Source organism: Phyllostomus discolor, chromosome 9 (genome assembly GCF_004126475.2).
Source record: "Phyllostomus discolor isolate MPI-MPIP mPhyDis1 chromosome 9, mPhyDis1.pri.v3, whole genome shotgun sequence".
Classification (NCBI taxonomy): domain Eukaryota; kingdom Metazoa; phylum Chordata; class Mammalia; order Chiroptera; family Phyllostomidae; genus Phyllostomus; species Phyllostomus discolor.
The window spans coordinates 55,889,880-56,011,775 of NC_040911.2; the positions used below are offsets into that span (position 1 = coordinate 55,889,880).

General features: G+C 44.6%; 2 protein-coding genes and 1 long non-coding RNA gene across 10 annotated transcripts; 1 reads left to right on the top strand and 2 right to left on the bottom strand.

Annotated features, from left to right (window-relative positions):
• Positions 1-61,381: 61,381 nt before the first annotated feature.
• On the bottom strand, positions 61,382-83,883 carry TPRA1 (transmembrane protein adipocyte associated 1). 8 transcript variants are annotated; one of them, XM_036009398.1, is made up of 12 exons: positions 83,736-83,883; positions 83,315-83,369; positions 68,543-68,683; positions 68,235-68,367; positions 65,661-65,747; positions 65,495-65,567; positions 65,305-65,384; positions 64,603-64,713; positions 64,420-64,480; positions 64,153-64,255; positions 63,979-64,059; positions 61,382-62,656 (listed from the first exon to the last, which is right to left on the bottom strand). In XM_036009398.1, the coding sequence occupies exons 3-12, from the start codon at positions 68,665-68,667 to the stop codon at positions 62,413-62,415; spliced, it is 1,098 nt and encodes a 365-aa protein (XP_035865291.1). In that variant the 5' UTR covers positions 68,668-68,683; positions 83,315-83,369; positions 83,736-83,883; the 3' UTR covers positions 61,382-62,412. The 8 variants fall into 8 exon arrangements, with proteins under 8 accessions (XP_035865291.1, XP_035865297.1, XP_028380604.1 ...); XM_036009404.1 differs by lacking the exon at positions 83,315-83,369; XM_028524803.2 differs by lacking the exon at positions 83,315-83,369 and having other exon boundaries at positions 83,731-83,883.
• A 73-nt stretch (positions 83,884-83,956) lies between these two features.
• MCM2 (minichromosome maintenance complex component 2) lies at positions 83,957-103,741 on the top strand. The gene is given in 16 exon segments (XM_028523997.2): positions 83,957-84,077; positions 84,915-85,141; positions 88,544-88,719; positions 88,832-89,092; positions 89,849-90,068; positions 90,372-90,579; positions 92,275-92,409; positions 92,737-92,928; positions 98,712-98,805; positions 99,704-99,954; positions 100,068-100,194; positions 100,758-101,116; positions 101,885-102,067; positions 102,291-102,395; positions 102,397-102,447; positions 102,911-103,741. Coding segments are annotated over 16 exon segments (2,706 nt in total). The 5' UTR covers positions 83,957-84,071; the 3' UTR covers positions 103,022-103,741.
• On the bottom strand, positions 101,591-121,490 carry LOC118496748. Its single transcript, XR_004899308.1, has 3 exons — positions 121,480-121,490; positions 114,673-114,679; positions 101,591-101,738 (listed from the first exon to the last, which is right to left on the bottom strand). It is a non-coding gene; the product is annotated as an uncharacterized LOC118496748 (long non-coding RNA).
• Positions 121,491-121,896: the final 406 nt, after the last annotated feature.

Consider the following 121,896-nt stretch of genomic DNA (forward strand, 5'->3'; position numbering starts at 1 on the left):
ACTGGAGGCCACATGTAGAAATCGTTATTTACTGATCCCCAAAGAACGTACAAAGAGTGTTGGTTTTTGTTGATACTGGTGCAGAATCCTCTCTTATTTATGGTAACCCAGAGAGATTTAGGGGGCCCATAACTACCATTGATGGCTACAGAAGACAGTCCATTCAGGTGCAGCCTGTAACACTGACTCTTGGAATAACCACGCCCTATAAGGTGTATGCTTCCCTTATCCTTGAGTATATCCTGGGAATTGACATTCTTGCTGGCATACACCTACAGACCACCATGGGGGAATTTTGCCTCTGAATATGGGTTGTGAAGGCCATTTTGAGGGGGCATGCCAGACACCCCACTGTGTCACTTCCTACTCCCAATAGTATAGTGACCACCAAACAATACCACCTTCTGGATAGCTATAAGGAGATTGGGTAGACCACAGCAGAATTGACTAAGGCAAATATTATCATACTGGCCCACAGCCCCTAAAACTCACCTGTGTGGCCTGTCTGAAAGCAGGATGGAAATTGGCATACGACTGTAGGTTACAAAAAATTAAATAAGGTGTTTCCTCCTCTCTTTGCAGCCCTGCCTAATATAGCTAGCCTCTTAGACAAGCTCAGCCATGAGCTGGGCATATACCATTATATACTAGATTTAACTAATGCCTTTTTCTCTATTGATATTGATCCTGAAATCCAAGACCAGTTTTCATTCACCTGGGAAGGCTGTCAGTGTGCATTTACTGTTCTGCCTCAAGGTTACTTGTACAGCCCTACTGTTTGCCACAGCCTTGTGGCTGAAGAGATTGTACCATTACATTGATAATATCATGCTGACTTCTGATTCTCTTACAGAGTTAGAGTATGCTGCTCCTCAGCTATTGGGTCACCCCCAAGGTCAAGGATGGGCAGTCAATTCCAACAAAATCCAGAGACCTGGATTATCTGTCAAATTCTTGGGTGTTGTTCGGTTGGGTAAGACAAAGGTAGTACCTGCTGCCATAATAGATAAGATTTAGGCTTTCACCATCCCACAGAGTTCAAAACAATTACAAGAATTTTTAGGATTGTTGGGATACTGGCGGGTTTTTATACCACACTTAGCTCAGCTGCTGCACACTCTTAATCGCCTCACCCACAAAGGATCCACCTAGGATTGGGGGGAAGAGCATGACCAGGCCTTTAAGGCTGCTAAAGCAAGCAGTGAAGTGAAGACCACACAAGCACTGGGGGTCATAAATCAATCCTAAGGATGTGATTTAGACATCCATGTCAGCTCTGAAGGCTATACCTGGGGCCTCTGGCAAGGCAAGGGCACACCAAGATGCCAATTGGCTGCTGGTGCCAGCTTCTGGTCCCAGAAGGGGGCAGAGGCTTGATACAGCTGAATAGAATAACAAGTGAATGCTGTTTACCAGGATCTCCTGGCTACTGAAACCATTACCAGACTGGCTGAAGTTTAAGTACATACTACCTATCCCATTGCTGGGTAGGTACAGGACATGGTAAACCAAGTCAAGTGCTCAGTAGCACAGAAGGCCACTCTGACTAAATGGAGTACATTTCTCCAACAGAGAAGCAAACTAGTGACAAGCCCTCTGAGCCAAGAATTGCAGCAGCTCCTGGGCCCGGTTATTTACCATGACCTGGGCTTGGAAGTTCCTGCTCCTCTTCCCATGTATGGGCCCACTATCAAAGAAAGATGAGTCCTTGTGCCTGAGGACAGCTGGTACACTGGTGGGTCCTGCCAGGGCCAGCCACCCACTTGGAGGGCAGTGGACTTCCAGCCCAACATGGACGGCATATGGATGGAAGATGGCTCATGACAAAGTAGTTAATGGGCTAAATTGAGAATTGTCTGAAAAGTCATAACCTGAGAACTTGGGCTACTGGCCATCTGCACAGATAGCTGGGTAATATACAGAGGATTGACCCTGTGGCTGTCCCGTTGGCAGCAAGATGATTTGCTAGTGGCTCAAAAAGCCCTGTAGGAGCAGGACTTATGGAAGGACATTTATGAGCATATTGCAGAAAAGTTAAAAACTGTGGAAAAGGTAATAATTCTTTACCATGTCAATGTACATCAACCTCTCCACAGCCCTGGCAATGCCAAGGCTGACAACTTGGCACATATGCACTGGTTGGAAGAAGCTCCAGCAGAAGACACAGCCAAGTGGCCCCACCGAAAGATGTGCCATGTGGTACAGAAGACTTTATGGGAAGTGGCAAAAGCTTGGAGCCTACCACTCCATTAATCCAATGTAGCCACGGCCTTTCAGCAATGCACAGTCTATGCAGAGAATCACCCTCACCAGTTGCCCCAAGATACAGTGGCCTCTGATGGGGTGACAGCTCGCTGACCCACTGGCAGGTCGAATACATCAGCCCACTGCCACTGTCCAAATGTTCACACTATGCCTTAACATGTGTGGACATGACTACTGGCTTGCTGCAAGCATACCCATGCAAGTGGTCACACAATGAGCCACCATCTGAGGCCTGAAGCAGCTCTTTGCTGCCTATGAGACCTGGGATGTCACTGAAAGTGACCAAGGCACCCATTTCACGGGACATCAAGTACAAGAATGGGCAGATGCCTTCAATATATATGAGAGATTCCATCCACCATTCAATTCCACTGAAGCTGGCCTCATTGAAAGGTACAATAGCTTCTTGAAAGATGCCCTGAAGACTGACTCTAGCTCATTCCAGGAGTGGACTACCTGCCTGTCTGACTGCCTGTGAGTATTGAACAAATGGCCCACGGTAAGACAAGCTTCTCCTATCACCCTCCTCACTAAACCTTGAACGACATCTGTGTGACTACAGTTAAGTACACAGGAGACTTTGTTATGCCCTGGGCTGGGACAACAAAATAACATGCTCTTGCCAGCACCCCAAGACATACCTACATGGAAAAGCACCTCACCTGGCTTTGGCAGACACAGGTACAATCCTGCTGGTGTTTCTTGGTGGCTCTTTGGGGGTAGGAACTTGTCATGGGGCTGCAGCTAGCACCCACAGTAATGGCTCTTGGTCCCTTATCTTTGTAACAACACACTGCAGACCTAAATTCCTCAAGGGACCTATATAGCCTCAATTTGGCAGGTATGCACACTTCCCTAGGCCCTTTGAGTGCAGGAGGCCCTTAACCTAGGGCCAGATAGGACATGGTACCAATGGCCAGGGCATCCACTCGTCAGTGTAATCATATTAACCAAAGACCAAACTGTGGTGTTTGTATTGCCAGACGACTAAGGTCTACCATTCTTAGTTCCTATTAAACATCTTTTTATCACCCTTAGATGCTGCTCTGGAAACTTCTTTCTATATAGGCCAGTATGCTAGCAGCCATCAGCAACCATTCTGTTGTTTAGTCTGCACTGAATTTCCCACTGCTGCCTCCACCAGCCTACCATGGTGGATCCACCCTGTGAACCAGACATGTTGGCACTGGATACAGGCTGGAAAGCTCCTGGCTCCTCTTCAAGCAGACACAAGGAAAAGTGATTTCCCTCATGAAGGAGCAGGACAACTACACCAAGTCATGGCTTTCATATGCATTTTGGGATGGTGTGGGATGGATGTCAGCATTATAGGTAGAAGTGTGACAACCCATGCCCATATGTATCAAATGCAGAAATGGTACTGTAAATGACATCATTTAGCTCATAGGGTGCATGACAGAAGTCCTATACAGTAATGACTGCTATAGACCACTGGGTATGGTCCACTAGGGAAACACAGGCCCATCTCATCCTATGGGGAGCCCTGTGGGCCTGTGGTCAATATAGTTGGCCTTACCTCTCATTAAATTGGACTGGGTGTTGCACCTGGGAAGAACCATACATCCCAGGGTGAGTGTTAAATACTCTTCCAAGTGCCTTTCAAAATTGGAACTTATTTCGGGCATGCTATCCAGTCAAGCACTCTTACTGGAGATTCTACCCCCTAGCCATTTTTGTGCTCCCTGCAGGTACTATTATAACCCATGAAGCCATTAAGGCTCTAGCAAATCACACTGCAATAGCCCTTATACCAGACACACTGTAGCCCTGGTTGCTGATGAGGTAACTCAAATGAGGAAAGTTGTGCTGCAGAATAGAATGGCATTAGACTTACTTATTGCTTCCCGGGGGTTATCTGTGCCGTTCTGAACACAGACTGTTGTGTATATATCCCTGATAATTCTCACAATGTATCCCAAGCCTCAACTGCCCCAGGAGCTGAGATTAATCATATAGTAACTACAACCTCTGACTTCTTCAAAAGCTGGTGGAATTATCTAGGCTCCTTGTGGCTTTCCCTTCTCCTAGGTCTCTTTGGGTTTTGTCTAGCATTGCTGGTGTGGGGGTGTAGCCTTTACTGTATTTGTGACATATGGATGCAATGTGCCAACATGCTCACCACACAGGTACCCTATTGGAAGAATGTAACACAAAGATGTGAGATAGAAGAGCAATGTTGGGATGGAGTGTGGGGTGATGCTGGACATTGCTCTTCCAAATCCCATAACAGAAGGCTGGCCAGAGGGCCCCTGGCTAGAAGGAGTGTGTATTGATTTGGAAATGGATTGTGATTCCTTCCTTATCTCCTTTTGGGAAGGGCTTTTTGTCCTGTGTGACTGCTTCTTCACTTTTTCCCTCTGCACATACACACTAAGGTATTGTGGTTTAGAGTCACGTGCAAGACATATGCCCCATTTGTCTGGGACCCTTAAAACAAGTCTTGGACTCAGGGAGGTGTTTGCCAATCTGCCATCCCTGATGGTCTCTGTAATGTGAGTAATAAAGGCTATGTCTTCTCCATCCAGTCCTCCTTCTGTTTTTCATTTTGTTTTGTTTTGTTTTGTTTTTAGCTTATCTGAATGAGCAGTCAAGATCCCTAGGCTCAACCTCCTGTGTTACAGCCCTACTCCAATATGACTCCTGTCCTTGTAATAAGAGGGAATTTAGACACAGACATGCTCAGAGGAAAAACCATGTGAACACACAGAGAGAATGCAGCCATCTGTAAGCCAAGGAGAGATGCTTCAAAAGAAACCAACTCTACCAACACCTTGATCTTGGACTTTAAGCCTCCAAAACTTTGAGGAAATAAATGTTTGTTGATTAGGCCACCTAGCCTGTGGTAATTTGTTATGACACCCCTACAAACTAATACACCCCTATCATCTCATTTCCCTTCATTTGCACCACAGAGAGCTAGCATTTTATCAAAGCCACTGTCAGATGCAAACTTGGGGTTCCAGGAGATCAAGGGGTGTAGAGGAGAGAAGGACTGAAATCAGAATTTGAATCTTGGTTAGGTCATCTCTAGGAGCATATTCTTCCCACTGCACACACTTTCTAAAACTGACTCCAGGACTTTTCCTAAGAGGTGGGAAGTGAACATCACCTCCTTGCTTACAACTGGTGATACAGAGCGAGAGGTTAATGTCCCCCTTAAGGTCAACACTGTTCCACTTCTTTAGGGCAGCTGAAACAAGGACTCTCCCTTTCTCATACATCCCCAACTCTGGGCAATCCCTTATATATAGACTGAAGTTCTTTCTGCCCCAGATTAGGCTTATGTATATACTTTCTATTTATTTATTTGTTCAATTACCCAACTCCTATTTACTGAGCACCCAGTATTTGTCATGCACTGGACTTGGTGTTAGGGAGACAGCAATGAGTGAGAGAGACAAATCTCTGTCCCCATTGTCTTCACATTCTAGGGAAGACAGACTATACCCATGTAAATTAATAAAAGATCATTTTAGATGATGGTAGCTGCTTTGCCCAAGAACATGCCCATTCCAGAGAGTAAGGGGTTTGGGGGTGAGCATCTCACACCCAGTGACCAGCTGATAGGAGTCCAAAGTTCTTCCCCTTAATTGAGAAGGAATGCCAACTTTGAAAGGTCATACCAGCCAAGTGTGACTGAGGCCTCTGTTGCAGCTGCATCATACCTCAAGTTCTCCTAGCCAGCCTGCTTCCCTCACTCCTTGCTGGCTTCCTTCCTGTATCTGCTCCCTAATAAATCTCCTGCACTCAAACATCCATCTCACAGTCTATTTCCCAGGTAACCTGACTTAAGACACACTTTATCTTCATTTCTCTAAGGCTGAGTTTCCTCAGATGTACAATGACTGCTGTACAAAGTTGTGAGTTTAAAAGTGAAAATGTATACAAAACTTTTAACCTATGACATGGAAAGTTTTTAATACATGTTATTTTCCTCCTTTTCTGACCTTCATGTGCCATTTCGTCTTGCACATATATGTGTCTCCCATGGAGGCCAAGCCAAGACCTTGCTCAAAGTTAAGTGCTTGGTGTGTTCTGGATTCAGTAAACAGAGTACACATGACAAGTATTGCAATTATAACATTTATTAGAAGATGGAGCAGAAACTGCTCATTGCCCCCCAACAGCCATTCTTCACCTCTCTCTTACAAAAATAGAACTCTTAGACTTTTAGCTGGATACTTGGACTCCCAGAATAAAGACTACTCTTTCCATTATTCCTTGAAGCTAGCAGTGGCCATGCGTTTAAATGTTGGCCAATGAATGAGCAGAAACAGTATGTGCGACTTGGAACTGTGCTCTTAAAAAGAGTGTTAGTCATCCTTTCTCCTTCCTACTGGCTGGAATGCAGATGTTATGGCTGGTGGTAGAGCAGCCATCTTGGACCACAGGGCAATGGAGCAACTGTGAATTCATCATCTGTATCCTGAGCTGAATGTTCATTAACTGTGTTCATCATGACCTGCTGCAGAAAATTTCTTACATTGAAGAATTTTGGTGTTTGCATATATGATATAAGAATGAGATCCCAAGTGAGACCACATGAATGGAGTCTCATTTTACCTAAAGGTTTTATTTTATAGGAGGAAAAAAGTATCCCTTAAAAGTGTAAGGCCCACAGTTGGATACTAAACCAACTGTGGCTCAGTTGGTTTAGTATCACCCCACAAACCAAAAGGTCACCCGTTTGATTCCCAGTGAGGGCATATACTGGGGCTACAGGTTCAGTCCCTCGTCTGGATGCTTATGGAAGGCAACCAATCAATGTTTTTCTCTCATATCGACATTTCTCTCCTTCTCTTTCCCCATCACTTCCCCTTTCTCTAATATTAAAAGTAAAAATAATGTTTTTAATCAGAGAAATCCTTTTTTAAAAACTGTAAGGCCAGGACTTTTAGAAATTCTAATTCTAAATTAACTCCTCAAGAATTAACTTAACACAAACTTATTGTGTTTCTTTTTGCTTTTGAGGATTGGTCTTCCTTTTCATGGGGTGGCTAAGACCTATGGTACCAAGGACAAGGCCAACAGGTTAAAAAAAAGAAGAAAAATAAACAGATCTCTCCCTCTCAAAGATAACAATGAGTTCACATAAATTAAAATATGAGCCTGACAAGATTCCAGTAAGGCCAGTCATAGATGCTAAAGCAGTTACCATGCTTGTTATTGTTATCTGCAATGTTTTGAAATACCCTTTGGGCTGCAGGCACCATGGAAAAGATGTCTATGTAGATGCAAGTGACCTAGGAATTGTATAGCCTGTGGGCACAGAAGAGGAGGAAGAGTTTTCCTGGAGAGTAGAATGACCTGGTCAGTTCTGTAGAAATAACCATACAAAATGCCAGGGTAGAATAGGATGAGTGCCGACCTTGATATAAAGGTCTTTGGGAAATTTGAGAACCATTTTGGAGGACAATTCTTGAATGCATGGAGATAACCTGAATCAGATGTGGGTGTCAGTGAACCCAAGGAATCATTTGCTTAATTCCTGGATACTGGCCTCTACAGACCTCAGCCCAACCCCCACCCATCTTCTAGGATTCAAGAGACATTTTACAAAAGCTCAGCTTTCTACTCTAAGTACCCCAGGAGTATCACACAAGATCATGTTCAACTTTTCACAAGAATATTTTGGCAGGAGATATTGGCAGAAGTTTGTTCTAACTTGAACAGTTAGAATAGACAACCAGTATGAACACCAGACATGCATGTATCAAAATACTGAGAGAAACTGGGGTAAAGGACACTCTATGCAACTTCAAAAAGCTCTCTCACCATTGGGATATCCACATATGTAAATATGAAGTAGAAGTACTTTTTTCTATTCCTCCCACTAAGTAGAGATAAAAGTCGTGAACATTATACATAAAAAGAAAACATAAGGGAAGTTGTGGCCAAGATGGAGGCATAGGCAGAAACCCTTTGCTTCCTTGTACAACCAAAAAGAGGATAACAACCAATCTAAAATCAATAAACAACCAGAAGAGCCAGAAAATCAAACTGCATGGAGCTCTGAAAATCAAGGCATTAAAGAAAAAATCAACCAGAACAACAAGACCAGTAAGAACCTGCAGCAGGGCAATGTGGGTTGGGCCAGCTGAGAAAAACCACAGTGAGGCAGTGAACTGTGTGGGCCTGCCAGCTCAGAGCACCACAGACAGGCAGTGGGCCAGGCGGGCAGGGCTGGCTGCAGCAAGGTGGCAGACTGCGCAGACAGGACTGGGTGAAGGTGAAACTGAGATCCAGAGTTGACTGTGGCCTATAGCAGCAGTTGCCATGGTGGGAGAAACTCCCAGATTCGCACGAGAGTCTGTTGCAAAGTGAGCAAACTGCATTGTTCCCTCTCTGGCTCCTCCCCCACAGGCAGCACCTAAGCACAGCAAAGAGGGTTGCCCTGCCTGGGTGAATACCTAAGGCCCTGTCCCCTTACAACTTATCTAGTGCACCAAGACAAAAAAATATGGCCCAAATGAAAGAACACAGCAAAACATCAAAAGAGATCTAAGCTATGAGGAGATCGCCAGCCTATCTGATGGAAATTTAAAGCCCTGGTAATCAAAATGCTCACAGAACTGATTGAGCCTTGGTCAAAAAATGAAAAAACATATGAAAGATACCCAAAATGAAATAAAGCAAAATATTCAGGAAACCAACAGTGACAAGAAGGAAACCAGGACTCAAATCAACAATTTGGAACAAAAGGAAAAAATAAACATCCAATGGGAACAGAATGAAGAAACAAGAATTCAGGATAATGAAGAAAGGTTTAGGAACCTCTGGGACAACCTAAAACATTCCAATATCCAAATTATAGGGGTGCCAGAAGGAGAAGAACAGCAGCAAGAAACTGAAAACTTATTTGAACAAATAATGAAGGAATATTTCCCCAATCTGGCAAAGGAAATAGAGTTCCAGGAAGTCCAGGAAGCCCAGAGAGTCCCAAAGAAGTTGGACCCAAAGAGGAACACACCAAGGCACATCATCATTAAGCTACCCAAGATTAAAGATAAGGAGAGAATTTTTTTTTATTTTAATTTTTATTTTTATTGTTGTTCAAGTATAGTTTTCTGCCTTTACTCCCATGCCAGCCCACCTCCCCAGCCCTCCCCACCTCTCTCCCATTTCCATTACCCCTCTTGTTTTTGTCCATGTGTCCTTTGTACTTGTTCCTGTAAACCCTTCCCCTTTTAGTAGAGAATCTTAAAAGCAGCAAGAGGAAAGGAAAGAGTTACCTACAAAGGAGTGCCCATAAGGCTATCAGCTGATCTTTCTAAAGAAACCTTGCAGGCAAGAAGGGCTGGAAAGAAGTATTTGAATTCATGAAAGGTAAGGGTCTACATCCAAAATTACTCTACCCAGCAAAGCTATCATGTAGAATGGAAGCGCAGGTAAAGTGCTTCCCAGATAAGGTCAACTTAAAGGAGTTCATCATCACCAAGCCATTATTATATGAAATGTTAAAGGTACTTCTAAGAAAAAGAAGATAAAAAATATGAACAATAAAATGACAACAAACTCACAACTATCAAAAAATGAACCTAAAAAAGAAAAAGAAAAACAATGTGAACAAAAACTAAGCAAACAACTAGAACAGGAACAGAATCAGAGAAATGGACATCACAAGGAGGGATTTCAGTGGGGAGGTGGAAGGGAAGAATAGGGAGGAAAGTTACAAGGAAGAAGAAGCATAATTAATACTCATAAAATAGACAGGGAGAGATAAAAATGGTATAGGAAGCAGAGGACTCAAAGAACTTACATGTACAACCCATATACATGAACTAAGGGGGGATAGTGCAGGGTTGAGGGCAGGGTGAATGGGGGATAAAGGAGGAAAAATTGGGAAAACTGTAATAGCATAATCAATAAAAAATACTTGAAAAAGAAAACATAAGAAGACTTTGAAATGTGGAGAGAAAAATCCAGACCAGGTAGAGACCTCAGCACCTGAGCATGACATGGTAGTGGGTACCCTAAATCTTTTTTTTTTTTCTCACATATTTCAGCCTAGGTTCTGGAAAAGCCGGGAACCTAGAAACACCAACAGAATTGGAAAAAAAAAAAATACCCATGAAATGCTCACTCCTTCTAATAAAAGAACAAGGAAAGAAACATACCAGAAAACTTTTAGACAATAACTGGACTGAACCATCAAACAACACAGAAAAATATTAGGTTCCACCCTGGCCAGCAGAGACTAAGGAAAAAGCCTAGATTTTCACCTTCACTGAACTGTAATGAGGTGACCCCACCCTTGCTGAGGTGGTATCAGAGACCACCTGGGAGCAGGGACTTTCACCACAGTACTGCAACCACAACATGCCCAAACTGAAATGTCAGTGGGGGCCATAATGGGGCAATGACTAGCCATTCCTCCCAGCAAGGGTTGAATCAGCTGAGGTCTAGTGGGGACCTGAAAAGCCCACCCTCCCAGCAGTAACAAGCAACTCTGAGTCATTTTGGAGACTTCCAGTCAAGATGGCAGCATAGGTAAACAGCTCACCTCCCCATACAACCACATCAAAATCACAACTGAATTATAGAACAACCATCACTCAGAACCATCAGAAACTGAGAAGAATGGAAATCTGACAACTACAGAGTTAAAGAAACCACTTTGATCCAGATTGGTAGGAGGGGTGGAAATGCCAAAAGGGCTGGTCCCACGTCCAATGTGGTGGATAAAAATTTGGGAGTGGTATCTCAGAAGCGAGGAATGCCAGCCCCACAGCAGGCCCCCCAGCCCTAGGTTCCAGGGCCAAGAATATAAGTACCCATAACTTCTGGCTGCAAAAACTAGCAGGCATTGAGTGGGTAGAAGAAACTTCTAGAATCCCAAGCACTTCCTCTTAAAGAGCCCTCACATGAACTTACTCAGACTCACTCCCTTTGAGTTCCAGTGCAGGGATGGCAGCCCAGGGGACACCAGTGGTATACAGGGAGGAACTGGGGTGTCTGGCATCAAGGCAAGAGCAGGGGGACAAGTTTCTCCCAGACAGAAAGGTGGGCAGAGCCACAGAGCCAGCAGTTGAGTGGCATGTATGAGACTCCATCAACCTGGCTTACACTGTTTGCCCCAGCCTGGAGATCCTCTGAGGCTTCATTCCACCCAGTTTACAGCTGTTAACAGTAGCTTTTCCATATAAATGGTTGGTCTTGGTTCATGCCTCACAACTTCCTAAACTCTTTAGAACAAGCAACAGCTGGCCTCAGTGAGCCACCAGCCCCCATGCCTCTTGCTAAGTGGACCCAGACATGGCACTAGCAGAAGCCAGCCTAGATTCACAGCATGGCACTGCCTGAGAATCTCCAAGCCCAGCACAAGTAGCAGCCATCTCAGACTGCTTTATAGCTCAGGCAGGGTGGCCCCGAGTAAAACACAGGTCAGAGTTGACCCTGGTCTGCACCACCAGAGAAACTCCAGGGCCTGTGCACCCAGTGGACAGCTACAGACCATGTTGGAATACCACCACTCTGCCCCTACACAGCTGATACTCCACAGAAGGCAGAGGTTGCTAATCAGTGATCACAGCCAATCCTTGCAACCGACTGGTCTGGGTAAATCCCTCCCATTGACCTCACAACAGCAATCCAGGCTCAACTACAAAAGAAGGGAGTAGTCAGCCCACACAAAAGACACACCTCAAGTACCCACCTTGGGTGATAGGGGAGGCTGTGATACTGGACCCTACAGGACACCTACTACATTAGGCCATGATACCAAGATAAGGAGTCATTACAGCTCTACCTAATACACAGGAAAAAAACAAAACAAAACAGGGAGGCTGCCAAAATGAAGAGACAAAAAAACATGGCCCAAATGAAAGAACAGATCAAAACTCCAGAAAAAGAACTAAACAATGATGGGTAATCTATCAGATGCAAGGTTTAAAACACTGGTTATAAGGATGCTCAAGGAACTTACTAAGGACTTCAACAGCATAAAAAAGATCCAGTAAGAAACAAAGGATATACTAATTGAAATAAAAAACATTGTTACAGGGAAACAGCAGTAAAGTGAATGAAGCCAAGATTCAAATCAATGATTTCGAATATAAGGAAGCAAAAGACAACCAATCAGAACAACAGGAAGAAAAAATAATAATAATAAAAAAAATGAGGATAATGTAAGTAGCCTCTGGGCCAACTACAAGCATCCCAACATTCATATCATAGGGGTGCCAGAAGAAGATAAAGAGCAAGAAATTGGAAATTTATTTGAAAAAATAATGAAAGAAAACTTCCCTAATTTGGTGAAGGAAATAGACATGCAAGTCGAGGAAGCACAGAGAGTCCTAAACAAGATGGATGCAAAGAGGCCCACTTCCAAGACACAACATAATTAAAATACTGAAGGTTAAAGATAAGGAGAGAATCATAAAAGCAGTAACAGAAAATAAGTTAGCTAGCTACAGGGGAGTTCCCATAAGACCATCGGCAGATTTCTCAAAAGAAACTTTGTATGCTAGAAGGGATAGGCAAGAAATATTCAAAGTCATGAAAAACAGGGACCTACAGCCAAGGTTGCTCTACCTAGCAAAGCTATAATTTAGAATCAAAGGGCAAATAAAGAGCTTCCCAGACCAGAAAAAACTAAAGGAGCTAATTATCACCAAACCATTACTGTATGAAATGTTAAAGGGACTTATGTAAGTAAAAGAAAATCAAAACTATGAACAATAAAATGGCAATAAATACATACTTATCAACAACTGAATCTAAAAAACAAACAAAGCAAACAAGAACAGAGATAGAATCATAGATATGGAAAGTATTTTGATGGTTGCCAGATGGGAGGGGAGTGTGGGGGAATGGGTGAAGAGTGAGGAAATTAAGAAGTACAAATAGGCAGCTACAGAATAGCCATGGGTATGTAAATTACGGTACAGGAAATGGAGTAGCCAAAGAACATATACACACGACCCAGGTACATGAAAATGGTGTCAGTATTGCCTGAGGCACTGGAGGGTGCTGGGTGGAAGGGGGCAAAGTGGCAAAATTGGAACAACTGTAGTAGCATAATCAATAAAATATAATTTTTAAAAAAGAAACTCCTACCCCAAGTGTCAAAGGAAGCTTACTAGGGCACTAGGACCTCTACCCCCACCTGGCAGTAATAAGGTGGCATTTCACCTTTCCTGCAAGCACAGCATCAGAGGAGTCCAACTAATATAGAAAGTCAAGCATAAGTTCCAAAATGTCCAAGTTTCTATTGCAAATCAGTCTTTATACCAAGTTCCAGGTAGATCTCAACCAGAATGAGAAAAAACAATCAACAGCAATCAATCTCAGATGGTTGTGATGTTAGAACTGACGAATATTTTAGAGCAGCCATTATGAAAATAATTCAGTAACAAACATAAATGACACAAATGAAAAAAATAGAAAGTCTCAACAAAAAAATAGAAACTGTAAATACAACCAAATGAAAATTTCAGAATTGAAAAATACAATAACCAAAATTAAATCTCAGTGAGCAGGCTCAACATCAGAATGGAGGGAACAGAGGAAAGACTCAGTGAACTTAAAGGTAAGTCAGTATAAATTACTCAATCTGAACAAAAGAGAATGAGAAGACTTGAAAAAATAAACAGACCTTTAAGGAATTATAGGACTATAACAAAAGATTTAATATTTGTGTGACTGGAGTCCCAGAAAAAAAAAAAAGATGAGGATGGGACTGGAAAGCTTTTCTAAGAAACTATAGCTTAAAATCCCCAAATTTGACAGGAGACATAAACCCACAGATTAGGAAGTTAAGTAAACCCCAAACAGAATAAACCAAAAGAAATCTATGCTCAGATGTAGCATATTAAAACTTTTGAAAACTAAAGACAAAGAAAAAAATCTAGAAGTCAGTGAGAGACAAATCACTTCTTACATATAAAAGAAAACCATCTGAACAATAGCAGATTTCTCAAGAGAAAACATGAAGACCAGACTGAAATGCTACAATATTTTTCAAGTGCTAAAAAAAATGGAAACCCAGAATCAAATCCAGTGAAAATATTCTTCACAAATAAAGAAAAATCAAGACATTCACAGAAGAAGTAAAACTAAAATAATGATTAAAGGAAAATTCTCTAAACAATAAGAAAATGATTAAAGCAGGATTCTTGAAACATCAGTCAGGAAGAAAGAACACAGTGAGCAAAAAAATATGGACAAATTCAAGAGACCTCATCTCCTTTTTAGTTTTTTAAATTATGTTTGGAAATTGTAGGAAAAATTACAAGAGTATCTAAGTGCTTCTCAATGTGTGCAGAAGAAATATTTAAGACAATTATATTAGAAATGGGAAGTATATAGGGACATCAAGGAAGTTAAATTTCTGTATTTCACTCCAATTGATAAAATGTCAATTTCAGTAAACTATGATGAATTGTGTATATATAATACCTAGAATATCACTAAAATAATCTATATAAAGACATATATGTGTATATACACATTCTAAAATACTATATATAAGTCAAGATAGAATTTTTTGAAAGGTTCAAGTAACCCACAGAAAGGCAGGAAAAAGAAAACAGAGAAATTGAAAAGAGAGGGGACAAAAATGACAATAAAATAAAATAAAATGGCAAAATTAAACCCTAACATGAATAATTATACTAAATGCAAATGGTCTGATAAACCAATTAAAAGACAGAGATTGGCAGAGCAAACCCCTTCTCCCCAAAAGGAACCAACTATATGCTATTTACAAGAAACTCACCTAAAAGTTAATGATATAAGTAGGGTTTTTTAATTGTTGTTCAAGCACAGTTTTCTGCCTTTACTCCCCACCCCAGCCCAACACCCAAGCCCTCTCCACCTCCCTCCCATTTCCAACCCCTCCTTGTTATTGTCCTAGTGCCCTTTTTAATTGTTTCCGCAAATCCTTCACCCTTTCCCCCTGAAATTCCCTCCCCTCTCCCCTCTGGTCACTGTCAGCATGTTCTCAATTTCAGTGTCTCTGGTTATATTTTCCTTGTTTGTTTTGTTGTTTAGGTTCCTGTTAAAGGTGAGATCCTATGGTATTTGCCTTTCAAGATCTGGCTTATTTTGCTCAGGATAATGCTTTCCAGTTCCATCCATGTTATCCCAAAGGATAGGAGCTCCTTTCTTTCTGCTGCATAGAATTCCACTGTGTAAATGTACCATAGTTTTTTGATCCATTCATTTACTGATGGGCACCTAGATTGCTTCCAGCACTTGGCTATTATAAATTGTGCTGCTGGGAACATTGGGGTACATAGGTTCTTTTGGATTGGTGTTTCAGGGTTCTTAAGATACAATCCTAGCAGTGGAATTGCTGGGTCAAAAGGGAGATCCATTTTTAGTTATCCAAGAAAATTCCATACTGTTTTCCATAGTGGTTGTACCAGTCTACAATCCCACCAACAGTGCACTAGTGTTCCTCTTTCTCTACAACCTCTCCAACACTTGTTTGTTGCTTTGTTTATGATGGCCATTCTGACCCATGTGAGGTGGTATCTCACTGTGGTTTTAATTTGCATCTCTCTGATAGCTAGCGATACTAAGCATCTTTTCATATGTCTCTGGACCCTCTGTACGTCCTCCTTGGAGAAGTGTCTGTTCAAGTCCTTTGCCCATTTTTTAATCGGGTTGCTTGTCTTCTTAGAGTGGAGTCATGTAAGTTCTTTATATATTTTGGGGGTTAAACCCTTGTCTAAGGTATCATTGGCAAAGATGGTTTCCCATATGGTTGGTTCTCTTTTTATTTTAATACTGTTTTCTTTAGCGATACAGAAGCTTTTTATTTTGATGAGATCCCATTTGTTTATTCTTGCCTTTATGTCCCTTGCTCTAGGGGACACATCAGTGAAAATACTGCTGCTTGAAATATCTGAGATTTTCCTGCCTATGTTCTCCTCTAGGACTTTAATGGTGTAATGATTTATATTTAAATCTTTTATCCATCTTAAATTTACTTTTTGTGTATGTTGTAAGTTGGTGCTCTAATTTCATTTTTTGCACGTAGCTGTCCAGTTCTCCCAACACCATTTGTTGAAGAGGCTATTTTTACTCCATTTTATGCTGCTTCCCTCTTTGTTTAAAATTAATTGACCATGGAGACATGAGTTTATTTCTGGGCTCTCTGTTCTGTTCCATTGGTCCATGTGCCTGTTTTTATGCCAGTACCAGGCTGTTTTGATTACAGCAGGCTTGTAATACAGTTTGGTGTCAGGTGTTGTGATCTCTCATACTTTACTGTTCTTTCTCAAAATTGCAGCAACTATTTGGGGTTGTTTATAGTTCCACATGAGTTTTTGAAGAATGTTTGTTCTATATCTATGAAATATGCCATTAGTACTTTAATAGGTATTGCATTGGATCTATACATTGATTTGGGTACTATGGAAATTTTGATGTGTTAATTCTGCTAAACCATGAACACAGTATATGTTTCCATTTGTTTATGTCTTCCTTGATTTCTTTCTTTAGTATTGCATAGTTTTCTGAGGACAGGTCTTTTACTTCCTTAGTTAGGTGTATTCCTAGGTACTTTATTTTTCTTGTTGCTATATCAAATGTGAGGTTTTTTTCTGATTTCTGCTTCTCATGTTTCATTGTTTGTATGCAAAAAATGTCTTTGATTTCTGGATATTGACTTTGTATCTGGCTGTGTTGTCAAATTCATTTATTAGATCCGGCAGTTTTTTGGTTGAGTATATAGGATTTTCTATGTACACTATCATGTCATCTGCAACCAATGCTAGTTTTGTTTCCTCCTTTCCAATTTGGATGCCATTTATTTCCTTTTCTTGTCTGATTACTGTGGCTAAAAATTCCAATACTATATTGAATAGAAGTGGTGAAAGTGGACAACCTTGTCTTGTTCCTGATCTTAGTGGAAAAGATTTTAGTTTCTGCCCATTGAGTTTGATGTTGGCTGTAGGTCTCTCATATATGGCCTTTATTATGTTGAGGCATTCTCCCTCTATTCCCACTTTGCTGAGTGTTTTTATCATAAATGGGTGCTGTATCTTATCAAATGCTTTTTCTGCATCTATTGATATGATCATGTGATTTTTGTCTTTGCTTTTGTTTGTGTGATGTATTACATTTACTGATTTGTGTATGTTGTACCATCCTTGCATCCCTGGGATGAATCCCACTTGTTCATGATGTATGATCTTTTTAATGTATTGTTGGATGCAGTTTTCCAATATTTTGTTGAGGATTTTAGCATCTATGTTCATCAGCAATATTGGCCTGAAGTTTTCTTTCTTTGTTGTGTCTTTATCTGGTTTTGGGATTAGGATGATGCTAGCCTCATAAAAAGAGTTTCGGAGTCTGCCATCAGTTTGGATTTTTTGGAATAGTCTGTGAAGGATAAGGGTTAACTCCTCCTTAAATGCTTTGTAGAATTCTTCTGTGAAACCATCTGGTCCAGGGCTTTTGTGTGTCGGGGTTTTTTTGATTACTGCTTTTATTTCATTTGCTGTTATTGGCCTGTTCAAGCTTTCTGCTTCTTCTTCATTGAGTTTTGGAAGATTATATTTTTCTAGAAATTTGTCCATTTCACCCAGGTTTTCAAATGTCTTGGCATACAGTTCTTCATAGTAGTTTCTTACAATCCTTTGTATTTCTGTGGTGTCAGTTGTAATTTCTCCTCTTTCATTTCTGATTGTGTTTATTTGGGTCCATTCTCTTTTTTTCTTGATGTGCCTGCTTAAAGGCCTGTCAATTTTATTTATCTTTTCAGAGAACCAGCTCCTGGATTCATTGATCCTTAGAATTGTGCTTTTAATCTCTATGTCATTTAATTCTGCTCTGATCTTGGTTATTTCCTTCCTTCTGCTTGCTCTGGGCTGTTTCTGATGCTGTTCCTCCAGTTCTTGTAGACGTAGGGTTAGGTTGTTTGTTTGAAATGTTTCTATCTTTTTTATGTAGGCTTGTATCCCTATGAACCTGTCTCTCAGGACTGCCTTCACTGTGTCCCTTAAGTTTTGGATTGTTGAGAGTTCATTTTCATTTGTTTCCGGATTTTTTTTTTATTTCTTCCCTAATCTCACCCTTCCTCATTCATTGTTTAATAGCATGCTATTCAATCTGCATGATTTTTAGTGTTTGGTTTTTTTTTTTTTATTGGGGTTGGTTTCTAGTTTCAGTCCATTGTGGTCAGAGAAAATGCTTAATATGATTTCAATTTTCTTGAATTTGTTGAGGCTTGCTTTGTGTCCTATCATGTGGTCTATCTTTGAAAATGTTTCATGTGCATTTGAAAATAATGTGCATTTTTTTCCTTTGGGGTGGACCGATTTCTCAGTGTTGCCAAAGCAGTGTGTCAGCACCTGAAAAATGTGCTATTCTGACAGAAGAAATGATATCTCAATGTCTTTAATCTCCATTTCTCTTACCATATGTGAAGTCAGGCATTTGTCATATCTTTAGGGTCTTAAAGTTTCCTATTTATTTAAATAATATACCATTTACTTTTTTAGAAAGTTAAAATAATGCTGAGTTTCCTTTTTAAAACAACCATGTGTTCGTATTTTTTGTTCATTTTTTATTGGGTTGTCTTTTTTTATTTCTAAGAGTTCTTTATATGTTGATTAAATTAGACCAAACTATGGCCTGTGGGCTAACTCAGGCCCATTGATTTATTTTTTTGAAAATAAAATTCTATGGGCACACAGCCACAATCATTGTCTTTGGTTGCTTGCACACTACAACAGACATGTTGAGTATTTCTTCCCTGATCTCACTCTTCTCCCATTCATTGTTTAATAGCATGCTATTCAATATCCATGATTTTGAGTATTTTGGGGTTTTTTCCTTGGAGTTGGTTTCTAGTTTCAGTCCATTGTGGTCAGAGAAAATGCTTAATATGATTTCAATTTTCTTGAATTTGTTGAGGCTTGTTTTGTGTCCTATCATGTAGTCTATTTTTGAAACTGTTCCATGTGCATTTGAAAAGAATGTGTATTTTGCTTCTTTGGGATGGAGAGCTCTATATATATCAGTTATGTCCATTTCATCTAGGGCATTGTTCAATGTCACAGTATCTTTGTTGATATTTTGTATGGAATATCTGTCCATTTTTGACAGTGGGGTGTTAAAATCCCCTACTATAATTGTGTTGCTGTCAATATCTTTCTTGAAGCCCTGCAACATTTTCTTTATGTATTTGGGTGCTCGTATGCTGGGTGCATATATATTTGCAATGTTTATGTCTTCTTGGTGGATTCTTCCCTTGATTATTATGGAGTGACCTTCTGGGTCTCTCTTTAGGGCCCTTGTTTTGAAGTCTATTTTGTCTGAAATGAGTATTGCTACCTGGCTCTTTTTCCCTGTCAGTTTGCTTGGAATATTTGTTTCCAGCCCTTCTCTTTCAGTCTGTGTAAGACTTTTGTCCTGAGGTGGGTCTCAGCATATGTGTGGGTCATGCTTCCTTATCCATTCAGCTATTCTATGTCCTTTGATTTGAGCATTTAATTTATTTACATTTAAGGTTATTATTGATAGGTATGTATTCATTGCCATTTACGTACCTGTGTTCCTCTCTCTTTTCCTTCCTTTCCTTAAAGCAGTCCCTTTAGCATCTCTTGCAGAGCTGGTTTGGTAGCGATATATTCTTTTAGACTTCTTTTGTCTGGGAAACTTCTTATTTGGCTTTCTACCTTGATTGAGAGCCTTGCTGGGTAAAGTAGCCTTGGTTGCAGGCCTCTGGTTCTCATTACTTGGAATACTTCTTGCCATTCTCTTCTGGCTTGGAGCATTTCCATTGAGAAGTCAGCTGCTAACCTTTCGGGGTTCCCTTGTATGTTACTTCCTGTTTCTCCCTTGCTGCCTTTAAGATTCTCTCCTTATCTTGGAATTATACCATTTTAATTATGATGTGTCTTGAGGTGTGTCTTTTTGGGTTCCTCTTGATTGGGACTCTATGTTTCCTGGATTTGTGTGACTTTTTCTCTCATCAGATTGAAAAAGTTTTCCATCATTACTTTTTCAAATAGGTTTTTTATCCCTTGCTCTTCTTCTTCTCCTTCTGGTATCCCTTTTATATGGATATTATTATGTTTCACATTTTCCTGCATTTCCCTTAATCCTTCTTCATTCTTTCTGAGCTTCTTTTCCTTTTCTTGCTCTTTCTGGATGTTTTTTTCTACTTTGTCCTCCAGCCTGCTGATCTGATTCTCTGCCTCACCAAGCCTGCTTTTGATTCCTTCTACTATGTTCTTCAATTCAGAAATTGTGTTCTTCATTTCCTCTTGGCCCTTGTTGATAGTTTCTATTTCCTTTTTAATGTCGATATAGTTTGCAGTGAGTTCATTGTAGTTTCCCTGTAGTTTCTAGTATATGTCTGCGAGCTCATTGAGCTTCCTGTTAACCATTGCTTTGAACTCAATATCTGATAGTCAGCTTGCCTATATTTCAGTTAGCATTCTTTCTGAGGCTTCCTCCCTCCTTTCATTTGGGGATTATTCCTTTGTCTTCCCATTGTTTATGAGACTTTTCTTGTTAGCCTCTGCATCTTAAATTGATCTGTTCTAGTTCCCTGGGTTTATAGTGTGAACTTTTATGATAGAATACTTGTGAGATTCCATAGTTCAATGTCCTTAATCTCCTGAGCTCTCTGGTCTTGGGCTGTCATTTATGTTGGCTTTCCGTATGTCTTTTGGTTTTGATTTTTGTTGGGTCTTTCCTTGGAGGGTCTTTCCCTCTAGCTGATCAACTGAGGGTCACTCGATACACTACATCTTGTATTCTGTTGTGCAGGTGTAGACAAGGTTGTGTTGGAGCTGATTCTTCTGTGTGTACAAGGTTTTGAGTCTTCTCTCTCACCCTTGTTCAGTTGTTTGTTGTGAGTAATTTCTCCACCATTTAGTTGTATTTTCAGATTGGTCCTGGATTGAGGTTAGTGTGGCTTCTATTCCCTTCTTCACCTTCTTTCATTGTTATCTGTTGGTGGTTCCTTTGTTGGTGTGTTTCCTCTTCCAGCAGGTGTACTAGTGTTCACAGCTCCCACCTTGCAAGTTCTCTGGAGTAGCATAGTGAAATTTGTGTCACTGTCTTAGTTGTTGTGATGATGCCTGTTTGGGTCTAACTCCAGTCTTTTCACAGCTGCAGGTTTTATTATCTCACCTGTAGGTAGGTAGGAAGGAAGGAAGGAAGGAAGGAGCAAGGAAGGAAGGAAGGGGAAAGGAAGGAAGGAGGAATAAAAAAGATAGAAAGAAAAGATGAAGGAATTTAAAAAAATAAAATTTAAAAAATAAGAAGGAAGGAAGAAGGACTAAAAAAGGGAGAAGGAATTTTCTAAAAAGAAAATAAAAGCTTTTTGTTTATGTTAAACAAGTCAAGCCAGTTCTTCTGGTCTTCCTGGCTGTGTCAGGCTGAGGAAGGACTGGTTTTGCTTGTCCAGCCTCCAGCCCAGTTCCTCAGTACCCTTCTGTGCCCAGCCTAGGCCTTTAGTCCACTGGTTGTGCTGTCCTTGAGGTGCACCAGTTAGGGGCAACTCACACACTACCTTCTTGCTCATTGCAGTCCTAGATGCTAGGGACTCTCAGTGCCTCTTCAGGGTAGTTTTGCCCCTGCACTAAGTCAAGTCTTTCTGGGGACTGCCGACTCCCCCAGGCCTGTAGCTCCCCTCTGCAGGTTGTTTCTGACTTCCTCCTAGAGAGTCAGTCCGCCTTGCAGGGCTTTGGGTGCAGGGGCCAAGTGGGAGGTGCTCCATCCCCAGTGCTTCGGTCATAGGCACGGGCAGACAGCCACCAGGCTGTGGATCCAATGTGCATGAACCACAGTGCTTTGGGTGTGGGTGCCTGCAGCAGCCACCGCAGATTAGGTGCACATCAACTGGAGGCTGCGGGGTTCTGGGTGCAGGAGGTTGGAGGCTGCTGCAGAGAATTCCCTAAACAGCTGCCGAGTGCCTCTTTTTTATCTTTTTCTTTTTGAAAAATTCCTCCTATTCCAGCCCACCAGTCCAAACAAGCACCTGGCCTCTCACACAGTCCAGCCTGGCTCTCTCCCAAGATTCTTGCAGCAGACCCAGGAGGAGGCAGGCCTGGGGCTGCTGCTGCCTTGGTCCCTGCACTGGTCCCAGGGACCTTATTGTCCTTAAGCACTCTCCATACCATCTGATTTTTCAATGTCCCCTACAATTTGTGGTCTCCAGTCTTCATATATGCTGGGATACTGTTGGCTGTTCACTCTGTTCCTCAGAAGATAAACTAGGTGTTTCACCCCTGCACAGGGGGAAGTGGACTCTGCTCTCACCTATCTTGCTGCCATCTTCTCACTCTGATATAGGTAGGTTTAAAGCAAAAAAGATGGGAAAAAGATAATGGCAATGCCAAATATTGGTGAAGGTGTGAAAAAATAAGAACTCTCAGGTTGCTAGTAGGAATGTAGAACATTACAGTCACTCTGGACTACAATTTAGCAGTTTCTTTGAAAACTAAATATACATTTAACAAACAACCTAGCAATCATACTTCTGGGCATTTATCCCAGAAATGACATCTTATGTCCACATAAAAATCTGTACATAATTGTTTATAGAAGCTTTACTTATAGTAGCCAAAAACTGGAAACAACCCAAATGTCCTACTATAGGTGAATGTTTAAGTTAACTGTGGCAGATCCATACCAGTAATTAAAAAGAACAAATTATTGAAATATACAACAATTTGGGTGTATTTCAAGGGCATTATCCTAGGTGAAAAAAAAAGGTCATGTCCAGAAGTTTATATACTAAGTGATTCCATGTACATAAAATTCTTGAAATGACAAAACTGTAGAGATGGAGATCATATTACTAGTTGCCAATGGTGGAAGGAGGCGTGGTTATGACTGTAAAGGGGCAGCACGAGGAGGACTTTTATGATGAGGGATGTTTCTGCGTATTGATTGTAGTGATGGTTACACAAATCTGACACATAACAATGCCAATTTCTGGTTTTAATATTATACTATAGTCACGTAAGATGTTGCCATTGGTGAAACTGAATGAGGTTTCATATAAAGAGGTACACAGGACCTCTTTATATTATTGTTCAACTTCCTATAAATCCACACAAAGGTTAGGATGCAAAATTAATTACTTTGATTGCATTCATAAGGATAATAATCAGGAGAGCTCAAAGATTTATAATTAGGTTTTTTAAAAAGTTAACAGTGAAGATGCTATTTTTATTATTTATTTGGTCTAATAAATCACTATTAAGTTGGGAAAAATGGTTTCACTTGACATAAATGTATATGAAAGCTTTGTATACTTGTCCATTCATTCCACACATATTTAATTTCCACCAATTTCCCAACCTAGGATGAAGGACTCAGAGAAGCAAGAAAAGGAGGTTTCTTTTTTAAAATATATTTTATTGATTATGCTATTACAGTTCTCCTATTTTCCCCCCTGTATTCCCTTCCACCTCGCAAAACCCCTCCAACCTGCATTCCCCTCTCTTAGTTCATGTCTATGGGTCATACATATAAGTTCTTTGGATTCTACATTTCCTATACTATTCTTAACCTCCCCCTGTCTATTTTGTACCTAGCATTTATGGTTCTTATTCCCCATACCTTTTCCCCCATTCTCCCTCCCCACTGATAAGCATCCATGTGATCTCCATTTCTATGATTTTATTTCTGCTATAGTTGTTTGCTTAGTTTGTGTTTCTTTTATTTCTTAGGTTCAGTTGTTGATAGTTGTAGGTTTGTTGTCATTTTACTATTCATAGTTTTGATCTTCTTTTTCATAGGTAAGTCCCTTTAAACATTTCATATAATAAGGGCTTGGTGATGATGAACTCCCTTAATTTGAACTTATCAGGAAGCACTTTATCTGCTATTCCATTCTAAATGATAGCCTTGCTGGATAGAGTAATCTTAAACGTAGGTCCTTTCCTTTCATGACTTCAAATACTTCTTTCCAGCCCTCTCTTGCCTGTAAGGTTCTTTTGAGAAATCAGCTGATAGCCTTATGGGCTCTCCTTTGTAACTCTCTCTTCTTCTCTTGCTTCTTTTAGGATTCTCTCTTTGTCTTTAATTTTGGGTAATGTAATTATGATGTGCCTTGGTACATGCTGCCTTGGATCCAAATTCTTTGGGACTCTCTGAGCTTCCTGGACTTTCTGGAAGTCTGTTTCCTTTGCCAGATTGGGGAAATTCTCCTTCAATATTTGTTCCAATAAGTTTCCAATTTCTTGCTCTTTTTCTTCTCCTTCTGGCACCCCTGTGATTTGGATGTTGGAACATTTAAAGTTGTCCTAGAGGTTCCTAAACCTCTCTTTTTTTTTAATTCTTCTTTCTTCATTTTGCTCTGCTCAATGTTTATTTCCTCCTCTGGTCTAAACCATTGATTTGAGTCCCGGTTTCCTTCCTGTCACTGTTGGTTCCCTGTGCATTTTCCTTTAATTCACTTTTCATAGTCTTTACTCTTTCCTCTATTTTTGCAACCATACTCAACAATTTCTGTGAGCATCCTTATTACCAGTGTTTTGAACTGTGCATCTGATAGGTTGGCTATTTCTTTGACACTTAGTTGTATTTTTTTCTGGAGCTTTGATCTGATCTTTCATTTGAGCCATTTTTTTTTGTCTCAGCATGCCTGTTATATAATAAGGGGTGGAGCTTTAGGTATTCCCCAGAGCAGAACAACCCCCATCACTATGTTGTCACACTGTATGTGGGGTGGCAGGTTCCAAAATGGAAGAGTGCCGCTTGCTGGTCTCTGCCAGCTTTCAGTCACTTCTGCCACTACCCATAAGCAAATTCGGCTCTTCTGGTACTGATTCCTGGGCGGGTGGTTTTGTGTATGTTCTAGGTCCCCATGGGTCTCTCCAATGAACTCTCCTGTGAGTCTGGGAGTTTCTCCTGCCACTGCAACCCCCACATATTTTTCCAGTCAGAGGTTTTGAGGTTTTATTTTCCTGCACTAGAACCCTGAGTGGCAAGGTCTGTCTCATTCCCGTTTTTCCTCCCAGTTTATCCGCATGCAAATGTGGGACCACTCACTCCACCAGCCACCACCTCGCCTGGTCCACAAGCCACTGCCTTGCAGCCCTAGTTCTCCAGCTGCCACCTTGTTTCGAGTCCTCTCCACCCCTGCTTCCATCTCTGCCCCACCCCCCAGCCTGGATGAATGTTTATTCTTTAACTCCTTGGTTGTTAGACTTCCACACAGTTCAATTTTCTGGCATTTCTGGTTGTTTTTTATTTTTAAATTTGTTGTCCTTCTTTTGGTTGTGGGAGGAGGCACAGTGTATCTAACTACACCTCCATTTGGGCTGGAAGTCCAAAAATGTGATAAGGAAGCTTCTGTGTTCAGGTTCCCATCTCCAAAGCCAGAGGTTTTGCAGGATGTCTTCAAGTCCAGACTGACTCCATGAAGCAGCTAGAGACCCCTAGCTGCTACTTTCCCCAAGCTAGGGCCTCAGCTAGACTTGTGCCCTCAGCCGCTTATGCTACATGCTACAGCAATGGTTCTAGCCAGGGGGGCACCTGGACTCCTTTCTTAAGGGCTGGGAGACTAGAATTCTCCTGCCACAATCTTTTCTTTCTAAAATATTCCCTGGGCTCCTTCCATGTGCCAGATGCCAAGGACACAGCAGCAAACAAGATGGACAGTCTCTCTGGAACATGAGCACAATGCTGAGCTACTCTCTCTGACTCGGGGTCCCCAAGTGTAAAGTGGAGATAATAGTAGATGCTACATCACATGGTTGCTTTGAAGATAACTGAGTTAAAGTGCATCAAGGCCTTAGAAGATAGTAAGTGCTAAATAAAACTGCCTTTATTACTATTACTACTGTTATTTATTAATAATTTATTAAATGAGATCATCTTAGAGAAAGGGAAGTGGTACAGGTAAAACAAAGTAGGGACAAAGTAGGGAGTCATCTTAGAGGAGCTAGGACAGGCCTTTCCAAAGTGGTGGCATCTGAGTGATGCCCTGATGGTGGAGCAATCTCCTTGGGAACCTGGATGAAATGTTTGCCAAGTAAAGGGAAGACCTTGAGGAAAACTCAGTCTGGCCTGTTGGTCAGTATGGCTGGAGCATGGCAACGGAGTGCACAGGGGAGGAGGCTGGAGTACCCAGAAGAGGCCAGCTCTTGCTGAACATTGAAGACCTCTAGAAAAGCACTGGGGACTTGTTCCCCCTTATTCTGCCCCCCCAGGATTGTCAGTCCTTTCACCCAAAGCTGCAGATGAATGCTTTTGGGCTCTGGCTTTCTGGAAAGGAAGTCTCATCCCTGGAGAAGCAGATCTGGGTGCCCTCTCACCTGCTCAGGGTGTGACTCACCCTGCTCTGGATGGATTTGCCTTCACCTGAATATGCCCAGGGTCAGGCCTCAATCTAAAGACCCCAACCCCACCAGATGGTACACCCAGTATTCACACCATCTTGTCCTCACACCCTACCAGCTGAGGTCAACAGAAGGCTCTCTGGTGGGTGAGGGGCAGTGTGAAAGCAGCAAGTGTTATCTGTGAGCACCTGCCTTTGCCAGCCCCAGAAGGAAGGCAGGGGTTAGCAGAGTAGAGGTAGAGCTCTGTCCAGGGACAAGGATGAGCTGAGCTGGGAGAGGCTGCTCTATAGTTGGCCTGATGCCAAGAACATGGGTCTAGTTTGAGCAGGTCTGGAGACACTCTCCCTCCAAGCACAGCTCTTCCCTCACAGAGACACTAGGCTAACTAGAGTACCTCATTGTTAAGTAATGGGAATTAGGTGGTCAGCAAGTATGGAGAAAGTCAGGGTCTGGTGGGCTCCAAAGTGGGGTAGTTTGAATAGCTGGACACTTCTGGAGCCCACCAACCACCTACACACAGCCCTGCAGGTACCTGGGGATACATCCATACACAAGGACAGACACACTCAAATTACAACAGATGTACAACCCAGACTTACCCTGCAGAATCATATATACACCTATCAAACTTTTCCACAATGATCACATGTTTGTACACAGATACACATACCTCTGTATGGATCCAGACACATATTAAGCTTACAAAACAGGCAAGTCTGATTCACACAAACACACATGGGTGCATACCAGATACCACCCACTCTTCCTCACACGTGAGCACTCCTGAGAGAGGAAAAGAACCTGACCATGCAGCCTTGGCCAGGACCCTTGACACAAAAGAGATGCCCCCAGGCAAGGGAAAACTGGGATACCCAAGAAAAATTGCTTCCAGTCCTATCCACAACATCACACCCTCACCTACACCTCCCACCCTACCCCAACCTACCCCTGGATCTCACATGTTATCTCACATTATGGGGGGCCACCTTCATCTCAGATCCTGGCTTTTCCCCATTGTTGTATCTCCCACAATGGGGAGACCCTGGCCCAGCCAGCCTCTCACTATGCACCACCCCTTTATTTATACATCCCTTAAAGCAATGTTCACTTGGTGTTTGGGGACTCTGCTGTAAGGAAAACAGGGACCTTCAAATTTGCAGGAAACTGCAAATACTCTAAAGGCTTGTTCTGCCCTTAGAGCATTTGCAGTTTCATTAAAAATAAACACATCAAGCTTATAATAGGTGGACTTGATGTGGTTTGGGGGCTCCTTGATAAGATGGCATTTGAGGGGATTTGTGGGTGGCTCTGTCAGAGATGGAGAGATTCTAAGCATGTACAAAGGTCCTAAGGACAAAGTGGATGTAGAGGGGTGAGTCACGGAGCAAACACCAGGGTGCTGGTGTGCAGTTAGTGCATGAGGGAAGAGTGACAGGGCCAAAGTTGGGGTGAGGCTAGAAAGCCCACTGGTGCCTGGTGATCTAACCTTTATCCTAAATGCAGTGGGAGCCATGGAAGAATCTGGGCAGGCAATTGTGGTGAGTTCTGGTTAGAGATGTAGAGGGGACACCATAGGGAGAGAAAGGGAGCAGAAGTGAGCAGGTGGAGGTTACATGCCTAGGGGTGAGTGGGTGGAGGAAGGAGAAGCAGGAGTCCTGGAAGCTCAGATTTCTAGCTCAGGCAATGGGGTAGATAGGGCACCTTCCTTGACATGGAAATATTGGAAGGGCTGAGGCATAGAGTCAAGCCCACCCTGGACTGCTTCCTGCCCTCATCTGTGCCATGCCTCTCCCCACCAGGACTGCCACCTTCTGTATTTCTTCAAATCCAAACTCTTCCACCACTCCTTCAGCACAAGCTCAATGCTGGGCAACATAAGAACAGAGACCAGAGGCTTGCCACCCCAGGCCTCAGGTAGATGACTTGCACCTGCTGATTAGCACTCTGGTCAGTACCATATCCTAGGAAGGGGTGGTGACAGTGAGACCAAAATTGGAAGGAGCATAATGCGGCATGCAGAGTCAGGTAAGGCTTCTTGGGGAGTGGAAGATTGCCTAGAAGTTGGAGAACACGTTAACCCAGTAAAGGGTGGGATGCTCCAACTTAAGAATCCCCAGAATGGAGCACCAACCCTCCATGCTGGCCAAGCCATGGTGAATATGTTACAGGAGTATGCTACAACTTCTATGCACACCCACAGTGTATGAGAAGAAAATATAGAACTTCTATTTTGTATGTATGTTTCAAAAGAAGAAGAAAGGAAGGAAGGGAGGAAGGGAGGAAGGAGGGAGGAAGGGAGGAAGGGAGGAAGGAAGGAAGGAAAAGAGAGAGAGAAAGAAAGAAAAAGGAAGAGAAATCAGCTTATTAGTACATCCTATAAAGGTGATCTGCCACCCTCATGTGTCCCTGCAAGGCCTAAGTGTCAAGAACAGCCACATACCCTCAAAGGGGAGTGAGGGAAGCCCTAAAATGCACACAGCACACTCACACAGGTTCATTCTCTTTCAGCACATTGACAGGGTAATTGGATTTGTGGATTATAGTATCTTGATTTAATTAAACTAACCCTAATAAAATGACCAAGTGGCTTAAGAAGTTTCTTGTGAAAGAAATGTGAACTGAAGATAATGCAAACATGAGCTTAGAACAAAAAGTGGTAGCACCAGCACTTACACTTCTAGAAGAAGCTGCTTAATGAACACAGTACTAGGTAAATTTAGTGTTTATCTAGCCAGATCTGACAAGAAGTGAGACACAAAAATTACAAACTCATGGAGAAGTCTGTTCAAAATGTGGGTTTACTAGCTGTGGCCATTAACACTGGCTTGACCTAGAAGATATCCTGGGGAAATAATAGATGAAAAAGCAGATGGCCCCCTGTCTTATGTGGCTCAGTGGATTGAGTGTCAGCCTGCGAACCAAAAGGTCACAGGTTTGATTATTGATCAGGGCACATGCCTGGTTGCCAACCAGGGTCCTGGTTGGGGGAATGCAACAGGCAGCCAATTGATGTTTCCTTCCCTCTTTCTCCCTCCCTTCCCCTCTCTCTAATAAATAAATAAACAAATAAACAGATGGCAAGACAGAATGTGCTTTATATCCCACTTGTGATATAAAGAGAATAATTAAAATAATATATGTTAACATATGCATAAAACCTGAAGGGATATACAAGAAATCAGGCTTCTCTTTGAGGAGGCAGGTTGTTGCCATTGGCATCATGCATCTCTGCTGATCTGAATTATTACAATGAGCAAGTATGACGATTCTAATGAAAAACACAATATGGAATTTTTAGCATCTGGAGTATTTTAATGTTCCATTTTGAAATAATTTTAGACTTGCCAAGGAGTCTCAAAGATAGACAAATAGCCTCCTCACAGCTCCTCCTGTTAATGCATCACATAACCATGGTGTTTATCAAGACTGAGAAATAGATGTTGGTTACCACTAGTAACTAAGGTTTCAATTTCCCAGTTTACCCATTGAAGTCTTTCCAGTCCAGGCTCCCACCTTGCATTTAGTCATCATGTCCCCTTAAGTCCCCTCCAGCCTGGGACAGCTCTTCTGTCTTTCCTTGTCTCTCATGACTTTGACCCTTTTGAAGAGCACTGCCCAGTTATTTTGTAGGATGTCCCTCCATTCAAGTTTTTCAGTCACTTTTTCATGGTTACATTGGAGTTGTCAGTTTGGAAGGAGAAGACCACAGAGGTGGACATCTCTCATCACATCACAACTGGGGTGCTTATTACCCATATGGTTTAGTTTGAGTTGAAATGGTGCCTGTCAAGGTCTTCCACTGTCATGTTTTAGCAGTTTTTCCAGTAGCATAAGATTTCACAGGAGAAGGGGGATATGGAGGGAGAACAAGGCAAGACAGCCCAAGTCAGAGATGACCCTGACTATGAGCTCAGACCTCCTCTCAGAGGCCAAGAAGGGTCTAAAGAGCACTAGGCAGAAATGCATCAGGGTTGGCTGTGAGACATTAAAGTCATGATGGTGTCTTTGTGCAGAGATGGCCAGAGGCAAGGGAAGAAGCAGGGGTGGCCTGGACACCAGAGCAGTGATGTTCAGGTGATGAAAAGGGAGGAGATAAGTTCAAGAGCAATGATGGAGATAAGACGGAGAGGACTCTGAGTCATGCTTCTCTCACTGGAAGAAGAAGTCATATAAGCTTATCTCCTGGAAGATACCACCTGTCCTCCTATCCAATTCCACCTCCTCACAAAGGGGGAGGGACTTCATGAGGGCAATGAATAAACAGAGCACCTCATACCAGTGCCTCCAGGCACATGATGAGCTCCCAGAAGCAGACAGCTTTCAGATTCATGATGTAACATTAGTTCTTCCTGGGGTCTCTGGTCTGCTGTCTGCCCTAAAGATTTTAGGCTTGCCAGCTCCTACATTTTCCTAAAATAAATACATCTCTATTGCTCTCTCTATATATCTCTCTCCACACATGCATACACATATGCATACACACCAAATGCACACACATATATTATACACACACACAAAATAACAAACACGCACATGTTATACACACATAGGTACTAACATGCCTACACACTAATATACATATACACACTAACACAGAGACACAGTGCACACATATGCACATTAACACATGCACATAAATACATGCCCAACACACACACATACACATTTGAGCAAATACACATCTACTACATATGCACATAAAACACAGAGATACATAGACACATACACATAAACACATATATGCACACACTCATACACAAACAAACACATTCACACACATATCCTATTAGTTCTCTATAGAATCCTGGTTGACTCAGCCTCTGGGTGTTGGAACAGAGACTTGAATGAAGGGATGAGGGGGAGCTATGCAGGTGACAAGGATTGGGAACAAGGGTTCTGGGCAAGGACAATAAGGCAACTGGGAGCTTGCTGTGTTCCAAGGAAGTTGGAGTAATGGGGAAAATGGGACTGGTCAGCAGGTTGCAGTATTGTGGGGTCCGGCAGGGTGATACAGACTGGTACTTGGTTCTGCATGGAGCAGGGTTTGGGAGGGAAATGATGCTTCCTCTGGCCACTGAGTGGAGGATTAACAGTTGGAGGCCTGGGGGAGGTAGGGAGGCCCATGAGGACTCTGGTCACCCAGGTGAGAAGGACAGCCACTTGGATGATGGCACTGTTGGTGGAGCTGATGGCACAACAATTTTGAGTGCATTTGGAGAGAGAGGCAATCAAAAAGCCCAACCACTGGCTCTGCTGTGGGCTGTGAAGGTATGACAGAACTCAGAGGGAATAAGGACGTGACCAGACCGCTGTTACAACTCTAGATGTTTCCAGGACTATTTAAGTTCATCTCCTGCAGTGGACTCCAGGAGGACAGGGGATGATGGGACATCTTCCAATCCTGTGTATCACTGTGCCCACAGGGATAGATAAACATTGTAAAATTAATGGGTGGACTGCCTCTGTCCTGAGCTTGTGGCAACTAGTGTGACACCATGGGCTCCAGACTAAGGTGTGGCTGTGCCCCAAGCCAAGGCAGCCAGGAGCCCTGACTATAAGGAACACCATGTTGGACTGGAGAGCTCAGCTCTGCCTGGAGGAGCTCACAGAAATTGAGGAGATAAGGCATGAAATAATTAGAAAGTACAATGTGTAATTAAGTGCCAAGTTTTGTGTTTCAGATTCTCTGAGCAGAAGGAGTGCAAGGTGGGAGTTTATTCCAGGCTTGTGTGTCTGGAAGGAGTGCAAGGTGGGAGTTTGTTCCAGGCTTGTGTGTCTGGGGGAGGCAACATGTGCTTAAGGGGCAGCCAAACAGGGGACAAGATTCTGGGTAGGGGCAAGACATTAGCAGATAGAGGGGCAGGGGGAGGGGGAAGTCAGGGACAATGAGGAGAGCACCCCCAAACAACCTGCAGAAGCAGTGAGAGATACGGGGTTAGACAGGGTTACAGGATTGCACTAGGTGAAAACTGTGTGACATCAGTGGGCCCCAGTGGCTTCATTTATGAAATGAGATGCTGGGGGTACCCAACAAGACAGTCTATATACAGATTCTTATACCAGGTCTGGCACACTGAGAATGCTGAGACAGAGAAAGAGCTGGGCAACCACATAGAGGAACACAGAGGCAGAGAGACAGGGGAGTAGTCAGGCGGTAAGATAGATGGTGAGACATGGGCAGACAGACAAGCAAGAGACATTCCAGCAGACATTTTCTGGCCAAGACAGAGGTGTAGGTAGATACACTTTGCTTCCTTGCGCAACAAAAAGAAGGACAACAACAAATTTAAAAAAAAAAACACATCTGCCAGAAAATCAACTGTATCAAAGTCTGACAACCAAGGAGTTAAAAAAGAAATATTCATCCAGACTGGTAGAAGGGGTGGAGACATAGAACTGGGCCAGAGAGGATATGAAGCAAGGCAGCAGCTGGTGGACAAAGTGGTCCCACATTTACATGCGGATAAACCAGAGGAACTACTGGGGAGCAAGACAGACCATGAAACTCAAGGTTCCAGCATGCAAAAGAAAGCCTCAAAACCTCTGGCTGTAAAAATCTGTGGGGGTTGCAGCAATGGGAGAAACTCCCAACCTCACAGGACAGCTGTTAAAGAGTGTACACAAACCCACCCAACCTGGAATAAGCACCAGGAAGGCCCAATTTGCTTGTGGGTAGCAGAGGAAGTGACTGAAAGTGAATATCTAAGGCTCCACCCCTTACAATGTAACAGGTACACCCAGACAAAGAAATATGGTTCAAATGAATGAACAGGTCAAAACTCCAAAAACAGAACTAAGCAATGAAGAGATAACCAATCTATCAGATGCACAGTTAAAAACACTGATAATCAGGATGCTCACAGAAATGGTTGAGTATGGTCACAAAATAGAGGAAAAAGTGAAAGCTGTGCAAAGTGAAATAAAGAAAAATATACAGGGAATCAACAGTGAAGGGAAGAAATCAATGATTTCTTTGAAGGAACTCAAATCAATGATTTGGAGCAGAAGGAAGAAATAAACAATTACCCAGGACAGAATGAAGAAACAAGAATTCAAAAAAAAAAAAAAATGAGGAGAGGCTTAGGAACCTCTGGGACAATTTTAAATGTTCCAACATCTGAATCATAGGGGTGCCAGAAGAAGAAGTACAGCAGCAAGAAATTGAAAACTTATCTGAACAAATATTGAAGGAGAACTTCCCCAATCTGGTAAAGGAAATAGATTTCCAGGAAGTCCAGGAAGCTCAGAGTCCCAAAGAAGTTGGACCCAAAGAGGAACACACCAAGGCACATCATCATCAAGTTACCCAAGATTAAAGACAAAGAGAGAATCCTAAAAGAAGCAAGAGGAAAGAAGAGAGTTACTTACAAAGGAGAGACCATAAGGCTATCAGCTGATTTCTCAAAAGAAATCTTACAGGCAAGAGAGGGCTAGAAAGAAGTATTTGAAGTCATGAAAGGGAAGGACCTACATCCAAGATTACTCTATCCAGCAAAGCTTTCATTTAGAATGGAAGGGCAGATAAAGTGCTTCCCAGATAAGGTCAAGTTAAAGGAGATCATCATCACCAAGCCATTATTATATGAAATGTTAAAGGAACTTATCTAAGAAAAAGAAGATGATCAAAACTATGAACAGCAAGATAACAACAAACTTATAACTATCAATAACTGAACCTAAAAAACAAAAACAAACTAAGCAAACAACTATAACAGAAACAGAATCACAGAAATGGAGATCACATTGAGGGTTATCAGTGGGGAGTGGGAGAATGGGGGAAATGGTACAAGGAATAAGAAGCATAAATTATACTACAAAATAGACAGGAGGAGGTTAAGAATAATATAGGAAATGTAGACACCAAAGAACTTATATGTATGACCCATGAACATGAACTAAGGTGTGGGGTTGGGGGATGAATGCTGGTGGGAGGGTGGGTGCAGGGCAGAGGTGAATAAAGGGGAGAAAAACGGGACAACTGTAATAACATAGTCAATAAAATATACTTTAAAAAAAAACAGATCAATAGCTGGATTTGTGTCTCCCAGTTCCTGGCCCTTCAGGAACCCTGTCCAGAGCAGGTCCTATCCACTTGTCATGCTCTGAGAGGCAGAAAGTCTGGGTCTGCTAAGCGGTCCAGGGCCCTTAGAGATCTGTAGAGTCCCAGGGGACCCCATGTGACAAGATGTTCTCACTGAAACCTTCAGAAGGTGGGAGTCCTGGGAAAGTACACCAACACTGGCTCCAGGCCTTGGGGAGCCAGGGTCAAGGGGCTAAGTCTTTCAAAAGGGCTCAAGCAAAAGGGAAGTCAGAGCTAGAACAGTGATGGCCTCAGGCTGGAAGGAAGAGCAGGCAGGGAAGTGAGAGTCACTTGCACCACAGACAAGCAGTCAGGTCAGATTCTAGAACAGGAGCAGCATGTCCCTAGCACTGTGAGGCAGCCCAGCAGCAGGAGGAGGTTACCTCTTGGCAGCTCTGTGTGTGCACCTTGGCTTAGCACCCATCCCCTGTTAAACAAATATAGTGACAGGCCTGCTCTATGCACCCAGGGACAGCAATAGCACTCAGGTGCCACTAAGGGTGGCCCATAATGACAGCACTTATGCAGCACAATAGACTCCCTCGTTCCAATGCAGTCTTGGTCACAGTCGAATGAGACATACTACACATGACACACCAGGGAAGAATCATGGGCCTGGGCCAAGGATGCTCCAAACTTGGGCTTCACACACATAGGTAAGAAGGAGGCAGCACCCACAGTCTCTCCTGCCCCACCTGGGGCCTATTTATTCATCCAACAGCTATCTAGTAAGCACCTATTATGCATGGTCACTGTTCTGGGGCCTGGGATACAATAGGCAACAAAGCCACCGAAAGCCTTCCTGAAACTTACATCCTAATGAGGGAGGCTAACAGTAGACAAAAACATAATGTCTGGGAGCAATAAAGAGCTAAAAAGGAAAACCACAATGTGAAGAGGATAGGGTATGACTGAGTGGTCAGGGATGGTATCTTTGAGGCTTTTGGGCAGAGACCCAGAGGAAATGAAGGAGCTGAGTAGGGCTCCAGAGGAATAGCATCCAAGCATTGGGAATAGCACAAGCAAAGGCCCTGGAGCAAGGTTGTGCTTGCCATGTTCTGGAACTGGTAAAGAGATGGGTGTGATTGGAATAGAGTAAGGGTTAAGGAGAGAAGCAGGTCAAGAGGACAAAGAAGTACCCAAAACAGATTCTGTGGACATGTCCTCTGCAGAAAGTAGGAGCATGGAGGGACAGGATCTGACTTCAGTTTTGACAGGGTCCCTCTGGCTGCTGCAGGTGGTTAGAGGAAGTTGTGGCAGGGTGTGAGGGAAGAGGAGCTGACCCATTTCTTTTCTCCTGATTGCAGCAAACCAGGAGAAAAGGAGTGGGGCAGCTCAGACCAGAGTGGTAACAGTGGGGATGGGGAGAGAGGTCAATTCTGAGTGTATTTCGGAAGTAGAGATGGCTGAATTTCTTTACAGACAAGAATATAGAGAGGGATGTTGGAAGGAGAGAAGGCAAGGAGGGCACTCAGGAAACCTCACTGCGCCATAGGCTTTCCAAATAATGCTGAATTTTCTTATTGATTCCATCATTCATACATTCTTCTTTTTGGAGAGGGAATAGGGGGAGAAATAAAAATGTTTATTGCAGCATTAATTATAGGAGTAAAATTGGACACAAGCCACAAGCCTCAGCAATGACCTCATAAATTGTTGCTCAGCCCTAACTGGTGTGGCTCAGTTGGTTGGAGTGTTGTCCAGTAGGCCAAAAGGTTGCAGATTTGATTCCTATTCAGGGCACATACCCACACTGCAGGTTCAGTCCCAGATTTCGGTTTCAGTCCTCAGCAGGAGCATGTATGAAAAGGCAACCAATCAATGTTTCTCTCACACAAAGATGTTTCTCTCTCTCTCTCTCTCTCTCTTTCTCTCTCTTTCTCTCTCTCTCTCTCCCTCTGTCTGTCTCTCTCTCTCTCCCCCCACCTCTGTTCCTCTCTCTCTAAAAGCAATGCAAAAATATCAGTGAGGAAAATAATAAATAGATAGATAGATAGATAGATAGATAAGTAAATAAATCAAGACTCAGCCATACAATAAAAGAGTAAGCCTCTCTGAAATTCAGGTCTTTGGAGAATTTCCCATCCATTGGTCTTTCTCTCTCCAGCCATGAGAAGGACACTGGTAGCCCTGAGACAAAACAACCCCAGTCTAGCCAGGAGTAATAGCAGGCGAGCTGGAGTGACCCCAGACTGGCAAAGCAGTGAGAGTGGCCCCAGTCCTGAAAGACAAGGGGATCAGCTGGGACAGAGACTTGCTAGCCAGCAAAGGTCAGGAGGGAAGTGGGAGCAGAGGGCCTTTTGGAAAGCAGGGTCGTGAGAGGCTACAAATCCTGAGACTTTAACCAGCTGGCTGAGGATGTGCGCTTTGTCCTAAGGCCTCCTGGCAGATTTTGAAGGACTAGACATACCCCTGGTGGCCAAGTGGAAGGAAACTGGCAGGGCTGGTGCTATGATGAGGAAGAGGGGCATTGGCCTGCACTAAGGCAGAAAGAGGTCTCAGTCTGTTACCTATCCCACCAAAAGGACAGAGGTTTGTATGCCCTGCCACAAAGAACCCCATCACATCCTCACCCTGCCTTTGCCTGCTGAGCTTATCCCTGCCCAGGCCTAGCTGTGTGATGATGGGGAAGTCCTCTGCCCTCTCTGAGTCTCCAGGGAAGGCCTGAACTTATGATCTTGGACCAGCCAGTCCTGAATTCATGCTTCTCCTTATAGAGCCCACCAACACTGGGCCAAAAGGGAGCAATAGCTCTTGGGAGCAAAAAACTGTTTCCACCTTAGTGGTGCCCCTGAGCACCCAATTTCAGCACTTTTAAACAAAGCCTCCAGATGGACCTTGGCTGCTGGGGAGGGCTGACCAGCTGCTGCACTAACCTGGCCAGCTGTTGCTCTGGCACTCAGGGATTTTCTGCTAACTGGATCCTCAAGGAAGGAAAACAGCTCCCTCCCCAGCCAACCCATCCATCCATCCATCCATTGAGAACCTCCAATGTGGATGAGGGAACTGAGCTCAGCTTTGTGGATGCTTGGGTGAACAAGATAAACTACTCACAGAGGGAGTTCACACACTGCTAGGAAGGCCCACAATAAATGCCCAGGGAGAGATCCAATGCAGTATGCAGCAGGAAGAGTTCAAGAGAAAGGAGTATAGTGTGTTTATTTGGAGGGCTGCTTTTCTGAAGAGGTGGAATTTGAGCTGAGACCTGGATGGCCAGATGGAATCAGTGAGGGGGAAGGAGGCAGAGGGAATAGCAGGTGCAAAGGCCAAGAAACCAGCTTGAACATGGGGGCTGCTTAAAGACCAGAAAGAAAGTCATGTGGCTGAGCCAAGTGGGCATGAGAGGGAATGAAGGGAGTAGAGTTCAGAGATGTCAGCAGGTGCCCACTCAGGTAGGACTTTGTTTCATCTAGGTAGAAGATGGGTTTTATGTGGAGTACACTGGCAGCCCTGTGGAATGGGAGAGGGCAGGGACAATCCTAGGTTGCTGTGAACCACTCTCTCTTCATGGTTTAGACTGATAATGCTATTCACCCAGGCAAGCCAATCATTCCAGGTCCCTTCATATCCACTTACCCTAATTATCCCCCTCTAGGAGAGGGTATGGTGCTCATTTTATAGATCAGAAAACTGAGGCTCAAAAAGTTAGTTATTGAACCAAAGTGATAACCAGAACTTGATACTAGCAGGGACTTAAGAGTCCAGTCATTCCAGCTGGATCCAGCCCATAGAGATATTTTGTTTTCCCTGAATAGTTCTTAAAATTTGAATCAGTTGCCAACATTTAAAAATTGGGACGCTTCACATTAAAAATGTTTTGGCTTTCCAGCATCTTTTGAATAATCAGTCTGTGGCAGCACTGACCCCTTATGTGGGATCAACTATGACTGCCCCTTCAGGGGAGACTCTCTGGTTTAGCTCAGCCCCCTACTCCCAACTGTGTCACACTTGGCCTTTTCCTTCATTTGTGTATCCCCTTCCACTGCCCCCACATACACACACAACCCATGTGGCACCAGAGATTGCTACCATAAGCTGCTTCTGGTGGGGCCCACTGGCTGCTGCAAGCCCCTTCCTTTATTCTGCTGAAGAGGGAGTACCTGCATGGTGGATTCTCTTAGGGAACCAACAACCCCTCATCTCACTTCCGAATTCCATGGCTATCTCCTGACTTTCCTGCCCTAGGACTTGAGACACCCAAATGCAGCTTTCAAGATGTAGATTCAGAAGCCTTTCATCTAGAGACCATGAATAGGGACATTCATGAAACTGAGGCCCATCAGGGTCCAGGACCACTCACCCAGTCATTCCCATAACTCCTGGAGGTACACTGTAAAGAAGCATATTCTTAAAACCCTTGGCTCAGAGCCCTAGCTCGGCCTCCACTGAACTAGAAGACTTGAATTACAGGCTTCAGTTGCCCCATTGGTTCACCGAGAAGTTCATTGCAATGCTCTCTGAAGTCTCTCCTATCTCATGTACCCATTGTCTCAAGAAAGAAGCAGTTGGTCTCTCTGGATTCAAACTCAGTTGCCTCTGTTACTAGCTATGTGACTTCAAGTAGATGGTTTAACTACTCTGAGGGTTGGTGTCTTTACCCATATAATGGAGATGTAATCCATGGGGTTATTAAAAGATCCCATTAGATGATTCAAGAAAAGTACTTAGAATATAGTAAGTGATCAGTAAATGTGAGCAACTTTGGGAGTTGTGAGATGACCTTCACCCCTTTCCCCCAAGGGCTTTGGCCAAGGTCATGTGTCATCAGCAGGCCAGTGTCCCAGGCCAGGTATGAAGGCCAGCTTCCAGAGAAAGCCAGGCTCCAGGCCAACTGGTCAGGTGTCCACTTGCCTGAGTGATAGAGTTACCCTTCACACCTGTCAGTAGGTCCTTGCCGTGTATAGGCAACCTTGTCAGCATTGAGGAGAGGTGTCTTGGAGACCAAGACTGTCAAGGCACTGCCCCTGATGTTGGGGTGGGAGTGTGGGTGGCAATGAGAATAAAATATGAGCCAGGGTTGGTGGAGGTTGGAACAGAAATAGCCAGTTAGAATAAGCTGGGCACAAAATGGCTGTCTGCATGCCTGGAGACAAAGAGGACAGGGGAAGGAAACAAGGTGGTATAGAAAGGAAAGAGAAAGATGGCACTGGACCTTCCAGACAAGGTGGAAGCGTAGATAGATACACTTTGCCTCCTTGCACACCAAAAGAAGGACAACAAATTAAAAAAAAAAAAACAGATCTGCCATAAATTTGAACTATATCCAAGTCCAACAACCAAAGAGTTGAAGAAACATTCATCCAGACTAGAAGGAGGGGAGGAGATGGGCAGCCAAGGCAGAGAGGACATGAGGCAAGGTGGTGGCTAAAGGGCTGGGTGGGCAAGATAGTGACTGGTGACCCACATTTGCATCTGGATAAACCAGGAGGAACAACTGGGAAGTGAGACAGACCATGAAACCCAGGGTTCCAGCATGGAAAAGAAAGCCTCAAAACCTCTGGCTATAAAAATCTGTGGGGGTGTGGTGGCAAGAGACACTCCCAGCCTCACAGGAGAGCTGTTGGAGAGACCCACAAGGTCTTGGAACATACACAAACCCACCCACCTTGGAATCAGTACCAGAAGGGCCCAATTTGCTTGCGGGTAGCAGAAGAAGTGACTAAAAGATGGCTGAGAGCCAAGCAAGCAGCATTGTTCCCTCTCTGACCCTTCTCCCACATACAGCCCCACAACACAGCAACCCACAACACAGCGACAGGGGTTACCCTGCCCTGGTGAATACCTCAGGCTCCACCCCTTACAATGTAACAGGTACACCCAGACAAAGAAATATGGCTCAAATGAATGAACAGGTCAAAACTCCAAAAATAGAAGAACTAAACAATGAAGAGATAACCAATCCATCAGATGCACAGTTAAAAACACTGATAATCAGGATGCTCACAGAAATGGTTGAGTATGGTCACAAAATAGAGGAAAAAGTGAAAGCTGTGCAAAGTGAAATAAAGAAAAATATACAGGGAATCAACAGTGAAGGGAAGAAATCAATGATTTCTTTGAAGGAACTCAAATCAATGATTTGGAGCAGAAGGAAGAAATTAACAACTACCCAGAACAGAATGAAGAAACAAGAATTCAAAAAAAAAAAATGAGGAGAGGCTTAGGAACCTCTGGGACAATTTTAAATGTTCCAACATCTGAATCATAGGGGTGCCAGAAGGAGAAGAACAGCAGCAAGAAACTGAAAGCTTATCTGAACAAATATTGAAGGAGAACTTCCTCAATCTGGCAAAGGAAATAGATTTCCAGGAAGTCCAGGAAGCTCAGAGTCCCAAAGAAGTTGGACCCAAGGAAGCACACATGAAAGCACATCATAATTATATTACCCAAGATTAAAGATAAGGAGAAAATCTTAAAAGCAGCAAGAGAAAAGGAGTCGTGGCAGGTGTGGCTCATGAATTGAGCACTAGACTGTGAAGCAAAGGATCACTGGTTTGATTCATACTCAGGGCACATGCCTGGGTTGCAAGCCAGATCCGCAGTTGGAGAGGCAACCACACATTGATGTTTCTCTCCCTCTCTTTCCCCCTCCCTTTCCCTAATTCTAAAAATAAATAAATAAAATTAAAAAGAGAGAGAGAGGAGACAGTTACCTACAAAGGACTTCCCATAATACTATCAGCTGATTTCTCAAAAGAAACCTTGCAGGCAAGAAGAGGCTGGAAAGAAGTATTCAAAGTCATGAAAGGGAAGGACCTACATCCAAGATTATTCTACCAAGCAAAATAATCATTTAGAATGGACAGGCAGATAAAGTGTTTCCCAGATAAGGTAAAGTCGTTCATTATCACCAAGCCCTCATTATATGAAATGTTAAAGGGACTTATCTAAGAAAAAGGAGCTCAGTCCTGGCTAGTGTGGCTCAGTGGATTGAGTGCTGGCCTGTGAACCTCAGCGTCACTGGTTTGATTCCCAGTCAGGGAACATGCCTGGGTTGTGGGCCAGGTCACCAGATGGGTGTGTGCAAGAGGCAATGAAACAAGGAATCCCCACACATTGATGTTTCTCTTCTTCTCTTCTTCCTATCTCCCTTTCCCTCTTTCTAAAGATAAATAAAATATTTTTTAAAAAGATCAAAACTATGAACAGTAAAATGACAACAAACTCATAACTATAAACTGAACCTAAAAACAAAAACAATCAAAGAAAACAACTAGAACAAGAACAGAATCACAGAAATGGAGATCACATGAAGGGTTATCAGCTGGGAGGAAGAGTGGGGAGACTGGGGAAAAAGGTACAAGGAATTAGAAGAGTAATTTGTATGTACAAAATAGACAGGGGGAGGTTAAGAATAGTACAGGAAATGTAGAAGCCAAAGCACTTATATGTACGACCCATGGACATGAACTATGGAGGCAGGGGAATGCTGGTGGGAGAAGGGGTTCCGGACAGAAGGGAATACAGGGGAGAAAAAAATGGGACAACTGTAATAGCATAATCAATAATTATACTAAAAAGAAAAGAGAGAAAGAAAGAAAGAAGAAAGAAAGAAAGAAAGAAAGAAAGAAAGAAAGAAAGAAAGAAGGAAAGAAAGGGAAAGAAAAAAGAAAAGAAGAAAAAAAGAAAGGAAAAAAGAAAAGAAAAGAGAAAAGAAAAGAGGGAAAGAAAGAGGGAGGGAGCAGCCAGTTAGGAATTAGGACTGCTCCAGATCTAGTGGTCAGGAGAATGTATTCTGGAATCGGGAGAAGGATTATCAGGGAAGGGCATTGCAGTGGGAGGAAATTCCAAGTGCATGACCTGGAGTCATCACAACCTTGAAGCTTCGTTGGAATGGAAAGCAAGTTGATGTGTGCATGGTCCAGAAAGACAGTAGTAGGGGATGTCAGCCTGGCAGCAGGGTGTTCATGCACGTCTCAGAGCCAGGCTTTGGATTCTATTTTGAGGTAACAAGAGCCCCACAAAGGTTTGGAGTAAAGCTCAGTGATGGGCTTTGCATTTTACATTAGGCCATCGCCTATCCTGAGAGAGTATGGCTCCAAGCCCTCGGCCGTGGTGGGGGCAGGGCAGGGGGGAAATGAAGCCAGAAAGAGTAGCTAGGATCAGGAGGACTAGGTGCTGGCTAAGAAGAGGTTGGCACTGGCCCAGGTCTAAGGGTAGGGGCAAGAGGCAGAGTCTGGGCGAGGGGCACTAGCGAGGCTGTGCTCTGGGCTCAGAGCTGGGGTTGGGGGAGGGGTGGGTGCATAAGCTGGGTGGTGTTGGCACCTCTCTGAGCGTGCACTGGGCCACTTCCAGAGCCAGGTAGCAGAGCGCACCTGCTAGATTCACGGAGGGCCCATCCGAGAGGAACCTCCTCAGCCAGCAATTTCCCCGCTGTGTCCCGCAGGCAGTGACCCATAGCTCCCTCCCGGCGTGGCACCCTCCCTTTCCGCCCGTGCAGTGTCGCGCCAAGAGCTGCACTGTGCTAGGGCTGCTCATGGGGTCTGGCCAGGAGACCCCACAGCCTTCTGAGGCCTGATGAGGGAGCGCAGGACATCAGGGTCTTGGGACTGCGAAGAGCAGGAGAGGTGGAGCACCAAGAAGAGCATCCTTGATTGTGATCCTGGCCCCACGTGTCCTGCGACCTAGGGCAGCTTCTCCCTGCTCTGGATTTTGCTGCAAAGTCGATATACCGCCAAGATCACCCAGTGGCAGTGGCAGGCATAGAGCCTGGGCAGTAAGGTAGCACTGTTCAAATTTGCCTTTTTTCATTTCTTTTTAGCTCTGGAATGAAACACAAGTAAAACTGAACTACAGTCTAGTATATAAAGACCCATTTAGAGAAGCAAGACCCAAATCCAAGTGTTTAGTCCTATTGAAACATGTCCAAGTGATGTGGGACTCAAGAGTTGGAAAAATTTAATTTCATAATCAATACATGTAAAAAGCTATTGTCCCAGGAACTGAAGGTATGACCCACCTTGACTTCAGGAGACCATAAGCAGTTCCACCTTTTTGCCTCAGGAGTACTGCAAGCAATCAAGATAGCATCTTAGCCACTGTATTCTAGGGTGAGACCCAGGATACAAATGAAAGAAGGCTGCAACTTTCCTCTGATTAAATTTTTCCTTGAATTCCAAACCCCTTACCTACACTTTTCTTCTCATAAAAAGGTCAGTTTAAAATGGAAGTTAAGAAAGTCTGTTAGGGTACAAACTCACTGTCTTCTCAGACCACCAACCATCTGAATAAAGTGCTGATAGAGATTCAATCCTTGTCTCTGCTTATTGGGTCTAGTGATGACAGGCAGCACGAACACTGGCTTTTCTAACTTCACAAGGAACTATGTTAATATTTACTTAAAATGTACTTAAAGCAAAAGAAAAAAATGTCCAAAGATAAATGATAAACTGGGGGAAAAATTTGCAATTAATATCATAAAAGTTTAATATGGAGTCAGCAAGCTTTTTTCTAAAGAAACCACAATTTATAGTTTCTAGGTCATAAAGTCTCTGTTGCAACTACTCTACTTCTCTGTTGTAGTGTGCAAGCAACCAAAGACAATGATTGTGGCTGTGTGCCCATAGAATTTTATTTTCAAAAAATAAGTCAATGGGCCTGAGTTAGCCCACAGGCCATAGTTTGGTCTAATTTAACCAATACATAAAGAGCTCCTAGAAATCAATAAAAGACAACCCAATAAAAAACAAAGAATATGGACACATGGTTGTTTTAAAAAGGAAACTCAACATTATTTTTAACTTTCTAAAAGAAGTAAATGGTATATTATTTAAATAAATAGGAAACTTTAAGGCCCTAAAGATATGACAGATGCCTGACTTCACATATGGTAAGAGAAATGGAAATTAAAGACATTAAGATATCATTTCTTCTGTCAGAATGGCACTTTTTTTCAGGTGCTGACACATTGCACTGGCAACACTAGGAGATTGGTTTATTGTTGGTGGGAGTGCAAAGTGGACACCCTCTAGAGGGAAAGGTGTCTGTATTTGTCCTTCATGTCACCCAGCAACCCCATTGCTGAGCTTGGGTCCTGCCGGGATTCTCAGGTACCATGAAATGATCTGTTTTCAATGGTATAGCAGAGGAGCTTCTAGTGCTATGTTTGGGATAGTGAAAATGTTGGAAACAACCCAGCCAGGAGCCAGTTACAGAAACTCTGCTTTCAGCACACGATGGAATACCACATAGTTGTTAACAGGAATGGGACACTCTGAGGCTGACATGGAAAAATCTTCAATCTGGTAGATATTGTCAGGGGTAGTGGGGAGCAACATACAATACAGAACTGTGTGTTCGGTATAAGGTCTTTGTGTAGGAGCCAGGTTTGGGAATAGACTGCCTATTTGCGTGTTTGTATTTGCATGAAGAAACACTGAAAGGGAAAGAATCCCTAAGAAACCAGTATAAGTGCTTACCTGTCTGGGGTCAGGTAGAGAAGGTAGAGAGAAAACTCTCAATATAGATCATTGTAGTTTTTAAACCCTATGAGAATATATTTTCTATTGAGAAAATTCAAATTGTTCAATCAATGTATGTGGTTTTGATGAGGAGTGAGGGGAAGAAGTCAAATGCAGAGGAGTATATAGTATATGTAGACTTCTGCAATTTGTGGGGGAAAAGGCACAGCTTCTTATGTGTGGAGTACCTCCTTCCACACATAAGTCTCCCTCCACTAAAAAAATGCCGGCAATGGTGGCCTCTGGGAGCAACACAGGGCCAGGGGTTGGAGGGAGACTTTTCCTTGTTGATCCTTTTGGATAGTGGGATTTTTTTAACCATATATATGCTTTGAAGTTTTCAAATCAAAAAAGGAGATGATAAAGAAAGTGGATGAGAGCTCACAGGCTGCTGAAATAATACAGCAGCCTCCCCACCACCAGCCACACAAACACACACACACAGTGTCTGCCATGAACCAGGCAGGCTGTCTTCCATTCATTTGATGCATTAGCTCCTTTAACACACCAGCAAGTATTATTGTTACCTCCATCTCATAGCTGAGGAAATGGCCAAGAAAGGTGAGTACTGTACCCAGCCTCCCTCACAGATGGGCACACTGCCTATGAAGTCCTTGAGATGGCCCAGGCCAGCAACTAGAAAACACTGTTACAGGCTCACAGTGCTCAACATTAGAATTACCTCTATAAAATCCTCTCAACTGGTTGCCCAGTCTTTGTTTGAATACCTCCCAGGACAGGAGGCTCACCACCTTACAGGGAGAGAATTCCATGGCCAGATGGTTCAGTTGAAAAGCTCCTCCTCACTCAGCAGGCATACCTCCCTGCCCCTGGCACCTGCCCTTAGGACCACCTGTTTCCTTTGCCAGGGAAAGCCACGTGAGCACACAAACCAGGGTACCTGGGCTGTTTTTCAGGCCGAGCAGCCCTGGCTCCTGTGGTAACTCCTGTTGGGTAACTTAGGCAAGGACCCTTCCCTCTCTGAGGCTATATGGATAACATATGCCCTTCCATAAGACTGCTGTGAGTACCACCAGAGCAGTGCCAGCATATTAGGAGGCCCCTGCCAGTCTCTCCTGACTCTCCTCATTATTCCATGCCTTGGCCATTTTAACCTTTGGTGTTGCCCAAATTAGTCAAGTCTGGGCATACCTCAGGGTCTTTGTACCTACTGTTTGCTCTACCTGGAAAGCTCTTATGTCTGCATCTTCCCATCCTCAATTTCTTAGCAGAAATGTGAAAACAGGGCTCCCCACCCATTCTGTTTGCTATCTTCCCATTTTATTCTGGAGTCATCTTGCTTTGTTATTGCTTTGCTTATTATCTGCCTCCCTGGTATAAAATGAGCTTGAGAGAACAAGGCTTTGTCTGCTCCATCTACTGCTAGATATTGGTGCTTAAAACAGTGCCTGGCACATAATAGGTGTTCAGTAAATACACAATTGGATGAATGAATCCTGAGCCTGCACAGTCCAGCATATAGGGATAAGCCAGAAGGGGCCACATACCCACAGGGCCACATATCCAGCTCTGGAGCCTGCCCTGAGCAGCATCCCCACCCAGGCACAATCACTAGCCCCTGTCCTTTAGCCCCTCTGCTCTCTCCACCACACAGGGCAGAGGTGAGGCCAAGAGGCCACCCTTCCACAGAAACATCAAGACTCTGAATTACATTTAAAATAGTTTATAGCCTAATTGCTCTGCTCTTGAGTGGTTTATTAACAGAAGGGATTCTGCAGCATCCAGGCCAGCCAAGAAGAAAACTGGCATTTCAACAAGAGGGAAATAACAAGGCAGAGCACTGAACTGCCACTGCTCCCAGCTGCAGAGGCCCCTTACACTACCCTGTACCCAGCACTGTGGGATCCACAGCCACCTGCAGAACATAGTCAAGGGAAGGGAGCACCAGCACTGAGCTCTTATGCACAAAGACACAACATGTGGGTCTGCCAGGAGGTGCTTGTATTGGGATGAGCAGATGCTTCTGCAGCATGTTTGGACCTCTGTGGTGTGCTTCTCTAAGCATGACTGTGCTTTTTCTTCATGTTTAAGTCATGCTTTTGAATAGGGAACACATGCAAATGGTGTTTTAACTCAAGGTATAGATGGCTTTGCAGCTAACTTGAGCCTTTCTTTCTGCCCTCCTGATCCAAGACCACCAATTTCCTTCTCCAGGCATGGGTTGTTCTGTTTTCTGTGGGTCCTTCTAGAAATATTTTGTTTCTATATGCATAGAACTGTTCTTATATAGATGATCACACACTATAAACACTATTCTGCTTTTCCTCCTACTTTGTATATCTTGGAGACTCTTCCTCATCAGAGTGTATCTAGAACTTCCTCTCTTTCTAACAACTGCATCATTATCCCATTGAATGACTGCCCTTTGAATTCTTTCATCAACCCCCTACTGCTAGATATCAAGGTTGTTTCCAACCTGATGCTTTATAAGAAATGTTTCTATTTCAATCTGCATACTAACCTCATTTTCCCATGTAGGAGGGTATATGTGTGTAGAATTCACATTTCTTTTCAAAATCAAGTTTGTTTGTTCCCAACTGCAAAGCAATACTCATGTTCTACAAGACTAGGAAGAGCACCACAATCATAAGATTTAGGAACAACCTCAGTTATACCCAGTCCCTATTCCATGCTAATTCTCACTTCTATTTTACCCAAATGGATGTGTAGCATTCAGACTATTTTCAAGCTTTTTTTTTTCATTCAACAATAAATGATGCTTATCTTCCACGTAAGTAAACAGCTGTGCCTTTCATTCTGAGAGCTGACTAGCATGCTATCGTGTTCTACTACAGTGATTCAACTGTTCCCTTACTGGAATCCAGATTGTTGTCAACTTCCTTTTTATTATAAGTTGCACTATAGGGAAATTCCTTGAAGCCAAGTCTTGGGATACATCCTTTATTCTGTCCTTCGGGCAGCTTCCCAGAAATGGAACTTCTAAATCAAAGGATGTGTACTTTTGTTTTGGCTGCACATTTTTAAATCATTTGGAATTTATTTGTGCATGTGTGTTTCTGTTGTATGTCTGTAGGCTTGTGCCTTTAGGTTCATGCAGGTACCCAAGCAAATCTGTTGTGTGCTTTTGCATAAATGGATGTGTGTGCTTTCTCTCACACACACCTGAATTAAGCCAACTTTCCTCTGTCCTGGATCCTCTCAGTAGCCAGTGCCAAAAACCCAACCCAGAATGGCTTTGTAATATGGTAGAGAAGTCCAAGTCATTGGAAATCCAGGACCTCATGCCCACATGGATGCAGGTGTTGAAAAAGTCCATTCAGAAGCCTATCTCCTGATTCTGGTTTCATCTGTGCCAGCTGCACTCACGCACTGGCCCTCCCAAGTACAGGTGAAGACTCCCTGCAATGAGCTCCAGGCTTACAGCATCTCACTTAGGAGCCCAGCACCTTCTCTTTTTCCTACCTGTGCAGACAAAAGCTTGGGATTTCCTCTCATGGGACAAAGTAATATCACATGACTTTCCTCAACCATCACTGCATCCAAGAGACCATGGTGCTCTCATTGGCCAGCCTGGGCCACAGGCCACTTCTGCTTCCAGAGGCTGGAGGTAGCCCTCCTGCTCCACTCAGCCCAACTCTGAAAGCACCCCCCAGAGCCCAGCCTTGCTCACTGTGTCCCTGCCCACATCTGCCCTCATGCAAGCCAACAATGAAGAGGTCAATAGCCAGTTATTCTCACTAGTCACCTCACTCCTAGGATAGATGTGGTCTCAAAGGAGACTTCCAGAAATCCAAAAGGCTTCCAGCCACACAGGAGGTGAGGAAGGAGCTAGGCAGGGAGAAGCATGGTTTCAAGTGAGAGAAATCACATAGAACAAAGTTTGACTTGCTTTCCTTTTTTCTTTTAAGAAGTCTCAATTATTTTTATTTAATCCTTACTCGAGGATATGTTTATTGACTTTAGAGAGAAAGGAAGGGGAGAGTGCGAGAGAGAGAGAGAAACACTGATGTGTGAAAGAAACATCAACGTGAGAGAGAAACACCATTCAGTTACCTCCTGTCCACACCCCAACCAGGGATCAAACCCACAACCTAGGTATGTGTCCTGACTGGGGATCAATCCCACAACTTTTGGTGCACAGGATAACACTCTATCCAACTGAGCCACCTAGCCAAGGCTTGATTTGCTTTTCTTTGCAAAGCACTAAAGGATTTTGTAAAAGGGGTGAGTAGAAAACATTTGACTCTTTCACTGGTACACAGACATCTGTAAATGTCCCACCATTGTTCCTATTTTCCTGCATGGTTCCTCCCAACCTGAATGAAGGGAGGTCATTTGAGGCTGAAACTGAACCTTCACCACAGGTGATAACACTCCCAAATTCAGGTCCTATCAGGCTAGATTTCTGTGCTTCAGCATGCTTCTATTCATTCTGCAAAACTTAACCCAAAGTTCCTTCTTCTGGAAGCCTTCACTGGCTCCCTCTGGCAGAATTAGTATCTCTGTCCACTGGCAGGTCTAGGGTGAACTGCCTCTGCCCTCTGAGCATCCATCATCTATCAGTGCTCTGTTCTTGGTGTCTGGCCTAGGGCTTCTGACTTCCCCCAGCCTCATATCCCTTCAGTCCATAAAAGAGAAATTTAGGGTGAAGTGCATATTTTGATCACCTAAAGGAAAAAAATGTTTACATTCATTCAATCAGTGTATATTGAGCAACTACAAAGGAGCAGGCCTTGTGCTGGGTACCCTAGAAGAGATCATAATAATCAAATACAACAAATAAATAGTGCATTACAAAGGGTAATGAATGAAGGAGGGACAACATAATGCAGCAGCTAAGAGCATGGCTGTGGAGCCAGGCAGCCTGGGTTTGAATCACAGCCCTCCCAATTACCAGTGAGGTGAGCATGGCCAAGTCACTGAACCTCTCTAAGCCTCAGTTTTATCATCTGAAGGAAAATAGCAGCCCCTTCCCTTTTCATTTGCTAAGAGGATTAAACAGGCCATTGGAGGTGAAGTACCTTAGAGCAGTGCCGAGCCCATGGCAGGAACTATATATGCATCTGTTCAGCAAACACCTGAATATAGGTAGAAGGGACGCCTATCTTCTTTGGTAGGTCAAGAAAGTCTAGTGTTTGAGCAGAGGCTGGAGGATAAATAGGGATTAAGCATGAAGGAAGAGCAGAAGCATTCCAAGCAGAAGGAGCCACATGTACAAAGACCTAACCAGCTGGCATTTCAGGGCTGAACCTCGCACTTTTGCAAATCATGGCTTAACTGGATGAGAAGAAAAGGGAGGGGTGGAGGGGCAACCTCTATAAACCATAGTGAAAAAGATGACACTTTCTTTATATATAAAGCATGACAACAGGAAACAAAGTAAAAGATATTCAAAATTGGGTGTACATTAAATTTCCAAATAAAACATTTTAAATGTGTAAATGAATCTTGAGCTGGCTTCTACACAGTTTTTTTTATACCAATATATCAGATGTCATGCTTGAGCCAACTAAATACAGTGCCTCATCAAGATTTGTTTTATGGAATGAGTTCTGGCCAAGGTGGAGGGGTAGGTAGAAACCCTTTGCTTCCCCACACAACCAAAAGGAGGATAACAACTAATCTAAAATCAATAAACAACCAAAAGTGCCAGAAAATTAAACTGCATTGGAACTCCAACAACCAAGGAATTAAAGAAAAAATCAACCACAGAAACCAGACTGGTAAAGCAAGGCAGCTGAGGGGCAGGGCTGACTGCCGAACTCCAAGAGAGACTCAGAGACTGACTTAAGGGAAAAAACTGAGACTCAGAGCTGACTGTAGGCTAAGGCTGGGGTTGACATGGTGGGAGGTAATTCCAGTCTCACAGGTGAGTCTGTTGGAAAGTGTGCTAGAGACAAAGAGGCAAGCTGCTTTGTTCCCCCTCTGGCCCCTCCCACACAGACAGCACAGCAAAGAGGGTTGCCCTGCCCTGGTGAACACCTAAGGCCCTGCCCCCTTACAACCTATCAGCTACACCAAAACCAAGAAATATGGCCCAAATGAAAGAACGCAGCAAAACCTCAGAACTAAGCAATGAGGAGACTGCCAACCTATCTGATGCAGAATTTAAAGCCCTGGTAATCAAAATGCTCACAGAACTGATTGAGCTTGGTCAAAAAATGAAAGAACAAATGAAAGACACCCAAAATGAAATAAAGCAAAATATTCAGGGAACCAACAGTGACAAGAAGGAAACCAGGACTCAAAGCAACAATTTGAAACAAAAGGAAGAAATAAACATCTAATAGGAACAGAATGAAGAAACAAGAATCCAAAACAATGAAGAGAGGCTGAGGATTCTCTGAGACAACCTGAAATGTTCCAATATCTGAATCATAGGGGTACCAGAAGGAGAAGAACAGCAGCAAGAAATTTAAAACTTATTTGAACAAATAATGAAGGAAAACTTCCCCAATCTGGCAAAGGAAATAGACTTCCAGGAAGCCTAGAGAGTCCCAAAGAAGTTGGACCCAAAGAGGAATATACCAAAGCACATCACCATCAAGTTACCCAAGATTAAAGACAAAGAGAGAATCCTAAAAGCAGCAAGAGGAAAGGAGAGTGTTACCTACAAAAGAGTTCCCATAAGGCTATCAGCTGATTGCTCAAAAGAAACCTTCCAGGAAAGAAGTATTTGAAGTCATGAAAGGGAAGGACCTACATCCAAGATTACTCTATCCAGCAAAGCTTTCATTTAGAATGGAAGGGCAGATAAAGTGCTTCCCAGATAAGGTCAAGTTAAAGGAGATCATCATCACCAAGCCATTATTATATGAAATGTTAAAGGAACTTATCTAAGAAAAAGATAAAAAATATGAACAATAAATTGACAACAAACTCAGAACTATCAAAAAATGAACCTCCTGGCTGGTGTAGCTCAGTGGATTGAGCGCGGGCTGCGAACCAAAGTGTCACAGTTTCGATTCCCAGTCAGGCCACATACCTGGGTTGCAGGCCACGGTCCCCAGCAACCGCGCACTGATATTTCTCTCTCTCTCTTTCTCCCTCCCTTCCCTCTCTATAAATAAATAAATAAATTGTAAAAAATTAACCTAAAAGAAAAGAAAAACAAAAACTAAGCAAACAACTAGAACAGGAACAGAATCAGAGAAATGGACATCACATGGAGGGATTTCAGTGGGGAGGGGGAAGGGAGAAATGGTGGGGAAAGGGTACAGGGAAGAAGAAGCATAATTAGTAGGCATAAAATAGACAGGGAGAGATAAAAAATGGTATAGAAAACGGAGGACTCAAAGAACTTATATGTATAACCCAGGGACATGAACTAGGAGGGGGGAAATGTGTGAGAGGGTTGAGAGGAGCAGGGTGGAGGGGGGATTAACAGGGGAAAAATTGGGAAAACTAATAGTGTAATCAATAAAAAGTACTTAAGAAAAGATTTGTTTTATGGACCCACTCTCTAGGCTCTTGATAATCACTGTGGATGAGACACACAAGTACTCGAAATGGAGAGTAATTGTTCTGAAATTATGTCGTGTATGCTACCTCCCTGCTTCAGTGATGTCTGTGACACTTGGAAGGAAACTCTGGCAACAGCGAGTGAAGTTGAAGATGCATAGCCCGTGACACCAGCTGCTTTTTTTCCCCAGATACAACTGAAAGAGCTCTTCCCCACACATGAGTAAACCAGAAAGTCAGACACAAGGCTGTGCATCAGAATGTCATCTGCTTTCAGAGTTTGGAAACAACCAGTCTGACAGAACTGATAAGTAAATGATGTTTATATATATACAGTAGCTAGCAGTATCAACATAGATAAGTCCCTCAAACAAAATCGAATGAAAAAAGCAACTTGTGGAAGAAAAGGATCAGTATGCACCCACCTGATTAATTTAAATCAAATGAGACAGGGTTGCACATTGTTCATAGATACATGTCCGTTTGCTGCATTGATAAACACAAAATTCAAGATAGTAGGATAATGGTTACCTGCTGTGGGAGTTGGGGTAGGGAATTAGAAAGGGAGGTCACATGGAGGGTTTCATTGTATCTGTGATGTTAAATTCATAAAGTTGTTTTAAAAATACCTAGTTGAGTGACTGTGAGAAAGTGTAAAATTGTGATAAACTGGTGAAATGTGGTACCACCAGTTAGTTCATTTGCTGATTCTTCACATTCTTGAGTACATGTAGTGAAGATGGCCAGATGCCTCCCTAATATCCACTTTCTTTCTTCCTTACTGATTTATTGAGGGCAGCATGCAACCAGCTCAAAACAACAACAACAAAAAAACCCCTGCATATTCCAGGATCCTTTTCAGTGTGGTGGCCAAATCAGCAATTTTTAGTGAGCAAGGTGAAAGCAAGAGTTACTAAAAGAAGCTTATGGGAAAACTCCTCAAACAGAAGGTGTGACAACTGACAGCACAGTTTCTTTTCACTGTTCACCCCAGCCCTTTTTCCATCTTCCTACATAACACTAGAGAGGACAGAACTGTTGGAGCTACAGCTGCCACTGTGTGATGGCAAGGCCACCCTGAGGATGGGAGCCAAGAGTAAGATAAGATAGCAGAGTATAAATGTAGAGGGAACAAGGCACTGATGAGATCTTGGAGCCTGGCATGAGCCTTGGATTGCTGCCTCTGGACCTCACTTCATCAGGGGAAAATAATCTCTGTATTTAAGCCCCTTGGTTCAGGATGTATCCACAGATAGCGACTGCTCCTCAAAGCACACTCAGAGCCTGCCGTCTCTCACGATGGATGCAGGTAACAGATGCCCCAAATCCCTTACTTGCTAATCCTCTTCTCTTTGCCTTTCCAGAGTCTACAATTCAAACTTGTTGACCTTGCCTTCCCCGCCCCCCGCCCCACCTCTTCTTGCCAAGTAACAAAATGTCAGCATTAAGCCTTTAAAGCTCCCAGCCTTTACTATGCTGGTAAAAGAAACCTCAGCAAGATAAGAAGGAAAATGTTCCCACTCTCCTACAGCTGCAAAAACACAGGCACTCTTCGGAATCACAAAGCTTGTTCCAGTAAGTGGGCAGTTGAGAATGTTCACCAAAAAATGTATGTATGTTCTCAAGAGACTGATGTGAAAGTGTAAACTCCTGTTCTACTTTCTGTCTGTACAAAAGTGTCCTTAGAAGGGTTATTAGTACAAAAGAGCCTTTGGCCCTGGCTGTTGTGTCCTGTAAAATGAGATCTACATCCCCTTTAAGGTTCTGAGGTCCATGATGGAAGGTCATATGTGATTATTTCTCACTCTGTAGGTAATATTAATGTGACATCTGTTATTTTCAAGAATTTCTGGATCAAACCATAAGAAGCTTGTCATCATTTGCAAGAAAGAAAAAAAAAGACGACTAAGATGTTGGATTCCATTTAAACCAAGATGCCAGGAGTCCTCTCTCATTAAAATCAACACTGATTCTAGCAGGCTTTGCTCATAGGGTTCCTCTGCCCCCCCAAAATGTCCTTCTACTCTTCTCCCCTTCATTTCACTAATACTGGCTTCCCCCTTCAAGCCCACCCACAGTTTCCATTGCAAAAGGATCTTGTGGCAGAGCTGGGTTTCTTTCGCCATGCCTTTGGCCCTCAAGCATCTCCCCAGTGTAACTCCCTCTTCATTCACATTCATCAGGACTCCTCTAGTCACAAGGCACAGAAGCCTGATCCAGACTGGTTTGGGCTAAAAAGGAGCTGCATTGGCTCCTGTGCCTGGAAACCCAGCAGGACCACACTCAGACACAGATGGGTCCAGGCACTGGGTATTCGCTTCTGTGCATTGTTCCCTATCTTGGCTCTGCTGTACTTTGCGCTGGCTTCATCTCAGAAAGGTGTTAACAAAGATGTAACAGCAGTTTCAGACAACATTCCACCAGCCCAGCCAACTCTGCAGAAAGAGAAATCTTGTTCTCAAGGTCCAGAAGCAACTTGGTGATTCTGATTGGCTAGGCCCAAATCTCACTTGCAACTCTGAGCCAATTACTGCAGCCTCTCACAGGCTAGGCCTGGGCCCACTGGTGAGCTAGGGAAAGGTGGGGCCCTGAGAATGCAGGAGGGCCAGTTCATGAAAGTGAGAATGGAGTTGTCAGTAGACTAAGCTGTCACAAGAGCACAACAATACGATGTTGTAATTTGTTTTCTTGATTGCTGTGTCTGGACCTCAAAACAGTAGATGCTCAGGAAATGTTTGTGGAATGACACAAGTGGGGATGGAGTCTGGGAGATGTCACTTCAATACTGTGCCATTAGAATTTCTCTGATATTTCAATTCTCATACATACTGAGACCAGGCAGAAGACAGACGATTGGTGCAGGTTAGGGGACCTGTCAGAACTAAGAAGAATATGTCCCAATTTGGGATTGTTGCATCTTGTGACTTTTTTCTTTTTTTGAAAAACCAAGTATCTGGAAATGTATGAGAAATCTAATATTTAAATTCTGACTAATTAAAAAAAAATTAAAGCAAGCCCTGGGCCCTTGTGTTTTTGAGGGTGATAAGAGTAAATGTTTGAAATTAGAATGAGGACAAGAGTAGAAGCCTACCAGAAGGCCACCTTTTAGGGTAGAGGGCTGCTTGAATGACTGACTACAAAAGAGGGCAGTCAACCCACACAAACCCTAGGGGCAGGGCACAGTATGAGGGCCCAGCCCAAGAGGAGGGCCATCCACCTTGGGTGGCTCTCTCATTTTCCACCTGGAATCAGGCCTGTCTTCCCCAGAATGCCCTTCAGCCTAGAACACCTAATGAACGCTTCACTGAAGCAGCTTTAAACATTCTTCACAGCAGGTGACTGGGTCTTGATTTGCGGAATACATTCAGCTGAGTCACCAGCTCCCAACAATATGAGAAATAAAACACTGGCCACACTTAGGGCCAGCAGTACCTCTTTATATACAGGACCAATTATGAAAGCATTCCCACCAGCAGCCCCAGCATTCCCCACCTGGACCTCTGCCAAGGTCCTGCTTAGAAACAGATTAGGCAACCCCCTAGACGGAGAAGCTGCTCTGTGCCAGTCCCTGCACAGGATTAGGTTAAGAAGCTCCACAGAGGCCTAGGAGGCCTGATCAGTGCCACATTACAGGTGAGGAAACCAAGGTAGAGAAAGCAAGGGTCCCTGCCAAGGTTACATGTGAGGGAAAGGCAGAGCTGGCACTGGAACTGGGTTGTCTGCTCCATGCCCAAAAGGTGTACATTCTGGACCCCACTCTGCCATAAATGCCAGGAAGCTCTCTATCCCCTCCCTGGCAATCCTTTCGGGCTTTCTCTGCACCCACAGACTGGCTGTGGAGTGGCTGCAGTTTCCTCACCTGCAGTGGCCCCAAGAGGCAAAGCTTGGAAACTTTTCTATGCAGGACATATTTCCATGAGTCTTGGCCATGGGATACAGTAGATAGAGAAATCTTATCCTGCCCTAGCCATAGGATTTCTCTATGTCTCAGCTTCCTCATCTGTGAAGTGTGTGTGTCTTAAATAGCATGGGACTGTGTAACCCACATAGTGTTTAGAACTACCAAGACCACAGGCCTCTGGATGACAAACAACTGTCATTATCTCCTGGGATAACCAAGCAACAAACAGCCTCCAATTCTGACACAGGGCCCCTCCAAATGGCTCTGACTTCCTCTCTGATTTGACACCAGCTCCAGTTCACACCTTCCACACTCAGTGCTACTGGAGGTGCAGTGTGGATACCTTCTCTCCTCTGGGCCCACTTCCCAGCTCCACTTCCCACAAGCTTTCTGGGCCTTGGAGTCCTCATTTGTAAAATGGGGATCAGTGAAGAATACCTGTCTTACAGATTAGTTACCAGGACTCTTAACAGAATGATCTCTGTTGGATGGCCCACAGCTAGGAATGAGGGTAACTTGGCTGTAAAAGGAGACTGGCCCTCTGAGCCACAGCAACCCCATGCAATCCAGAAGGGCTTACCTTGCCCCTCCCCCACTGGGCTGGGGCTAGGGCCAGATTCCATGTACAAATCCCAGGGACACAAGGAACTCAGGACCTATGTCCTTTAGGTCTCGTTTTTTGTAGTTCTGGGGAATGTGGGTCCAGTTTCCCACTCAGTGAGACCACCAATCTGCTCCAGGCCACTCACACCAATCCGTTCACTGGGGCTTAGAACCAAGTGGGTATCTCTGACACCTTGTTTCTCCACAAACCCACTTCCTAGATGGAAGACACACATTGCTGGTGGTTGTGGCTCCCATTTTGGTGGTTCTGCTTCTCTGGTCTGGCTGTGGCCCCCTGGAACAGCCTGCCCCGGAGAGGCAGAAAGGCTGTGCCCTCCTGGGACAGCTTGCCCTGTGGAGGACGGTCTGCAGGGAAAAGTGAGAGGAGTTCTCTCAAGCAGCCCATCTGCCACAGACACAGTGACATGGTGCTAGACAGCCCAGATGGCAGATGCTGGCAACCTGAACGATGTTGGAAACCAGCCCAGAAAGCTAGATGCTCTAAGAGGGGTGACTCCCCTCCTCCCTGGGAGAGAGCATGCCTGACTCTGGGGCTCAGGGCCTGGTACTGCAAAGTCCAGGCAGCTTGTCAGTGACACTCTGTCAAGGAAGACAATGCTTCCCATGTCAGCATTCCAGGAGGTAGCTCAGCTCAGGGTACTGGAGATGCTCTAATAAATACTACCCATGGATGTCAGTGTTTCCTCAACTTCATAGTCCCCATCTCCAAAAACAAGCCTGTGCCACCACAATGCATTAACTTCTCCCCAAGGTCACATAGGCACCATACCCAAAGAGGTGAGGCTGCTGGAACCTGAAGAAAGGGGGAAAGTCAGGGTGTTTGGGTTATAAGCCTGGCCCAGGTATCTCTGAGGAAGGGAAGCCACAAATGGGTGGGACAACTTCTGTGTGACGCTGACAAAATGATCTGAGGTCTGAAAATGAGGCCCATGAGGCAGAAGATGAGACAATGGTGCTGGAAATTCAGAGATGTTCCTTGTTCCCAGCTGAGGTCCTACTCTCCCTATTTATTGGAAACCAAATGAACTGAGCACCTACTGTGTACCAAATGGCTTATCTGTTAACCCTTGCATCAGGCAGGATATACTGCAGCAACAAACAACCACAAACATTAGAGCTTAAAGGACAAGGTTTAGTTTTTATTCTGGTGATGTGTTCTGATCAGCTTAGCAGAAGCACTCTTCTCATGGAGGTCCTCAGGAACAAAGGCTCTGTTTTGACATGGCTCTACCATTACCATGCCAGGACAGAGTAATGCTCTGGGTCACATAGACCTCACTCCCAAGGGAGTGCCCACCTATTTCTTTCCATAAGCCCCTGCTGCCCTCTGTAACCCTAGGCATTTGAAAACAAAGTCAGGAAGTCACCCACCAGCTTCAAAGATCCTTGGTTAAGAATGCCCTAAACCAAACTCCTGCTGACATAGGAGAAGGGTGAAGTTCAGAAAGAAAAAGACACAATTAGGGTTTTTTGAAAAATTATGCTGTCTCCCTTAAACAACCATGGGGGTAGGCATACCATCTTCCTCATGTGTTTCAGTTGGGACTGGGTTTGCCATAAACAAGTAAACAAGATAGTTTGTTTCATGTAAAAGAAGTCTGTTGGAAGCAGTCTAATGCTGGTACAGCATCCCCATTATCAGTAAGGACAGATATTATTTCATCTATGTGATCAGCAGTCTCCAACCTTGTTGGCACCAGGGACTGGTTTCATGGAAGACAATTTTTCCACGGACTGGGGTAGGGGTAGCTTAATTGTCACTTGCCACTCACTGGTAGGGTTTTGATGAGTCTGCAAACAATTGATTATGGTCTCTGTGCAGTCAAACCTCTCTGCTAGTGATAATCTGTATTTGTGGCCATTCCCCAGCGCTAGCATCACAGCCTCGGGCATTAGATGATCATAAGGGGTGTGCAACCTTGATCCCCCACATGCACAGTTCACAGTAGGGTTCATGCTCCCATGAGAATATAATGCTGCCGCTGATCTTCAGACAGTAAAGTAAGCGATGGGGAGCAGCTGTTAATACAGAAGAAGCTTAGCTCACTTGCCTGCTGCTTTCCTCCTGCTGTTTGGCCTGGTTTCTAACAGGCCACAAACCACTAGCAGTCTATGGCCTGAGGGTTGGGAACCCCTGTATTTGATCATTCTTGCCGAACAGCTTTCCAAAGTTGCTTCATCATCCAATATACCTGCTGGAGAATCAGTTATCATATCTGCATTCCACGTAGCAGAAAGGAGAGGCAGGACAAAAGAGTACATCTAGCTGAGTCAGCACCTTTGAAACAGTCTCTACTAAAATGTCTCTTCTACTTCTGTTAACATCCCATTGGCCAGAACTTAGTTACACGAGTGACTGCAATGGAGGTACCTTTTACCTGGGTGCTTCACTAACCCATAAAACATCAGAGTGTGGTTACTAAAGGAGGAAAAATAGATATCAGGTAGCAACCAGTCATCTGCTACCTCATGTCACTAATGAGGACACTGAGGGTTATGAAAGGATTTGACTTACCCAAGGTCCACAGCCCATGAGCAGCAGCATTGAGGAAGTAAGACTGAAACTTGGGCCACATTTAGTGAACTCCATCATCATACTGCGGCTACCAGAACCCACACATCCTGGCCATTCTTCTACATAATGTCTGCTCCCACCCACGCACAGCACATGAGATGTGATCCAAGCAGAACAGACATTAATAGGGCTCCTCAGGAGGACTGGAAAATTTGAACAGCACATAGTGTTGGTCAGGCTGTTCTGGCAGGAGTTAAAACTAGACTAGTCCAGCCTTTATGAAAGGTGTGTTGGTTCAGATTAGGTTCAACTATAAGAAAAAAAATCCAAAGTAATTTAAACAAGATAGATGTTTATTTCTCGCTTATGTTCAGAAAATCACCTGAAGGCAGGAAACCCAGGGTTGTCATGAATGTGCCACATATTAGGGACATGAGTTCCTTTTATCTTATTGCACTGTCATGGGAGGCTTGCATTCCCAAGATAACCCCATGATTCAAACGGTCACGACACTCCAGCCATTGCAACCACAGCCCAGTTCAGCAGGAAACAGGGCTTACCCTCTTTCTGAGGGAGTTGCATGCACACTTACATCCCATTAGCCAGAACTTAGTCACATGGCCACACCTATCTGCAAGGAAAGTTGGACAATATAGTCTTTATTCCAGGCAGGTGTGTATCCAGCTAAAAATCAGGGATTCTATTACAGTGGAGGAAAAGGAGATTACATATTGGAAAATAGCTATTAATCTCTGCCAGAAGACTATAAGACTAAATAAAACAATTTAATTAAGATTGTGTATTCTAACAATTGCCACATATCCATAATGATACATGCCACTGCCAAAGTGAATAATCACTACCAGATCAATTATCAAGTGGGGAAAACAAGCTACAGAGCATTTACATTCCCAAACCAGGGGTAATACACACACACATACACCTACTTCCACAAGACTACAAACACCCCCACCCACCCACCTCCAGCCTCACAGTGACTCTGGGAGGCAGGGTGGAAAACTGAATGTCAAAGTCACAGAGATTCACCCCCTACTGTATAACCCTTGTTGCATGAACTTATTTTTGCCACCTACATGTGTTACTTATTTAAAGAAACAAACAAACTTTCAAGTCAGAACAAAAAAGCAGCAGGCTTCTAACTTACCTCTTTTCTTCTGTTCACACCTCCATGAGGACTTGGCTGCTTACTCAGTAATCTCACTGAGTAAACTAGGTTGTCACTATGATGTCTTAGATTGTATAAGCATCAAAAGCTCCCAATATTGAACCCAGCTCTGGATATGACTGTCAGCCCCCACCACTGCCCCATGTGGCCTCCAACACTCTGAAGGCTTTCCTTTCTCACCCAACAGGATTCTTCAAATGCTGTGAGGTCATAGCAAAGTGTACCAAGTGGAGAATCCTGCCAGGATCCTCCAGCAGCCCTGGGGTCCCCTCAACTGGGAGCCTGGCTAGCCAGCTGTGCCTTTGCCCTTGCCAAGCCTATGCCACTGTCAGCCCTCTGGCCCCACGGTCCTGGGGAGATTGGCACATTGTTCCCACTATCACAAACTGTGTTGGAGCTGGTGCTCTCATGCACTCCTGAGAAAAGGGGCAGCAGCGGAGGTGAGTGCCAGGCCTGACCCTCAATACTCCCAACCCCAGCTAAGACCTCCTCCTTTCTGACACTGGAAATTACAGAATTATAACTCCCTTCTTCCTCTGGCTGCCAAACAATTCAAAGCCAAAGTTAGCTACACCTGCAGCAATATGGACACATGGAATCTTCCTCTTATTTTCATTTTACCAACCCATCGTTTTACTCTGACTTTCCCCATTTTACCTCATTGTATCCATTCTTATTATGAATATCATCCCCCAGTATCCCATCTTCTGAGTGCCTACTGCATGCCAAGCTCTATTCTAAAGGCTAAAAATAATACACTATCATTACTGTTACATTCCCAAATGCCAGTCATTCACACTATTTTCTAGTCCTTACAAAATCCTTGCAGGACAGGGCTTCTTATCCCCTTTTACAGAGAGTAGAACTGGAACTGCAGGAGGGAGTGGATGGCTCAAGTCAATGGAGCAGAAAGAGGAGAGATAGGACAGGACCCAAAGAGTTTATTCCAACCCCTACACTCTTCAACAGGGCAACAAAAAAGTCCACAGAAACACAAATCTTTTTCCACATTTGTCTCCTCCACTCAAATGGGGATGGCTAGGGTCAGATTTCACTCCACCTCCCAGCAGCCAGCAGGGCCTACCTGCTAGCAGTGGTCCTTGGTTGGACCTCCCTGGGCTCAGGATACAGAGGGATCTGCCAGAACATCTGAATACCCTGGCCCTTGAGCTCCTAAAAGGAACCAGTCACAGTATTCCTGCAGAATCTCCACAGCAACACCTTCTACTCCTTTTCATTTTTATTAAAAAATATATCAAGAAACTATACACTCTTCAGCCCACCTACCAGAGTGGGCTTTAAGAAGGCCAAAGTGCTGTAGGGAGGGGGTCAGATCAGTCCAAGATGCCCAGACTTTCTCCTTGGGAGAAAAGAAGTGCCCTCAGCTAGTCTAGCCAAGCCTTGCCCTGGGAGATCAAAGTCTGGGTCATGCTGCAGAACAGGGCAAGGGCAGATGGAAGGGAGAGGGGCAGCTAGAGCAGAGGCGGCTGAGGGGAACTAGGGGCCCAGTGGGAAGAATAGGGCCTGCACATTACTGCCACCCACAAGGTCTCATGACCTTATCCTCCACCTTCAGGGACTCTGCGCTACCTGACCTCCTCTTCCGTCTGCCCTCCATGGGCCCCAGCACTCTTTCCAACCAGGATAACCGCACTCAGTCATTGAGAGTCTTCCAGCGCTCACTGTCCGTGCTGTTGATACTGCCCATATGGCAGGGCATGGAAGCAATGTCATCCAGGTAGGACACCCCGCCGGCTGAGTCGAAATGTGTGCTGGCAGCACCTGCTGCCTCTGGACCCTCCCGCCGTGTTACAGCATAGGGCTGGGGCAGGTGCATGTCTGGTTCCTCAGTTTCATCCACTTGGCATTTGTAGGAGAAGAGGATCTTGGGCTCCGAGCTGGTAGGGAGGACAGATGGGCAGGGGGACTTACTGTCTGAATCCAGAAAGGACCTCCCTCACTGGGCAATGAAACCATAAGACCAGGAGGATATGCACTAATGGCTGCCCAACACCCAACCTGAGGTACCTATTTCTTGAATTATGGAGTCCAACATGACTAAAATCCTCCTCCCTGCTATGTGTGCTTATGTAAAAGGTTCTGGGTCTGCTTTCTCACCCAAAATGGGTGCAACAACCCCAACCTCAGAGGCTCTTTGTGGAGGGTGAACAGCATAAAACAGTACCTGGCCCAATGTGCTCAGCAAGTATTGTCTGTGACCTTTACCCCTGAAGCTTTTAACTATCCACTCTGAATTCACTGAATCCCTCAATCCTCAGAATTACTTTCCAAGGGAGAAAGCACTCCACCTAATCTATAAACAGGAGCCTGAGGCCAGGTCCAGGATAGGCTGCAATCAATCTAGCCCTTCTCACTCCACCTCTAAAGCCCTCTCCTAGATTTCCCATTCAGGAGGAAGATTCCTCCACCCCACCTGGCAAGTGGGTAAGGGTGGGGTTGGGGAAAAATGCTTGAACTTCCACCACCTCAGAGGTCTGGGATCTGACCCTTAATCCTGTACATCATTAGCAACCCATCTCCCTAACATACCTCCAAACACACATTTGAACAAAAGTGAACCCCATCCCATGCTCAAATACACAGTGGACTCCCCCAGCCCTGCTCCTCTGCCTGGTCACCCCCAGCTAAAATACAAGCTCCATGAGCATAAGAATATGTGTATATTTGGTTGCCAGTTGTACCTGTGGCTATAGCTGTGCCTGGCACAGTGAATGTGTGCTAAAGGAATGAATGAGCTAATCTATTCTTAAATTAAAAACAGTAAGCACAGAACAATGTGCATAGCCAGTCTCTCTTATGGAGAAAGGATACGTGTATGTACATGTATATCTATTTATGTGTATATATGCATATGTGGTTATATGTGTGTGCATATATGAATTTATAGACATGCATGCATAGGTCTGCATGTATGTGTGCACATGTATTTGTGTGTGTGTATATGTACATATAGACTTATGTGTCTACATGTGTACACATATACACTCTGCCTTGTCTGTTCTGCATCTGGAGCAGGAAAGCCCTACCATGCATTCCATCATACCATGCAGGTGCACAAGCACAAGAAGATGGTGCGGTTCCACTGGCAGCCACGCGGGGGCTCCCGGAGCCCTCCAAACCCTGGCAGTGGGCGGGTAAGGCTAGAGTTTTGCCGAGACCTCCAGCCCACCAGCCCCGTGGCCCCTGTGGGATGACTCACCCGAAGAAACCCCGGAGGAAGGCCACGTAGATGAGGGGTGCGAAGAAGCTGAAGTAGAGGAACGTGGTGGCGTCCACACAGCTGGGGGAGGGAGCAGGTCAGAGCAAGCCTCATTGGGCAGGACCTCCCCAAGAGGGCGGGGCCTCCCAGTCCCAGCTCCCCCAGCCTCCATACCAGAGCCCCTGGATGATGTCAGCGCAGAGAAGCGCGCTTCCCAGCCCCTGCAGCAGGTTGAGCAGCGCCAGGATGCCTGCGTACACATAGAAACTCCTCCTCGCTGGGAGGTAGGAGGCGTGAGCTCCTGCCCTCTCCTCACAGTTCATTCCCACTTCATTCCATTTTCCTTTCCTCCCTCCCTCCCTCCCACCCAGGGCTCTCCAGCTAGCCGAAACGGACTGCCCCCTCCCTCCCTGCACCCAGCAGTGTCCCAGAGCAGCTCACAAGGCAAGGAGATACGCTCCTTCAGAGGGGTCTTGGGAAGCACAACCACCAAAGAGTACACCTGCAGAGACAGACAGGGGCTGAGAAGGGTGCTGAAGAGCACCAGGCCCAGAGCTAGGCCAGGCCTCAACCAACCCAGCCAACCCCACCACAACCAGGCCTGGGGCCCATCCTCTGGCTCACCAGGAAGAAGAAGCAGGAGCTGACCAGCCAGAACTGGCGGCCCCCATGCCCATAGATGTTAAAGTCTTCAGCTGAAAGATGGGCATCAGGGTACAAGATCTCCAGTGTCCCCTGCAGGGGCAGACAGGAGAGTGTCTCTCAGACTTCGGCTACTTGGAAAGTCCCCTCCCTGTGGCCTTCCTGAATGCAGAGCCCCAGATGCTCTCCACCACACCAAGCCCAGCCCCAGCCTGGCCCCCAGAGGTTCCTGCTCCAGCCTGCTCTCTGACCAAACCCTGCCCATTCTAGCTCCAGTACCCAGCACAGGCCTTAGCATGTGGCAGGGAGCAGAGCTGGGCAAGGAGCAATCCCTGTCCCAATCTAAGAAAGAGGCCTCTGGATACAGGGCTCAGTAGACCTACATTCTTCTACCTAAGCTGCTTGTTAAAACCACAGGGGATAAGCATCCTCCCTTCCCCCACCCGACCCCACCCCCCCCCCCACCCTATCAGACGGGAATCTGGGAGGGGCCTCCAGAACCTGCCTTGTTAATAAGCACACCAGGTGATTCCTTAGATATACTTAAAATTTGAGAACACTGCACCTGCTAAACATTCAAACCTTTACCCAGGACCAGGAGGGAGTGGATACTTGGCCCTTGCTGGTTGTAGGCCTCCTCCAGGGAGCCCCCAAGGCTACCCTGCCCCACTCAACCCCTCTTACCTGGGTGACAGAGTAGGCCAGAGACAGCACAGTAGTGATTGCCAACACACGCTTGATGCTTGACTTGCTCTCCAGGTGACCTGGAAGAAACATGCTGGTAAGTCAGCGGAGTTCAGTCCAGGTAACTGTGGTAGGATTGACCCCAGCCAGGGAGGGGCAGAAAGAATATTGGCCCCAGCAGCAGACGCACCAAAGGCAAGGCCCAGGATAACCACACTCAGCTCGATGGCCAACAGGAAGAAGCGGGTAATCTCCCACAGGATCTGGACACAGAGTAGGTAGGGTGTCAGCCTGGGGTCCCCATCACCCATCTCCCCAGTGCCCAGCACCCCCCCTGTCAACAGGCCCAGCCACACCTTATCAGCAATAGTTGCAGCATCCGAGGTGCTGACCGTCATACTGACCACGGCCCGAGCGATGCCCACCAGCGCCACCACAAACACCTGGTGGGTGAGAGGGGGGTGTTGTGGAGTTGGGGAATGAGGCCTCTGAGAATCACAGGGACAGCAAACCCACACTTCACATCTGCAATAGTTCTGATTCCTTAAGAGTAGAAGGACTCCAAACTAAATAAGTCAGGAGATGGGGGAACCACCCTCCACTGGCCTGGTCTTCCCCTCTTTGGCCTCAGTGTCCCAGCTATGGAATGATTAGTTTAGTGACATGGTAGAACCAGACTGACTGGGTTCAAATCCGAGTTTTGCTGCTTCCTGCCTCTGTGGTCTCAGGCAATCAATGGTACCTCCATGCCTTAGTTTCCCCATCTATAAAATAGAGGTAATAATAGCACCTACTGCATCTGATCACTAGGGGGGTTGAATGGGTAAATCAATGTAAAAGTGTGCCTGACACCCACTAGGGTCAAGGTCCCCATCTGCTATTGGTCTTGTCATATTGATGGTTTGAATTGAGATGCAGGGGCTGAAGGAAAGCAGGCCACAGAGAAGAGGCATCACAGACCCTCTTCACAGGGAAGATGCACAGGAGTAGGTTTTTCAGAAGTGCCTGTGCAAATGTGGCTTTTGTCAGCCTAGTATCAGCCTCATTTTTCTCCCACCCTCTTCTTTCACATGGTTTGGGGGGAGAGGCTGACCCCACTACTCCTGGCTTTAGGGACTGACCTGTGACCTAAGGCCAGCCATTCTTGTATGCCATTCCACTGACTTGGGGATGGGGGTGGGACCCAAGGGAATTGAGTAAAAAGTCTCAGCCAAAACATCAGGTACAATCAATGGGAAAGGAAGCTGAGGGGATGCAAGCCCAGAGCTGCTGGGCTGCCTGGTTGCCAAAAGGGAGGAGACTGCTAGAGACAGGGCCATCGGAAAGATACCAAGCCGAGAAGGAGCTAGAGATAGTGCTGAACGGCATTACTGAACTTCCAAATCCAGCCATACCCCAAACCCTGGGATTATTAGTTGCTCAGTCAATACATTTCTTCTGGCTTCTGTGGGTTTTAAGTTTAGTATTCTGACGGATACAAATAAAAGAGCCCACATTCATACACATACTCTGTCCTTTGTGCCATGAAAGCCATGTCCGAGACTTGGGGAGGCCTATACCACTCAGCAGGGCAGGCTGCAGAAGTAACAAACTGCCAAGGGCCTACCATATGCCAAGCCACCACTGGGCAGGAGCTGTGCACACTGTCATGTGGAGGTCACAGGAGTGCCACAAGCAAAATCAAATCCAACACACATCATGTAGGATGGTACTGAGGCACCAAGAGGTCAAGCCACTGGCCCAAAGTCTCATTCTGCACAGCTGGAATTTGGAGGTAGTCTACCTAAGTGCACACTTACTGTTGCCTCGTCCCCATGAAAAGTCTTCAAGAGGAAGAGGGCAGGGCCAGTGCTGATTCCCTTGGCCTTGCCTCATGTTCCTGGTAATTGGCCCTGGGTCCCCTCTCCCTGCCTGCTCTCCCAGAAAGAGCATCTGCCTGACATATAGTAGGTGCTTAATATTTGTTGAACAAATACACAAACAAGTACATGGTCAGAGAGACTGTGGGAGAGGACAGAGAAGAAAGCAGGCATTGATCCCCATCCCTATTCAATACTACCTCACAAGAGTAGAGATCACGAACAGCCTCCCCTGCCTCTCTGCCTACCCACTACCCACTCCTCTGACTGGGAAGTTCTGACTCAGGCCACAAGAAGAGACCAGGGAGCCACTCGGCTCTCATGTAGTGATAGCTAAGAGGCACAGAGGGGAGGACTCCAATCAGTCAGGCCTGAGCCCTGAAGACAGCCAGCTGGACAGCCTACATGTTGGACTTGCACCTGGGGCTGCCTACTCAACCACAGCCATACTCTCCCTAGGTAACACCCACCAAGACCACTGAATAAGGAGAATATAGGTTCTCCCAATAGGCAGGAAGTCTGTTCCAAAGAGTCTCACAGAATGTGTGGATGGATGGATGGATGGATAGACAGATGGATGGAGGTTTAGTGGGTATTTTTTCCCTATCCAGACTCCAGTTGTCTTCCCTCTAGTAATGGTTCCCAATTTTCTTCCAGGCACCACTATCCTCTGCTAGTCTGGCTGAGCTGAACCCAACTTCCCAACTCCAAAATATCTCTTTCCCATCTAGTCCCTGTAATTGGCTCAGGGCTGAACACAGAATCCAATGTGGGTCAATCAGAAGGAAGTCCAGGTGTACACTGGAGGTACTTTGCTAGAGTTGGCAGGGAGGTAAGATATTAGCTCAAAGCTGCTCTTGGCTATCTTTGACACCATATGGGAAGAACTCATTTGAGATAAGGCCAGAGGAGAGCAGAGATGCAGAGAGATAAGAGTCCTGATTACATCACCTAATCCCCTGGATCCAGCCATACCTGAAGTTGCTTTTTCATTACAGAGGCAGTTAATATTCCCTTTTTTGTTAAAGCCAATTGAGTTGGGTCTTATGTCACCAACTGGAGTAAACTCACCAGGATATAGAAGGTGATAAAAATAGGGCTGGAGGTAATGCAGATCTTGGCCCGAGCAGATGGAAGCTTCCAGAGCAGGAAAATGAAGAAGAGCACATTGGGGATGAGCAGCAAGAGGTCCCAGTACCGGACCCTATGGTGAACAAGTATAGAAACCAGCTCACCAGTGAGGATGTGTCTGCATTCTATCCCCACCTCTCTCTCTCCCTCTCTCTCTCTGTCTGTCCCCCCCCCCCCCCCCCCCACACACACCAGGAAAACCCACTCACACATAGTCAACTAGCCCAACAAGGCTGTGACTGCCTTACCTAGAGGTGCCAATGTCCTCGTAGAGCAGCAGCAGACAGCGATGTGGCACACTGATGTTGGGAGCCAGAGGTTGGGGCAGCACTGTGCTCCCATTGGTCCAAATCACCTCCTGCAGGATTTCCATCCCACCAGCAGCTGGCCTTGGGGAGTGAGAGCCACCATGTTAGCAGTGCAGAGGCTGTATAGTCCTGGGCCTCTGGGTCCAAGGCTCCCAGTGGTATATAAGAGGGGCTGCCCATTCCCCATCACACCAGGCAGGATGTGAGATATGGCACTCCTATACATGGCCCAAACCAACCCAACCCCTACACAGTGACCCAGTCCCTTGTCTCAGGCTGTCTTGTGACCCCCAAACAATAAAAGAATGCCCCCTCCAGTGACTGAGCCTGCCCCCGTGCCAGGCACAGCAATGCAAGCTACTTGGCATCACCCCAGTTAGTCCCTCCAATCCTGGGGGGCTGGGGAAAGACAGGGTTCACCTGCCCCTTACCTCCTTGTTCATCCTGTGCCTCAGTTTCCCACCCCTGGAATGGGGGTAACAATAATGTCCATGCTGCGATATTGTACATCAAGTGCCTCTAACAACCCACATACATTAAATCCTGAGTAGCTGAGCTTCAGCTCCAATCCCCCAAAACCATGCAGAACCCATCTGGAGGCGAAGTGCAATCACAGCTGCCAAGTGCCAGAGCAGGGTATCGTGCACACTTCAGGTGGCCCTCAAGCCCTTGTCTCCCTCTGCTGCCTAACCTGGAAAGGCAGACACAAATAGAGGGAACACTTGCACTGTCCCTGGAAGATACATGGAGGTCTCTAAGTGGAGAAGGTGAAGGAAGAGGAGGTACTGTGAAGGGAGGTAGAAGGAACTGCTGAGGCAGTGTGAGTGGAGGGGGATGGCACAGTCAAGCGCCCATGTGATGATCTGAAAATGAGAGGTCCGAGTCCAGCCTGGAAGACAAGAGACCTAGTGGTTTAGTCCTGGAGCCACCCTAGACTACTGAGGCAGGCTTGCAGGTCCCAGGACTCAGGTTGGGTAACAATAGAGCTGGTCCTGCATTGACAGTGGCAGAGACTTCCACGGGGAACTGGGGGGGCTCAGGGCAGGTGAGCCAGGTATGGCCTGGTCACCAGGATGTAACAGATGCCAGCATTTAAAATGATAACTTGAACAGACTGTGCCCTATGACCCACATCTCCACTTCTGGGTATGTTCATAATAGCCTCATGACAATAGCAGTTTGCACGAATGGTGGAATACTGCACAGAAATAAAAAGAATGGATTATTGCTACAGGCAGCAACATGAAAGGGCTCCGTAGATATGAATGTGAGGGAGCCATGCACAGGGGCAGACATGCAGTCTGACCCCAGGCACATAGCTGGGTAAAAGTCACCTTTGTAAAGGATAGCAGGTAGAGGAGTGGAGGGAGGCACACCAGCTTCTAGTTGCTTTATCTAGGTGATGGTGGTGGGTGTACAGGCATGCTCACTGTTTTAATACATTGACTCATAGACCTATCATTCGTGTACTTGTCTGTATGGGTTACACCTCAGTAAATATTTAAAAACTTGAGATGTTTTTGTGCACACCAAGAGCACAGGTCTCCCACTCAGCAAGGAGCAGTCCAAGATATTTAGCACCTGTTGGAAAGAAGGATTTGCAGCACTGTAACAGGAACCAGTGCTTATCTGTCACTAACACCATCCCTGAACAACAGCAGGCCCAATGCAGAGCTGGAGGGGATGCAGGGACATCCTCATTTTTTTCTTACAGCCATGAAATAAAAGTGCTACCTCCAGCTTAAAGGGACAGAAGATTCCAAAAGGTTAGGCTAAGACCTGGGGCTCAAGCCCCTCCATCCCTCTCTTCCACAAGCCAATGACTGGCTCTGACATCACATGCCCACCTGCAACTTGAGGACATATCAACAGTGAAAAATATTAAAGAGAACATATGCCTAACACATAATAGGTCCAAAGAAAAAAGTTGGCTCCTTCTTTGTTCTCTACTAACAAGAAAAGCAAAGAAGTCCGCCCCTTCCCTCATTCATGCATTCTTCACCACCTATAGGAGGTGCAGAGTACCTACTGTGAGCCAGGCAGAAGTCCAGGTGCTGGTACACAAGTGCCCCCACATGATCTTCATCCTAGAAGGGGAGGCCTACAGCCGGTACAAATGCCCATATTTTAAAAGCAAACTTCTCCTAGAGATAAGTGCTGAGATAAGAAGAGCTCAGAAGTGTGGGACAGAAGGATGGTAAACAGTAGAGACTGCTGCAATCCCCAACATGCATCCTTTCCTGGAGTGATAGAGTCCCTGGATTTTAGCTTGCACTTGCCTTCCCAGAACAATGGCCACTCTCCCAGGGTCCGTACCCTTGGCCGTGGCCACACAAACAAGTTTTATCCAAGTGGACATGAGAATAGTAAGGTTTGCCAATTTCAGGTTGTGCCCTTCTCCCTTCCAATTGGCTGGAATGTGGATGTGGTGGTAGGAACAAGAGCAACCATTTTAGATCACAAGACAGAAGCCACATATTGAGGATAACAGAACAATAAGAAAGGTGTCTGGGTTCCAGACATGAACGGGCTCCATTCTTGTCCTGAACAGACTGCACACAGACTATCACTCAACAGACATAAATAATCATGTTATCTCAGCCTTTGTTTCAACAGCTAAGCCTGAATCCCAGGGAACATAAAGGTGTGCTGCCTCAGATTGAACTGTCAGGCAACAAGACATTTGAGCTGAGATCCAAATAACTGAGAAGGAGCCAGCCTTGGAATAATCTGGACGAAAAGCATACCAAGCAGAGGAGAGTGGCACAAAGGTCCTGAGATAGAAACAGGCTTGGCCTGTTCAAAGGGCAAAAAACAGGCCGGTGTAGCTGGACATGAGATCAGAAACGTTGGTGAGGACAGATCAGACAGGGCCACATGACCACATGCAATGTGATTTTATTCTAAACGCCCCAAAGAGGGTGTTCCAAAAAGCAAGTGACAGCATCCCATTTCCCTGTAGAGAGGGTCACTCAGCTGCTGTGGACAATGCACTAAAGTAGGGAAAGAGTAAAAGCAGAGAGACCCAGGTGCTACAGCTCCAGCCTGGGCACAAGAGGATAGTGGCTTCACTAGAGTAGCAGTGGGGTAGAGTGGAGGGATGCAGGATACCTTAGGGAAGTTAGAACACAAGACCTGCTGACAGACATGTGGAAGGCAGACATGGTATCTGGCCTGAGCTCCTGGTTATTTAGCAGCTGAGAGGCCAAGACTGCCCATGGCATCTCCATCAGACACTACCCCCTACTTCTTTGCTAACAAGCTGCTATTTTGTTCCAGGGCGCCCCTCCATGATGTCCTATACTCTGGGCAGGGCGCCCCTAACATCAGAAGCTGAACCTCAATGAGGGTAAGTCAGTGGTTGTATAGAGCAATACTGGATACCTCAGCAGGGTGCACAGGTGCTCTAGTTTGACACAGGGATTTCAGGAGCAGGGTGCTATATATTTTTCATGCACAGAGTCCAGGACTGCTGAATGTACTGCAATGCATGAGACAGTCTACCAAATAAATGATCATCCCCCCTTTGGCTGATAGTGCACTGCAGAGAAGCTCTGGTCAGTCAAGAAGGGGGGGCCCACTTTCCTTGTCAGCAGCTGTTAGGCAGAACATGTAATGTCAGCTGTGGAGTCTCCTGAGAAAAGTGTTCAGCAAACACTCCCAAGGAAAAAAGCCCCCTTCTCTGAACTTGTATATGGCTATTGAGGCATTAACTGTGGCCATGCTGCACACATCTGAGGACTAGGCCACCAAGCTGAGCACAAGGAGCTTACAGCTGGCAGGGGATATGCCACCTCCCTCAAGATTTCTGGTGACCTGAGATAACTTGGAAGTGACTCTAAGACAAGGAGAGAGATTCTACAGCCCCTTCTGCCCCACTCCGTATGGAGCAAACTTCTGGACTTAGCCCCCACACCAGCTCTGGCATAGGGAATGTCAAACAGCCCCAGCAGGGGCAGGCCAAGCACCTAGGAGTCACAAGGAAGCTTAAAGGCCCCTGTAGCAAAGAGAAACCAGTGGGGATGAAAAATGGGCAAGGAGCATGGGGTAGCTGGATGAGTCCAGAGTGGGAAGGCTCAGAAGGAGCTTCTCTTGGTTTTGCCTGCCCAACACTCTATTTTCCTGAGGGGGCACTTCAGCTCCCCCAGTATCTATCCCTATAGTTTAGGTACAGCTGACTCTACTCCTTCACAACTTCAGTGAATGTGCATGTGATCTAAACCTGCTCAATTAGGATGCTCCATTGTCCTGGCCAATGAGAACCAGCCTTGAGTCTTTTGCTATAACTAGGAAAAATACACACTTTCTGCTGAAAGCAGTAAGCATGACCTGTATTACTCTGACCCTATATATGGAGACCCACATGAGAATAAAATCAACACAGAGAAATATATAGCTGAGAGACGGATGGAAATAGATTCTGCAGACAGATCCTAATGGATCCAGCCACACCTGAAGCTAGTTATCCCCCTGGACTTTTCAGTTATAAAATCTAAAAATTCCATTTTCTGCTCAGGCCAGTTTGAATCTGATTTCTCGAATTTACCACTAAAAAAATTCAAGCTACACAAATTATAGAGTTGGGCAAACATGGTTGCAGTTCTGGCTCTAACATGAACTTGCTATATGACCTTGTGTGAGTCACTTCTCCTTTGAGTGTCACAGGGACAGTAACATCCACCTTACAATGTTGCTGTAAGGACCAAATAAGACCAAAGAAGTAAATGTCTACAAAAAGGTCACACACACAAAGCTAGCTGCTGCTCTTATTCCCAAGAGAGCCCAGGGGGTGGGGGACCGGTAAGGTCATAAAGAGAATTTCAGTCACAGGTCCAAGGGCCCCTTGCAAATCCACATGTACTACAGGGTCTGAGGTGACAAATGAGAATGTCAGCTACTTCCTTTCAATTCCCCAGCTAATTCTTCAGTAACAGCAGAGAACATTCCCTTAGCCCTCCAACTGTCCTAGGGAAGTACTTATATTATCCTCCCTGAGAAGTACAGATCTCAGAGACAGGTAATCACCTACAGGGCAACTCACGCTATCTGTCTCCAGAGCCCAGGATCTCAAAGAGCAACTTGCCAGGTGACCCTCTCCAGACCTCAGTTTCTTTACCTGAGATGAGAAGCTGTGCTTCTCAGACTTGAGTGCTGTTCAGCTCTAGTAGGCTTGGGGGGCAGGTTGACAGTTCACATTTCTAACACACTACCTAATGGTGCCACTGCTCTGAGTTAAAAAGCCATCACCCACACCAGAACTGCCATTCTTATAAAAGCTTATAAAATAACTAACTGAAGCTATGATTTAAGAAAATATAAAACATGCCCTGACTGATGTGGCTCAGTTGGTTGGGCATTGTCCCACAAAAGGTCACTGGTTGATTTCCAGTCAAGGCAAATGCCTGGGTTTTGGGCCTAGTCCCCAGCTGGGGCACATGCAAGATCGATGTTTCTCTCTCTTTGTCCCTTCCTTCCCCTCTAAGTATAAATAAATAAAATCTTAAAAAACGAATGAAAGAAAGAAAGAAAGAAAGAAAGAAACCATGAACATTATGTGCAGGCATGGGGCCAAGTGCTTTATATTTTGTAACACATTTAACCATTACACCAGCCTCTAAACTCCTAGCGTCTCCATTCTATAGAGGAAAAGAAAGGCGTAGAGGAGTTAAGTTACTGTCCCAGGTCCTGGCCAGGTAGCTCAGTTGGTTAGAGTGCCATCCCAGTATGCCAAGGTTTCAGGTTCAATCTCCAGTTGGGGCACATACAAGAATCAACCAGTGAATGCATAAATAAATGGAACAACAAATTGATTTTTCTCTCTTCCTCCTCCTCCCTTTCCTTTCTTTCTCTAAAAATCAATAAAAAAAGTTACTGCCCCACATCTCCACCCCTGGGCTCCTGGCTTGGGGTCACAAGCCCTGAAGAGACAGGGAAGGGGTCTGCAGGCTCAAGAATAGGAATGGTGGGAAGGCTAGAGAAGACAAGAGAAGAAGTGGAGTCCAAACCAGAGAAATGGGGAAGGGGATTCTCAAAGGAAGTAGTCCTGGGATGCGGAGTGCCCTGGAGCAACCCCTACTAGATGGAGAAATCAGAAAGCCGAGAGGCTACACTTCTTTATAGTTGCTATTATGCCTTACAGTACTTCCAAACCCTAGCAGGTTGTTGAGCTTTCAAACCCCTTAGCCTTGGTGGACACTATCCTTGCGAAGCCAACTCCTAGTAAACTGCCAGCAGCCCAACCCAGAACCCCCAAGAGGCAGAGGAGCCCTGGGCCCTTTCCCTGGCCTTCAAGGCCCAACCTGATTTTACCCCTGCCTACTGCTCTGCCATATTCTCTTCCACTCTCCAACCCCTGGCTTTCATTTCCTTCTCGAAGCTTATTATTCTTCCAGCATTGCCTCACCATTCCAGCCACCTTCTCAGAGCAGCCCTCATTAACCATCTCTCACAGCTAGCCCACCCTGTGTTTTCTTTACAGCACTTGGCCTCTGTCTGAAGTGGCCCTAGCTGTGCGTTTATTTGTTTACTGCCTATCCACCCAGGTGTGCTCATGACCCAATCGCCTAGAACAGGGCCACACACAGACATTAATCAATAAATGTTATGATTTGAACTGAATCCCCAGCACAGTGCAGCTAAGCCCTTCTGGGGAGAGAAGGAACCATCTGAGAGGACCCCAGAGCCCCATCCCCACCTCCTCCTAGTCTTGTGGAAGCAGAATCCTCCAGCCTTCTAGAAAGCTTCTCATGCAACAGCAAAACCTAGAAAGGACTGCAGCCTCAGCACATAAACAATGCTCCACTGCCCCTTTCAGGCTGCTGAATGCCACAGCAAAGCTGGAGGCAGGCTCTGTTACCCTGTTAGTAGATGGGGACACAGGCCCAGATGTAAGGGTGTCTTGGCCTATATCTCTTCCAGCACAGCCTCAAGCTGCAGGGTGAGCATGCCCTGCTCACTAGCCACAGCCCTGGGCCTGTGCTGCTATATGTGTGGTCACTGCCCAATCCCACGGCTTTCCCTTCCCTCCCATCCCCCATGGGATTCCCAGTTACCTTGACTCCTCTTCCTTTTAGTCCTCACACCCAGGGGCCCCCTTGGCCTTCTGAAACTTCCCTAAGGGTGTTCTCTGAAGCTGTGACATGAGCAGGAAGTGATCACACCCCTAAGAAAGGAGCAGGGACAGGGGCCTTGGTCCAGCTGTGGTGATGGAGACAGGGTTCCCAGCCAGCTCCGGGCTCCCTCACAACTGCCACGGGAAGATCCTAAATGCACCCAGGCTCCAGGGCCTACCCCCCAGGAAAGGGTTGGGGAAGGGCTGTAGGTGCGGGGATGGGCTGTAGGTACAGCAAAGGCCGGGGACCTCTCTGGAGTAAAGGTAGCAGCCCCTCGGTAGGGTTCGTGCTGTGGAGCAGAGGGCCCCTGGTACCTGAGGGACCCGGGCCACGCTCAGGCCCCACCACGTCACCCATTCGTGCCCACTAATGAGTGGACCCTGCACAGGCTGCAGGACTCTGGCCTCCAGAGCCTAGGTCAGGCAGCTGGGTTCCCGGAGCATCGCAAGAGCCACTGGCAGCCGGCTCCACAGAAATGAGAGTTAGGAGAGGGAGGCAGGGCGAGGTCAGTGAGCTGGCCTCACTGGCTCCCAGGACACCGTGCGGCTCTTCTCCAGAGGCAACCCGGAAAGGAAGGTGCGTCCTTTCAGATCAGCCAAAACTGAAAAAAAAAAAAAAAAAAAGCCAAGATCCCTACTAGGAGCACTCGGGCCCACCCCAGCCCCCAATATCCTATAAAATGGTGTTCCATAGAAAAGAGGGCCCACTCAGCAGAAAGAGCCAATCAGATGCCCAGTAAGCCGGAAACTCTTAAAGAGACAGCACGCAAGAGGGGACTGGAAGCCCCTGCAGAGCTGGGAAGCAGCTGCGTTTCTTCCCCAGAAGGCGGTCGGGATCGTGGACGCTTGGACGCTGACCTCTCTCCAACCTCTCCACTCCAATCCCCCCCCCCCCCCGCCTACCAGCTGTCCACAGCTATCAACAGACCAGTTCGCTCTAGCTAGCCATCCTCCTCTGGGGTGGTCTGGGGAGGAGCATAGGGGGGCAGTCCCGCCTGATGACCTCTGGTCACAAAAGCAAGGAAGGACGAGTAGGGACAGCCCCGCCCCTGAATGATGCGTTTCCACCTACGCGCTACTGCCAGGACGGCCTCCAACAAATTGCGCTGGCGTTATTGAGCACCACCCACGTTCCAGGCACTTATTTTGACAACACTGCAGGGCGGTTATTACACTACTACTCTCATTTTTACGAAGGAGGAATAGGGGGCTTAGGGACGTTAAATAACTTGCCCAAAGCCACGTAAATAGGGAATGACACAGCCTAGACGCTGGAATTTGAACGGCTCCTACTTACATTTCTAACTTCAACAATTCTTTAGTCAACTTCCTTCATGAAGCCTTCCCTGTCCCTGGCTTCCAGACACCTATGCTGTTTTCTCCTGGCTCTTCTCACGCTGACCCCTCATGGCCTGCCCTCCCCCCATCTCCTGCCTCCAGTCCTCATTTCTCACCCACCCACCCCCATTCATTCAAGCCACAGTGGTTTGTTTCTCTTCCTTGACTATAGCAAAAGTATGCCTGCTTGCGGGTCCCCACATCTGCTCACTGCCTGGGGCTGGCTCTTTGTCACATAACACCCTTCTTGACATCCCAGCTAAAGCAGTTGTCTAGTCTTTGTCACATAATACCCTTTTCTTTATGAGGATCATCTCACTAACATTATATTCATTTATTTGCTTCCCAGTCATCAGCCCCCCCCCCCCCACGCTACTGCCCCCCATCAGACTCTCAGCTTCAGGATGACAGAACTGTGCTTTATCACATTCCCTGTATGTCTTGAGGCTGACTCAGTGCCTCACGCAAATGGTGGATTGCAACCAAGTACTAGAGACCCACTTACCACAGTAAGTTCAAGATACACATCCCATGATAAAAGTTGCTTCACAGTAGGGCTAGAATGACATGTGACAGACCTAGGCAGGACTAGGAGAAAGGAAAATCACCAGGTGGGAAAACAGTATGTACAGTGGGAAAGTGTAGTGTGGGAAAATGCCTGCCTGGGAAACTGCCTGCTAACCCTACCCAGGACAAACAGATGCCCAGCTAAGACTGGGGTCTGGGGTGGGCCTATCTGGCATAACAGGATGCAGCTTTAACTTGAACCTGACAAGATGTATCAAGAACAATGGTCAGCAGAAATGGTACCCAGCAACCAGCTCTGGCCAGTCAGAGACTGATACCCCAATCAGTTAACCTTTGTGGGTTTTTGTGCTTAAAAACTCTGCCCTAAGAACAACCAAACAAGTGATAACCTCCCTTGGTTGGCTCCACGTTCACTCCTATCCCCCACTAAACAACCCTGCTCCTTGGCTTGTTGCATGTCTGGTTTCTTGAGCAACTCTGACCTAACAACATTGGGCCCTGTTCTTCACTTAGGTCCTGCTCTAAAAAAGGAAGCATTGCCCTAACCAGTGTGGTTCAGTTGGTTGGGCATCATCTCACAAAGCGAAAGGTAGCTGGTTTGATGCCCAGTGGGGACATATGCCTGGGTTGTGAGTTCAGTCCCTAGATGGGGCAGGTGCGAGGGGCACCTGATCAATGTTTCTCTCATCGAGGTTTCTCTCCATTTCACCCTCCCTTCCCTCTCTCTAAAATTAAAATCTTTAGAAAAATTAAATTTAGTTAAATTAAAAAGGGATGAATGTAACCACCCTGTGACCAATTAGGACTTGGTTTATCTAGGACTGTCCCAGCCTGGCCCTAGGCCAGAATGCATAGTTTCTGTGTCAGCCTGCAGAGGCTGTGCTCCATGCCCACACCTGCCTTCATGAATGGGCTGTGGGGAGTCAAGGTCAGCAATTAGAGTTTCTGCCAAGAAGTTACACACATCACTCCAAACCACATTTCATTGGTAAAAGCAAGTTCTGGGCCACTTCTAACTTCCAAGAGCAGGAAAGCTCTTTCCTACCAGGTGCCAGAGGAGAAATGGAGTAAATGTGACCAGACTACCCTCCATTTTTAACTTTTATGCCTTTTGAGACAGTACAGCTTCCTGAGAGAAAAAAAAAGTGTGCTATTACTATCACAATGCACAATTCTGCATTTTATACTCTGAATTTTGAGGTCCACATGTAGGCTTCTGTGAGATTTTATTTGTAGAATAACTGAGGGTTTTCTATTTCACCCCCTCCATTCATGGCAGGCAGTGGCTACTTCACTGTAGTATTCCCACACAGAAGACAGAGTAAAGCATCAAAAAAACTCCAGTAAATAATAGTTTAATAAACAAAGACCTGACTTCCAGGTTCTGTTCCTTACCCTACACCAGGTTCTGGGGTGGTCATCTTCTCTCATCCATGGCTGACAGAGGGAGGTCCTTCTATAGAACTGGCTTACTGATAGCAATGGGGGTCCCCGAATAGTAGAAACAAGATGGTAGTGCTCAGCTTGTTAGGAGCAAAGTGGGTGCAATCACCATATAACCACTGAGGTCAAAGCAGTAGCCAGGAGGCTGAATAGATCACTGGGATAACTGGCAGAATGCCCACTTCGGTTCCTTGGTTTGAGTGGTAACAGTTTTCATAGAAGTGAAAGTAAAGTGAGAGTCCCTGACACTTCCCCTCACCCACCCCCCCCAACCAGGATAAATAAAAAACAATATCCTGCCTTGCTCAGTTCATTGGAGCATCATCCCATAAACCAATGACATGCCAGTTTGATCCCCAGTCAAGGCACATACCTAGGCTTTGGGTTTGATCCCTGGTGGGGGCATTTACTAGAGGCAACCAATTGATCTTTCGCTCACTGATGTTTCTTTTTCTACCTTCCTCTCTTTCTAAAAGGAAAAAAAAAGCCCTCCAGTAAGGATAAAACAAACAAACCCAATATCCCATACCAGGGAAAAATGGCAGAAATTAGTGCCACCCTTAAAAACCTAAAACATGTGGAAAGGGTTGGGCCCCATCACATCCCTATTTAATCCATCAACCTGGTCTCAAAAAAATAGAGATTGGTAGTGGATTGCAATCAAGTACTGGCCCTAATTACAGCTGCTGTGCTACCATCACATGCTACCATCAAAGCTAACACAGATTAACATGGTCTCAGGAGGGTAGCCTTTGATCTAACCATCCCTATCACAAACCACTGGCATTCACAGGTAGGAACAGCAGGATCTTGACCCAGGCCTATGGTCACTCTCCAACATTTTGTCATAATATACTCTGAAGGCTCTGGCTGTCTGGTTGTTTTGCAATATACTGCACTGGTTTATTGTATCAATCACATTTTGCTGATCTGGCAGGATAAACAAAAAGTAACAAATAAATAAAGACTTAATGAATCATTTTTGCTCCCAAGAACAAAAGATAAACCCCTTATTGGGGACTTGCCACACCCATGAAGTTTGTAGGGGTCTAATAGTCTGGGGCATATCTCTCCCAAAGCAAAAGACAAATGATTGCATCTTGCACACCCCATCAAAAAAAAAGGGAGTACCATGCCAGAACCCACTCTTTGGGTACTGGAGGCAGTATATTCTACACCTGGGAATACTGCTCTGGCCTATACATGTCTGCATGACATAAAAGGCTTCCAGCTTTGAGTGAGGCTCACAACAGGAAAGGGCTGTCCCACAGACCATAGGACTCACTGACCCTATGATATTAGAGGCATATGTGGTGGGAAAAGGTGCTGTGTAAAGGTTATTGCAGGCCCTAGTGGGTGTCAGTTAACTTTGAGAACTAAAAGGGAAACAAAAGATATGGTGGGGTGTTTTTTTTTTATTATAAATCTGGAGACACAGTTTTGGGTGGAAATCCAAATACACTCCTAGGGGGAGCTAAAGTAACAGAAATTATAAGGACAAAAAAAAGGAGGGTACCCAAAGGGGTTACGCAAGTTGCTTTGAAAAAAACTGTGATTGGTGGAGACAAGCAGACATACTAAGCTACACAAAATTAATTTCTTACATCTATTGCAAGGCTCCATTTTAGATTGCTCTCTTGACAATATCAAGTTCATTTTGCTGTTTACATTTCACATTTCCTCTTTTTGATCAAGAGTTTCCTTAGAAAGCATCAATGATCAACCATTAGGATATACATCATTGGTCTGTTATCATTGAGACAGTACAGACTTCCTGGGAGAAAAAAAAAAGTATGAAATCATTGAAAATGGAGATGACTTCTAACCTGACTGTTTTCCCCAAGAAACCAATTTGTCAGGGTTCCAGTGAGTTAACTCATATACATAATGTAATATGTGATGTTGTAGGCAATCAGGGAGAAGGGGGTCACTGTTGGGACCTACCGGTAGGTTTCTTTCAAGGTCAAATTTACAGCCTTGTTCTAATCATTACTTTGTTTTGTTGAACATCTAAATGCTGTGCTTCCATATCTTTTAAATCTCCAGTTGCTTCAGCTGGTAGCATAAGTGCTTCCATTGGGGTTGATATTGTTTTAATGCTGCTAACTTAGCAGCAGTGTCAGCCAAGTGATTACCTTTGCTTTCTTCTGTGTTTACCAATGAATGTTCAGGACTTTTATGATTGCTAAAGATTTAGCCTCTGAGAGTTGTAGAACATAAGAACTGTTTTTTATCTTTTGTCTGGAAAAAGTCAAGAATCCTGTTTCCAGAGCATACCAAAGTCATGGGTAATACCAATGGTGAACCTGCTCTAGTATGTATGTTAGCTGTTTTACCTTTGGCCAATTGCAAGCTCAAATTAATGCACAGAGCTATGCTTGTTGAGCAAAAATTTTCTAAGGCATTGAACTGGCCTCAGTGGTCTTAGTTTGAGACAACTGCACAGCCTGCTCCATAGTGGCTATTTCATATTTCGGGTAAGAACCATCAATAAACCAAACTAATTTAGCATTTTCAAGAGGTGTTTCCTGTAAATCAATTTGAGGAGTTGGTAGTTGGTCTTAATGTCAGGCAGTCATGACAGGTTTTGTTGGAGAACAAAGGAAGAAGAGTAGAGTTCAGAGTATTATAGGGAGCAACAGTCACATTAGATAAAGACAATGAAAGAACTTCGTAGATTAGTCTGCTAGCAGAGAAGTGCTGAGTATGATGAGTTAAGTAATTCTTCCACTGAATGAGGCACATGAAAAGTCAGTGGAGAGACCTTCATTACCTATTCTACATGTTGTAGTAAATTGGCAGTGGCCACAATGGCTTTCCAACATGGAAGGAGACCTTTGGCCACTAGATCTAATTGTTGACTATAGTATCCAGTGGGTCCATGTTAGTTTCCATGTCTTTGGGTCAAGACACATAAGGCATTTCTCTCTCCAAACAACTATTTGAATTTATCCTTCTTACTTCCCTACTCCTCAACACATTCCAATGTGGTATCTGACACTGACCCAGTAGAGACTTGCTCTTGCCAGGGCTACCAGTGGCTCCTGGTCCTTACCGAACTTGACCTCTCGACAGCTTGTCACATACAGTCCCCATCTACGAACTTGACTCCCCTAGTGGGCAGCTTATGAGTTGGTCCCCAATGATCCCATCTCCTTGGCTAGTGGGCTGAACCTAATAACTGACTTCTAAGAAACAGGATACAGCAAAAGTGATAGGATATCACCTCCAAGGCATGGCTTCTGTCTTGTATAGCTTCTCTCATGTTCTTGTTCATTTGCTTTGAGCAAGTGAACTACCATGTTGTGAGGTACCCTTTGGCAAGAAACTGAGAGGGCCCCTACCCAAGAGCCAGTGTGAAACTGAGTCCTCACCAAACAGTCAAGGAGGAACGGAAACCTGCCACATAAGGGAGTTTAGATGCAGGACCACCCTAAATTGAGCTGGGTGTAGCCTGTGAGTGACCTTGAGGCAGAGGCACCAGCCAAGTCAAACTCACATCCAGACCACAGCCACTGAGATACTAAGCAGTAATTGTTTTAACCTGCTAGATTCCCAGATAATTTGTTACACTTAAATAGATAAATAATACAATCCCATCCACCATCTCTCCTCTGGCTTCTCCCTCAGTGGTTCCCAGTATCCCAAATCCTGCCCACCATCCTGTCGGTGCCTCTTAACACTTAGGGTTTCCTGGGTCCTAGGCCTAAGCCTTCTTCTCTCTTCACTACACTACCTGGTTATCCAACCTCTCCTAAGGCTATTTACGGCTACATCCCAAACTCCCTCTCAAGTCCCAGACATGACTTATCAAATGGTCTCCCAGATATCTCCATGCAAGACCCATAATTACCACTGCCAGAAACAAACTCATCTGCTTTCCCCCAAAACTCACTTGTCTTCCTCCTTCATTCTGCATCTGAGGTGGTAACATCATTGGCCTAGTCTCCTAAACCACAATCCCGATGTCATCCAAGGTATTTCCCTTTTGCTGTCCTCAATCCCTAAGGTCGACAGACTCCATATCCTAAATATCCCTTGGATATTTTCAGTCCCCACCATTCCTCCTGCTCCATGGTCTGGGTCCCACCCAAAGATGCTTGTTCACCGCACAAAAGTAACAAAAGGGCTGAGACCTAGCCCTGCTCTGCTTACCAAGGAACCTACCTTAGCCTGAGCTGCCTATAACTAGAGGAAAGACCACACCACCGGCCTCCAACCTGGTTCAATCCACCTCCACACAGGGGCAGCCTGTGGGATTCTCCTAAAACCCACATTGGCCTTCGTCTCACCTGTTCAAAACTCTTCCGTGGTTCTCCGGTGCCCTCAGGATAAAGCTGCAACTCCCTAGAAAGATTTGGGAGATCTTTTCGTGACCAGGGCTCTCCAACCTCAAGTATTATCCCTTCCTGGGCATCACAAACTGTGTAACCTGAACTACGAAATTGCTTACAGATACACACTGTGCCATTCATGCTTTCTACATCTTTACAAAAGTCGTTCTTTAATCTAGAACATCCCTCTATTTTTAACTCCCCTCGGTGAGGATAACTCCTACTGTAACCTCGGAAGTGGCTTCCTACAGTTCCTTCTCTGAGCGTTTCTGTGCTTGAAGTATTCAGCCTGAGAGCTTTTGGAAAAGCTGAAACTGACTGTCCACTCATAAGACAGTAAGGGATCGGGAAGCAAGGCTCTGAACTTCAGTTGCCTCACCTTTAAAATGGCTTGGTCACGCAGGCAGCATTTGGGGCTGGTCCTCACTGCCCGCACCCACAACTTCAGGTCCCAAACTGCTGGTCAGGACGGTCAGGGTAGTACTTGCAGCCAAGCACCAGATGTCGGGACCTCTCAAGACGTCGTAAGCGATGCCTTCCGGGTCGCGGGCGAGGCCCCACACTTTGCCCCGCCCCCTGCGCCGGAGACGCAGGTGGACGCCGACGTCCTGTCGCTACGTTATTTCACGCACCTCCCGGGCTGGAGGTCACGTGAGCCACTTTTCGCGCGAAAACTGGCTGTGGCGGTAGTACTGGAGAGGAGGGCGGCGGCAAGATGGCGGTGAGTTCAGGTGTGCGGGGCTTGCGCTAGCAGCCAGTAACTCTGAGGGGTAGGGAATGTTGCTACGCACTTGTCGTCTTTGCCTTGCCCAGCTCTTGCCCTGCCCATCGCCGCCCGGGATCGGTTCTTTGGCAGAGGCTCGGCCCCTGGGCTCTGGTGTGGAGCTTGTGTTTTCTGGGGTCTGCAAAGCCGGCGGGCACCGCACCATTCAAAGCCTGGTGATGTCTCCTCTCCCGCTCCATTTTGGTAGCGTTGGACTCCTGAAGCCTCTCTCAGACCACACTACCACTATGATTTATTCGTTACGCACATGCTGGTTGGGCCCCCTCGGTGTGCTTGGCCCTAGCTGCAACACAGGACAAATAAGATCCCGCATCTTCGTGCACTTGTTACTGTAATTTTTTTTGTCTTTTTGTCTTATTTACTATCTCACCCTTCCACCAATCTGTAGCATCAAGACCTTTAATGTTTTGGTTGCTCTTGTATCACGGTGGTTGGCACAGAGTGGGTGCTCAAAAGGGTAGGAATGCTTGCTTACAGGGAGAAAGAGACAGTAAACAGATATATGAACAAATGGGGTATCCTCAGTGACTTGTCATGGAGAAAACTCAGGGTATTGTGAGTGACCAGATGTTTGAGGAAATGATATTCGAGCTGGTTCCTGTGTGTTAAGCCATTGGCACAGCTCAGAGGAGAGCATTCCATGTAGAGGGAATAGCAAGTGCAAAGTCTTGAGGCTGGAAGGAATTTGGTGTGGTAGAGGACAGGATAACTGGTGGGGAGGGCCGCCTTATAGAAAACTAAATCAGCGCTCACTTTCTTGTTCTTCCCTTGCAGGAATCATCTGAGTCCTTCACCATGGCCTCCAGCCCTGCCCACCCTCGGCAAAGCAATGATCCTCTCACCTCCAGCCCTGGGCGAAGCTCCCGGAGGGCAGATGCCCTAACCTCCAGCCCTGGCCGTGACCTTCCTCCATTTGAGGATGAGTCTGAGGGACTGCTAGGCACAGAGGGGCCCCTGGAGGAGGAGGATGGAGAGGAACTTATTGGAGATGGCATGGAGAGGTACTTTCATTCAAGGCCTTGCAGTCAACAGTTTTGTAGAGAACTGATTATCAGTGATCTGGCTTTGGATGCAGGCGAAGGAGACAAATCAGAGCACCTTGGTTCTGGGTCTGGGGGGAGACAGACAGGTTCGTGGGGCCAAAATATAGGTCCATGTAACTTGCTGTATCCATAAGATGTGTGCCCCAGGGGCTACAAGGGGTCTGTAACCTGGTGGACCAAATCAGAGAGTCAGCTGGGAAGGACAGGGAGCAGGCAGCTGAGTGCTTGTCTGCAACTTCAGAGAAACATGTTGCCATTTTGGGGTGGGTGCTGATTAAGCAACATTTAGAATCAATTCAGCAAACATTTATTGTGTTTAATCTGTACTAGTCTATGTGTTAGATATTTTCACACTTACTCGATAACATGTGAACATATTAAAGGTTATCAAGGCACAGTGTGGCACACTGTGGCACACTGTGGGTACTCAGTACAAAGACAATGGGAGTAAGCTTTGCAAGGAAGCAAGGTTATGCTTCTGCTGCCTTACCCCATATTTACAAGTAGTATTTGGTAGGTGTATTAGTAGAATTATGTGAATGCCCAGGAGCCTCATGAAGAGTCTTCTTTTGGGCCTGCCTTTCCTGGGACTCAGTTCCAGGACTGCTATGTGTGAGAGGACTGCACAGGCCATCCCACAGTCAACAGAGAGTGTCCTTTGTGAGGCATCCAATGGACTGTCAACTGTGCTATAGACCATTTGGATCTTTGCTTTAAGCTCTGTCACCCTAGATAGTCAGATCTGTTGTGCAGTACATTCCATACTGTGGAAGGAATGAGGAGTTTAAGGACAGATCAGTCCTGGGCAGGTCCCTGTATGCTGTGGAGTTGTTTAGGCTGTATACCCCTCCTTACCATTCTCTACCCTCTGTTTCCATCTCTCCGTCCCTTCAGAGAACAAAAGGGAAGGCCCTTTGCAGGGGCTTCTGGATAGAGGTATCTGAGCTAGCTGGACCCAATTAGACTTTGTTGTTGGGGCTTTTTAACATGTATGTTTACTGAGCTATAAAATTTATATATTCAAAAGTTTATCTGTAAGAATACAACTTAGTGCTTTTTAGTCAATTTCTTGAGTTTGGCAATCATTACCACAGTCCAGTTTTAAAACATTTCCTTTCTGGAAATGTTCATCCCCTTGTGCCTGTTTACATTTAATCCTGGTTCCCATCCCCATCCCTGGGCAGCCAATAATCTGTTTCTTTAGACTTGCCAATTCTGGCCGTTTCACACAAATGAAATCATAATGCATGACTGGCTTTTGCAACAGGCTTCTTTTACTTAGTTTTACAAGATCCATCCTTGTTGTAGTGTGTCAGTACTTCATTCTTTTTTGTGGTTGAATAATATTCTGTTGAATGGACTGACCATATTTTTTACTCCATGATCATATGGTGGACATTTGGCTTCTTTGCACTTTTTGTCACTTATGAGTAATGCTGCTGTGAAGTTTTTGTGTGGACATGTGTTTTCAGTTCTCTTGGGCAAATACCAAAGGTTGGATTTGCTGGGTTGTATGCTAACTCTGGTTAATCCTTTGAGGTACTGCCAGGCTGTTTTCCAAAGGAGCTGCAACATTTTACATTGCCAGACATGATGTATGAGGGTTCCCATTTCTCCACATTCTTGCCAACACCTTTTATTTTGTGGGTTTTAATAATAGCCATTTTAATGTGTGTGATGTAGTGTCTCATTGGGATTTTGATTTACATTTCCCTGGTGCTTAATGATGTGAAACATCTTTTCATGTGCTTATTGGACATATGTATATCCTCTTTGGAGAAATGTCTATTCAGATTTTTTACCTTTCTTGAGTTGTAATAATTTTTAAGATTTTTTATTCTGGATGTAAGTCATCAGCTACATGACTTGCAAATATTTCTCAATCTGTGTCTTGCCTTTTTTTGTTGTTGTTTTTAAGATTTATTTATTTTGAGACAGAAGGGAAGGGAGGGAGAGAAACATCAATGTGTGGTTGCCTTGCACGCCCTCTATTGGGGAACTGGCCTGCAAACCAGGCATGTGCCCTGACTGAAAATTGATCCCATGACCCTTTGATTCCTAGGCAGGCACTCAATCCACTGAGCCACCCCAGCCAGGGTTCTTTTTTGGTTTTTTGATAGTTTATTTTGAAACACAGAAGGTTTTAATTTTGATCAAGTCCAATTTATCAAATTTTTATGAACTAATTAGAATTTTGCTGAGGACATTTTATGTGACATAAAATTCTTGAAGAGTCAGGTACCTTTTCCCTGAGAATTTAGGAATTCAGAAGCAGATGAGCTTGGAAATGTGCCCATCTCTGGCTTCTGTTTCTGGCATGAGCAGTATAGGATTACTTGTTCTGAGAATGTAGTTTGACAGAGTAAAAAACAACCAGAAAACCAAAAAAGTAGCAGTTCCTCTAATTATCGCTCACCTAGAAAAGGGGAGAATTCAAGAGGATTATCTTAGGGAGGCAGTGTGGTATCAAGGTAAAAACTTTGCAGTTTGTGTTTCGGCTATATTTTCACACCCATTGGCAAAAGTCAAATCTTCCTCTAATGCTCAATTTCCTCATCTTTTGGGCAGAACAATGATATCTATTATACTTTCCAGAATTTCAGAGGGGAGAGCAGGGCTTGCTTTCTGGGAGTTCCTTGTTAAGACATCATTCCCCTTCAGATAATAGCTCATAGATGACACTGTTGAAAATGAGTACTTGGTGGTCTTAGAGAACCTAAGAGACTTGAGCCAGTTGGAGGGAGTACCACAGAGGCTGGTTTGGCTGATGTGAATAAAAGACCTTCCCCAGGACTTGAAGAGGTTTGAGGCAACATTATCTGAGAGAGAGAATTCCTCCCCTGAGGGTGAGCTTGGATTGGTTCTCTGAAAGTCCTTTCTGTGTGAAGGTGTTGTGGTTCCTCCAATTCCTTTTTCTTATTAATTGCTTAAAGCTGTCTGGGGAGCCCCTCTTCCTTTTTCATTGTGGAGAAATACATATACCATAAAATTTCTCATCTTAACCATCTTTAAATGTCCAGTTCAGTGATATTAAGTACACTCACACCATTGTATGACCATCATCACCATCTCCAGAATTTTCTTGACTTACCAGACTGAATTTCATAGGTTATTTCTTTTTGTGATTGGTTTTCACTGAGCATAATGTCCTTGAGGTTCATCCATGTTACGGCATGTTTCCTTTCCTTCCAAAAAGGATCTTTTTGATCCTTCTGTGTTTCTGGCCTAGAGTCTCTTTTGGCCTACTCAGGCCAGGGCTTGTGGGCCTTCTGGAACAGGTCTGTTTCCTGGATTGTGTTTGGGGTATTTGTTTCTGTTTATGTTTTTAATACTAACAGGGTCCATTTGGGGGTCTTTCAGGGACTATCGTGCCATCCCAGAGATAGACACCTATGAGGCTGATGGACTGGCATTGGATGATGAAGATATAGAGGAGCTGACAGCCAGTCAGAGGGCGGCAGCAGAGCGGGCCATGCGGCAGCGTGATCGTGAGGCTGGCCGGGGCCTGGGTCGCATGCGACGTGGGCTTTTGTATGGTAGGTTGAGATGTGTGCAACCCTGATGGGACTAGTCCTGCTTCCAGAGCCTCCAGGAGCTGGAAGGAGGGCTGGGGGAGACTTCCCTTTAGGATGTCCCTTTTATCCCCAGACAGCGATGAGGAGGATGAGGATCACCCTGCTCGGAAGCGCCGCCAAGTGGAACGGGCCACAGAGGATGGCGAGGAGGATGAGGAGATGATAGAGAGCATTGAGAACCTAGAGGACCTTAAGGGCCACTCTGTGCGTGAGTGGGTAAGCATGGCAGGCCCCCGACTGGAGATCCACCACCGCTTCAAGAATTTCCTGCGTACCCATGTGGACAGCCATGGCCACAATGTCTTCAAGGAGCGAATCAGTGACATGTGCAAAGGTTTGTTCTCTGTACTTGGCTTCTGCTTACCACAGTCTACCTTGCAAAACTCTCCTACAGAAAGTTATCACTTTGGCCCTGCAACACCACATTAAATAGAGATGTCAAATGCAGGGAACATTAAATAACTTGCCTGTTACTGGACAGGAGCTAGGACCTGGAGCCCACCATATCCATCTTTCAGACAAATACAAAAGATACTGCGCTTCTGCACTAGAACATTCTAGCTGACCATCCAGGGAGCACATGTGAATCACAGAAGTGTATTTTAACATGTTTAAACTTTGGCAGGTTTTATGTAAAAATCTGGATTACTACTTTGATCAGAAAGTATTGACATATTTCTTTGTGACAGGAATTATTTCAAAAGGAGGCATGTGATTCTTGGTTTCCTGCTGTTCTTCCATTCCCTTTGTCCTATATTTGACACAAGTTATTCCTTGGTTTCCTTCTTGGCCATTATAGGCATTTCAGGTTGCATCCCTGCTGAGTTAGGCACGCTGTGTGTATTATTTTACTTAATCCCCCCAGTGACTTTATGCTCTATGTGACATTCTCATATTATAGATTTAGGAAGTTGAGGCCCAAGCTCTGTCACTTAATGTAAGGCACATAGCTAAAGCAAGGTAGACTTAGGACTGAGAGCTGGGCTTTCTAGCTTGAAGTCAAGGACTTGGGTGGAGCAGGCTCTCTCCTTACACAGCGAGACGGAATTTGCCTTCTCTGGCTTGATGGTTAGTTTTTTTCTGTCTCTAGAGAATCGTGAGAGCCTGGTGGTAAACTATGAGGACCTGGCAGCCAGGGAGCATGTCCTGGCATACTTCCTGCCAGAAGCACCAGCAGAAATGCTTCAGATCTTCAATGAGGCTGCTTTGGAGGTCGTGCTGGCCATGTACCCTAAGTACGACCGTATCACCAGCCGCATACACGTGCGCATCTCCCACCTGCCTCTGGTGGAGGAGCTGCGCTCACTGAGGTAAGCTGAGGGCAGGATCGGGATCGAGAATCCAGTCCTTGGCACCCTCTAGCTTGGGCATCGTTTGAGAGAACTTTGACAGGGTGGTGGTGTGGGCAGATGGCTACAGCCAAGAGAGCCCTCTGCCATTAGTTTTGGCTTGTGCTGGGTGTGGTATGATGGATCTGATATGGTGGTGCCAGGCCCCAGATTTGGGGGAATCACAAGATGGAACTCCCTTACATGCAGTCATGACTTCTTCAGAGGGCATGGATGGGTTAAGCATCAGGACCCCAGGCCTCTGATGTGCCCTTATCTCCATAGGCAGCTGCACCTGAACCAGCTGATCCGTACGAGTGGGGTAGTGACCAGCTGCACAGGTGTCCTGCCCCAACTCAGCATGGTCAAGTACAACTGCAACAAGTGCAGCTTCGTGCTGGGGCCTTTCTGTCAGTCACAGAACCAAGAGGTGAAGCCTGGCTCCTGCCCTGAGTGCCAGTCAGCTGGCCCCTTTGAAGTCAACATGGAAGAGGTAAGCAAGCACACAGCACTGGCTGCTGGCTGTCCCCATTTCAGGAGTCCCTGATATGCAGGGCCTGCCTAACATTTTAGGCAGTTTGGAAAACCAGCATAAGCAACTGAGCGAAACAAGAGGGCATTGTGTATTGGCCACACCACAGGGCAAACCACTTCTGCCTGGCCAGCCTGTTTCGTTTTGCCCACATGGTATTTTCAAAAATTCAAGCCAGTATTTAAAAATTGGACAAGTTTTGTTTAAAACATAAAAGTTTATGGCTTCTCTTGAAAAATGGGAAGATCTGGCTAAACTGGGCCCACTTCTTCCCCAGGTGCACCCTTAGCAGGGCACCTGCTTTTCAGTCCATCACTCACATGGGGCGCCTCCGGTCACACTGAGACTTCTCTTAACGTTTCTGGTACCTGCCTCTCTGGGCCTTTGGTTGGGGGCTTCTGGACTATAACCACTTTAGACACTACTGTGGCATATACAGGGGATGCTGCTGAAAGCCTCTGGTCCTTACAACCCTAGGCACATTACATATGCCTTTGTACTTGAACAACTTCATGTGTAAAGTCATAGTACCTGCCGTGGATGTGTAGATCTCCATTGTGCCTTGCTGCCCTAAATGTTGGCTGCTAACCTCTACTGCTCTACACTTCTGAAAAGTGCCCTTTCCAGAGCTGCCTTGCTAGAAAATGCCTGGGAAATTGTGTTTGTGATAGCCTACAGCCAAAAACTGACCTGGTTAAACATTCAAGTATGCCTTGCCTGGTGAGACATATCTGCCAGACTGGACCTCACCTGAGTCCATGCCTCTGCTGAGGCTTACCTGCCCTGTCTAGCTTCCCTCCTGTACAGATTCCACTTTACAAAAATCTCTTGCACAGGAGCAGAACTTGAGGCTTCACTTCTAGGGAGCTTGAGGCAGTAACTAGTACAAGATTGACAATTACAGCTGACATTTCTAGAGGACTTTTCAGGTGGTAGGTGAAAATTATGTAGTCTTTATCACAACCTATAAGGCAGGCACTGTTACCCTGTTTTGCCAGTGAAGAAATTGGCTAAGGTCAGCCAGGAAGTGACTCAGAGTATTGGAAGTCAGACATTTTGACCCAGAGCAAACTGCTCTATTAATGTGATCTCTCCCAGACAGTAAGTGCAATAAGGGACATTAAATTGTGTGGCACAGTGTTGGCACATACTTGATAATCGGAGCCCACACTAATGTTATTTGTTGTTTGGGCATCAGTTTAAGAGCTTGGTATGTGTGACTTGATTTAATCCTCACCGGGAGGTTGCATTTGGCAGTATTAGCATCTCCATTTTGTCAAGAAGACACACAGAGAGGCAGTCACTTGCCCAAGATTACACAGTAAGCCACAGAGCCAGGATCTGAACCTAGGCAGCCTGGCTTCATATGCATGAGGGCTCAGCTCTGAGGTAGTAACAGGTGCTTGACTGTCTAGCAGTCAGGAGGCATCTGAGGGGTAGTGTCAAGAGTAGGGACCTTCAGTTGATGTGCTGGTCACAATGGGATCAGCGCAGAGATCTTAGAAAACAATAGACAAAAAAAAAATAGTCAACAATACTGCTGACTCTTCCTCACTGGGTCCCAGTCAAGGTCAAGTGACATAATTCAGTGCTTGGAGGAGTATGAAGTCTGCCTCACAGTGATAGGTCCCATGGCTTTTTGTTTGTCCCTCACAGACCATCTATCAGAACTACCAGCGCATCCGCATTCAAGAGAGTCCTGGCAAAGTGGCGGCTGGCCGCCTGCCCCGCTCCAAGGACGCTATTCTTCTTGCTGATTTGGTGGACAGCTGCAAGCCAGGAGACGAGATAGTACGTAGCCAGGAGCAGGTTGGGAGGGAACTGAGTTGTTAAGATTTGTGTGAGTGTTTCTGGTGGGCCAGGGAGGGGTCAATGGCAGTTGGGGAATGGGCTGAGATGAGTCCTTACGTGACCCTTGTACTGGACTGGCTGTCTGGAACACAAGGTTGAGGGCTAGGTTTGCTTTGGTTTTACTGAGGTTCTCATCTTGGTGTGTATAGCATGGAGGACTTAGTTGAGAAGCAATTGGATGAAGCCAGGTGTGGAGTAGGCCCAGCTCCCACTTTGACCCTGGGGCTGCCACCCACCCTGACCATGTGATCTCCCCTCTCTCTCTAGGAGCTGACTGGTATCTACCACAACAACTACGATGGTTCCCTCAACACTGTCAATGGCTTCCCTGTCTTTGCCACAGTCATCTTAGCAAACCACATTGCCAAGAAGGACAACAAGGTTGCCATGGGGGAACTGACTGACGAAGATGTAAAGATGATCACCAGCCTCTCCAAGGACCAGCAGATCGGAGAGAAGGCAAGTGGAAGTCCTTGGGGCTGCCATACTCTGTGAGGAAGCCAGGGACTTGCTGGGGGTGTTGTGGGTGCCCAGGGCTTCTTGCCTAAGCTTTAGCTGCTACTCCAAGCTTGTCCTGAAGTCTCCATCTTAACTGCCAGGTATTAGAAACTGATGTTCTCTTACTTTAGTCTCGGTGGCAACTCAGTACACTTGCTTTGATGAGGGTCCCCACGCTCAGTTGTTGGCATCATTTTTTTTAAAGATTTTATTTATTTACTTTTAGAGAGGGAAGGGAGTGAGAAAGAGAGAGAGAAACATCAATGTGCAATTGCTGGGGGTCATGGCCTGCAACCCAGGCATGTGCCCTGACTGGGAATCAAACCTCAAACACTTGTTGGCATCACTTTGATGGAGGTCCCCACACTCAGCTGTTGGCATTGGGGATTGGTCTGAGCCTGTGGCCCCATCTGGTTAGGACAGGATTGTAAGGATTCATCAGATGTGTGGAGCCCAGGCTCAATGTTGAAATGGAGGCAAAGCAGTTAAGAATAACTTCCCTCATGTGGTTGTCCCCAGGTGTCAGGCTCCTACCCACAGTCTTCTCCAGGAAGAGTTCTACCTCAATATGACTTATTTTTTAAGATTTTTTTAAAATTTATTTTTATAGGGGGAGGGAGGGAGAAAGAGAAGCAGAGAAACATCAATGTGTAAGAGATATATCCATCGTTTGCTTTTCAAGCATCATCCCATGTGAGAGGGAGGGAGAGAAACATTGATGTGTGATTGCCTCTTAAGTGCCCCCCATGGTGGGACCAGGCATGCCCCCCAACCGGGATTCAAACCGGTGACCCCTCGGTTTGCAGGCTGGCACCCAATCCACTGAGCCACAGCAGCCAGGGTGTTGTTTGTTTGTTTGTTTGTTTGTTTTTATGTAGACATTTTTACAGAAAGTTGGGAAGGAGATTAACATTGCAGGCACACAAATAACAAGTAGAATGTTAAATTTCTGTTCATACAAGTCCTCTGCTATTTTACCTGCTCAGGTGCTACCACCTACCAAGGATGTAAGTGTTCTCAAGCTCTCAGTTCTCTTAATTTTTTTTCCTTCCTTTTTCTCTGCTTCAGCTATCCACTTTTTCAGTTTTTAATGCAGAACAGTTTGGCTATGTCTTTGGCCTTGGCTCTCCTGCTCCTAAAGAGCCAGAGTCATTTTAGGTGAATCATTCCAGGTTCTAGTGACTTATTTAATGAATGGGATCCTTCCTTTTGTAAACTCCCAGAGGGCAGAGCCAAGTCTGTTGGACTGACCTGGGTCTAGGCAGCCTTTCTTAGTCTGCCAAGATTTGGGGCACCCACAGATGTTCTGCCAGCCTTGGGAGGACAAGAACCAACATACTCAGTCTTGGAATACCTTCCAGGGCCACATTCTGGGATCTTGATGGGAAGTAAGATATGGTCCTTGCCCTCATTGGGTACATATTTTCATTAGGATTTGAATTTTGGCATAATCTTCCATAAGATCAGATGGGATTCCCCCATCTGAGAATGAGATGATGATATTATCTACTCACAGAGTTGTTACAGAAGATTAAACAGATGAACACAGTGGTGTGTGTAAGTACTCAATAGCTAGCTGTTACTATTGTAGTTTAAAAAACTAACGGTTTGTACAAACACTGGATGGAGGTGCCAGGATAGTGTATTTGAAAAGCATAAAGGACCAGTGGAAGGATAAACATAGCCTGGGGCCTGGTACCTTAGACTTTTTTCAGCACATTGTCTCCTCACGACAGCCATACAGGTAGGTGGGTAGGCATTCTGAGGGGTAATGAGCAATGTACGCAGAGATGTAAGAGTATGAGCTTAAGGGTTAAGTGAAATAATTCATGGGAAGCACTGTGATACTTCCAGCAGGTCTGGGTTTGAATTTACCCTTCATACCAGCTGTTAAGTTGGCCTTCCAAGATACCAAGATACCTTGGTTACCTTCCAAGATAACCGAGTCAGCCATAGGGCACATTGAGCAGTGTAAGCATTAACACAGTTGCCCCTTGCCTTCCTACTCTACAGGGAGACCCACCTGTATGTGTGGGTGCTTTGCAGGAGGATAATAGCCTGGGAACCTGCCATGCACAGCAAACAGGACTCAGGCTGCTATTTATAGTCCTGGAGGGAGAAAGAGTTCACCCTGCGAGGACACCCACTACAGAAACAGCTTTAAGAAGCAATCTGGGTAAAGAATTCAAGGACAGGCAGTTTTGGCACTCTCACACAATGTATAGGAGGATGGGAGATCTAGGGCATACCATCTCTCAGTATTCCCAATGCATATAAGGGCTTAATAAACAAATTGTTATATAAAGCACTGCGCATCTGCTTGACACTGTCTAGGTAATTTCCAGGTAGTAATAATGATTCTATAATCTAAGGTGTCACCTGTGTCTATTTTATTGATGAATAAACAGGCACAAGGGTTAAATAAGTTGCCCACATAACATAGCTAATAGTGGCAGAGCCAGGATCTACCCAGGCGACTTCAGAGTCTTCCAGTGCCTGCGCTCTGTTTCCTCCATATAGTAATCAATGTTTGGGAGGGTGCATGTGTGAGTATTTGGTTATTGTGGGTTCTGTGGGATACCTAGCACAAGTCCTGATGCATATTTTTAAACTTTATTACAAAAATGTTCATACTTTTATGTGAAGTGGTATAGTGAATCCCTAGACATCACTCACTCAGCTTCACCAGTTGTCCCAGTCTCTCTAGGCTTGTTTCCTCTGTACTTGAACCCACTCCCCCCTCAAGTATTTCCAAGCAAATGCCAGCATTATATCTGTAACTATACTATTGTGTGTCTCTAAAAGACTCTTTTTACTAAAACCTAGTTACAATACCACTGTTGCACTTTACAGAATAAAGCATTTCCTTTATATCAGTTATTTGGTTTGTGTTTACATTTTCCTAATTATCTTACTGTTTTCTTTTTCTTTTTTTTTCTTTTTTTTTTTTTTAAGTTTCTTGGAGTTAGCATTCCAGTAAAGTCCACACACTGGGATTGGTTGATCTGTCTCTTGGTCATTTTTCATCTCTAATTGCAATTATATATTTTTAATTTTATTTTATTTTGCAATTACATATTTTTTAAAGATTTTATTTCTTTATTTTTAGAGAGAGGGGGAGAGAGAAAGAGAGGGAGAGAAACATCAGTGTGTGGTTGCCTCTTAAGCACCCCACACAGGGGAGCCCGCCGCAACCCAGGCGTGCACTCTGACCAGGACTCAAGCAGTGACCCCCTCAGCTGGCAGGCTGGCCCTCAGTCCACTGACCTTCACCAACCAGGGCCTCTTGCAATTATTAAAAAACAAGACAATGTGTCATGTGTCCTATTTCATTTTCATGGTTTAGATATTGCTGATTATGTCCTTGTTGAACATACTCCTGTTGCTTGTTTTCTATACATTGGTGGTCAGATACAGAGGCTTCATTAGATTTGTGTTTAAATTTTGTTTCCTTTTTGGGAGGGGGCTATAGCAAGACTTCTGCAGAGGTGACTTCACCAGGAGGCACAGCACCCAGGGCTGTGATGTTCAGAGTCACTGATGATCCTTGGCTAAATCTGTCCATTCATGAGGGGTGCAAAATAACAGTCCTCTAATTCCAATCTGTCATCATTTATTTGCTGGAACACTTCTACATAGAGAAACTGCTCTTAACTATATTGACTTACTCCTATTTGGAACTCCTATAGGAAAAGCAGGATGTTTGATTTCCCTCTATTTACCAGTTTTCAGAATAATGAATTCGTTTGAAATGATGAATCATTTATCTTATGAGGTGGCACTGAGTGTCTTATAAAGTGGTAGGGTTTAATGTCATTAAGGTTATTGCAGCCTCCTTATGTACAGGGTTTGGCAGAAGTGACATGTGCTTGAGTGTGGTTGGTAATATGTAATATGGGTATAATAATTTAAAGTTTTAAAATTTGAACATGTCACCTAAAATGTCATATGGTGTGCTTGAGTATGATATTGTTATATTACAGAATTGCATGCTTATAATTTTATAATAAAAAGGGCTTTTATTTGTACCAGACTATATTCCCTGCTCCAGACCTGGAATCAGCTATTTCTCCAAACAGCCCAATGGAAAGTATTCTTTCCTGTTGGTGGGAAACAGTATTTGGAAACATCGGCCTCTAGATGCACTAGGCCTGGATCACTGTGAGCCACTAATGCTAGCAGTGCTAACAGCCTCTTCTTGGTCTAGGTTTGACACTAAATTTTAGAGCGAAAGGCAAAACTAGAAAAGGTGTAATGTTGTGGAAACAGACCTCCACTCCTGACTTCCTATGTAAAATAGTGGCAGGAAGCATTTCTGGCACAGCACTAGAGTGGTACCAGCAGGTCATGTTTCCAAGAAGGACCTGCCAGTCGCACTGTCCTGGCTGTGGTGAAGAGTGGCCATACACAGAATAGACTGCTGATGCCTACCCCCAGTTCCAGTGCCCAGAATTGGGTTTCCCCCATCTTCACGCTTCCAGGGAAGCTAGAGAGAGTAACTTCCACTTGGCTGTCGGCAGAGGCAAGACAGCTGGATCCAGTGCTTAGGGAGTGGTTCTCCCTCACCACTTCCAGTGTTGTTTTCTATCAGAGCACCCATCCTCCAGGGCCTGGTGCTTCCCAAGATACTTGGTCTGACCTGTGAGGATATGGTGCTTTACAGAAGATGGAAAGGTAGAGATAGTGAGGGCATAACCATGCCACGGGCGGAGGGGGATGCTGACTCCCATCAGCAAGAAGTGTCTTTTGTTTCATCTTTACCATTCAGCAGATTTTGCAGTCTTCTCCCTCTCCTTCCCACCCTTCATTGGCTCACACATTGAAATGACCTGAATTTATGGTAACTGCGTCTCCCAGGCACTCTGTATTTACATTTTAAGTGTACAGAATTATAGTATATCATCTGTATATTGCATTGTGTGCTCGTCACTCCAAATGTAGCCTCTGTCCATCACCATATATATTTGACCCCCCTTCACCCTCTTCAATCCCTCCTTACCCTTTGGTAGCCACAGTACTGTTGTCTATGTTGGTGAGTTTTGTTTGTTCATTTGTTGCTTTCTGTTTTATATCTCACATGGTGAAATCCTATGGTTCTTTGCTTTTTCTGACTTTGTTTAATGTGATATTCTCAAGAACTACCCATGTTGTTGCAAATAACAGTATTTCCTTTTTATGGCTAACTAGTATTCCATTGTATATGTATACCACATCTTTATTCATTCATCCATCCATCAAAGGACACTTGGGTTTTTTCCACACCATACCTGGCTTTGTATTGTATTTCTCCATCACAGCCCAGCCAGGAGCCAGATAACTTGTGTAAACACCTCACTTAGAACTCACAAAAATCTGTGAATTGGGCAGTGTTACTCTCAGTATCTGTTTCAGCGGAAATAGACTCAGGCAGGCTACAGAGCTGTGTCAGAGATCTTTCTACTGTCAGAACCTGGATTTTGTCTCCTTTCTGCTCTTGGTCTGCAACTTTGGGGTAGTCCTTTCTGAACTGGGGCAACATAAAGAAGCCTGACCAAAGTTCTTTTAAATTTCAAAGTTCTGTGACTTTCAGAAAGAGCCAACTAATGACAAGGCCCATAGTCAGAGAGCAGGGCGTAATGTTGAGGCCTGGTGGAATTAAGCAGCTGTGGAGTGGGTGCTTTAGGGCTAGAGACCTTTCCATCCCCTAAGACCAGAACAGGTGGCTTATCTACCCAGACTGTACCCATGCCTCTCCCTCCCTTTAGATCTTTGCCAGTATTGCTCCCTCCATCTACGGGCATGAAGACATCAAGAGAGGCCTAGCACTTGCGCTTTTTGGAGGGGAGCCCAAAAACCCAGGTAAGTAGAGTCTATAGGGAATTTAATAGGAGCCAGGTTCTACATGTCAGACAAGGAAGGACTGTATTTAAAGCACGTTAAGAGGTGGCCAGACCATGTACAGCTTAGTCATCATAGGGAGAACATAGCCCATGGGCATAGCACCTCAGGCATCACCATGTCCCTAGCTCTACCACTGCCTTCCTTTGTGATGAGCAAATTCATCTTTACTTGTCTCACTTTTAAAAAACTTGGTCTTTTAAAGAATTGTTTTAACTTTAAAATAATAGGTGAATTTGTGTTTATAGTACATCCTCTTATTAGTTAGAAGTCATAGAAAAGCCAAAGTTACTGTTCACCACCCTTTTTAATTTTAGTCTCCTCCCTGTAAGTTACTTCTCTGGTCACTGGTATGTGTACTCCCAGACTTTTGTGTGGCTGTTATAGACTTAACATGCATACTTAGAAAACACAGTATTTCATAAAACACACGTTTCTATTTACTGTTCCTGTATGTGTGTATAAGTGACTATGCATAAAATATACAGGTTGCTTTTTATCACTCAAGTAACACATCTTATCTTTTGGCATTAGTGTATACAGAGCAAGTTCATGCTTTTAAGTTACTGTTCATGGTCCATATAGTATAATGTACTTGGTTACCCTTCTTGTTGAAGAATATGTAATTGCTTTCAGCTTTTTACATTTATAAAGAAGATATTTATACTCACCTCTTTGTGCACCCATTTTTGGGGTTTGTTGCTCAGAAGTGGGATTGCTGGTCCTAGGGTATTGCATCCCTCTCTGGAGAGAATATTCCTTTGCCATTCATAATAGGCTGAGAAATTAGATATAAGCCCTGTATCCCTCACCTCCCTTTTGTCCCCATTCCCTCCATTGACATCTTTGCCTCCTCCAGGGGGCAAGCACAAGGTGAGAGGAGATATCAATGTGCTCTTGTGTGGAGATCCTGGCACAGCCAAGTCTCAGTTCCTCAAATATGTTGAGAAAGTGTCTAGCCGCGCCATCTTCACCACTGGCCAGGGGGCTTCAGCTGTGGGCCTCACAGCATATGTCCAGCGGCACCCTGTCAGCCGGGAGTGGACCTTAGAAGCTGGAGCCTTGGTTCTAGCTGACCGAGGAGTATGTCTCATTGATGAATTTGATAAGGTAGGTCCTGGACCCTATAGGTAATGGGACTTAAAGTGTGTTGGCTTAGCCCTCAGTGGGGGACAAGTGTTACTGTGGCATGTCAGGGATAATCATGTATTTGATTCTTGCAGATGAATGACCAGGACAGAACCAGCATCCATGAAGCCATGGAACAACAAAGTATCTCCATCTCGAAGGCTGGTATCGTCACCTCCCTGCAGGCTCGCTGCACTGTCATTGCTGCTGCCAATCCCATAGGTATACCAGGCAGGATGGCTGGTGGGGCTCAGGGACTCCCAAAGGTGACAAGACCCTGCCTTTGGGAATCAGGAACCTGCAGTACCCGTCATCCAGTTGCAGACCTGAATTAGGAATTAAGCAACAGAAGGTAGTTCTGTCCTGTGTGGGACTCTTGGGTTTTTGTTGAGCCATGTTCTCAGAACTACCCACGGCCGTTCTTTTCAGAAGGCCCAAGAGCAGAATCGAGTTCATTGTCTAAGTAAGGGGTGAAGTTGCTTGTTGATTCCAGCCAGGCACCCTTGCCTGTCTCTTTGGCTGTTCCTACCAGGAGACAAGTATGCTTTCTATCTCAAGACTACTTCAGGCCATTCATTGCTTGGGGAAACCCATTTTCTATCTCTTATCTGGAATGCCTCACAGATAGCAGGCACTGAACCTCCAGCCTCTTCTAGTTCCTCTGCTAAAGTTCTTTTCCCCTTCTGTCACTGAAGCAACTTGGGGTTGGAGAGAACTTTCTGTGGTTCCAGAAGAGAGGATGATCTGTAGAAGCATGCGCCCTGATAGGTTGTTTTGTGTTACAGGGGGCCGCTATGACCCCTCACTGACCTTCTCAGAAAACGTGGACCTCACAGAGCCCATCATTTCCCGCTTCGACATCCTATGTGTGGTGAGGGACACAGTGGACCCAGTCCAGGATGAGATGCTGGCCCGTTTTGTGGTTAGCAGCCATGTTAGACACCACCCTAGCAACAAGGAAGAGGAGAGGCTGGGCAGTGCCCCAGAGCCCACCATGCCCAACGTGTATGGCGTGGAGCCCCTGCCACAGGAAGTCCTGAAGAAGTATATCATCTATGCCAAGGAGAAGGTCCACCCAAAGCTCAATCAGATGGACCAGGACAAGGTGGCCAAGATGTACAGTGACCTGAGGAAAGAATCCATGGTACAGGCCCTGGGAGCTGGGGGGCCAGGCAGGGCAGGAAGCAGGCAGCAGCTTTCTCATCCTTGTAATCAGTTACCCCAGAAAGTACCAAAGCAAGAAGGCCTTATAAAAGAAACTTGCAAATCTTGTACCTGGAGAGTTTTGTTTTAGATGGTACTTAAATGTGTATGCATTTATTTCTGTGGGTATAGGGAAGGTCTTTTGATGGCCACTGAATAAGTTCTCTGTTTTATTTTGCATAAATCTCATTGAACAGGTGCTCTGAACTAGTTTTGGTTCTTCCATGGTGGGGCAAGGATTTAAAGGCAACTTGCAAGCAATTGGAATACTGAATCCTTGTGGCTTGATATTTTCACCCACCTAATTAAGACAGCAACTTTTTCATTTTGTTTAACCTTTTAACTTCATCAAGTGTTCTCAGAGCATTCAGCTTAGTTTTCATAGAATCAACAGCTTATTTTCTCACGCTGCATTGGATTTTGCAGGTCTTGGTACATGACAGTAACAAGGACAGCTGGCCATAAGTATAACGGACTGTAGGATGCACATAAGTGAACTGGTGGAAGCAGAACTGATGATAGTGGCAGGCCATAGCATAGACATCCACTAGGCATTACCATACCTTCTAGGCATTCTCATCTGGTGGATCTGTTGAACACTTCTGCCATAGGGAGGAGAGGTGTGCCCTCTGGGTTTGGGCTGCTAGCATTGCCACTCATTTTCCTTGCTTCTCTCCTGCCTGAGAAAATCTGGTGCTGTTCTCTCCAGGCAACAGGCAGCATCCCCATCACAGTGCGGCACATCGAGTCCATGATCCGCATGGCAGAGGCCCATGCACGCATCCACCTGCGGGACTATGTGATAGAGGACGATGTCAACATGGCTATCCGTGTGATGCTGGAGAGCTTTATCGACACACAGAAGTTCAGTGTCATGCGCAGCATGCGGAAGGTAGATGTGATCTGAGGCAAAGTCCCTTTGGAACTAAAGGTCAATTTAACACAAGAGGCTACACATGGGCATCCTGGGATGCTGGCCTGGCAACAGAAGCTTCCTGATCTGGCTGCTTTTGTTGGTGGAGAAGGGAGCAGGGCAGGAGTGGGGTGGCCACATCCTATAATGTCTTTGAGTGTCCTAGTAGGGAGGGAGTGAATTTTGCTCTTCTCTTATGCAGACATTTGCCGCTACCCTTTCATTCCGGCGTGATAACAATGAGCTGTTACTCTTCATACTGAAGCAGTTAGTGGCAGAGCAAGTGACTTACCAACGCAACCGCTTTGGGGGCCCAGCAGGATACTATTGAAGTGCCTGAGAAGGATTTGGTGGACAAGGTATGGGCACAGGTGGGAGAGCAGAGCCAGATTGGCTACCTGGGGAGCTGTTAGTCATTTTGGGAACAAACGGTTCTTGCACTGCCAGTGAGTGGGCAGGTCTTGGATGACAGCCATTTATTAACTGTATAATGTACTGAGCAGTGTTCCATGTACTCAATTTTGACAGTCAAAAGAGGTGAGTTCTGTTAGTGTCATTCCATCCTACAGAGGAGACAACACAGGGCAACTAAGTAGCTCACCTGAGCTCACAGGCAGTTGACAGAGCTACGATGGCAAGCTGTGTCTAACTCTAGACCATGACACAGCCAACTTCTGCCTTGGTTGAGTTCGCTCTGCACTGGAGATAGGAACCCTGTCTGGCTTATGGTGCATGGGCCTTAGAAAGTGAACTGAACCAAAGATTATGTGGATTTGAGCATTCTAGAATCCATTTCCACAGCTTACTTGACCTTTCTTTTAGGCCCGTCAAATCAACATCCACAACCTCTCTGCCTTTTATGACAGTGAGCTCTTTCGGATGAACAAGTTTAGCCGTGATCTGAAGCTGAAGATGATCCTCCAGCAGTTCTGAGCCTCCACAGTCTACTCATTCTGGCTGCGAAGTAATTCTGGTGCTCACTTTACTTTGTCCTTCAGGGATACAAAAACAAACCACTGGGGGGACACAGAGTGTGGTGAGGCCAGGGCTGGCAGCTGAAACCGTCTGACTTCCCAAAGTCTGCTGGGCTTGGGCTGTGGCTGTGTCTGGGAATGTTGCTTTATTTCTCCCTTTCTTCTTGTCTTATCATCTTAGGTGGGCATGATTTGCCTGTGTTTCTTTTTCAACTGCTCAGTAACTCACCACTTGAAGTCTGCTTCCCCTTCATCCTGGATCGAGTCTGGTGTGTTCAAGATACCCACTGTTTTTAAGTGACTGAGCATATAAGGGTGTTATGAGAACTGTTGCCTTCTTGGCTTGAATTCTATGTCCTTGCTGTTTTGGTAACTTTGGCTGAAGAGCAAGTTCAAGACATTGGTAGTATTTTCTGAAGTCTATCCTGCAGGTATATCTAGGCTTCTGCAAGTAGAAAAATCAGGTAGGCAGAAAAAGAGTACAATTCCTCTACCCTCTAATGACACAGCTTGGTTTCCTACAGGTGGAAGGGTCAGAGGGGTTGATACGATAATGAAGATTACTGCATACCCTGGCTGTGTTCATCTATTTTTCCTACCTAGTCGTTTCCCCATTTTCTCATTGTTTGTACATTCTCTTTCTGTGATTTGAATTTCTAATAAAATTAACATCTAAATACTGGTGTCTGTTGGTCTCGGTTCTATCTCAGTATCATAATGCAGGCTTTCCTGGACTTCCCTTGAAAGCCGTTTTCATCTTCTGCCTTTGGTGTTCTGAAAGAGGTATATGAGGCTAGAAGAGCTGTTTTGTTTGTGAATGAACAAAGCCAAAATGGTGTGGATCTCCCTAGGGAATTCATTTGGCAGTTGCTGTCCACATGATCTCTCTGTGGGATCCATGGGAAGCATAGAACATACTTGTACACCAGGAAGGATTGTAGGTAATCTGGCCTCATTTCTGATTGGGCAACATTCTTGCTGATGTCAGAAATGTCCAAACCTGTAGAGAATTTTTATGTGTTTATGTGAACCAAACTAAGACAATTACTGGAAAGCAAAATCTTAACAAATTGAGAAAATGTTCTGGAGAATAGCAGTTCTGCAGTTTATTTTATATGTTATAATCAAAAGAGGAGGTGTAAGAAGGGTTATATGAAATTCATTGGTGGCAAGTTAGCGAGGCAGGAAAAGGCAAAGCCAGGAAATCAGATTGGGTAAAGAAGAAAATGAGACAAATACTTTACATTGGTGAGTATAGGACAGTAAACATTTACAACACATGGAGTTGTTATATTAGGCAATAATATAACAGTGGGGGGGTTACTGGTTGGGTGCTCTGGTAGAAGATTGTCCTGAGGGATCTGGATTAAAGGGGATTGGTTGTGGACATTCCAAAGGTATGTTATTGTAGATACAAAAAGACAGCAGAGAGACTCAGTTAAGGTAAAGCCAGACCTTTATGTCAGGACAGGCCTAAGACATGACTAACCATGACTTGCTTTTAGTTAGGCAGTTTTAATTTCGATCATTCTGTGTAGTTACTTTTGGAGTTTGTAGGGTCTACCATGCAGGCCTCCCCAGAGCTTGCCAGGTTTACTGTGTGGCCCTTTTTTTTGTGTCCACACTTAGTCTGTTCAGCATGGCCATCCATCCCTGCCTAGAAATGCCAAGGCTTGATCAGCTGCTCTCTTGGATGGGTGGACACACAGTTTCAGAGGTTTTGGGGTGTTTTTTTAAAGGCTTTATTAATTTACTTTAGGGAGAGGGAAAGAAACATCAATGTGTGATTGCCTCTTGCATGCCCCTTAGTAGGGAACTGGCCTGCACGCTGGCATGTGCCCCAACTGGAAATTGAACTGGTGACCCTTTGGTTCACAGGCCAGTGCTCAATTCACTAAGCCACACCAGCCAGGTGTTTTGTTTTTTTTTAATTGTGTTGGCCAAAAAGTTTTGTATGGTTTTTTCCATAAAATAAAACACATTTTTCATTTTCACTAATTACTATTGATTTGGATATTTTGAGTATGTTGGCTGTCACCTGTGTGGTATAACGATTATTCTCAATTTGTTTCTTAATTTGATTGCTATCAACTTCAACTGGTCTGATAAATCAAGCAAGAAATCTGCAGCATGAAACTTCACAAACCACTTTTCACACATTGGATCAGTCATAGCACCTCCATACAACTAACTGCAACAAATCTTTTGCATTTCAGTTGTGTTTTTACCTTTCTGGAAATAAAGCATATGCTGAAAACGCTTATTTTCTTCCATCTTCAATATTAAAATGGCTATGCAAAAAATTCATCAATTTTGATTATTTTAAAGCACACTGATGTGAGGAACTGTAACTACAATCTAACAAAATTGTTTTGATGAAGTTAAAGACAACTAAGCACTACTAGAGCCATCTTGTGGGGGAAAAACAAACTTTCTGGCCAAACTCAATACCTGCAATTTAGTAGAAATTGTCTGCTTGAAAGATATCTTGTCCAAGTTTTCCCTTCTAGAACCTTCCAAGATGAGCCCCTCCTATGAAAGCTGTGAAGATATTGATGAATATGTCTCATTCCCTCATTCAGTTCCACAAATCCATCTTGAGAGTCTAATAAGCCCCAGGCCCTGATGGGGACAAGTCAGACATGGTCTCTGCCTGGTTGGGGGCTGGGGTTAGATTACAGTCAATGAAGGGAAAAAAGACTATGAGAAAGCAAACCCATTACTATGGGAATGAACAGGGCAGAAATGACAGAAAGTTACCCTTGTGGAGGTGGAATCTTCATGAAGATGGAAGAAGGCAGCCAATGCAAGGGTGGATGTGGCTGAAGCAGACCTAGAACAAAAGGTGATGGCAAAGTTGGGTGGAACCAGACTGAGAGGGTTTGCAGGCTGAGAGGAAAGCTTTTTCTTCTGCGTGCAGAACACTTCGGACAGATGTGTGCATTTTCCACACCAGGCAAAGAGTTCTATGGTCACAGACCAGGTGTCTTACAGTTTTAAGTCAGGTTTGACACTACCAGGAGTCAGCACAGATCCCACAGGTTAAGGGCTCAGTCCTCAAGGACTGCCCCCAATTCAGAAACAAGTTAAGTAGTAGGTACCCAGATCACCCACATCTATCAGATTTGGCTACAAATTAGAGATTTCCATGAGCTCCTCTGGTTTGATAATTTGCTATAAAGACTCAGAACCCAGGGAACAGTTTACTTACTATTATTGATTTACTTCAAGGGACATGCTAAAGAATACAAATGAATAGCCAGGTGAAAGATACATAGGGTGATGTCCTGCATAGGAGCTTCTGCCCCTATGTTAGTGACATTTCGGGTTCTTGGTTCTTGACTTCACGCAGGAAAGATATCACAATATGAGTCTAGGTAATTTTGAGAGTACATTGACTAAAGCTGGGGACAATGAAACAAAAGAAGAGGCAAAATCAGAGCAACAGGGGTGAGCCAAGGTGGAGTTGTCTTGGCCCTTTGGAAATGTGAGGAAGAGTCAAGCCTAGGTGTGGCTGTCTTGGCCCTTTAGAAAGTCACAGAGACAGAACAAGTGAACCAGCTGAGTGCATGGACTCAGGAAACAAGTTATTGAGGGAAAAGAAGGCCCCTTGGAGAAGTGCCTTAGGAAAGAAGAGGGGGAAGTCATGGCCTTGCTGGATGGGGAGAGATAGAGCAAGCACATGCACTGGGTCCTTTGTCTTAATGGTTTTTATCTGTTTTCTAAAGACGAATTTTAGGGGCAGTCTCGGGAGGATCTCAATAGAATATTCATCAGTTTTCTAGGTGTGTCCTATAATATACTGATTCATCAAAAAGAGCTTATAGTGTCAGGGTCATGGTCTTTACTGATTGGTTGGTACTAGGATAGCAAGTCATTAGTCATTACATGTGGTCCTGATGCCAGCCATGGCATCGCTTCATCTGGTTTTGCTGCTTTTCTAGGCCTCGTACTGAAAAACAACTGAGGCCTAGACTTTATCACTAGTTTAACCAAAACTGTCTCTGTGGTCAAGAGACCCAAGACCCAATCTTGTTCCTAAGATTATTTGATGCAGATCAGAATCTCATTGCCCTGAGAGTTTAATGCTTAAGAGAGTGGTCATGCAAGGGAGGAGGCAAATGTGTCAGGGTGTTGAATGAGGCCAGTTTTAAATCAGCTGTCTCAATTTCCTCATTACACTTGCCAAGGAATTTTCCTAACTTCTTACTAATCCTGCCTCACCTAGAGTTTGAGATACACTACTTTCCCCGAATGTGGAGATGTTCTTGTTCACTAACCCAGAAGCTCTCCAAATCTTTTCTTTTTTTTTTTTAAGATTTTATTTATTAATTCTTAGAGAGGAAAGGGAGGGAGATAGAGAGAGAGAGAGAGAAACATCAATGTGCGGTTGCTGGGGGTTATGGCCTGCAACCCAGGCATGTACCCTGGCTGGGAATCGAACCTGGGACACTTTGGTTCCCAGCCCGCGCTCAATCCACTGAGCTACGCCAGCCAGGGACCAGATCTTTTCAGTTAGGGCTTTTTTATAGAGGTTTCATTAAGTAGACATGATAATTAAATCATTCACCATTGGTGAGGAGCTCAAACTCCAGCCCCTCTTCCCAGAGTCCAGGGGCTGAGGCTAAAAGTTTCAACCTTCAAATCACCTGGTTGGTTCCCCTGGCATCCAGCCTCCATTTTTATAGGCTTTCAGTCAGTCACCTCCTTAAAATAAATTCAGATGCGGTTGAAAAAGGCTTGATTTAAATAACAAAAGATATCACCTTTACTACTCCAGAGCTGTTTTTAGAGCCTGTTCAGGAATCATGGTAAAAAAACAAGTATTACAAACAAAAGACGTTTCTATGGTTCTTATCACTTAGGAAATTACAAGGATGTTAGGAGTTCTGACCTGGAGCTGAGACAAAGACCATATATATATTTCTGATTTTATCATAATATCACACAGGTCTAATAAGGCCCAAATGTAACAGCAGCCCTTATGATTGTAAGCAGGAGAGGAACATAGTCCAATATATTTTATAAGATGATCACAGTTGGCCACTGTAAATTGTACTGAAGAGAGAAAAGAGAAAGAGTTAAGTGGAAGTCTGTGGAATAGCCTAGAGATGGTGATGGTCTAGACTCAGGGGATAGGGAAAGTGGACATATTTTAGATATATTCTGCAGGTAGATTAGACAAGATTTAGTAATAAATAAGAAATAGGAGAAAAAAGAAACCATGGACAATGACCAGATTTCTAACTTGAGAAATAGATTGAGGTTTAGTGGGACGAACTAGGAGTTTCATTTTATATGTATTCACTTGCTAGAAAGGCTAGAAATGTCTTTTAGACATTCAAGTGGAAATGAGAACTTTTTTAAAGATTTTATTTATTTATTTTTAGAGAGGGAAGGGAGGGAGAAAGAGAGAGAGAGAGAGAAACATCAATGTGCGGTTGCTGGAGGCCATGGCCTGCAACCCAGGCATGTGCCCCTGCCATGCTTTGATTCACAGCTCGCACTCAATCCACTGAGCTATGCCAGCCAGGGTAGAAAATGTGAACTTTTAAGGCAGGTTTGAGTTTGGACTGCTGAGGAGAGGTTTGGGCATGAGCTGTGGTCAACTGGCAGCTGTCACAGAGAGAAATAATTGCTGAAGGAGACTTGAGTGCCCACCATTTGAGCCAGCAAACGACACTTAGGAATGGGCAAAAGGTGGGAGGAAAATTAGGAGAAGGGTATTTATGGGAGCCTGAAGAAAAAAGTCAAGGAGGCTGAAGTTAGTTTAGGTCAAGATAGTTGAAATATCAGGTAAAATGACAAACCTGTCCACTCCTCTATGTTTCACTGAAAATAAGATACCATTTATTATAAGAATCACATTATTTTATGTACAACTAAGGCAAAAATACTAGCATTTGGAATGATTAGATGTCATTAACCATAAAATATCCTGTTAGCATAGGTAGATATTAATAAAGGAAGGTAGCAAAAGGAATCAGACATTAATAAGCATAATCAGCTAGGGAGCATAAGCCTATTTAACCAGGTAGATACAGCTTCACAACTCTCTCCAGGGCATCACAGCATTTCCTCACAAGGGGCATTAACACCCCTCCCGCCATCCTATAGTGATAAAGGACTGGCTTTTTGATCTCCAGTGTTCACTCACTCAGACTACGGAGAGAGGCCTATTATGCTCATGCATAATAGGAGCCAAGATGGTGACCACAGAGGTATTTAAGTCCAACCTGGGGAGGGAATCAAGTGGTTTGAGGGTGGACCCATCAGAAGCCTGTGAAAGCTTGGGAAGTTCATTGGTTAATCTGAAAAAAAGTACCTGGTCCATCTCAAGCCAGAGATATTTTATCCTAGCACAAGGCTTTCCCTCTCTCTCTCTCTTGTCCAGTAACATGTGCTCATCTGTTCATTTGTGCATTCATAGAAACCATGTACATCTAGCAGCCACCTGGGACCCATGACAGACTGCATGGGCACTAAAGGAGTAAGCTTTAATATGACATGGAAATTCTGGACACTGGCCTTTGTTTTGGCCTTGATGAAGACAAGGTGGATTTTTTTTCTATAGTAGGACAGAGATGGAACATTGGGAACCCAGGAGGGGCACTCTTATGATTTTGCATCTGGCACTGTGGCAGAGTAGTAAAAAGCCAGGAAAATTCATATGCAAGTAGAATAGGGAAACTGAGACAGAAAATTAAACAGAATCAAACAATTTGAAAAACTTACAGTCAGCGAGTCAATCACATGACTGTATCTTCCCTAATTGAGGACACTTAAGAGCAAATGGTTTATACCTCTCTTCCCTAACCAGATAGTACATCATAGTTTAAATTACCCTGGTGTGGGATAGAGAACATAGACCCAGTTAATGCCATTTGTGCCAGCTAACCCCAAGGACATATGAAATCAGGGGAACAAATAACAAAAATCTAATTAGTGCCAGACAGACACAAGATAAAAGTAAAAACAGTAAAGTAGACCAAAGAATAATCCTGAACTCCCCTATACACTCATTTTGATGCATCAATATATTAAAATGCATCGGGAATGCTGATGACTATTCCTGCTGAAACCCTCCCCTAAGATCTCACCCACAGAAGAGAGATAAAAACCACCAGATGATGACTCTGTACGGGCTCACCCTGGAGCATGCCCATTCTCTTTCCTGGGTGTAAACCATTTACTTCCCCCTAAACTCTAAAGTTTCCCATGAGACTTGCAACCAGGGGAATAGTGGAACAGCAGCAGCTCATTCTGGTCTTACCCTTGATCCTATCTCCAGAGAGCTCTTTTTTCTCTGACTTCCAAGTGAGGTAAAAGCAGACCACCTTGGCTCACTCATTTCCTATAGCATTTCTAGGGAGCCTAAGCAGAGCACTGCCTAGGCTCTCTTCTGTTGCTTCCTCTAACCTAAGTCCTTCCTTTGTCCTCACTATTGCCAGCTTTTTATAAATGTCCTCTCAAAATTACCTGACTCGTGTTATGAAGTCTTTCCTATACAAAGTCAAGAACCCACATACTACAGGCTGGCCTGAGGCAGGCTTGCTTGGGCCAGGCTTATGTCCAGTAACAGTACCACAAATAATCCTACTGTGCCAAAGTTTCCCATATCTGAGTCTCCTGGAATGCTTTCCTTGTGACACTGCAAGAGCTCCTCTTTCATTAGCAATACTGATAGTTAAGAATGTTGGAAATTGTTTTAAATGTGCATCTTAAGCTGAAATATGGTATTTGTGGTACTATGAAGTTGTGGTGACTTTGACAAGCAATATTATTTTTAAATATATTTTATTGATTATGCTATTACAGTTGGCCCATTTCCCCCCCTACATTCCCCCTCCACCCTGCAAACCCTCTCCCACCCACATTCTCCCCTTTAGTTCATGTCCATGTGTCATAAGTTCTTTAGCTTCTACATTTCCCATAGTATCCTTGCCCTCCTCCTGTCTATTTTTTACCTACCATCTATGCTACTTATTCTCCATACCATTTCTTCTCTTCTCCCCTCCTCCCACTCCCCTGTTGCTAGCCCTCCATGTGATCTCCATTTCTGAGGTTCTGCGTCCTGTTCTAGTTGTTTGCTTAGTTTGCTTTTGTTTTTGTTTTAGGTGTGGTTGTTAATAATTGTGAGTTTGCTGTCATTTACTGTACATGATTTTTATCTTTTTTTCTTAGACAAGTCCCTTTAACATTTCATATACTAAGGGCTTGCTGATGATGAACTCCTTTAACTTGACCTTATCTGAGAAGCCCTTTATCTGCCCTTCCATTCCAAATGAAAGCTTTGCTGGATAGAGCAATCTTGGATGTAGATCCTTGCCTTTCATGACTTGGAATACTTCTTTCCAGCCCCTTCTTGCCTGCAAGGTCTCTTTTGAGAAATCAGCTGACAGTCTGATGGGAACTCCTTTGTAGGTGACTGTCTCCTTATCTCTTGCTGCTTCTAGGATCCTCTCCTTCATTTTTACCTTGGGTAATGTAGTTATGATGTGCCTTGTGTGTTCCCCCTTGGGTCCAACTTCTTTGGCACTCTCTGAGCTTCCTGGAAGTCTATTTCCTTTGCCAATTGGGGAGGTTCTCCTTCATTATTTATTCAAATAACTTTTCCACTTGTTGCTCGTCCTCTTCCCCTCTGGTACCCCTATAATTTGTGTGTTGGGAACATTTAAGATATCCTGGAGGTGCCTAAGCCTCTGCTCATTTTTTTGAATTTCTTGGTTCTCATCTTTTCTGTTTGGTTGTTTTGTTTCTTCCTTCGGTCCACTCCATTGATCTGAGTCCCAGTTTTCTTCCATCACTAATTGGTTTCCCTGTGCATTTTTCCATCTTTTCACTTAGTGTAGCCTTCATTTTTTCATCTAATTTGCGACCAAATTCAACCAATTCTGTGAGCATCCTGATCCACCAGTGCTTTGAACTGTGCATCTGATAGGTTGGCTATCTCTTGGTTGCTTAGTTGTATTTGCTGTGGAGCTTTGATGTGTTCTTCCATTTGGGCCATTTTTTCCTGTCTTGTCATGCCTGTTACGTATGAGGGGAGAAGACTTAGGTGTTCACCAGGGCGGGGCAACCCAGTCCACTGGGTTGTGGCACTGTATGTGGGAGCTGGGTCCCAAGAGGGAACAATGGTGCTTGCTCCACTCTCTGTCAGATTTCAGAACCTTCTGTCACTTCCCCCAAGCAAACTGGGCCTTTCTGGTGCTGATTCCAGTGTGGGTGGGCTTGTGTATGTTTTAGGACCCTGTGGGTCTCTCCAACAACTCTCCTGTGAGACTGGGAGTCTTTGAGCACCCTCAACCTCCACAGGTGTTTTTCGATTGGTGTTTTGTGGCTTTATTTCCTGGTGCTGGGATCCAGGGATTGCACAGTCTGTCTCACTCCCCAGTTTCACCTGGTTTATCTGCACAGGAATGTAGGACCACCTGGTCAGCAAGTTGCCTTGAGCACAGTGCCTCGCTTCACAATTGCCGCCCTCGCTAGGTCTGCCCATTGCCACCTCACCCCCTGGTCTGCCTTCTGCTGTCTTGCACACCCAGTGCCACTGCTTTTTGTGCCTTGACCCCTCTCCGCCTGGCTGCCCGACTTCACCCCCCCACCTACTGGCCTGGATAAATATGTCTATTTTAACTCCTTGGTTGTCAGACTTCCATACAGTTCTGTTTTCTGTCAGTACTGATTGTTATTTTGTTTCTAAATTGTTGTTCTTATTTTGGTTGTGCAAGGAGGCTCAGTGTGTCTACCTATGCCTCCATCTTGCCCAGAAGTTGACAAGCAATTTCAATGCAGTGTGAGTAGTTAAATAGAGGGGAGGTAAGGATATAGAAATTGTATATGTAAAAACTCTTGAGAAGTATGATTCTTAAAGGCAGCCATGAAATGGGACAGCTAGTAAGGTATACAGGATAAAGTGAAGTCTTTTCTTTGGTATTTATTTTAGGATTGAACAATTAAAATTTGTATTCATAATATAAAAGCTTATTAATGGATTAATCTGAAAGATAATTTTGAGTGAAAAAAATAAGATGCCAAAGATGTAGTATCATATGCTGCACATAAGAATTTCAAATATAATAATATCATACATTATTTATATATATGTTAAATATGTTAAAAATAGTTAATGATAATATTAAATGTATGCTTATATATTCTTATTTTTTCATATCGGTTTATTGAGCTATAATTTACATACTATATGATTTTAAGTGTACAATTCAATGGGTTTACAATCAATCCTCACAATCAATTTTAGACCACTTTCATCTATCCCCCCAAAACGCATCCCCATCAACAATCACTCCCCTTTCTTCTTCTACCTTCTCACCTCCAGCCCTAGGTAACCACCAAATTACCTTCTGTCTCTATGGATTTGTCTATTCTGGTAATTTTATATAATAGAATATATAATATATGATGTTTTGTGATGGGCTCCTTTCACTTAGCATTTTTAAAAGTTCATCTGTGCTGTATCAAGTGTTAGTGATACAGAACACAGCCAAGAGGGGGCGTCCCAAAAGGGATTTGGAATGGGGTCCAGAACTCAAGGTGTCTAGGAAATATTAGAAAGACGTATAAGATGTCCTCACCCCCTTTCCCCCAAAAGGTGTTGAATTGGGGGAAGGAACACATGGAACAGGAACATGCAGGGGCTGTTTTGTACAGCAACAGCTTTGCAGCTAATCCATGGCATGGTCATTTACAGTATCTACAGCCTTTGGCTGGTCACTTATATATGTTAAATAGCTGTGGGCATGCTCTGAGCCAGGGGATGGAAGGGACTCCCCCTCGAGATATAACTGAGGGGCAGGTTCCCCAAGTTATAGCACGTGTGTGGGAGCTTGGAGGAAGATTGGCTCCATGACATGGGGCCATGCCTGCCCAGGACTCATGGTGGGATGCCCAGTAAACTTGGAAGGATACGGGAATGCTGGCAAGTGTAGCCAATGGTGGGAGGAGTCAGAAATGGGGCTGCAGAGGAAGATTGGCATGGGGATTTAAACCAGACTCGGCAGCCATTAAGGGAGAGAGGACCACGTGGCTGTGGAAGTGCGGAGAGAACCATGCGGCTGTGGCAGTGCAGAGAGTACATGCAGCTGTGGCAATAGAGGGGCGAGCCACACACTTCTAGCAGAGGGGGGACCCTGCAGCCCTGTGAGAAAGAATCAGCATGCATCTTTAAGCAGAGAACTGCCACTTGGCTTTGGCCGAGTGGTGACCCTCCTGCCACAGCTTTGCCCAGAAGAAACCATGCATTTTGGCCAGAGTGGGGACCCCCACAGCCTTGGCAGAAGAAGACCACGCAGCTTTGGGGTGCTTTTTTGGCTATATGGCCTGGGAAGCAGGAGAGACTTTGCCTGGAAGAAGGGTGAAAGAACTCTTCCCAGTAGGCCATGAGAGGGCTGCATGGCTTTGGATTAATTAGAGGTCCTGCCTGGATGGCAACACAGCTGATTGGTGCCTGCAGCTGGAATCACAGATGTCTACTTCTTTCCTTCAGATACAGGTACCCCAAATTAGGGCAGGGGAGAAGGAAGTACTGTGGGCATCTGTGGGTATCCAAAAGGACTTTGATATTTTAATGAAGACATCAGGGTCCACTACTTTAAGTCTGTATAGCTTCAAATAAAAACATTTCTTTTCCTTTCACAAATCTCTGGCATTGAGAGACGTCTTTCCTAAGGTGGTGGACAATCGAACCTAGCTTTAATAATAGTATATAGTAACCTCCTTGGCCCTGTGTGTGGGTGTGTTCTGTAACAGTTTTTGGCATTCCTGGGTGGGCCAATAATTTTCCCCCCCATCTGTTCTGTAACATTAGTACTTTATTTTTTCTGTTGCTGAATAACATCCTATTGTATGGAATGTCACATTTTCTTTATCCACTCATCAGTTGGTAAGCATTTAGGGCTTGTTTTTACCTTTTGGCTATTATGAATAATGCTACTATGTACATTCCTGTAACAAGTGTGTGGACATGTGTTTTCCTATTCTTTTGGATATGTACCTAATTGCTTTGTCATATGGAAACTCTACATTGAATCTTTTTGTGAATCCAGCAGACTTTCCAAAGTAGCTGCACCATTTTGCATTCCTATCATCAGTGCATGTGGTTCTGATTTCTTCAGATTCTGTGTAACATGTTATTTTTCTTTTTAATGTTAGCCATCTTTAGTGTTGAAGTGGTTTTCTCATTGTGATTTTAATTTGCATTTCCTTGATGGCTATATGGGGCTAAGCATTTTTTTTCATTGTGTATTGATCATTTATGTATCTCTTGGAGAAATATCTATTCATATTTTTGCCCATTTTAAAATTTGATCATCTTTTATATTATTGAGTTATTAAGAGTTCTTTATATTCTAGACACAAGTTCTTTATCAGATCATGGTTTCCAAATATTATTTCCCATTCTGTGGATTGTCTTAACTTCCTTGTTGGTGCCCTTTTGTGTGTGTATATGTATATACGTATATATAATATCCATCTTGCATATATATACACACACACACATATATATCCTTCTTATATATATATCCTAGTAGATAACCTAGCATACACTTTATTTAGGATTCATAACTTTATTTAGATTTACCTTGTAAACCTTCTGAAATTATCCTAGATTTTATCAGGTGTATATAATCATATTCTGTAATTTGCTAAGAGTTTATAGGATAGCTGAAACTTGATTCAACTTCTTTCATGCCTATGCTGTCCCCTCACATTGATGATTGCTGAAGTCATTTTTTAGGAACAAGTCCAGGATGCCTTGCAGGGCCAGGGGTTGATCTGGCTGAAATTGAGGCAGATCAAGCAGCTTGGAAGACCCTCTATGGACCTCCTCAAACTTTCTCATTATACCCTCTCTAATACTAAACCTCTTCTCTCAGGGGCAGAGATTTTTTCCATTATTTTTGAATACACAGTATACGAGGCCTGTCCAGAAAGTATCCAGCTATATACTATACGAAAAATAGAGACATTTATTGAGAAGATATAAGAAACATTGCACATAGGGAAATTTCACAGCTCAGTGGCACCTTGGGACCTCACACAGTTCTCTCAGTATCTCTTCCACTGTTCAAAACACTCTGCAAAAGCCTTTGTTGGTGACTGTGAGCAGAGGAGTGAACTGGATGGAGGAGAGGCAAGAGAGGGAAAAAATGGGACAACTATAATAGAATAAACAATACAATATTAACAAGTAAAAAAGAAAGAAAGAGGCAGTGAATAAATAAGAGAGGAAAGAAATCCTTTGTTGGGGATCGCCATCAGCTGCTGCATCATATTTCCCAAATCTCATTAAAGGTCTGAAATCTCTTCCCTTTCAAAGGTGATTTAGTTTTGGGAAAAGCCAGAAGTAACAGGATACCAAATATGGGCTGTAAGTGGTGCTGAGTCAACTGGGCGATTTGATGCCTTGCCAAAAAAACACACAAAACATGGTGCATGAGCAGGCGCATTGTCATGACCAAAGCTGCCAATCACCAGTTGCCCATAGCTGCAGCTGTTTGCATCATATTGCATCTCTTAACCAATGAAGGACATTGAGATAGGCTCTTTATTAACTCTTGGCCTGGAGGGCATACTCATCATGAATAACACCTTCCCAATAAAAAAACACAGTTAACATGATCTTCATCTTGCTGCAACTTTGAAGCATTTTATGTCACACTTTTCTTTGCACTGCATTCATTGTATTGTCCCTGAAAGCATTCTGAATCATCCAATAGTTTCTGTGGAGGAATGTTCAAGCTTAACACAAAATCTGGTGGCAGATTCATTCTGCTCTACTTGCTCAGTCATTTTGAATGTGATGGGCACACATAACACATGCTTACTCAATAGTGTTCTACTGCCCACACTGATTAGTACAGTGAACTCCTCTTTGTTTACACATGCACATTCCAGTCCACTATCCTTGGCTGCTAGGTTGTTACATCAATGTTGTGAAAACATTCTCACTTTATTAACAATGGCTGGGCTTTTTCTGGATAGATATATTGCATGTTTTCTAACTGCACATGCTTAGGAATGCTTCCACTTATACATATTTGTAATAGTGTGCAGCCAAGGGGGGCCCAAATAGGCATTTGTAATGGAGTCCAGAACCCAGGGTGTCCCAGAAATGCTAGAAAAATGTATATAGGATATCCTCCCCCCACAAGTCTGAGCTGGGGGATGGGACATATGGAGCAGGGCCATTGAGAGCTGTTTTGCATAGCAACAGCTTTGCAACTAACCTCTGGCATGGTCATTTAACATGTCTATAACTTTTAACTGGTTTCACAGATATGTTGAATAGCTGTGGCCATGCTTTGAGGTTAATTCATGCACTGCCCCCCAGTCTGCTCTGTAACAAGATGACAAAGCTCACCTTCATGTTAATGTGTGATTTCCCTGAACAAAGACAAATCTGATCCTTTATTCAAGTACACACTGTTTTTTGGAATGTGCCCTCTGATGTGTCCTTGCTTGCCAGCTCAGCAGTAAAGTTCATTCCTTTTCATTAAATCATCTTGGAGTTGTCTTTTGGCTTGCAACTAGTAAGCAATTAAACTTGGTTCTCTCCAGTAATGCTTTAAAGCACAAAAGTTAAAAAAACTTCTTTTATCCTCACTTGAGGACATTTTTTTCATTGCTTTTTAGAGATAGAGGAAAGGAGAGCTATTGAGAAGGGGAGGGAGAGAGATATCGATGTGAGAGAGAAAAAAAATCCATCTGTAGTCTCTCCCAGGTACCCTGACTGGTACCAACTGCAACCCAGGCATGTGCCCTGACTGGGAATTATACTGAGGACCATTTTGATTTACTGGTGGATGCTTCAACTGAGGCCACAGAGGTCAGGGCTAATTTTTTTTTTATTGCTACAAAATCACATTATTTTCTCATTCATCTTACAATTCAAGTGGCCATGGCCAGCTGCTTCAGCTCTGCTCCATGTATTTTTCCATTCTGGCTCCCAGGCTGTAGGAACAGCCCAAATCTGGGAATGGGTTTAAATGGCAGAGGGAAAGAGCATGAGCCTTCCATGCCATGACTCTTTAGGGAACCACACTCCTGATGGGGAAGGGGTAGTGTTACAGAACACACAAGGGGGGCCTGGGGACGATATACTATTATCAAAAGAAGGCCCCGGTCCCGTTATGTCCGTCCTAGGAAGACGTCTCTCAATGCAGAGATTCGTGAAAAGGAAAGAAAATGTTTATTTAATGCTATACTAACTTAAAGTAGTGACTCAATGTCTTTATCAAAAAAATCCTAAAGTCCCTAAAAAACACCCACAAACACACAGTCCTTCCTTCCTTCCCCCTTTGCCCAGTCCAGAGTACCATATCTCAGGAAAGGAAATAGAAGTCCATGGCTTAGGTAGTCTTCTGGTTCTTCCCAGTTAGAACTCCATCTCGACTGGGAGACCTCCCTGGATTCCCGGCACCCTCGGCTGAGTCACCAGGATCTCTGCTAAAACCAGGTGGTGGTTCCCCCTTCTAAAGCTGTGGGGGTCCCCACTCTGCCAGGCACATGGTCCTCTCTCTCAGGGCTGCAGGAAGGGAGAGTCCCCCACTCTGCCAAAACTGCATGGTCTCTCTCCTCCAGGGCTGCCACGTGGTTCTCCTCTCTCAGGGCCTGCAGGAGTCCTCCACTCCGTCAAGGCCGCGTGGTTTCTCTCCTCAATGGCTGCCGTGTCCATGGTTTTAAATCCGTATGTAAAATCCCCCCCCCCCGCCCCCCCCCCCCCCGCCAATCTTCTTCTGCAGCCCCATTTCCGACTCCTCCTACACTTGAGCACACTTGCCCTCAATCTGCTGTCTTCTCCAGCTTTTCTGGTCGCCCATCGTGGGTCTGGGCAGGTGTCACCCCATGTCATGGAGCCAATCTTCTCCCAGCTCCCACGCAGGCGCTGTAACTCAGGGGACCTGCCTCCCAGGTCCCTTCTTGGGTGGAAGGTCCCTTTCCATCCCCCTGGCCTTGAGCATGGCCATAGCTATTTAGCATACCTAAGTGACCAGCCAAAGGCTATAGGTATGCTAAATGACCATGCCATGGATTAGCTGCAAAGCTGCCCTGCATGTTCTTGCTCTGTGTGTCCCTCCCCCAACTCATACCTGTGGGGGAAGGGGTGAAGACACCTTAAAATCTCCTGGACACCTTGAGTTCTGGACCCCATTTCAAATGCCTATTTGGGGTCCCCCCTCTTGGCTGCACCCTGTAACAGTAGTGATATCTCCTTTAAAAGTTTTTTAAATTGATTTTAAACTTTTAATGGAGATAACTAAATTAGTGGCTTTTTTCTAATACTGAGACAATTTTTAATCCCCAGGGTAACCCTACTTAATCAGGATATGTAGGGAACCGATCTGCCTGGCAATGGGAATTGTAGCCAGCCCTACTGAAAAACCCAATAGGTGTGTTGTGGCAAGCAGGAGCCAAACCCACAGATCAGTTCTCCCATGGGAAACCAGGTCTGCATTATAATTAGGCTGCTTTGTGACTGCTATTGCTAAAACTCCCCCACCCTGAATTCAGGAAGCAAATGTTTACTGCATATCTCCAAAGTAAGTTCCTGAAATCTGTGCTAATTTCTCCCAAGGACTAAAGTGTAACCAGACCTATTACTCTTATTGTTCCCTTGCATTTGCAACATTTTTTTCTTGTTAATCTGTAAGAAGTAATCAGTAACATCCCTTCCACTGGTATCTGTAAAAGGTAATTACCTAAAGCAAACCTAAGTATAATGAATGAAAACCTTCTTTAATGTATACAATTAGAAAGGCAATAAAAGCTTGTCAACAAAAAGCTGTCAAGGCAAGGGTCAGTGTGCTCTCCTTTTGAGAGAGTAGCCATGATGTCCCTTTTCCTCCACAGGACTCGGTAGTCCCTGCGAGTTTTGTCTCGTATCTCATCATAATGCCATGGACTCTGCTGGCCAGTGTTCATATCAAGGATATATCAATATTTTTTAACATATTGCTGCAATCAACTTGCTCATATTTTCTCTATAAAAGTTGTATCTGTGTTCAATAAGATTGACTTAGGGTTTTTTTCTATTTATATTATCTTCAGGGTTTTTTTTTTTTTTGTATCAGGGTTATACTAGTTTCATAAAGTAAATTGGGGATGACTTCTACCTTTTTTTCTGGAAGAGTTTTTATGTTTAAGGTTTGGTAGAATACACTCATTCCAAATGGTCTTTATGTCTTTTGGAGGGTAGATTATTTTTTACTGTCTTTTTATTTCCCCCATTGTATTGGTATTTAGCTTTTCTTTTTTCTTTCTTTCTTTTCTTTCCTTCCTTCCTTCCTCCCTCCCTCCCTCCTTCCCTCCTTCCTTCCTTCCTTCCTCCTTCTTTCTTTCTTCCTTTCTTTCTTTTCTTTCATCAGAATAGAAGCCTTTTATTTTTTTTCACACTTATCATGCCATGAATTCATAGGGAATGGGTTCCAACAGTTCAGGCTCCTTTCCATTAGTTCTCACAAAGTGTGCTTCTTTCGGGGAGCAGGCTGATGCTTCAGTTGAACCCAGGTACTTTTCTCTTTGGCTTCCTTCTTTTTCTGATCATTTTCCTTCACATATTTCAGGAAGCTATCTCGACTCTTTGAGTGCTTTAATATGCTCAATTTTATACATTAATTCTCTTTGCAAAAATCTTGCCGTTAACTTGTTTGTTTGCAACAATGCCCACTACATGCTGGGTAATGTTATAGACTCTTCCAGTTTTGCCATGGTAACATTTGTGGGGCATTCCTTTTTGAATAGTGCCCATTCCCTTAATATCTACAACATCACCTTTCTTGTAGATTTGCATGTATGTAGTAGCCAAAGGAACAACTCCATGTTTTCTCCTTTTTCCCTTTGTGTTAGTCATGTTGGTGAATTACTGGAAGATGGCGGTTCTGGCCAAAAAGAAGAAGCTTTTCTTCTACTTGAATTAATTTTAGTAATTCTGTGTGTGTGTTATTTTAAAGATTTTATTTATCTATTTGAAGAGAGAGGGGAAAGGAGGGAGACAGGGAGAGAAACATCAATGTGTGATTGCCTCTTGTGCACCACCTACGGGGAACCTGGTTTGCAACCCAGGCATGTGCCCTGACAGGGAATTGAACCAGCGACCCTTTGGTTCGCACACCTGCACTCAATTCACAAGGCCACACTAGCCAGGGCTCAGTATTTTGTGTTTTCTTTAAAAGTATTCATTCCAATTAAACTTAAAACTTTATTAATAAATTATATGTCAAATTTTGCTTGTAATTTTAAAATCTTATTTGTAGTTTTGTTCCCATTGTCATTCCTAATGCTTTTTCTATGTCTTCTCTTTTTTATCTTGATACTAAAGTTTTGACTGCTTTATTCATCTTTTCAAACAACTGGCCTTTAACAAATAGTTCTACTGGATTTTATTGTTATTTTAACAGCAATAGAAATTTATTGGGTTGTATGTGTGTGTGTTTTAAAGATTCTTAAACTGAATACTTGGTTCATTTACTTTTAATCTGTCTTTTTTCCCCTAATAAATGTATTTGTGGCTATAAAATATCCTCTGTGAATTAATTGTTGGCTGCATCCCATGGATTTTCATATGCAATGTTCTTATGTTGTCATTTATTTCTAAATAGACTAAAATGTATATTGTGATTTATCTTTAACCTAAGAGCTATTTAGAAGGGCATGCATTTTGCACTGTGGGTTTCTCCAGCAATTTAATCTTATTTGCTTTTTATTTTTTAAGTGTTTCCTCATCATTTTAGACCCACCAAATTAATCCCATTTTGTATTCCAGTGCTGTTGTGGACCAAGGTGTACATATGTATATTTCCTATGATTTCTAGG

What these genes read in the sequence shown, in the direction of transcription:
- TPRA1 (XM_036009404.1), bottom strand. Translation starts at nt 68,667, where the DNA reads ATGGAAATCCTGCAGGAGGTGATTTGGACCAATGGGAGCACAGTGCTG. An exon ending in GCTCCTGCTTCTTCTTCCTG is followed by an intron (nt 64,481 to 64,602) that starts GTGAGCCAGAGG and finishes CTGTCTCTGCAG; the next exon opens with GTGTACTCTTTGGTGGTTGT. An exon ending in GGAGCGTATCTCCTTGCCTT is followed by an intron (nt 64,256 to 64,419) that starts GTGAGCTGCTCT and finishes CCTACCTCCCAG; the next exon opens with CGAGGAGGAGTTTCTATGTG.